This window comes from Cyanistes caeruleus, chromosome 28 (genome assembly GCF_971803275.1).
Source record: "Cyanistes caeruleus chromosome 28, bCyaCae1.hap1.1, whole genome shotgun sequence".
Classification (NCBI taxonomy): domain Eukaryota; kingdom Metazoa; phylum Chordata; class Aves; order Passeriformes; family Paridae; genus Cyanistes; species Cyanistes caeruleus.
Genome location: NC_141728.1, coordinates 5,651,075 through 5,791,983, shown reverse-complemented (window position 1 = coordinate 5,791,983; position 140,909 = coordinate 5,651,075). Strand labels below are relative to the sequence as shown.

The window sequence follows — 140,909 nt, the reverse complement described above, 5'->3', positions numbered from 1 at the left end:
GGTATGCCCATGTGTGTTTGGGTGTGCTCAGGGGAGCCCATGTGGTCCCAGATGTGCTGAGCTGTGGCCAAGGGTGCCAAGGTGGTCCCAGGTGTGCAATTGACAACCTAGGTGTGTCCAAGTGTACCCAGATGAGCTGACGAGAGCCAAGATGTGCCCAGATAGGCCCATGGCTGTCAAGGTGGTCCCAATTTTGCCCAGCAGTGCCCAGTCCTTCCCAGCAGTGCCCAAGTGAGCCCAGCAGTGCCCAGGTATGCCCAAGTGTATCCAGATGAGCCCATGTGAGCCAAGATGTACCCAGATATGCCCAGGTGGGTCAAGGTGGTCCCAGGTGAGCCCAGCAGTGCCCAGTTGTGCCCAGCAGTGCCCGAGTGAGCCCAGCAGTGCCCAGGTATGCCCAAGTGTATCCAGATGAGCCCATGTGAGCCAAGATGTGCCCAGATATGCCCAGATGTGTCAAGGTGGTCCCAGGTGCGCCCAGCAGTGCCCAGTCGTTCCCAGCAGTGCCCGAGTGAGCCCAGCAGTGCCCAGGTATGCCCAAGTGTATCCAGATGAGCCCATGTGAGCCAAGATGTGCTCAGATATGCCCAGATGGGTCAAGGTGGTCTCAGGTGTGCCCAGGAAAGCCTAGGTGTGCTCAGGTGGTACGCTTGGGCACCTGAGCACCTATGCCTGGGTATACCCAGATGATCCCATGTAAGCCAAGAAGTGCCCAGACAGGCCGAGGGTTTCCGAAAGAGTCCCAGGCGGGCCGAGGATTTCACAGGTGTGCCCAGGACTGCTGAGGAGAGCCCAGGTGTGCCCAGGAATGCCCAGATATGCCCATGTGAGGCCAGCTGTGCCCAGGTATGCCCAAGTGTATCCAGATGAGCCCATGTGAGCCAAGATGTGCTCAGACATGCCCAGGTGTGTCAAGGTTGTCCCAGGTATGCCCAGCAGTGCCTACGTGTGCCCAGATTGGCCCAGATGAGCCTATGTGAGCCCAGGTGTGCCCAGCTGGGCCCAAGCGTGCCCAGATGAGGCCATGTGAGCCCAGGTGTGCCCAGATATGGCCAGGGGTGTCAAGGTGGTCTGAGGTGCAGCCATGTGTGCCCAGGTATGCCCATGTGTGTTTGGGTGTGCTCAGGGGAGCCCATGTGGGCCCAGATGTGCTGAGCTGTGGCCAAGGGTGCCAAGGTGGTCCCAGGTGTGCCCATGAGAACCTAGGTGTGCCCAAGTGTACCCAGATGAGCTGACGAGAGCCAAGACGTGCCCAGATAGGCCCATGGCTGTCAAGGTGGTCCCAGTTGTGCCCAGCAGTGCCCAGTCGTGCCCACCAGTGCCCGAGTGAGCCCAGCTGTGCCCAGGTATGCCCAAGTGTATCCAGATGAGCCCATGTGAGCCAAGATGTGCCCAGATATGCCCAGGTGGGTCAAGGTGGTCCCAGGTGCGCCCAGCAGTGCCCAGTCGTTCCCAGCAGTGTCCGAGTGAGCCCAGCAGTGCCCAGGTATGCCCAAGTGTATCCAGATGAGCCCATGTGAGCCAAGATGTGCCCAGATATGCCCAGGTGGGTCAAGGTGGTCCCAGGTGCGCCCAGCAGTGCCCAGTCGTGCCCAGCAGAGCCTGAGTGAGCCCAGCTGTGCCCAGGTATGCCCAAGTGTATCCAGATGAGTTCATGTGAGCCAAGATGTGTGCAGATAGGCCCATGGCTGTCAAGGTGGTCCCAGGTGCGCCCAGCAGTGCCCAGTCGTGCCCAGCAGTGCCCGAGTGAGCCCAGCAGTGCCCAGGTATGCCCAAGTGTATCCAGATGAGCCCATGTGAGCCAAGATGTGCCCAGATATGCCCAGATGGGTCAAGGTGGTCCCAGGTGCGCCCAGCAGTGCCCAGTGGTGCCCAGCAGTGTCCGAGTGAGCCCAGCTGTGCCCAGGTATGCCCAAGTGTATCCAGATGAGTTCATGTGAGACAAGATGTGCCCAGATAGGCCCATGGCTGTCAAGGTGGTCCCAGGTGCGCCCAGCAGTGCCCAGTCGTTCCCAGCAGTGCCCGAGTGAGCCCAGCAGTGCCCAGGTATGCCCAAGTGTATCCAGATGAGCCCATGTGAGCCAAGATGTGCCCAGATATGCCCAGGTGGGTCAAGGTGGTCCCAGGTGCGCCCAGCAGTGCCCAGTCGTGCCCAGCAGTGCCCGAGTGAGTCCAGCTGTGCCCAGGTATGCCCAAGTGTATCCAGACGAGTTCATGTGAGCCAAGATGTGCCCAGATAGGCCCATGGCTGTCAAGGTGGTCCCAGGTGCGCCCAGCAGTGCCCAGTCGTGCCCAGCAGTGCCCGAGTGAGCCCAGCAGTGCCCAGGTATGCCCAAGTGTATCCAGATGAGCCCATGTGAGCCAAGATGTGCTCAGATATGCCCAGATGGGTCAAGGTGGTCCCAGGTGCGCCCAGCAGTGCCCAGTGGTGCCCAGCAGTGTCCGAGTGAGCCCAGCAGTGCCCAGGTATGCCCAAGTGTATCCAGATGAGCCCATGTGAGCCAAGATGTGCTCAGATATGCCCAGATGGGTCAAGGTGGTCTCAGGTGTGCCCAGGAAAGCCTAGGTGTGCTCAGGTGGCACGCTTGGGCACCTGAGCACCTATGCCTGGGTATACCCAGATGATCCCATGTAAGCCAAGAAGTGCCCAGACAGGCCGAGGGTTTCCGAAAGAGTCCCAGGCTGGCCGAGGATTTCACAGGTGTGCCCAGGAGTGCTGAGGAGAGCCCAGGTGTGCCCAGGAATGCCCAGATATGCCCATGTGAGGCCAGCTGTGCCCAGGTATGCCCAAGTGTATCCAGATGAGCCCATGTGAGCCAAGATGTGCTCAGACATGCCCAGGTGGGTCAAGGTTGTCCCAGGTATGCCCAGCAGTGCCTAGGTGTGCCCAGATTGGCCCAGATGAGCCTATGTGAGCCCAGGTGTGCCCAGCTGGCCCCAAGCGTGCCCAGATGAGGCCATGTGAGCCTAGGTCTGCCCAGATATGGCCAGGGGTGTCAAGGTGGTCTGAGGTGCAGCCATGTGTGCCCAGGTATGCCCATGTGTGTTTGGGTGTGCTCAGGGGAGCCCATGTGGGCCCAGATGTGCTGAGCTGTGGCCAAGGGTGCCAAGGTGGTCCCAGGTGTGCCCATGAGAACCTAGGTGTACCCAAGTGTACCCAGATGAGCTGACGAGAGCCAAGACGTGCCCAGATAGGCCCATGGCTGTCAAGGTGGTCCCAGTTGTGCCCAGCAGTGCCCAGTCGTGCCCACCAGTGCCCGAGTGAGCCCAGCTGTGCCCAGGTATGCCCAAGTGTATCCAGATGAGCCCATGTGAGCCAAGATGTGCCCAGATATGCCCAGGTGGGTCAAGGTGGTCCCAGGTGCGCCCAGCAGTGCCCAGTCGTGCCCAGCAGTGCCCGAGTGAGCCCAGCAGTGCCCAGGTATGCCCAAGTGTATCCAGATGAGTTCATGTGAGCCAAGATGTGCCCAGATATGCCCAGGTGGGTCAAGGTGGTCCCAGGTGCGCCCAGCAGTGCCCAGTCGTGCCCAGCAGAGCCCGAGTGAGCCCAGCTGTGCCCAGGTATGCCCAAGTGTATCCAGATGAGTTCATGTGAGACAAGATGTGTGCAGATAGGCCCATGGCTGTCAAGGTGGTCCCAGGTGCGCCCAGCAGTGCCCAGTCGTGCCCAGCAGTGCCCGAGTGAGCCCAGCAGTGCCCAGGTATGCCCAAGTGTATCCAGATGAGCCCATGTGAGCCAAGATGTGCCCAGATATGCCCAGATGGGTCAAGGTGGTCCCAGGTGCGCCCAGCAGTGCCCAGTGGTGCCCAGCAGTGTCCGAGTGAGCCCAGCAGTGCCCAGGTATGCCCAAGTGTATCCAGATGAGTTCATGTGAGACAAGATGTGCCCAGATAGGCCCATGGCTGTCAAGGTGGTCCCAGGTGCGCCCAGCAGTGCCCAGTCGTTCCCAGCAGTGCCCGAGTGAGCCCAGCAGTGCCCAGGTATGCCCAAGTGTATCCAGATGAGCCCATGTGAGCCAAGATGTGCCCAGATATGCCCAGGTGGGTCAAGGTGGTCCCAGGTGCGCCCAGCAGTGCCCAGTCGTGCCCAGCAGTGCCCGAGTGAGTCCAGCTGTGCCCAGGTATGCCCAAGTGTATCCAGACGAGTTCATGTGAGCCAAGATGTGCCCAGATAGGCCCATGGCTGTCAAGGTGGTCCCAGGTGCGCCCAGCAGTGCCCAGTGGTGCCCAGCAGTGTCCGAGTGAGCCCAGCAGTGCCCAGGTATGCCCAAGTGTATCCAGATGAGCCCATGTGAGCCAAGATGTGCTCAGATATGCCCAGGTGGGTCAAGGTGGTCCCAGGTGCGCCCAGCAGTGCCCAGTCGTGCCCAGCAGTGCCCGAGTGAGCCCAGCAGTGCCCAGGTATGCCCAAGTGTATCCAGATGAGCCCATGTGAGCCAAGATGTGCTCAGATATGCCCAGATGGGTCAAGGTGGTCTCAGGTGTGCCCAGGAAAGCCTAGGTGTGCTCAGGTGGCACGCTTGGGCACCTGAGCACCTATGCCTGGGTATACCCAGATGATCCCATGTAAGCCAAGAAGTGCCCAGACAGGCCGAGGGTTTCCGAAAGAGTCCCAGGCTGGCCGAGGATTTCACAGGTGTGCCCAGGAGTGCTGAGGAGAGCCCAGGTGTGCCCAGGAATGCCCAGATATGCCCATGTGAGGCCAGCTGTGCCCAGGTATGCCCAAGTGTATCCAGATGAGCCCATGTGAGCCAAGATGTGCTCAGACATGCCCAGGTGGGTCAAGGTTGTCCCAGGTATGCCCAGCAGTGCCTAGGTGTGCCCAGATTGGCCCAGATGAGCCTATGTGAGCCCAGGTGTGCCCAGCTGGCCCCAAGCGTGCCCAGATGAGGCCATGTGAGCCCAGGTGTGCCCAGATATGGCCAGGGGTGTCAAGGTGGTCTGAGGTGCAGCCATGTGTGCCCAGGTATGCCCATGTGTGTTTGGGTGTGCTCAGGGGAGCCCATGTGGGCCCAGATGTGCTGAGCTGTGGCCAAGGGTGCCAAGGTGGTCCCAGGTGTGCCCATGAGAACCTAGGTGTGCCCAAGTGTACCCAGATGAGCTGACGAGAGCCAAGACGTGCCCAGATAGGCCCATGGCTGTCAAGGTGGTCCCAGTTGTGCCCAGCAGTGCCCAGTCGTGCCCACCAGTGCCCGAGTGAGCCCAGCTGTGCCCAGGTATGCCCAAGTGTATCCAGATGAGCCCATGTGAGCCAAGATGTGCCCAGATATGCCCAGGTGGGTCAAGGTGGTCCCAGGTGCGCCCAGCAGTGCCCAGTCGTTCCCAGCAGTGTCCGAGTGAGCCCAGCAGTGCCCAGGTATGCCCAAGTGTATCCAGATGAGCCCATGTGAGCCAAGATGTGCCCAGATATGCCCAGGTGGGTCAAGGTGGTCCCAGGTGCGCCCAGCAGTGCCCAGTCGTGCCCAGCAGAGCCTGAGTGAGCCCAGCTGTGCCCAGGTATGCCCAAGTGTATCCAGATGAGTTCATGTGAGCCAAGATGTGTGCAGATAGGCCCATGGCTGTCAAGGTGGTCCCAGGTGCGCCCAGCAGTGCCCAGTCGTGCCCAGCAGTGCCCGAGTGAGCCCAGCAGTGCCCAGGTATGCCCAAGTGTATCCAGATGAGCCCATGTGAGCCAAGATGTGCCCAGATATGCCCAGATGGGTCAAGGTGGTCCCAGGTGCGCCCAGCAGTGCCCAGTGGTGCCCAGCAGTGTCCGAGTGAGCCCAGCTGTGCCCAGGTATGCCCAAGTGTATCCAGATGAGTTCATGTGAGACAAGATGTGCCCAGATAGGCCCATGGCTGTCAAGGTGGTCCCAGGTGCGCCCAGCAGTGCCCAGTCGTTCCCAGCAGTGCCCGAGTGAGCCCAGCAGTGCCCAGGTATGCCCAAGTGTATCCAGATGAGCCCATGTGAGCCAAGATGTGCCCAGATATGCCCAGGTGGGTCAAGGTGGTCCCAGGTGCGCCCAGCAGTGCCCAGTCGTGCCCAGCAGTGCCCGAGTGAGTCCAGCTGTGCCCAGGTATGCCCAAGTGTATCCAGACGAGTTCATGTGAGCCAAGATGTGCCCAGATAGGCCCATGGCTGTCAAGGTGGTCCCAGGTGCGCCCAGCAGTGCCCAGTCGTGCCCAGCAGTGCCCGAGTGAGCCCAGCAGTGCCCAGGTATGCCCAAGTGTATCCAGATGAGCCCATGTGAGCCAAGATGTGCTCAGATATGCCCAGGTGGGTCAAGGTGGTCCCAGGTGCGCCCAGCAGTGCCCAGTCGTGCCCAGCAGTGTCCGAGTGAGCCCAGCAGTGCCCAGGTATGCCCAAGTGTATCCAGATGAGCCCATGTGAGCCAAGATGTGCTCAGATATGCCCAGATGGGTCAAGGTGGTCTCAGGTGTGCCCAGGAAAGCCTAGGTGTGCTCAGGTGGCACGCTTGGGCACCTGAGCACCTATGCCTGGGTATACCCAGATGATCCCATGTAAGCCAAGAAGTGCCCAGACAGGCCGAGGGTTTCCGAAAGAGTCCCAGGCTGGCCGAGGATTTCACAGGTGTGCCCAGGAGTGCTGAGGAGAGCCCAGGTGTGCCCAGGAATGCCCAGATATGCCCATGTGAGGCCAGCTGTGCCCAGGTATGCCCAAGTGTATCCAGATGAGCCCATGTGAGCCAAGATGTGCTCAGACATGCCCAGGTGGGTCAAGGTGGTCCCAGGTATGCCCAGCAGTGCCTAGGTGTGCCCAGATTGGCCCAGATGAGCCTATGTGAGCCCAGGTGTGCAGAGCTGGCCCCAAGCGTGCCCAGATGAGGCCATGTGAGCCTAGGTCTGCCCAGATATGGCCAGGGGTGTCAAGGTGGTCTGAGGTGCAACCATGTGTGCCCAGGTATGCCCATGTGTGTTTGGGTGTGCTCAGGGGAGCCCATGTGGGCCCAGATGTGCTGAGCTGTGGCCAAGGGTGCCAAGGTGGTCCCAGGTGTGCCCATGAGAACCTAGGTGTACCCAAGTGTACCCAGATGAGCTGACGAGAGCCAAGACGTGCCCAGATAGGCCCATGGCTGTCAAGGTGGTCCCAGTTGTGCCCAGCAGTGCCCAGTCGTGCCCACCAGTGCCCGAGTGAGCCCAGCTGTGCCCAGGTATGCCCAAGTGTATCCAGATGAGCCCATGTGAGCCAAGATGTGCCCAGATATGCCCAGGTGGGTCAAGGTGGTCCCAGGTGCGCCCAGCAGTGCCCAGTCGTGCCCAGCAGTGCCCGAGTGAGCCCAGCAGTGCCCAGGTATGCCCAAGTGTATCCAGATGAGTTCATGTGAGCCAAGATGTGCCCAGATATGCCCAGGTGGGTCAAGGTGGTCCCAGGTGCGCCCAGCAGTGCCCAGTCGTGCCCAGCAGAGCCCGAGTGAGCCCAGCTGTGCCCAGGTATGCCCAAGTGTATCCAGATGAGTTCATGTGAGACAAGATGTGTGCAGATAGGCCCATGGCTGTCAAGGTGGTCCCAGGTGCGCCCAGCAGTGCCCAGTCGTGCCCAGCAGTGCCCGAGTGAGCCCAGCAGTGCCCAGGTATGCCCAAGTGTATCCAGATGAGCCCATGTGAGCCAAGATGTGCCCAGATATGCCCAGATGGGTCAAGGTGGTCCCAGGTGCGCCCAGCAGTGCCCAGTGGTGCCCAGCAGTGTCCGAGTGAGCCCAGCAGTGCCCAGGTATGCCCAAGTGTATCCAGATGAGTTCATGTGAGACAAGATGTGCCCAGATAGGCCCATGGCTGTCAAGGTGGTCCCAGGTGCGCCCAGCAGTGCCCAGTCGTTCCCAGCAGTGCCCGAGTGAGCCCAGCAGTGCCCAGGTATGCCCAAGTGTATCCAGATGAGCCCATGTGAGCCAAGATGTGCCCAGATATGCCCAGGTGGGTCAAGGTGGTCCCAGGTGCGCCCAGCAGTGCCCAGTCGTGCCCAGCAGTGCCCGAGTGAGTCCAGCTGTGCCCAGGTATGCCCAAGTGTATCCAGACGAGTTCATGTGAGCCAAGATGTGCCCAGATAGGCCCATGGCTGTCAAGGTGGTCCCAGGTGCGCCCAGCAGTGCCCAGTGGTGCCCAGCAGTGTCCGAGTGAGCCCAGCAGTGCCCAGGTATGCCCAAGTGTATCCAGATGAGCCCATGTGAGCCAAGATGTGCTCAGATATGCCCAGGTGGGTCAAGGTGGTCCCAGGTGCGCCCAGCAGTGCCCAGTCGTGCCCAGCAGTGCCCGAGTGAGCCCAGCAGTGCCCAGGTATGCCCAAGTGTATCCAGATGAGCCCATGTGATCCAAGATGTGCTCAGATATGCCCAGATGGGTCAAGGTGGTCTCAGGTGTGCCCAGGAAAGCCTAGGTGTGCTCAGGTGGCACGCTTGGGCACCTGAGCACCTATGCCTGGGTATACCCAGATGATCCCATGTAAGCCAAGAAGTGCCCAGACAGGCCGAGGGTTTCCGAAAGAGTCCCAGGCTGGCCGAGGATTTCACAGGTGTGCCCAGGAGTGCTGAGGAGAGCCCAGGTGTGCCCAGGAATGCCCAGATATGCCCATGTGAGGCCAGCTGTGCCCAGGTATGCCCAAGTGTATCCAGATGAGCCCATGTGAGCCAAGATGTGCTCAGACATGCCCAGGTGGGTCAAGGTTGTCCCAGGTATGCCCAGCAGTGCCTAGGTGTGCCCAGATTGGCCCAGATGAGCCTATGTGAGCCCAGGTGTGCCCAGCTGGCCCCAAGCGTGCCCAGATGAGGCCATGTGAGCCTAGGTCTGCCCAGATATGGCCAGGGGTGTCAAGGTGGTCTGAGGTGCAGCCATGTGTGCCCAGGTATGCCCATGTGTGTTTGGGTGTGCTCAGGGGAGCCCATGTGGGCCCAGATGTGCTGAGCTGTGGCCAAGGGTGCCAAGGTGGTCCCAGGTGTGCCCATGAGAACCTAGGTGTGCCCAAGTGTACCCAGATGAGCTGACGAGAGCCAAGACGTGCCCAGATAGGCCCATGGCTGTCAAGGTGGTCCCAGTTGTGCCCAGCAGTGCCCAGTCATGCCCACCAGTGCCCGAGTGAGCCCAGCTGTGCCCAGGTATGCCCAAGTGTATCCAGATGAGCCCATGTGAGCCAAGATGTGCCCAGATATGCCCAGGTGGGTCAAGGTGGTCCCAGGTGCGCCCAGCAGTGCCCAGTCGTTCCCAGCAGTGCCCGAGTGAGCCCAGCAGTGCCCAGGTATGCCCAAGTGTATCCAGATAAGTTCATGTGAGCCAAGATGTGCCCAGATAGGCCCATGGCTGTCAAGGTGGTCCCAGGTGCGCCCAGCAGTGCCCAGTCGTGCCCAGCAGTGCCCGAGTGAGCCCAGCAGTGCCCAGGTATGCCCAAGTGTATCCAGATGAGCCCATGTGAGCCAAGATGTGCTCAGATATGCCCAGGTGGGTCAAGGTGGTCCCAGGTGCGCCCAGCAGTGCCCAGTCGTGCCCAGCAGTGCCCGAGTGAGCCCAGCAGTGCCCAGGTATGCCCAAGTGTATCCAGATGAGCCCATGTGAGCCAAGATGTGCTCAGATATGCCCAGATGGGTCAAGGTGGTCTCAGGTGTGCCCAGGAAAGCCTAGGTGTGCTCAGGTGGCACGCTTGGGCACCTGAGCACCTATGCCTGGGTATACCCAGATGATCCCATGTAAGCCAAGAAGTGCCCAGACAGGCCGAGGGTTTCCGAAAGAGTCCCAGGCGGGCCGAGGATTTCACAGGTGTGCCCAGGAGTGCTGAGGAGAGCCCAGGTGTGCCCAGGAATGCCCAGATATGCCCATGTGAGGCCAGCTGTGCCCAGGTATGCCCAAGTGTATCCAGATGAGCCCATGTGAGCCAAGATGTGCTCAGACATGCCCAGGTGGGTCAAGGTGGTCCCAGGTATGCCCAGCAGTGCCTAGGTGTGCCCAGATTGGCCCAGATGAGCCTATGTGAGCCCAGGTGTGCAGAGCTGGCCCCAAGCGTGCCCAGATGAGGCCATGTGAGCCCAGGTGTGCCCAGATATGGCCAGGGGTGTCAAGGTGGTCTGAGGTGCAGCCATGTGTGCCCAGGTATGCCCATGTGTGTTTGGGTGTGCTCAGGGGGGCCCATGTGGGCCCAGATGTGCTGAGCTGTGGCCAAGGGTGCCAAGGTGGTCCCAGGTGTGCAATTGACAACCTAGGTGTGCCCAAGTGTACCCAGATGAGCTGACGAGAGCCAAGACGTGCCCAGATAGGCCCATGGCTGTCAAGGTGGTCCCAGTTTTGCCCAGCAGTGCCCAGTCGTGCCCAGCAGTGCCCGAGTGAGCCCAGCAGTGCCCAGGTATGCCCAAGTGTATCCAGATGAGCCCATGTGAGCCAAGATGTGCCCAGATAGGCCCATTGCTGTCAAGGTGGTCCCAGGTGCGCCCAGCAGTGCCCTGTCGTGCCCAGCAGTTCCCGAGTGAGCCCAGCAGTGCCCAGGTATGCCCAAGTGTATCCAGATGAGCCCATGTGAGCCAAGATGTGCCCAGATATGCCCAGATGTGTCAAGGTGGTCCCAGGTGTGCTCAGGAAAGCCTAGGTGTGCTCAGGTGTGCCTGGGTATACCCAGATGATCCCATGTAACCCAAGAAGTGCCCAGACAGGCTGAAGGTTTCCGAAAGAGTCCCAGGCGGGCCGAGGATTTCACAGGTGTGCCCAGGAGTGCTGAGGAGAGCCCAGGTGTGCCCAGGAATGCCCAGATATGCCCATGTGAGCCCAGCTGTGCCCAGGTATGCCCAAGTGTATCCAGATGAGCCCATGTGAGCCAAGATGTGCCCAGATATTATGGCCAGGTGGGTCAAGGTAGTCCCAGGTGTACCCAGCAGTGCCTAGGTGTGCCCAGATGGGCCCAGATGAGCCTATGTGAGCCCAGGTGTACCCAGCTGGGCCCAAGCGTGCCCAGATGAGGCCATATGAGCCCAGGTGTGCCCAGATATGGCCAGGGGTGACAAGGCGGCTCGAGGTGTTGCCAGGTGCGCCCAGGTATGCCCATGTGTGTTTGGGTGTGCTCAGGGGAGCCCATGTGGGCCCAGATGTGCTGAGCTGTGGCCAAGGGTGCCAAGGTGGTCCCAGGTGTGCCCATGAGAAGCTAGGTGTCCCCAATTGTACCCAGATGAGCTCATGTGAGCCAAGATTTGCCCAGATATGCCCAGGTGGGTCAAGGTGGTCCCAGGTGCGCCCAGCAGTGCCCAGTCGTGCCCAGCAGTGCCCGAGTGAGCCCAGCAGTGCCCAGGTATGCCCAAGTGTATCCAGATGAGCCCATGTGAGCCAAGATGTGCTCAGATATGCCCAGGTTGGTCAAGGTGGTCCCAGGTGTGCCCAGGAAAGCCTAGGTGTGCTCAGGTGAGCCTGGGTATACCCAGATGATCCCATGTAAGCCAAGAAGTGCCCAGACAGTCCGAGGGTTTCCGAAAGAGTCCCAGGCAGGCCGAGGATTTCACAGGTGTGCCCAGGAGTTCTGAAGAGAGCCCAGGTGTGCCCAGGAATGCCCAGATATGCCCATGTGAGCCCAGCTGTACCCAGGTATGCCCAAGTGTATCCAGATGAGCCCATGTGAGCCAGGATGTGCTCAGACATGCCCAGGTGGGTCAAGGTGGTCCTAGGTGTACCCAGCAGTGCCTAGGTGTGCCCAGATTGGCCCAGATGAGCCTATGTGAGCCCAGGTGTGCCCAGCTGGGCCCAAGCGTGCCCAGATGAGGCCATGTGAGCCCAGGTGTGCCCAGATATGGCCAGGGGTGTCAAGGTGGTCTGAGGTGCAGCCATGTGTGCCCAGGTATGCCCATGTGTGTTTGGGTGTGCTCAGGGGAGCCCATGTGGGCCCAGATGTGCTGAGCTGTGGCCAAGGGTGCCAAGGTGGTCCCAGGTGTGCAAATGAGAACCTAGGTGTGCCCAAGTGTACCCAGATGAGCTGACGAGAGCCAAGATGTGCCCAGATAGGCCCATGGCTGTCAAGGTGGTCCCAGGTGCGCCCAGCAGTGCCCAGTCGTGCCAAGCAGTGCCCGAGTGAGCCCAGCAGTGCCCAGGTATGCCCAAGTGTATCCAGATGAGCCCATGTGAGCCAAGATGTGCCCAGATATGCCCAGACGGGTCAAGGTGGTCCCAGGTGTGCCCTGGAAAGCCTAGGTGTGCTCAGGTGTGCCTGGGTATACCCAGATGATCCCATGAAAGCCAAGAAGTGCCCAGACAGGCCGAGGGTTTCCGAAAGAGTCCCAGGCGGGCCGAGGATTTTACAGGTGTGCCCAGGACTGCTGAGGAGATGCCAGGTGTGCCCAGGAATGCCCAGATATGCCCATGTGAGGCCAGCTGTGCCCAGGTATGCCCAAGTGTATCCAGATGAGCCCATGTGAGCCAAGATGTGCTCAGACATGCCCAGGTGGGTCAAGGTGGTCCCAGGTATGCCCAGCAGTGCCTAGGTGTGCCCAGATTGGCCCAGATGAGCCTATGTGAGCCCAAGTGTGCCCAGCTGGGCCCAAGCGTGCCCAGATGAGGCCATGTGAGCCCAGGTGTGCCCAGATATGGCCAGGGGTGTCAAGGTGGTCTGAGGTGCAGCCATGTGTGCCCAGGTATGCCCATGTGTGTTTGGGTGTGCTCACGGGAGCCCATGTGGGCCCAGATGTGCTGAGCTGTGGCCAAGGGTGCCAAGGTGGTCCCAGGTGTGCCCATGAGAACCTAGGTGTGCCCAAGTGTACCCAGATGAGCTCATGTGAGCCAAGATATGCCCAGATATGCCCAGGTGGGTCAAGGTGGTCCCAGTGGTGCCGTGCAGTTTCCAGGTGTGCCCAGGTATGCCCAAGTGTATCCAGATGAGACCATGTGAGCCAAGATGTGCCCAGATATGCCCAGGTGGGTCAAGGTGGTCCCAGTTGTGCCCATCAGTGCCCAGTCGTGCCCAGCAGTGCCCGAGTGAGCCCAGCTGTGCCCAAGTATGCTCAAGTGTATCCAGATGAGCCCATGTGAGCCAGGATGTGCCCAGATATGCCCAGATGGGTCAAGGTGGTCCCAGATGCGCCCAGCAGTGCCCGAGTGAGCCCAGCAGTGCCCAGGTATGCCCAAGTGTATCCAGATGAGCCCATGTGAGCCAAGATGTGCCCAGATAGGCGCATGAGTGCCAAGGTGGTCCCAGGTGTGCCCAGCAGTTCCCAATGTCGCCCAGCAGTGCCCATGTGAGACCAGATGTGCCCAGGAGTGCCCAGATATGGCCAGGGGACCCAAGGTGGTCTGAGGAGTGCCCATGTGTGCCTAGGCATGCCCAGATGTAGAAGATATGCTCAGGTGTGTCGAGATTTGGCTGTGTGTTCTCATGTGTGCCCAGCTATGCCCAGGTGTGCCCATGAAACCTCATGTGTGCCCAGGTGTGTCCAAGTGTATCCAGATGAGCCCATGTGAGCCAAGATGTGCCCAGATGAGCCTATGTGAGCCCAGGTGTGCCCTGATATGGCCAGGGGTGCCAAGGTGGTCTGAGGTGAAGCCATGTGTTCCCAGGTATGCCCATGTGTGTTTGGGTGTGCTCAGGGGAGCCCATGTGGGCCCAGATGTGCTGAGCTGTGGCCAAGGGTGCCAAGGTGGTCCCAAGTGTGCCCATGAGAGCCTAGGTGTGCCCAAGTGTACCCAGATGAGCTGACGAGAGCCAAGATATGCCCAGATAGGCGCAGGGGTGCCAAGACGCTCCCAGTGGTGCCGTGAAGTTTCCAGGTGTGCCCAGATTGGCCGATGTAAGCCAAGAAGTGCCCAGACAGGCCGAGGGTCACCGAAAGAGTCCCACACAGGCCGAGGATTTCACAGGTGTGCCCAGGAGTGCTGAGGAGAGCCCAGGTGTGCCCAGGTATGCCCAAGCCTAACCCTAAACCTAATCCTAACCCTAACCCTAACCCTAACCCTAACCCTAACCTTAACCCTAACCCTAACCCTAACCCTAACCCTTACCCTAACCCTAACCCTAACCCTAACCCCTAACCCTAACCCTAACCATAACCCTGTTATAAATGCAACGGCAGATTAAAGATTAACAAAGATAAATTTATTATAAATTAATAAAGCAACAAACAGTGAGGAAAAAACCACAATAAATGGACAGCGCAGCGCTGGGTGGACAGGGTCTATACGCAAGGTATAGGTGTTCCCAAATCCACGTCTGAGGGTTCTCTGGCCTGGGTTTTTATAGGGATTTTATGTCCCCAGGCTAGAATTCCAACCAGTTTCCATTCACCAAATGTCCCTGATTGTCTGGTGAATGGATTTCCTGGCCTAGAACATTGAGTCAGTAAGTATCCGGGCAGAGTCTCCTCAAATGCAAAGTGAGTCTGTATGTATTTTAACATATTTCATCACAGCAGAATCGAGGGATCCGGGCTAGCGCCGATGGATATCTCGGAGGAGTAGTCTCTTCTTTGTCTTTCTTGATTGAGTTTCTGTAGTATGGGTTTGGCGGGTGTGGTGTTCGATTCTGGCAACGACCATCTTCCTGGGGCTCGTCCCTTTTGTCTTGCTTGATGGTCTCCGGCCGAAATCGGCCGGGCGTTGCCTTTCTCTGGAGGTAGACTTTCAGGCTGGTTCTTTTGTTTCTATGATGGCCTGTGTCCTGTCCTTTCCTCCGAGTTGATGAGTCTGCTGAAGCTTGTTACCTGGGGGGGGTTCTTTTGCAATTCGTGACTTTGGAAAAGTAATTCTACCTCGACCTGGAGGAGAATTCCTTATTCCATACTTTCATTTAGTTATAATTACACATATTTTATTTAAACTTCTTATTCCGAATTTTTATTTACCCAATTCTTTATTACAGTCCCCCACCTAATAATTTGAACACATTAAAAATTCGTGTTTTCATACTTTTTCAGAGGAATATCAGGTTAGATAATGTCGTTTTCCTCTTGGTCTAACTCTTCTATATTTTCTGGGGACAACATATGTTTGTTTTCAAATTCCCTCAATGCTTTAACCACATTTCTATTCTCTTTTTCTTCTTCTAACTTCATGATTTTTGAAAGAAGGGTAGTGTTTCCTTGTGCCTTTTCTGGGTCTATTGGGAGAGAGGCAATCTGCATTCCTTGAACGACAGAATGTATCAGTCTGATCAGACAAGGAATCAGGCAGGGTAGGAAGATGACTCCGGCAATAGAACATCCTATAAAGAATACTAGCTTTTTCCACCATGCCCCTTGCCCAAAAATTTGATTCCACCAAGAGGCTTGTAAAATCGAATTCCATTTCTGGACGGGTACATGGGCTACTTTCTTTATTTCAGCAGCTAGACCCTTTATAGTTTCTCCGAAGTCATCTATCTCCATGCAACACTCTGACTCGTTATATCTGCCACACACTCCTCCCTCCTCAGCTAGCAAATAGTCGAGAGCGAGTCTGTTTTGGTAGACAAAGGCTCTCATCTGGGAATGTTGTTTTGCTAGGAGTTCCAGGGCTTCTGAAGTGTGGTTTGAAACAACTTCTACCACAGCCTGTAACCTAATGAGCCGATTGAGGAGGTAGATTGGGGTCCTGTATCCCCAACTGCCATCATTTGCCCATGTTGCCGGTCGATAATATTGTATGATTCTTTCGGCGGGCCATTCCTCCCCCTTCCACTGGTGGTTACCTCCGGCTATTGGTAGCTCCCGTTTCAATTCCCTCTTTTGTCTGGCTAGAGTTTCAAAGAGGGGAGCACCTAAAGACCTGCTTTCATCTTTAGGTAATGTAAAGAAGAAAGGCCGAATTATTCCGAGTGTGCATGACCCTTTCCAATTTCTGGGCAATTCACTGTATGCTTTCTTTCCGCATATCCAGTAAATCCCATCCGGTGCCTTCCAATCTCTGTTAAGTTTTGCCGGGTCCTCCCAATATTCCCTCAGGCCGAGAAAGGCATGGAAGGGATTCGCCCCGTCCCGTTTGTTCCAACATAAACCAATTAGATCTATCCATTCGCAATTATTTTTCCCGAGATTGGCTCCAATAGCCCTCGGGTGATTCCGGCTGCCAAATTTTTGTCTTTTTATCTGAATTTACCGAGAGAGTTTTTACACACGGGGTGTAACCAACTAGCTCGGTGAATTCCCTTCCTTCCCGACTGACACAAAAAGTTCCAATGATTCTTTTATCAATCACCCACCCCTCTGGTCGCCGGGTTGTTTTGGATGATTTCAATCCTGTCCACTTAAGTAATTGTTCTGGGGTTAGTCCTTCTCCCTTCCATGGCCATCTTTCGGCTGATTTCAGGCCACCACATATCCAACAATTAGTCAATCCTAATTCGGTAGCTATTTCCTGCATCAGATCTATGAATAGATTCTGATTAGGGCTAGGTAGCTTCCAATTATCATATTGTTTTTCTAATTGTTCGTATTGCTCACTGAGAGAGTTTAACCTCTCTTGTTCGAGTCTTTTTCTCTTATTTTCCATTTCCTGCCTTTTTAGTTCAAGAGTCAATTGTTTTATTTTATTTTCAGGGTCTGAACCATCCTCGTCTTTTGCGAAACAGATCACCTGATCAAACTGCAGACACACTCTGTCATCGTCATTTTTCAGTAAATCCAAAACTATCGGTTCATTACTGAATGACACTTTCGTTTCGTGTTTCAGGTTCCTCCCTTCCCAGTACAATTTCCCCCCCCATGGTACAATATTTTAAGTTTGCTTTATTGTAACACAAGGGGTTGACTCTGTGATACGCAATGAACGTCGACTGTTTCTTTCCTCCAATCCAGACAGTTTTATTACACTGCCCGCAGACCGAGATTGGGGAAACCCCTCCTATATCTCTCTTACTTCGTAGATGGGTCGCTTGGACCTCTTTTTCCCCTGTGATATGGGGTTGCCTTTTTCCAGTACCTATCCCCGGGATGGAGCACCAAATTTTTCCTTCCAGCTTACACAGGTCCATTTGGGTATCGTTTGCCCAACATTCTCCTGCGTGCAATTCCGGAGGGCAGGTGATCCATGGCTCGGTTCGCGTGGCAGTTGGGCACTGCTCACACTTCCCCAGGGAGGTCGTCCCCGGAGGCGCCTCGGGGCCCATTCTCTCGGTCCAGCACATGGCTAGGTTCAGGATCGTCAGGATTCCCCACAATCGCATCCCTCTGCCATTCCCTCCGCCCGTACAAGAACATACGGCGGGGATAACCATCTTCTCGGCAGCAAGGACTGTCTTCAGGGGCCCTTGACGTCTTGATGGCAAACCTCCTTTTAAAGGTTGCCCACCGAGATGCCTTGATCGTGCCGCTCCTGCACGGTACTTTTACGTTTCGGCGGCACTCTATTATTAGAGGTTCCGCCTTACAGTCCAAATGGCCTCGTAATCCTTTTTGAAAAAATCGGAACCACTCCGGAGAGTCGAGTTCCAAGATACCCACCCGGGTAGCAAGTGCTAGAAAAAGGTTGGTCTGTTCTAATTCCTCTTTGTAACACGCGGCACACAACCCTCTCGGTTTTTGCCCTCCCAAACAATGAGTCACCCACGTTTGTTTACAATATGCACACTTAAAATGTACAAAAGGAAAACAATAACATTCAAAATTGGTGCAACTTATCCTGTCTTCGCTGCTCATTTGTTGTTCCGCTGAAGCCTGATTTTCAATTCTCCCGGAGGGGTTACAACTTTCCACTCGGGGGAGTCGTGAACCGAAACTTTCTTCACTCGGGAAGAGTGTGTCCAGCCCTTTTCAGCCGTACGAACCGCGGTGTCTGTAGTCAGGAGGACGAGGAATGGTCCTTCCCAGTGAGGACTGAGGGGTTGCTCTTTCCACACTTTGACCAGTACCTTGTCCCCTGGTTGAATTTGGTGGATCGGAAATCCCAACGTGCTGCTTTGAGGAATCAATCCTCTTCTCCTTAACTCCTGTAAGTTTTTATTTATAGAAATGAGATAAGGTTGGAGTTGCACATCCTCTGTTTGAGGATGTTCAACCGGCATACCATGCTTGTACGGCATTCCATACAACATTTCAAAGGGGGACAGCCCTGTTTCTGATTTCGGCATGGTTCTTATATTCAACAACGCCAAGGGGAGACATTTGACCCAGGACATTTTTGTTTCAATTGTCAATTTGGATATTTGTGATTTTAATGTCTGATTCATCCTCTCCACTTGCCCCGAGCTCTGAGGGTGCCAAGGAGTATGATATTGCCATCTGATCCCTAACGCATCGGACAACTGTTTGATAATCTTTGAGGTGAAATGTGTACCCTGGTCCGAATCAATATGGTCTACAATACCATATCTAGGAATTATTTCTTCCAGTAGAATTTTAGACACTGTTTGGGCCGTAGCCTTAGCTCTGGGAAAGGCCTCTACCCAATGTGTCAATTTATCTACTATGACTAACAAATATTTATTTCTGCCAATTTTCGGTAATTCTGTGAAATCCACTTGGATTCTTTCAAATGGTCGATATGAGATTGGCCGACCTCCCCAGTTGGTTTGCCGAAAATTCGCTCTGTTTACCTTTTGGCATATCACACATCCCTGTACCTCTTGTTTTGCAAGCTCGAAGATTCCTTTACACCTGAAGAATTTTAAAAATTGTTCAGCCAATGCCCTGGTTCCCCAATGGGTTTGTGCATGTAGTCTTTTGAGTATTCCTTTTGCTATCCCCTTCGGGACCAATTCCCTCCCGTCAGGTAACCACCATTTACCCTCTTTGAAATGTCCCCCTACCTTTTTGAAGTCTTCCTGCTCCTTTTCCGAAGGAAGCACTGAAACCTCTGGAGGTTCCCTTGGGACTAGCTCAGAAATACTTACGGTCAACAATGCCGCTCTTTTCGCCTCTTTATCCGCTAAATTGTTTCCCCTTGTATGGAATTGTCATCCGGTCTGGTGTCCTTTTACATGAACCACAGATATCTCCAGTGGCTCCCTGACCGCTTCTAAAATTTGTCTAATTATTTCCTCATGTACCAATCCTTTTCCTTTAGTGTTGATCAGACCCCTTTCTTCCCAAATTTTCCCGAAGGTATGCACTATCCCAAATGCATACCTTGAATCGGTATAGATGGTTCCTCTTTTTCCCTTCAAGCCTTTGAGGGTTTTTAGGAGAGCAAAGAGTTCACATGCCTGTGCTGACCAATTTGCTTTTAGGGGACCCGATTCTACAGTCTGTCCTGTTATACCGTTCATGATGGCATAACCCGATTTACGTTTTCCCTCCATCATTCTCGAGGAACCATCGATAAACCATTTTTCTCCTCCTTCCAATTCCTGATCCTCCAGATCGGGTCTTACTTTAGTCTGTAATTCCACTGCTTCAATACAATTGTGTAGTAGCTTTCCCGTTGGTTCCCCGTACAAAAATTGCGCAGGGTTTTGTGCAGAGGTTGTCCTTAATTCCAATCCTGGCGAACTGATTAACATGGCTTCATATTTCAGAAGCCTTGAATTGGTCAACCATTTCTCTGCTTTTTGTTGTAAGATGTTTCTTACATCATGTGGAGTATAAACTATCAGGGGAGCTCCAAACGTTACCTTTTTGGCTTCCCCAACCAACAGTGCTACTGCCACAATTGCTTGCAGACACGTAGGCCAGCCCCGACTGACTGGATCTAGGATTTTGGACAAAAACCCTATGGGTTTCTTCTTTTCTGCCCATTCCTGGGTCAAAACTCCCTGTGCTGTTTGTCCACTTATATCGACAAACAGTTGAAACTCTTTTCTGATGTCTGGTAATGTTAGAACTGGAGCAGTGACAAGGGCATTCTTTACTTCTTGAAATTTAATTTCGTCTTGCCCTGTCCATTTTAATCGATCTGTATTTAGCCTTTCATACAGAAATTTCACCTTTTCACTGTATCCTTCAATCCACTGTCTGCAATATCCCATGAGCCCTAAAAATTGCCTAATTTGTCTCTTGGTTTGTGGGGCAGGAAGTTCAAGAATTCCCACCACCCTCTCGGGATCTAATTTCTTTTTCCCTTGTGATATCCAATGTCCAAGATATTTTACTTCGGGCTCTGTGAATTGCAGCTTGGATTTAGATACTTTCAACCCTTTTTGTCCCAGAAAATTCAGCACGGAAATAGTGCATTTCTTCACCTGCTCTTCCGTGATTCCGGCGATTAGCAAATCATCTACATATTGTAATAGTTTTGTCCCCTCCTCTGGAGTAAATTGAGTGAGTAGCTGCTCTAAGGCTTGTCCGAACAAGTTCGGAGATTCAACGAATCCTTGTGGAAGGACCGTCCACCGCAATTGCTGATTTCGATTGGTATCTGGGTCCTCCCACTGGAGAGCGAAAAAATTCCTACTCCCTTCATCTAGAGGACATGTCCAGAATGCATCTTTTAAATCAATTACACTATACCATACATCCTCTGGTGAGAGTCTGTTTAGTAGAGTGTAAGGATTTGCTACCACCGGAAACCTGGTTCGGGTTCTAGCATTTACAGCTCTCAAGTCCTGAACCAATCGGAAGTTCCCATCGGCTTTCTTTACTGCCAGGATGGGGGTGTTATGTGGGGACATGCAGGGCTCGAGCGTGCCTCCTTTGAGCAGCTCGTCAATTATTAATTTCAAACCCTTCCTCCCTTCGGCTGGGATGGGGTATTGTCGGATCCTTATCGGATTCTCTGGATTTTCAATTTCAATTTTGATGGGAGCAATATCTAATTTTCCCACTCCCCCCTTTGAGTGCCATACTCGGGGGTCAATTTCTTTCTCATCTTTTGAAGTTAAATGCAACACCTTCACTACTAACGCTGAATTTTTCACAATGATATTTATTCCTAAAGCTATGATCATATCTCTTCCCAATAGATTGTAGTCTGCTTCTTCTACAAGCAACAAATTTCCTAAACATATCTTATTTTCTGACTCGATTTCCACCTCCTTGATTACCGAGACTTTAAATGGATCTCCTTTTGCGCCAATTACAATTACTTTTTCTTTACTCGTTTCACACCCTATAGGTAACTTCTGCAGGGTGCTTCTCTCAGCCCCGGTATCAACCAGGAAACTCATTTCCTGGCGGTGGGGACCTACCTTCAATTTTATCAAGGGCTCTTTTGCTGTTACTGTCCCCATTTGAAAGAGCCCAAGACTTCCCTAATCTTCTTTAAATATTTGTTCATCTTTTATTCGTTTCCTGCAATCCTTTTTCATGTGTCCTACTTTCTTACAGTAGAAACACTCTGGAGGATCCTTTCGAGGAGGAGTTTCCTCCTTTTGAGATCCTTTTTGTTTTTTAGGTATCTGTTTACCCTGTTTCTGTTCGTGTTTTTGAACTTCTTTTACTGCAGCCACTAATATTTTGGCTTGAAGTTTCTGTTTTTCGTCTTCTCTCCTCATATAAACCTTCTGAGCTTCCCTTAGAAGCTCTTGGAGACTCTTCTCCTGCCATCCATCAATTTTCTCAAGTTTCTTTCTAATGTCCTCCCATGATTTAGCCACAAACTGCGTTTTAAGCAGGACCTCCCCCACCGGAGAACTGGGATCAGTCCCGGAGTAAATCTGCAGACTTCTCCGCAACCTTTCTAACCATTCGGTAGGGGATTCCTCCTTTCCCTGACATTCCCCAAATACTTTGCTAATGTTCTGTCCTCTGGGGACCGCCTCTCTTATTCCTTGCACGATGATATTCCTCAAATCCATCATGCTTCTTCTCCCTTCCTCGGTCTGGGCGCTCCAACTCGGGCTCACACTCGGCCACTTTTGGTCACCGGGTGTTCCCTGCGGGTGCCGCCTTTCCCAATCCCTGATGCCCGCCTGCTTAATCATTTCTCTCTCCTCCTGGCTAAACAGGGATCTCAGGATGGCCATGAGATCTTCGTAGGTGTAAATACTACTCCCTAGAAAATCGTCTAATTTTTCGGCCACTCCAAATGGGTCATCTAGCAGTCGCCCCATTTCTTTTTTGAATGCTCGTACATCCCCTGAGTTAAGGGGCACGTTTACAAATCCAATTACTCCGGGGGCGGTTGGCACTTCCCTGAGAGGGAACATTCGATGCCCATTTTCTGTCTCTCCCCATTCTCCATTCCCTATTTTTGATTTCCACCGAGTCCTGCTTGCAGGAGGGGAACTGGAGTTTGCGGGAGGTTTTCCCCTCATTGCTGGCGGGATGTCTGCCGCAGCTAAGTGACTCAGAGGGTTCCCTTCTGATACTTTCGGTGGTCCCAGCTGTGGTGGCCGGACCGGGATTTGTGGAGGGGGTAAGCCCCATCCTTGCGCCAACACCGACTCCAAAGAGGGTGCGGTGGCTGGGTTTTCTGCAGGTGGGGGGGTAGTGAGGGTTTCCGGCACTACTCCCGGTGGTTGAGGGGAGCGTGCTTCTGCTAGTTGCCCCATGGAACCCTCGGGTGCTGATGGTACTACTTGGTCCATCATCGGAGGCTCTACTGGCCCGCGGTATGGAGGGGGTAAGTGATCCAGGGGTTCCCAGGTCTCTGTCTTATGTTCGTTTTTCTGTTTCACTGGAAACAGCTGCACTTTGGTATTTAACCAGAGTTTGGCATATTCTTTCTCCTCAGTGTCTGACGAGACCTTTTTCTCTACGTGTGCGAGTAATTCCCTGCACGTCCATTTATCAAATGTCCCCAATACTGGCCAAGTGAGACAGTTTCTCAATTCCTGTCCTCCCCAGATCTCGGCACAGTAATAAATCATTTTTGCCTTGGATTTTCCTCGTTTTTCGGGACAACTTTCCCAATTTCTCAACATCCACCCTAAAGGACTCTCCGGTGGGATGTCTAGCATTTGTTTTGATTCCTCTGATGGGCTTTTCTCGTTATCTAGTTTTTGCACTCTACTTTTTCTCTGTCCCATTTTCTTACGATTCTTACCTGCTCTGCGTTGTGTTCGTCTTCCTTTTTCCGCTTCCGAAAGTCCTAGATTGCACCAATACTTACCTCTCGGTTAGCTGTACCGGGGTTTTCTCGGTGTTCCGACTTTCTAAATCTTTTGGCTGAGAGAGTTTACCAGTTCCAGAGCTCGACTGGACGTCCCTTCCTCTCTCAGCCTCCTTTGATCGGTCCCCTGAGACTCCCTTTAGCCTCAGGCTTTGCGAGTAAGGAAAGAGAGACCCTTTCACACAGAATCGCTTCCTTCGCGGCCGGCCAATTCCCTCGCGGGAGGATGGAAACGCGGCCTTGAAGTCCACACTCGCTTCGTGACCAGGTCACGTCTCTCACAAACTCGCCCGATCACCCGCTCAACCTCACAGTACTTACAGCAATTTCCTGCGAGGGCGTCTTCGTGCACGTATGACTTTTTATGAGCTACCAAGCCGCGGCTTTCCCGAAGGCTCCCGCCTTCCCGAGCTCTCTGGATCCGTTTCCTTTTTATTATGGTTTTTCCTCAGCCTAAATTTGGTTCGGCAATCGGAGCGAACTGCGGAGGGTCTCTGCTCCCCAGGCCGCTGAAATCAGCGGGGGTACCCCCCTGGACAGCGAGATTCTCCCACAGTTTCTTCCGATCCAAGTCACGGCACCAATCTGTTATAAATGCAACGGCAGATTAAAGATTAACAAAGATAAATTTATTATAAATTAATAAAGCAACAAACAGCGAGGAAAAAACCACAATAAATGGACAGCGCAGCGCTGGGTGGACAGGGTCTATACGCAAGGTATAGGTGTTCCCAAATCCACGTCTGAGGGTTCTCTGGCCTGGGTTTTTATAGGGATTTTATGTCCCCAGGCTAGAATTCCAACCAGTTTCCATTCACCAAATGTCCCTGATTGTCTGGTGAATGGATTTCCTGGCCTAGAACATAGAGTCAGTAAGTATCTGGGCAGAGTCTCCTCAAATGCAAAGTGAGTCTGTATGTATTTTAACATATTTCATCACAGCAGAATCGAGGGATCCGGGCTAGCGCCGATGGATATCTCGGAGGAGTAGTCTCTTCTTTGTCTTTCTTGATTGAGTTTCTGTAGTATGGGTTTGGCGGGTGTGGTGTTCGATTCTGGCAACGACCATCTTCCTGGGGCTCGTCCCTTTTGTCTTGCTTGATGGTCTCCGGCCGAAATCGGCCGGGCGTTGCCTTTTTCTGGAGGTAGACTTTCAGGCTGGTTCTTTTGTTTCTATGATGGCCTGTGTCCTGTCCTTTCCTCCGAGTTGATGAGTCTGCTGAAGCTTGTTATCTGGGGGGGGTTCTTTTGCAATTCGTGACTTTGGAAAAGGAATTCTACCTCGACCTGGAGGAGAATTCCTTATTCCATACTTTCATTTAGTTATAATTACACATACTTTATTTAAACTTCTTATTCCGAATTTTTATTTACCCAATTCTTTATTACAACCCTAACCCAACCCAACCCTAACCCCTAACCCTAACCCTAACCCAAACCCAAAACCCTAACCCTAACCCTAACCCAAACCCTAACCCTAACCCTAACCCCTAATCCTAACCCTAACCCTAATCCCTAACCCTAATCCCTAACCCTAACCCTAAACCCTTAACCCTAAACCCTTAACCCTAACCCTAACCCTTACCCCCCCTTCCTCTCCCCCCCTTCCTCTCCTCCTACTTCCTCTCCCCCACCTTCCTCTCCCCCCGCTTTCCTCTTCCCCCGCTTCCTCTCTTCCCACCTTCCTCTCCCCCCGCCTTCCTCTCCCCCCGTATCCTCTCCCCCCCCTCCCCTTCCTCTACCCCCCCTCCCTTTCCTCTCCCCTTCCCTTCCTTTCCCCCCCCGCCCTTCCTCTCCCCCCTCCCTTTTAATCGTGCCTGTGACCGCCTTCCGAGCGGGGAGCATTTGCAGTTGTGGCTCGTGTGCCGGAAGGGTGCCCGGGTCGTGGAGCTTAACGCCAACCTTGTCCCAGAGGCAAAAAGTAAAAGCAGAAAAGGGCCGGGATCGGGAAACACGCGTGACACCCGTGGTAGAAGTGAGTTCAAGTCACTTTAGGATCGGGACCCACGCTTGCACAGAAGAACAAGTGCGGTTTCATTAACGTTTCTCTCTTCGTAGTTTCGTTCCCCCGGCTCGCCTGTCGCGGGACGGTTGCGAGCCCGGGTGCGGTTCTCTCGCGGCCGCGATCGGTTCCGGGGGGTCGCCGACTTGCCGCCGCGCGGGCCAGGGCTTTTCCTCACGCGGTAAGCGCCGAGTATCGGCGATGCCAAGAGACGGGAAGGGCCGCCTCGGTGATCGGAGTCCGATTTTACCGTGGGCTACGTAACCTCACATATGGTACTACAAAAGCTAGTAATTTTCTACTACAGTGGTTGACTTAAACATCATACAGACGAACCTGTGTATTTCAACATGGATTTGATCTTCTTGCAATCTTCAGAGGTCTGTTTGTTCCTGCCAGGGCATCCTGGCTACCGGATCTGTTATGCTAGTTATGTCCGAGGTACTTCGTGATTTCACCGCGCTAGACGTAATGAAAATACAGTTTGCATTCTTGGATAAGAACAGATAGGATTATTCACGTAAAAAACATAATACCATATACGCAAGATTTAAGTAAAAAGAACTTTGTTTTTGCACATTAGAATAAAGTCCGCATTGGGGTAGAAACTATTGTTTTAGAAGCGTGTATATATGTTGCTATTGGTTTTTTCTTTATTAAAACTATGCTTTAAAAGCCCTGATAAACTTGTTTGCACCAGAAAAAATTCCGGTTATGGATAAGTATTTTCAATAATTTCTGCAGTTATTTTGTGTTATTCTTAAGGCAAAATTATATAAAATCATCATGTGTTTGTCAGATCTTTATAATTTTTATAGTAAATCCATGTTGTTGATATGTTATGTTCAATTGTTCTATACCAAACTTCGAGCTGTCTTTTTTTGTAATAATAGAATGAAGTGTAATTAATAGAAATAAGTGTATCTGAATGGAATTAAGTACAGTAAAGCTTTATTATGTTTAGGTCTAACTAACTTATCAGTTTTCTGTCAAATGTTTTTTGTATTGAGATGTTCTTTAATCTAAATGGTCTCAAGTTTTGTTAAAAGATGCTTATCTAAATGGTATAGTTATTTTCTTTTAGAGATAAGATGACTATGGTTGAAGCAGCTGAGATGAAACACCTATAAACATCTGCTTTTGGATGGAAGAAGATGTAGTCTAACACACCCTTGATTGTACCAAAGTTCTGTTATTTGTTACAATCTCTGCTGTTTTTGTCTTCTAGGAGTGCAATGAAAGAATAGTGATTGTTATTGATAGTAAGAAGCTTAAAGGTTTGTGACTTTGTTTCGTTTCTTGACCTATCGCCTTTGCTTAATTTTGCTGTACTGCATCTGTCCCTTAGCTGCTGACGGGTCATGTACGCTTGTTTCTATTATAGCTTCTAGATCCTTAGCCTGTTCTGCAACTCGCATTACTACAGCTTAAACCTCATGCTATTTTACCTAATATAATCTCTTACTTAAGACATATTCTTACTTATAACTGTAGGAACATCAGTTGATCATTTTTCTACCCGGTGTCTGTGTACCTTCATAGTTACATTAAACCCAAGCTCTTTCCGAGGCTGCAGACCGAACACTTCGGCATCTGTGGAAGTTTCTGTTTTTCCATTTCCAACATCTCCCCTTTCCCTCTGCACTAAAAAAACTCCATTAATGTTTTTTCTGCGGTAATAATGGATAAGCATATGGTATCTAAAGCTAAAGCATTAGCCTAAGTCACACAAACATTGGTTCTAGGCTGGCTAACGGGCAAAGCTACGCTACTAATGGCAAACAAACCAAAATTCGAGCTTAACATTTGACAGAACTCCATATTTCTCTAAGGTCATCTTTTGGCAAAAGGCTCTTTCCTCAGATTTTTTAATTTTCAAGCAAATTTTTCAGCATATTCCTTTTTTTTCCAATGTTGTTCATGTACTGACCAAAGATAAGATACAGCTGTTCTGTGTATGCTAAATTTTTTATTTTTTTTTTTTACAAAATTTGGGCATCTTCTGAGTCTTTTGCAAATGCTTTATGTTCTGCTTCAAGAATAGCCAGGCAAAGGCTAATACCTTTTAAAAGGCTTTTGCCAGATGAGTTTTACAATACTCCACTGGTCTTTTTTACGCCCTTTACATTAATATAAATCCCAAGGTTCGCAGCTTTGTAAACGGAGCAAAAATAACGTCCAATGTCCTCCAGGGAAATGAAAAAATGACTGTTGGTTTACGGTCCAAATAGCTGAGACTCCAGATGTGCTGTTTAAGGTGGTGAAAGTCTATCGGCTGAAAATGTTGATCCTTAACATCGCTGAAGGTTCTTTCATATCCTGAAAAGAGGGAGTGAGTGAACAAAATTAGTAGAAACACAACATTATGATGATAGCATAAAATTTCTGTGGGAAAACTGTCTGTGTAGCTCTCGGGTGTAACTGTGTCCTGGCAGCTCTGCTTCTGGTCTTGTTTTGAGTACTAAGGCTGTAGGGTGACTTCACTGTTTACTGGGTCTCGCATATTCGGAGGCGGTCGGTGTCCGGTCAGATGAACGGGGGACTCTTTTGAACCTGTCGACAAAACGTAGGCATCTCTCGCCTTTATGTTAATGAATCGTTTAAGTTTAGCTGTGGTACGCTTAATTGTGAATTCAGATCTTATGATCTTTTCTAAATTTTTGGTGTAAATATTTCATTATTCAAAATGAATTGTGGTCTAAATTTCTAATGCGCATACTATATTAATGGAATGTTCTAAGGGCATCAATTCCTTTTGCTTTTCAAAGTAAGATATACTTCTATTGTGCATATGAATATCAAAACAAAACTATATACATAATGAATGAAAACTTAATGTAGTTAGATATTAATTAGATAATAAACATTATTAATAACATAGGTGATATATATCATATATATATATAGTAATATAGAATTACTGTTAGCCACTAAAACACTGTACCAGCATCTCGGAGTCTGTACGCAGCCGATAAACTTCAAATCGGAGGAGGACTGAATAACTGCCTTTGGAAATGATTCTCTGAGCCTGCTTCTGTTGGAATCCAAAATAAAAGCCTCTCTGAGCTCCTCAGAGAGAGAAAACAATTAAAAGATATTAAACCGTAGCTATAGAGTAAAAGTGTAAGTTTTAGTTTTAAGTAGGTAAAAATAGAGCTTAACTGCCCTAAGAGTCAGTGTTAGCTAGTGAAAAGCCTTATTACCCAGTTTAAGGTTCAGTGGTAATACCCTTTGCGGATTCAGCTTAGCGCTGGACATCATGAAAATAGAGTTGGCATTCTTCGATAAGAACAGATAGGATTATTCATGTAAAAATATAATACCCTATATGTAAGATTTAAGTAAAAAGAACATTGCTTTTGCATGTTAGAATGAAGTTTGGATTGGTGTAGAAAGTATTGCTTTAGAAGTGTGTTTTTAGCTGATTGGATGATTATGAATTTAACCTCCTGTAATGAGGATGGGAAAAAAAAACCATCCAAAGAAGAAGAGCAGCAGCACCATCGTCGTCACCGACTGCTTTTATGGCCCGGGATGACGGAATGCCATGCTGACAAGCTGCAGCTCAGAATTCGAGACTTGATGCCGAAAGTTTTTAGCAAAGACTTAAACCCTATGAACTCTTGGCTTTGAGACTGATGCTTTTATACAAGAAGTACCTTTCTAGCAACCATCAACTGCTCGTGTCTGTTTGAGACCTGGAAAATTCCCTAGAATCGTCATTGAAGCGTCGACATGTATCCGGGTGAAATGAACACCGCAAACATATCGATGAACGACAGATGCACGGGACGCTCTCGGCTTGGATCTGCGACTCTCCTGCCGCTGTCTTGACACGGCAAAGGAAAAACATGAAAGTCTCGTGACAGAGTGCAAAATATAGTGAACGCTGTTTCATGAAAACACTCGCTTCGCTACTTAAAGGTACGGATCAATTAAAGGGCAATACCAACAAAGCCCCCAGACGAGAAGCCTGGAGGGTCGGGGTTGGGTTTTTTTTGCCTCTCTTCCTTTCGGTGACTTTTGCAAGCGAACGCTGAGGCTGACAAGCCACGAGTGTCCCCCGGCAGCCCTCGCCGGGACTCGCTCCCGGACTGGTGCGGGGGGACCGGGAAAGCCACACGAGCCACGGCAGCGCCGGCACTCGGCTCTCCTGGCCCTGGACGGAGCGCGGCTCCCGGCGGGAAAGCGGCTCCTCCGGCAGGCGGGGGCAGCCCCGGCTCCGGGAGAGCCCCGCGGCGCCGGCACCGACGCGAGGGAGCCTCGGCGTCACCCGAGCCCCGCGGACATGGCGGCAGGGACCGAATCGGCTCTTCCCGTCCAGGTGCAAAGACCCGCTCCGCCTCGGCGATGCCCCGGGGAACGAATGCCGGGAATGCTCCGCCGCAAGAGATTTCCTGCTGGGCGACGAGGGGAAGCGCCCTCGAATGCGGCGGCACTGCTTGATTTTAACCCTTCGAATGCTGGAGAAGGTGGCGATTCCTGCAATTTAACCCCGGACCCTGAGACAACGTGGACTGTTTACCTCCATTTAAACTGATACAATAACAAAAAAGTAAGTTCTCCCTGTCAATTGAATCCCCTAAAATAGCAAAAAAAGGACAGGTTTTCCTCAAATCCCTCAAACAATGGGAAAAGGGAAATTTTTACCTAAATTAAAATCCTTTAGAAGCAGGGACAACAGGGCTTTCCCCTCAGCTTAAACTTTAGGATGATGAAAATGGGGGAGTTATCCTCAATTTAAATCCACAAAATGCCATCAATATTTTTTTCCCTTCCATTTAAAATGGAACTCGGGGATTCCCTAGTGACTTAGAAACCCCTAGGATCATGGAAAAGGCAGGTTTTCATTTGATCGACACCCTTAAAATCACAGGTGAAGGGGGATTCCCCCCAGTTCAAACATAGACTGAAGAGTTGCTTCCTTTAGTTTAAACTACTTTCATCCTCATCATCCCCATTTTTTCTAGGGACGCTTTGGAGGGACTGGGAAGATGAAATCAAAAGGAAAAAGAAGCAAGATCCCCCCTGCAAATCCATGCACTGGTTCACCTGCTCAGCTGCTGCTACTTGATGGAGGTTTGTCTGATACCCGCTGCTGTTGCCACTGGGTGTGAGGGCAGGGGTGGAAAGGGCTCGCTGCTCGTTCCCTGAACGCCTCATTGTCTGCACCTGATGCACTGGGGCACTCGGCTTCCCTTTATATGGCAAAGGACTCCTGTCCTCCTTCAGGTGCCCAAAGCTGAAACTAGAATTCCACCTTCAGAATTCCATGTGTCTCAGGTTTGTGACTCCCAAGTGTTAAGAATAATATGTTACATGTAATAAAGAATTGGGTAAATAAAAATTCGGAATAAGAAGTTTAAATAAAGTATGTATAATTATAACTAAATGTAAGTATGGAATAAGGAATTCTCCTCCCGGTCGAGATAGAATTCCTTTTCCAAAAACCACGAATTGCAAAAGAACCCCCCCCAGATAACAGGTTTCAGCAGACTCATCAACTCGGAGGAAAAGACAGGACACAGGCCATCACAGAAACAAAAGAACCAGCCTAAAAGTCTACCTCCAGAGAAAGGCAACGCCCGGCCGATTTCGGCCGGAGACCATCAAGCAAGACAAAAGGGACGAGCCCCAGGAAGATGGTCGTTGCCAGAATCGAACACCACACCTGCCAAACCCATACTACAGAAACTCAATCAAGAAAGACAAAGAAGAGACTACTCCTCTGAGATATCCATCGGCACCAGCCCGGATCTCTCAATCCTGCTGTGATGAAATATGTTAAAATACATACAGACTCACTTTACATTTGAGGAGACTCTGCCCGGATACTTACTGACTCAATGTTCTAGGCCAGGAAATCCATTCACCCGACAATCAGGGACATTTGGTGAATGGAAACTGGTTGGAATTCTAGCCTGGGGACATAAAATCCCTATAAAAACCCAGGCCAGAGGACCCTCAGACGTGGATTTGGGAACACCTATACCTTGCGTATAGACCCTGTCCACCCAGCGCTGCGCTGTCCATTTATTGTGGTTTTTCCTCGCTGTTTGTTGCTTTATTAATTTATAATAAATTAATCTTTGTTAATCTTTAATTTGCCGTTGCATTTATAACAGATTGGTGCCGTGACTCGGATCGGAAGAAACTGTGGGAGAATCTCGCTGTCCAGGGGGGTACCCCCGCTGATTTCAGCGGCCTGGGGAGCAGAGACCCTCCGCAGTTCGCTCCGATTGCCGAACCAAATTTAGGCTGAGGAAAAACCATAATAAAGAGGAACGGATCCAGAGAGCTCGGGAAGGCAGGAGCCTTCGGGAAAGCCGCGGCTTGGTAGCTCATAAAAAGTCATACGTGCACGAAGACGCCCTCGCAGGAAAATTGCTGTAAGTACTGTGAGGTTGAGCGGGTGATCGGGCGAGTTTGTGAGAGACGTGACCTGGTCACGAAGCGAGTGTGGACTTCAAGGCCGCGTTTCCATCCTCCCGCGAGGGAATTGGCCGGCCGCGAAGGAAGCGATTCTGTGTGAAAGTGTCTCTCTTTCCTTACTCGTAAAGCCTGAGGCTAAAGGGAGTCTCAGGGGACCGATCAAAGGGGGCTGAGAGAGGAAGGGACGTCCAGTCGAGCTCTGGAACTGGTAAACTCTCTCAGCCAAAAGATTTAGAAAGTCGGAACATCGAGAAAACCCCGGTACAGCTAACCGAGAGGTAAGTATTGGTGCGATCTAGGACTTTCAGACGAAGAAAAAGACGAACACAACGCAGAGCAGGTAAGAATCGTAAGAAAATGGGACAGAGAAAAAGTAAAACGCAGAAACTAGATAACGAGAAAAGCCCATCAGAAGAATCAAAGCAAATGCTAGACATCCCACCAGAGAGTCCTTTAGGGTGGATGTTGAGAAATTGGGAAATTTGTCCCGAGAGACGAGAAAAATCAAAGGCAAAAATGATTTATTACTGTGCCGAGATCTGGGGAGGACAAGAACTGAGAAAATGTCTCACTTGGCCAATATTGGGAACATTTGATAAATGGACGTGCAGGGAATTACTCGCACACGTAGAGAAAAAGGTCTCGCCAGACGGCGAGGAGAAAGAGTATGCCAAACTCTGGTTAAATACCAGAGTGCGGCTGTTTCCAGTGAAACAGAAAAACGAACATAAGACAGAGACCTGGGAACCCCTGGATCACTTACCCCCTCCATACCGCGGGCCAGTAGAGCCTCCGGTGATGGACCAAGTAGTACCATCAGCACCCGAGGGTTCCATGGGGCAACTAGCAGAGGCACGCTCCCCTCAACCACCGCGAGTAGTGCCAGAAACCCTCACTACCCCCCCACCTGCAGAAAACCCAGCCACCGCACCCTCTTTGGAGTCGGTGTTGACGCAAGGATGGGGCTTACCCCCTCCACAAATCCCGGTCCGGCCACCACAGCTGGGACCACCGAAAGTATCCGAAGGGAACCCTCTGAGTCATTTAGCTGCGGCAGACATCCCGCCAGCAATGAGGGGAAACCCTCCCGCAAACTCCAGTTCCCCTCCTGCAAGCAGGACTCGGTGGAAATCAAAAATAGGGAATGGAGAATGGGGAGAGACAGAAAGTGGGCACCGAATGTTCCCTCTCAGGGAAGTGCCAACCGCCCCCGGAGTAATTGGATTTGTAAACGTGCCCCTTAACTCAGGGGATGTACGAGCATTCAAAAAAGAAATGGGGCGACTGCTAGATGACCCATTTGGAGTGGCCGAAAGATTAGACGATTTTCTAGGGAGTAGTATTTACACCTATGAAGATCTCATGGCCATCCTGAGATCCCTGTTTAGCCAGGAAGAGAGAGAGATGATTAAACAGGCGGGCATCAGGGATTGGGAAAGGCGGCACCCGCAGGGAACACCCGGTGACCAAAAGTGGCCGAGCGTAAGCCCGAGTTGGAGCGCCCAGACCGAAGAAGGGAGAAGAAGCATGATGGATTTGAGGAATATCATCGTGCAAGGAATAAGAGAGGCGGTCCCCAGAGGACAGAACATTAGCAAAGTATTTGGGGAATGTCAGGGAAAGGAGGAATCCCCTACCGAATGGGTAGAAAGGCTGCGGAGAAGTCTGCAGATTTACTCCGGGACTGATCCCAGTTCTCCGGTGGGGGAGGTCCTGCTGAAAACGCAGTTTGTGGCTAAATCATGGGAGGACATTAGGAAGAAATTGGAGAAAATTGATGGATGGCAGGAGAAGAGTCTCCAAGAGCTTCTAAGGGAAGCTCAGAAGGTTTATATGAGGAGAGAAGACGAAAAACAGAAACTTCAAGCCAAAATATTAGTGGCTGCAGTAAAAGAAGTTCAAAAACACGAACAGAAACAGGGAAAGCCGATACCTAAAAAACAAAAAGGATCCCAAAAGGAGGAAACTCCTCCTCGAAAGGATCCTCCTGAGTGCTTCTACTGTAAGAAAGTAGGACACATAAAAAAGGATTGCAGGAAACGAATAAAAGATGAACAAATATTTAAAGAAGATTAGGGGGGTCTTGGGCTCTTCCAAATGGGGACAGTAACAGCAAAGGAGCCCTTGATAAAATTGAAGGTAGGTCCCCACCGCCAGGAAATGAGTTTCCTGGTTGATACCGGGGCTGAGAGAAGCACCCTGCAGAAATTGCCTATAGGGTGTGAAACGAGTAAAGAAAAAGTAATTGTAATTGGCGCAAAAGGAGATCCATTCAAAGTCTCGGTAATCAAGGAGGTGGAAATCGAGTCAGAAAATAAGATATGTTTAGGAAATTTGTTGCTTGTAGAAGAAGCCGACTACAACCTGTTGGGAAGAGATATGATTATAGCTTTAGGAATAAATATCATTGTGAAAAATTCAGAATTAGTAGTGAAGGTGTTGCATTTAACTTCAAAAGATGAAAAGGAAATTGACCCCCGAGTATGGCACTCAAAGGGGGAAGTGGGAAAATTAGATATTGCTCCCATCAAAATTGAAATTGAGAATCCAGAGAATCCGATAAGGATCCGACAATACCCCATCCCCGCCGAAGGGAGGAAGGGTTTGAAATTAATAATTGACGAGCTGCTTAAAGGAGGCACGCTCGAGCCCTGCATGTCCCCACATAACACCCCCATCCTGGCAGTAAAGAAAGCCGATGGGAACTTCCGATTGGTTCAGGACTTGAGAGCTGTAAATGCTAGAACCCGAACCAGGTTTCCGGTAGTAGCAAATCCTTACACTTTACTAAACAGACTCTCACCAGAGGATGTATGGTATAGTGTAATTGATTTAAAAGATGCTTTCTGGACATGTCCTCTAGATGAAGGGAGTAGGGATTTTTTCGCTTTCCAGTGGGAGGACCCAGATACCAATCGAAATCAGCAATTGCGGTGGACGGTCCTTCCACAAGGATTCGTTGAATCTCCGAACTTGTTCGGACAAGCCTTAGAGCAGCTACTCACCCAATTCACTCCAGAGGAAGGGACAAAACTGTTACAATATGTAGACGATTTGCTAATCGCCGGGATCACGGAAGAGCAGGTGAAGAAATGTACCATTTCCCTGCTGAATTTTCTGGGACAAAAGGGGTTGAAAGTGTCTAAATCCAAGCTGCAATTCACTGAGCCCGAAGTAAAATATCTTGGACATTGGATATCACAAGGGAAAAAGAAATTAGATCCCGAAAGGGTGATGGGAATCCTTGAACTTCCTGCCCCACAAACCAAGAGACAAATTAGGCAAGTTTTAGGGCTCATGGGATATTGCAGACAGTGGATTGAGGGATACAGTGAAAAGGTGAAATTTCTGTATGAAAGGCTAAATACAGATCGATTAAAATGGACAGGGCAAGACGAAATTAAATTTCAAGAACTAAAGAATGCCCTTGTCACTGCTCCAGTTTTAACATTACCAGACATCAGAAAAGAGTTTCAACTGTTTGTCGACATAAGTGGACAAACAGCACAAGGAGTTTTAACCCAGGAATGGGCAGAAAAGAAGAAACCTATAGGGTTTTTGTCCAAAATCCTAGATCCAGTCAGTCGGGGCTGGCCCACGTGTCTGCAAGCAATTGTGGCAGTAGCACTGTTGGTTGGGGAAGCCAAAAAGGTAACGTTTGGAGCTCCCCTGATAGTTTATACTCCACATGATGTAAGAAATATCTTACAACAAAAAGCGGAGAAATGGTTGACCGATTCAAGGCTTCTGAAATATGAAGCCATGTTAATCAGTTCGCCAGGATTGGAATTAAGGACAACCTCTGCACAAAACCCTGCGCAATTTTTGTACGGGGAACCAACGGGAAAGCTACTACATAATTGTATTGAAACAGTGGAATTACAAACTAAAGTAAGACCCGATCTGGAGGATCAGGAATTGGAAGGAGGAGAAAAATGGTTTATCGATGGTTCCTCGAGAATGATGGAGGGAAAACGTAAATCGGGTTATGCCATCATAAATGGTATAACAGGACAGACTGTAGAATCGGGTCCCCTAAAAGCAAATTGGTCAGCACAGGCTTGTGAACTTTTTGCTCTCCTAAAAGCCCTCAAAGGCTTGAAGGGAAAAAGGGGAACCATCTATACCGATTCAAGATATGCATTTGGGATAGTACATACCTTCGGGAAAATTTGGGAAGAAAGGGGTCTGATCAACACTAAAGGAAAAGGATTGGTACATGAGGAAATAATTAGACAAATTTTAGAAGCAGTCAGGGAGCCACTGGAGATATCTGTGGTTCATGTAAAAGGACACCAGACCGGACGACAATTCCATACAAGGGGAAACAATTTAGCGGATAAAGAGGCGAAAAGAGCGGCATTGTTAACCGTAAGTATTTCTGAGCTAGTCCCAAGGGAACCCCCAGAGGTTTCAGTGCTTCCTTCAGAAAAGGAGCAGGAAGACTTCAAAAAGGTAGGGGGACATTTCAAAGAGGGTAAATGGTGGTTACCTGACGGGAGGGAGTTGGTCCCGAAGGGAATAGCAAAAGGGATACTCAAAAGACTACATGCACAAACCCATTGGGGAACCAGGGCATTGGCTGAACAATTTTTAAAATTCTTCGGGTGTAAGGGAATCTTCGAGCTTGCAAAACAAGAGATACAGGGATGTGTGATATGCCAAAAGGTAAACAGAGCGAATTTTCGGCAAACCAATTGGGGAGGTCGGCCAATCTCATATCGACCATTCGAAAGAATCCAAGTGGATTTCACGGAATTACCGAAAATTGGCAGAAATAAATATTTATTGGTTATAGTAGATAAATTGACACATTGGGTAGAGGCCTTTCCCAGAGCTAAGGCCACGGCTCAAACAGTGTCTAAAATTCTACTGGAGGAAATAATTCCTAGGTATGGTATTGTAGACCATATTGATTCGGATCAGGGTACACATTTCACCTCAAAAATTATCAAACAGTTGTCCGATGCGTTAGGGATCAGATGGCAATATCATACTCCTTGGCACCCTCAGAGCTCGGGGCAAGTGGAAAGAATGAATCAGACATTGAAGTCACAAATATCCAAATTGACAATTGAAACAAAAATGTCCTGGGTCAAATGTCTCCCCTTGGCATTGTTGAATATAAGAACCATGCCGAACTCAGAAACAGGACTATCCCCCTTTGAAATGTTGTATGGAATGCCGTACAAGCATGGTATGCCGGTTGAACATCCTCAAACAGAGGATGTTCAACTCCAACCTTATCTCATTTCTATAAATAAAAACTTACAGGAGTTAAGGAGAAGAGGATTGATTCCTCAAAGCAGCACGTTGGGATTTCCGATCCACCAAATTCAACCAGGGGACAAGGTACTGATCAAAGTGTGGAAAGAGCAACCCCTCAGTCCCCACTGGGAAGGACCATTCCTCGTCCTCCTGACTACAGACACCGCGGTTCGCACAGCTGAAAAGGGCTGGACACACTCTTCCCGAGTGAAGAAAGTTTCGGTTCGCGACTCCCCCGAGTGGAAAATTGTAACCCCTCCGGGAGATTTGAAAATCAGGCTTCAGCGGAACAACCAATGAGCAACGAAGACAGGATAAGTTGCACCAATTTTGAATGTTATTGTTTTCCTTTTGTACATTTTAAGTGTGCATATTGTAAACAAACGTGGGTGACTCATTGTTTGGGAGGGCAAAAACCGAAAGGGTTGTGTGCCGCGTGTTACAAAGAGGAATTAGAACAGACCAACCTTTTTCTAGCACTTGCTACCCGGGTGGGTATCTTGGAACTCGACTCTCCTGAGTGGTTCCGATTTTTTCAAAAAGGATTACGAGGCCATTTGGACTGTAAGGCGGAACCTCTAATAATAGAGTGCCGCCGGAACGTAAAAGTACCGTGCAGGAGCGGCACGATCAAGGCATCTCGGTGGGCAACCTTTAAAAGGAGGTTTGCCATCAGAACGTCAAGGGCCCCTGAAGACAGTCCTTGCTGCCAAGAAGATGGTTATCCCCGCCGTATGTTCCTATACGGGCGGAGGGAATGGCAGAGGGATGCGATTGTGGGGAATCCTGACGATCCTGAACCTAGCCATGTGCTGGACCGAGAGAACGGGCCCCGAGGCGTCTCCGGGGACGACCTCCCTGGGGAAGTGTGAGCAGTGCCCAACTGTCTCGCGAACCGAGCCATGGATTGCCTGCCCTCCGGAGTTGCACGCAGGAGAATGTTGGGCAAACGGTACCCAAATGGACCTGTGTAAGCGGGAAGGAAAAATTTGGTGCTCCACCCCGGGGATAGGTACTGGAAAAAGGCAACCCCATAACACAGGGGAAAAAGAGGTCCAAGCGACCCACCTACGAAATAAGAGAGATATAGGAGGGATTTCCCCAATCTCGGTCTGCGGGCAGTGTAATAAAACTGTCTGGATTGGAGGAAAGAAACAGTCAACGTTCATTGCGTACCACAGAGTCAACCCCTTGTGTTACAATAAAGCAAACTTAAAATATTGTGCCATGGGGGGGAAATTGTACTGGGAAGGGAAGAACCTGAAACATGAAACAAAAGTGTCATTCAGTAATGAACCGATAGTTTTAGATTTACTGAAAAATGACGATGATAGAGTGTGTCTGCAGTTTGATCAGGTGATCTGTTTCGCAAAAGACGAGGATGGTTCAGACCCCGAAAATAAAATAAAACAATTAACTCTTGAACTAAAAAGGCAGGAAATGGAAAATAAGAAAAAAAGACTCGAACAGGAGAGGTTAAACTCTCTCAGTGAACAATACGAACAACTAGAAAAACAATACGATAATTGGAAGCTACCTAGCCCTAATCAGAATCTATTCATAGATCTGATGCAGGAAATAGCTACCGAATTGGGATTGACTAACTGTTGGATATGTGGTGGCCTGAAATCAGCCGAAAGATGGCCATGGAAGGGAGAAGGATTAACCCCAGAACAATTACTTAAGTGGACAGGATTAAAATTATCCAAAACAACCCGGCGACCAGAGGGGTGGGTAATTGACAAGAGGATCATTGGAACTTTTTGTGTCAGTCGGGAAGGAAGGGAATTCACCGAGCTAGTTGGTTACACCCCGTGTGTAAAAACTCTCTCGGTAAATTCAGATAAAAAGACAAAAATTTGGCAGCCGGAATCACCCGAGGGCTATTGGAGCCAATCTCGGGAAAATAATTGCGAATGGATAGATCTAATTGGTCTATGTTGGAACAAACAGGACGGGGCAAATCCCTTCCATGCCTTTCTTGGCCTGAGGGAATATTGGGAGGACCCGGAAAAACTTAACAGAGATTGGAAGGCACCGGATGGGATTTACTGGATATGCGGGAAAAAAGCATACAGTGAATTGCCCAGAAATTGGAAAGGGTCATGCACACTCGGAATAATTCGGCCTTTCTTCTTTACACTACCTAAAGATGAAAGCAGGTCTTTAGGTGCTCCCCTCTTTGAAACCCTAGCCCGACAAAAGAGGGAATTGAAACGAGAACTACCAATAGCCGGAGGTAACCACCAGTGGAAGGGGGAGGAATGGCCCGCCGAAAGAATCATACAATATTATGGACCGGCAACATGGGCAAATGATGGCAGCTGGGGATACAGGACCCCAATCTACCTCCTTAATCGGCTCATTCGGTTACAGGCTGTGGTAGAAGTTGTTTCAAATCACACTTCAGAAGCCCTGGAACTCCTAGCAAAACAACATTCTCAGATGAGAGCTTTTGTCTACCAAAACAGACTCGCTCTCGACTATTTGCTAGCTGAGGAGGGAGGAGTGTGTGGCAGATATAACGAGTCAGAGTGTTGCATGGAGATAGATGACTTCGGAGAAACTATAAAGGGTCTAGCCGCTGAAATAAAGAAAGTAGCCCATGTACCCGTCCAGAAGTGGAATTCGATTCTCCAAGCCTCTTGGTGGGATCAAATTTTTGGGCAAGGGGCATGGTGGAAAAAGCTAGTATTCTTTATAGGATGTTCTATTGCCGGAGTCATCTTCCTACCCTGCCTGATTCCTTGTCTGATCAGACTGATACATTCTGTCGTTCAAGGAATGCAGATTGCCTCTCTCCCAATAGACCCAGAAAAGGCACAGGGAAACACTACCCTTCTTTCAAAAAATCATGAAGTTAGAGGAAGAAAAAGAGAATAGAAATGCGGTTAAGGCATTGAGGGAATTTGAAAATAAACATATGTTGTCCACAGAAAATATAGAAGAATTAGACCAAGAGGAAAACGACATTATTTAACCTGATATTCCTCTGAAAAAGTATGAAAACACGAATTTTTAATGTGTTCAAATTATTAGGTGGGGGACTGTAATAAAGAATTGGGTAAATAAAAATTCGGAATAAGAAGTTTAAATAAAGTATGTATAATTATAACTAAATGTAAGTATGGAATAAGGAATTCTCCTCCCGGTCGAGATAGAATTCCTTTTCCAAAAACCACGAATTGCAAAAGAACCCCCCCCAGATAACAGGTTTCAGCAGACTCATCAACTCGGAGGAAAAGACAGGACACAGGCCATCACAGAAACAAAAGAACCAGCCTAAAAGTCTACCTCCAGAGAAAGGCAACGCCCGGCCGATTTCGGCCGGAGACCATCAAGCAAGACAAAAGGGACGAGCCCCAGGAAGATGGTCGTTGCCAGAATCGAACACCACACCTGCCAAACCCATACTACAGAAACTCAATCAAGAAAGACAAAGAAGAGACTACTCCTCTGAGATATCCATCGGCACCAGCCCGGATCTCTCAATCCTGCTGTGATGAAATATGTTAAAATACATACAGACTCACTTTACATTTGAGGAGACTCTGCCCGGATACTTACTGACTCAATGTTCTAGGCCAGGAAATCCATTCACCCGACAATCAGGGACATTTGGTGAATGGAAACTGGTTGGAATTCTAGCCTGGGGACATAAAATCCCTATAAAAACCCAGGCCAGAGGACCCTCAGACGTGGATTTGGGAACACCTATACCTTGCGTATAGACCCTGTCCACCCAGCGCTGCGCTGTCCATTTATTGTGGTTTTTTCCTCACTGTTTGTTGCTTTATTAATTTATAATAAATTAATCTTTGTTAATCTTTAATTTGCCGTTGCATTTATAACATTACAGTTGCTGTTTGTAAACTCCTTACTTACCTTGTACCCTGGTCCCAGGATATTGTTAAGAATAATACGTTCCAGTTGCTGTTTGTAAACTCCTTACTTACCTTGTACCCCTGTCCCAGGTTTACTTACCTTGTACCCCTGTCGCAAATTGCTGTACCCCATATTTTTGTTCCTTGTTCAGCCAGGCCCTGCCCCCTCTCCCAAGTTGCTGTACCCTGTGTTTCTTGTTCTGTGTTCAGCCAGGCACTGCCCCCACTGCTCCGAGACTCCCACATGGCAACATTGTATCCCTTTCCCGAGTTGCTGTACCGTCCTGAGGAGGAGGATGACATACTGACTTTTATGCAAACGAGAGAGACCAGAGACTTATGGGATGCACCCAGACTGGAAAAGACCCCAAAACAACGAGCCACGCAAAAGGGAAGGAATAGAACCAGCACCATCTAACAAGGAAGACCCAGAGGAGTCCCCTGACTTCTTTCCAGAGGCCGACGTAACCTCGAGGAGACTCGACTGGGATGACAGCCTAGACTACGAGCCTGAAAGAACGAGTCTTCCCGGGGACTCCTGTGAGGAAGGAAGGCCCAGCTCTGCCCTAGTGACAGAGCTGCACGGATCCTCCTCTTCTGCGGTGTCCAGTGGGAGCAGTGGCGGTGTGCGCGACCCCTCGGGCCCCCCACCCCAGAGCTGTGCTGCTTAATAAAGGCCTTTTTAAAAGGAGCTGGTCTCCTGGCCCGTTTATCACACAAGGAATTATTCCCCAGCAATCATTCAATCATGAATTTTTCCTCTGCAATCATTACTGCCTTGGCCTTCTGTGGATGTGTTTCAAACACTCATTGAGAGCTGAGGAGCCGAGTTGGCTTGTTTATGACTTAGCTGACAAGCCCAGGCTAGATCCAAACACCCAGAATTACAGCGAAATATTATTGCAGTTTAGAAAGAGGCCTCTTCCGTGTGACTCGGTCCTTTGCCGCATGTCCCTGGAGATTTACTCCATCCTTTCTTCCCAACGACACCTCTTCAGCGGCACGCCTCTCACGGACGCAGACCGAACGGAATTCTACTACGATTGTTGCCTGTTGGAGTCTGGAATACAGAGTGTGTGTCCTTGTTTCTGATACTTAGTTACAAGACCTAGAAAAACATTGAATTTCATATAATATGAAATTTATGAGCATGTTTTCATGGTGATACATGAAAACAAATATTAAAGTTAGATAGAAAAAGCTAAAAATCTAAGTGTGTAGATTAGAAAGTTTTTTAAATCACTGGGTGAAAAAGTAAGTTTAGAGAACAGGAGACAGACAAGATGGAGGATTTAGGGTGTTGTCCCTTGTCCCTTCTTCTTTCTTCTTCATGTTCTTCTCCTATAGGTTTTTGGGTAATAGTAAGTGATTTGATAGAAAATGCTGCAGTGCATCACAGAGGTGATGGGTCATTGGGTCATTAAGAAAAATAATATACGTGTCTATTGTTAATTGGGTAAAAATAGGTATAAAGATAAAAGAACTGCGTAGTTTGGGGCCATTTTGTTCATCAGACACGAAGTGTGCCACAAGGCCTTGTTTGTACCATCAGAAAAAAGAAAGAAATGTGCCAAATTGCAAAGATTAACTTTGGAACCAGCCTGAAGAGATCGGTCAAGTTTTATGATCACCTGTTAATAAACACAAGAAACAAGATTCTAACGAGCTCGGGAGTTTTCTTCGAATAATAAGGACTGAGAGAACTGGGACTCGCCACGAGGGAGGATCCCAGAAGAATTCAGCCCAAAGGAGGCTGAGAGACTAGAGAAAAGTTATATCCACAGAGAATTCAGCCCAAAGGAGGCAAGGAGAGAGAAATTACAAATGGTGCCCCGTGTTTGTGCTATAAAAACTCACAGAAGCTTCAATCAACACCTGCAGGATCACAACAATCAGTTCCTGAAAGAAATCTGTGTGGAGAAAAACATCTGCTATCACATTCCGAAATTTCAAGGGCCCTAATCTCGGAACATTGGATTCTGCTGGTCACTAATCTGAAGATAGCCAGGTCTGGTAAGCTGTATACAGTCTAGATAATGGGATTGAGTATTTCTAAAGAGAGATTGTTTAAACCCAGGATATGAAGGAAAATATAAATATGAGGTTTAAAGAGTTATGAGCCCCGGGAATGTGAGGAGATGAACTGCCCTTTCTGAAAGCACGAGAAACCCAGAAAATTCCCCAGCGGCACGGTCACCCCTGCCCCCGTCCCTTCAGAGAACGTGGGGCGGACGAGGGAGGAATGCGAGGGAAAACTGAACACCGGGAAGCTTGTGTTACTTCAGAAAGCAGAGTTAGCAGTTTGTTATGTTGTTGGAGGTTAAAGAATTGCATGGAGAGACATGATAGTTTATATAGAATCTTTTTGGAATTACTACAGTCAGAAGAAATCGCGGGGGGGGATGGAAAAAAAAAAAAAAAAAAAAAGTTAGAAAAGTTCCACGCTGTTTCTGAAACCACGCCTTTAGAACAGCCCCCTACCCTGCACCCTCCATGCACGTCAGAGCCAGAGTGAGGGAGGGAGTTTACCCCGCCCTCTGACGAATTTAATAACACACAGATGTTAGAAAAGGCTGGTGAAGATGTGTCCGCCCAAGAGGGGACACGAGGTGGGGTGTTCGCTCAGCTGGCGACCCCGAAAACACCCGCCCATCAGGCGGAGTCAGAGGCTGCCCAAGAGGAAAGGCTTCAAAGAGCGGCGGGAGACGGCAGGATGGCCGCGCCGCGGAGTGACCCCTAGCAGAGGGGGGAGAGATTAGAAAAAATATTAGGACGCTGCCATAGACAGACAGCGAAAGAAAAGGGGCTGGCCAAAGCTACAAAGGCACACCCCGCAAAGCGACCAGTGCCGCGATCCATGACAAGGAGGACCCGGCCCTCAGGGAGGGGAGATTGGCAGGGTCCCACTGTCGAGCCGCGCATGCGCGTTTCGGTGCTGAAGCCGAGCCTGTGAATTTCCGGAAGTCGGCCCGGCTGACTCAGACGGCAGAGCCTGAGACTCTTAATCTCAGGGTCGTGGGTCCGTTTTCTGGCAGAAACAGCAGTCGCCCAAAAAGGGATTTATCTCCTGAAAAGGAGTTTCTCCCTAAATAAAAGTTTTTAGAGTTTTTTCTCAGATTCAAAAGCAGCCCGGGGCGGACGAGTTTGGCAAAACACATACACACACACACACAGAAACCCTGTCGCCTTGGCAACCACCGGTGAAACAACTCGGACAACTTCGGTGAAACCGCTAAAAGCAAAGCAACAAAACAAAAGAGAAACAACAGAAAGCTGGACATATCGGAGAGGGATATGAAAGAGAGAATTTTAATTGGACAATTCAAAAATTAGAAGCTTTGTAAATTGTATTGTTGGCAAATCAGCAAATTGTTGTAGTCATGACTGAGATTTAAAAATAAGTCTCTATTGAATGAAGTGCCTTCAAAAATAGATCAAAATTTTGTGGATATTTTACAATGAATATATATATATATTCATATAAAATATATATAGATGATATATTTCTAATAATATCTGCTGGTTTTGATTTATAAAATGGCATGGAAAATAATGATATTAATGCATCCCAAGAAACTTGAAAGATTTTTATTCTGTTTCAGTATTCTTGATACATGAAGGTGTAATAAAGAATTGGGTAAATAAAAATTCGGAATAAGAAGTTTAAATAAAGTATGTGTAATTATAACCAAATGAAAATATGGAATAAGGAATTCTCCTCCAGGTCGAGGTAGAATTCCTTTTCCAAAGTCACGAATTGCAAAAGAACCCCCCCCAGATAACAAGCTTCAGCAGACTCATCAACTCGGAGGAAAGGACAGGACACAGGCCATCATAGAAACAAAAGAACCAGCCTGAAAGTCTACCTCCAGAGAAAGGCAACGCCCGGCCGATTTCGGCCGGAGACCATCAAGCAAGACAAAAGGGACGAGCCCCAGGAAGATGGTCGTTGCCAGAATCGAACACCACACCCGCCAAACCCATACTACAGAAACTCAATCAAGAAAGACAAAGAAGAGACTACTCCTCCGAGATATCCATCGGCGCTAGCCCGGATCCCTCGATTCTGCTGTGATGAAATATGTTAAAATACGTACAGACTCACTTTGCATTTGAGGAGACTCTGCCCGGATACTTACTGACTCAATGTTCTAGGCCAGGAAATCCATTCACCAGACAATCAGGGACATTTGGTGAATGGAAACTGGTTGGAATTCTAGCCTGGGGACATAAAATCCCTATAAAAACCCAGGCCAGAGAACCCTCAGACGTGGATTTGGGAACACCTATACCTTGCGTATAGACCCTGTCCACCCAGCGCTGCGCTGTCCATTTATTGTGGTTTTTTCCTCGCTGTTTGTTGCTTTATTAATTTATAATAAATTTATCTTTGTTAATCTTTAATCTGCCGTTGCATTTATAACAGATTGGTGCCGTGACTTGGATCGGAAGAAACTGTGGGAGAATCTCGCTGTCCAGGGGGGTACCCCCGCTGATTTCAGCGGCCTGGGGAGCAGAGACCCTCCGCAGTTCGCTCCGATTGCCGAACCAAATTTAGGCTGAGGAAAAACCATAATAAAAAGGAAACGGATCCAGAGAGCTCGGGAAGGCGGGAGCCTTCGGGAAAGCCGCGGCTTGGTAGCTCATAAAAAGTCATACGTGCACGAAGACGCCCTCGCAGGAAAATTGCTGTAAGTACTGTGAGGTTGAGCGGGTGATCGGGCGAGTTTGTGAGAGACGTGACCTGGTCACGAAGCGAGTGTGGACTTCAAGGCCGCGTTTCCATCCTCCCGCGAGGGAATTGGCCGGCCACGAAGGAAGCGATTCTGTGTGAAAGGGTCTCTCTTTCCTTACTCGTAAAGCCTGAGGCTAAAGGGAGTCTCAGGGGACCGATCAAAGGGGGCTGAGAGAGGAAGGGACGTCCAGTCGAGCTCTGGAACTGGTAAACTCTCTCAGCCAAAAGATTTAGAAAGTCGGAACACCGAGAAAACCCCAGTACAGCTAACCGAGAGGTAAGTATTGGTGCGATCTAGGACTTTCAGAAGCGGAAAAAGAAAGACGAACACAACGCAGAGCAGGTAAGAATCGTAAGAAAATGGGACAGAGAAAAAGTAGAGCGCAGAAACTAGATAACGAGAAAAACCCATCAGAGGAATCAAAACAAATGCTAGACATCCCACCGGAGAGTCCTTTAGGGTGGATGTTGAGAAATTGGGAAAGTTGTCCCGAGAAACGAGGAAAATCCAAGGCAAAAATGATTTATTACTGTGCCGAGATCTGGGGAGGACAGGAATTGAGAAACTGTCTCACTTGGCCAGTATTGGGGACATTTGATAAATGGACGTGCAGAGAATTACTCGCACACGTAGAGAAAAAGGTCTCGTCAGACGCTGAGGAGAAAGAATATGCCAAACTCTGGTTAAATACCAAAGTACGGCTGTTTCCAGTGAAACAGAAAAACGAACATAAGACAGAGACCTGGGAACCCCTGGATCACTTACCCCCTCCGTACCGCGGGCCAGTAGAGCCTCCGGTGATGGACCAAGTAGTACCATCAGCACCCGAGGGTTCCATGGGGCAACTAGCAGAAGCACGCTCCCCTCAACCACCGGGAGTAATGCCGGAAACCCTCACTACCCCCCCACCTGCAGAAAACCCAGCCACCGCACCCTCTTTGGAGTCGGTGTTGGCGCAAGGATGGGGCTTACCCCCTCCACAAATCCCGGTCCGGCCACCACAGCTGGGACCACCGAAAGTATCAGAAGGGAACCCTCTGAGTCACTTAGCTGCGGCAGACATCCCGCCAGCAATGAGGGGAAAGCCTCCCGCAAACTCCAGTTCCCCTCCTGCAAGCAGGACTCGGTGGAAATCAAAAATAGGGAATGGAGAATGGGGAGAGACAGAAAATGGGCATCGAATGTTCCCTCTCAGGGAAGTGCCAACCGCCCCCGGAGTAATTGGATTTGTAAACGTGCCCCTTAACTCAGGGGATGTACGAGCATTCAAAAAAGAAATGGGGCGACTGCTAGATGACCCATTTGGAGTGGCCGAAAAATTAGACGATTTTCTAGGGAGTAGTATTTACACCTACGAAGATCTCATGGCCATCCTGAGATCCCTGTTTAGCCAGGAGGAGAGAGAAATGATTAAGCAGGCGGGCATCAGGGATTGGGAAAGGCGGCACCCGCAGGGAACACCCGGTGACCAAAAGTGGCCGAGTGTGAGCCCGAGCTGGAGCTCCCAGACCGAGGAAGGGAGAAGAAGCATGATGGATTTGAGGAATATCATCGTGCAAGGAATAAGAGAGGCGGTCCCCAGAGGACAGAACATTAGCAAAGTATTTGGGGAATGTCAGGGAGAAGAGGAATCCCCTACCGAATGGTTAGAAAGGTTGCGGAGAAGTCTGCAGATTTACTCCGGGACTGATCCCAGTTCCCCGGTGGGGGAGGTCCTGCTTAAAACGCAGTTTGTGGCTAAATCATGGGAGGACATTAGAAAGAAACTTGAGAAAATTGATGGATGGCAGGAGAAGAGTCTCCAAGAGCTTCTAAGGGAAGCTCAGAAGGTTTATATGAGGAGAGAAGACGAAAAACAGAAACTTCAAGCCAAAATATTAGTGGCTGCAGTAAAAGAAGTCCAAAAACACGAACAGAAACAGGGTAAACAGATACCTAAAAAACAAAAAGGATCTCAAAAGGAGGAAACTCCTCCTCGAAAGGATCCTCCAGAGTGTTTCTACTGTAAGAAAGTAGGACACATGAAAAAGGATTGCAGGAAACGAATAAAATATGAACAAATATTTAAAGAAGATTAGGGAAGTCTTGGGCTCTTTCAAATGGGGACAGTAACAGCAAAAGAGCCCTTGATAAAATTGAAGGTAGGTCCCCACCGCCAGGAAATGAGTTTCCTGGTTGATACCGGGGCTGAGAGAAGCACCCTGCAGAAGTTGCCTATAGGGTGTGAAACGAGTAAAGAAAAAGTAATTGTAATTGGCGCAAAGGGAGATCCATTTAAAGTCTCGGTAATCAAGGAGGTGGAAATCGAGTCAGAAAATAAGATATGTTTAGGAAATTTGTTGCTTGTAGAAGAAGCAGACTACAATCTATTGGGAAGAGATATGATCATAGCTTTAGGAATAAATATCATTGTGAAAAATTCAGAATTAGTAGTGAAGGTGTTGCATTTAACTTCAAAAGATGAAAAAGAAACTGACCCCCGAGTATGGCACTCAAAGGGGGAAGTGGGAAAATTAGATATTGCTCCCATCAAAATTGAAATTGAAAATCCAGAGAATCCGATAAGGATCCGACAATACCCCATCCCAGCCGAAGGGAGGAAGGGTTTGAAATTAATAATTGACGAGCTGCTTAAAGGAGGCACGTTCGAGCCCTGCATGTCCCCACATAACACCCCCATCCTGGCAGTAAAGAAAGCCGATGGGAACTTCCGATTGGTTCAGGACTTGAGAGCTGTAAATGCTAGAACCCGAACCAGGTTTCCGGTGGTAGCAAATCCTTACACTCTACTAAACAGACTCTCACCAGAGGATGTATGGTATAGTGTAATTGATTTAAAAGATGCATTCTGGACATGTCCTCTGGATGAAGGGAGTAGGAATTTTTTCGCTTTCCAGTGGGAGGACCCAGATACCAATCGAAATCAGCAATTGCGGTGGACGGTCCTTCCACAAGGATTCGTTGAATCTCCGAACTTGTTCGGACAAGCCTTAGAGCAGCTACTCACTCAATTCACTCCAGAGGAGGGGACAAAACTATTACAATATGTGGACGATTTGCTAATCGCCGGAATCACGGAAGAGCAGGTGAAGAAATGTACCATTTCCTGTTGGGAAGGTAAAATTAGAAAGAAATTATAAATATGATTTTGTAGCCAGAAAGGCTAAGGAAGAAATACAAATGATAGCACGGTTTGAATAATTCAAAGAAACCAACCGGGCTGGTATGCCAGAACACATTCTTTCCTGCAATAAAACCAAGCTGAGACCCCTCATCCCAGCCTTATAAGGAAAGGTCTGAAGGACCCTGAGATAACTAAAAATATGCAAAAATAGCGATTTCTATAGGTTGTACACAAATGTTACTATATTAGTATACTTAGAAAGATTGGTTAGTTAAGGAATAGAATATTCAAAGGTATAGGTTATATAAGTAGTGGTATAGAAGAGCTCGGTCTCTTTTCACTCTCTTTTTTGCGCTCTCTTTTTTGTCTTGCTTGCTTTTTTTTCGTCTCTCTTGCCCTCTCTATTGCCCTCTCTTGCCCTCTCTTGCTCTTTCTCTCTCTTTCTACCCCACGCCCTGAAATAAACTTCTAACACTTAACTCGATTATAGAGGTCTTTGCCGTGTCTCTGACCGTCCCCAGAAAGCGTCTCCTACAATTTCCCTGCTGAATTTTCTGGGACAAAAAGGGTTGAAAGTATCTAAATCCAAGTTGCAATTCACAGAGCCCGAAGTAAAATATCTTGGACATTGGATATCACAAGGGAAAAAGAAATTAGATCCCGAGAGGGTGGTGGGAATTCTTGAACTTCCTGCCCCACAAACCAAGAGACAAATTAGGCAATTTTTAGGGCTCATGGGATATTGCAGACAGTGGATTGAAGGATACAGTGAAAAGGTGAAATTTCTGTATGAAAGGCTAAATACAGATCGATTAAAATGGACAGGGCAAGACGAAATTAAATTCCAAGAACTAAAGAATGCCCTTGTCACTGCTCCAGTTCTAACATTACCAGACATCAGAAAAGAGTTTCAACTGTTTGTCGATATAAGTGGACAAACAGCACAGGGAGTTTTGACCCAGGAATGGGCAGAAAAGAAGAAACCCATAGGGTTTTTGTCCAAAATCCTAGATCCAGTCAGTCGGGGCTGGCCTACGTGTCTGCAAGCAATTGTGGCAGTAGCACTGTTGGTTGGGGAAGCCAAAAAGGTAACGTTTGGAGCTCCCCTGATAGTTTATACTCCACATGATGTAAGAAACATCTTACAACAAAAAGCAGAGAAATGGTTGACCGATTCAAGGCTTCTGAAATATGAAGCCATGTTAATCAGTTCGCCAGGATTGGAATTAAGGACAACCTCTGCACAAAACCCTGCGCAATTTTTGTACGGGGAACCAACGGGAAAGCTACTACACAATTGTATTGAAGCAGTGGAATTACAGACTAAAGTAAGACCCGATCTGGAGGATCAGGAATTGGAAGGAGGAAAAAAATGGTTTATCGATGGTTCCTCGAGAATGATGGAGGGAAAACGTAAATCGGGTTATGCCATCATAAACGGTATAACAGGACAGACTGTAGAATCGGGTCCCCTAAAAGCAAATTGGTCAGCACAGGCATGTGAACTCTTTGCTCTCCTAAAAGCCCTCAAAGGCTTGAAGGGAAAAAGGGGAACCATCTATACCGATTCAAGGTATGCATTTGGGATAGTGCATACCTTCGGGAAAATTTGGGAAGAAAGGGGTCTGATCAACACTAAAGGAAAAGGATTGGTACATGAGGAAATAATTAGACAAATTTTAGAAGCGGTCAGGGAGCCACTGGAGATATCTGTGGTTCATGTAAAAGGACACCAGACCGGACGACAATTCCATACAAGGGGAAACAATTTAGCGGATAAAGAGGCGAAAAGAGCGGCATTGTTGACCGTAAGTATTTCTGAGCTAGTCCCAAGGGAACCTCCAGAGGTTTCAGTGCTTCCTTCGGAAAAGGAGCAGGAAGACTTCAAAAAGGTAGGGGGACATTTCAAAGAGGGTAAATGGTGGTTACCTGACGGGAGGGAGTTGGTCCCGAAGGGGATAGCAAAAGGAATACTCAAAAGACTACATGCACAAACCCATTGGGGAACCAGGGCATTGGCTGAACAATTTTTAAAATTCTTCGGGTGTAAAGGAATCTTCGAGCTTGCAAAACAAGAGATACAGGGATGTGTGATATGCCAAAAGGTAAACAGAGCGAATTTTCGGCAAACCAATTGGGGAGGTCGGCCAATCTCATACCGACCATTTGAAAGAATCCAAGTGGATTTCACAGAATTACCGAAAATTGGCAGAAATAAATATTTGTTAGTCATAGTAGATAAATTGACACATTGGGTAGAGGCCTTTCCCAGAGCTAAGGCTACGGCCCAAACAGTGTCTAAAATTCTACTGGAAGAAATAATTCCTAGATATGGTATTGTAGACCATATTGATTCGGACCAGGGTACACATTTCACCTCAAAAATTATCAAACAGTTGTCCGATGCGTTAGGGATCAGATGGCAATATCATACTCCTTGGCACCCTCAGAGCTCGGGGCAAGTGGAGAGGATGAATCAGACATTAAAATCACAAATATCCAAATTGACAATTGAAACAAAAATGTCCTGGGTCAAATGTCTCCCCTTGGCATTGTTGAATATAAGAACCATGCCGAACTCAGAAACAGGGCTGTCCCCCTTTGAAATGTTGTATGGAATGCCGTACAAGCATGGTATGCCGGTTGAACATCCTCAAACAGAGGATGTGCAACTCAAACCCTATCTCATTTCTATAAATAAAAACTTACAGGAGTTAAGGAGAAGAGGATTGATTCCTCAAAGCAGCTCGTTGGGATTTCCGATCCACCAAATTCAACCAGGGGACAAGGTACTGATCAAAGTGTGGAAAGAGCAACCCCTCAGTCCTCACTGGGAAGGACCATACCTCGTCCTCCTGACTACAGACACCGCGGTTCGTACGGCTGAAAAGGGCTGGACACACTCTTCCCGAGTGAAGAAAGTTTCGGTTCACGACTCCCCCGAGTGGAAAGTTGTAACCCCTCCGGGAGAATTGAAAATCAGGCTTCAGCGGAACAACAAATGAGCAGCGAAGACAGGATAAGTTGCACCAATTTTGAATGTTGTTTTCCTTTTGTACCATTTAAGTGTGCATATTGTAAACAAACGTGGGTGACTCATTGTTTGGGAGGGCAAAAACCGAGAGGGTTGTGTGCCGCGTGTTACAAAGAGGAATTAGAACAGACCAACCTTTTTCTAGCACTTGCTACCCGGGTGGGTATCTTGGAACTCGACTCTCCGGAGTGGTTCCGATTTTTTCAAAAAGGATTACGAGGCCATTTGGACTGTAAGGCGGAACCTCTAATAATAGAGTGCCGCCGAAACGTAAAAGTACCGTGCAGGAGCGGCACGATCAAGGCATCTCGGTGGGCAACCTTTAAAAGGAGGTTTGCCATCAGGACGTCAAGGGCCCCTGAAGACAGTCCTTGCTGCCGAGAAGAAGGTTATCCCCGCCGTATGTTCTTGTACGGGCGGAGGGAATGGCAGAGGGATGCGATTGTGGGGAATCCTGACGATCCTGAACCTAGCCATGTGCTGGACCGAGAGAATGGGCCCCGAGGCACCTCCGGGGACGACCTCCCTGGGGAAGTGTGAGCAGTGCCAAACTGCCACGCGAACCGAGCCATGGATCACCTGCCCTCCGGAATTGCACGCAGGAGAATGTTGGGCAAACGGTACCCAAATGGACCTGTGTAAGCTGGAAGGAAAAATTTGGTGCTCCATCCCGGGGATAGGTACTGGAAAAAGGCAACCCCATATCACAGGGGAAAAAGAGGTCCAAGCGACCCATCTACGAAGTAAGAGAGATATAGGAGGGGTTTCCCCAATCTCGGTCTGCGGGCAGTGTAATAAAACTGTCTGGATTGGAGGAAAGAAACAGTCGACGTTCATTGCGTATCACAGAGTCAACCCCTTGTGTTACAATAAAGCAAACTTAAAATATTGTACCATGGGGGGGAAATTGTACTGGGAAGGGAGGAACCTGAAACACGAAACGAAAGTGTCATTCAGTAATGAACCGATAGTTTTGGATTTACTGAAAAATGACGATGACAGAGTGTGTCTGCAGTTTGATCAGGTGATCTGTTTCGCAAAAGACGAGGATGGTTCAGACCCTGAAAATAAAATAAAACAATTAACTCTTGAACTAAAAAGGCAGGAAATGGAAAATAAGAAAAAAAGACTCGAACAAGAGAGGTTAAACTCTCTCAGTGAGCAATACGAACAATTAGAAAAACAATACGATAATTGGAAGCTACCTAGCCCTAATCAGAATCTATTCATAGATCTGATGCAGGAAATAGCTACCGAATTAGGATTGACTAATTGTTGGATATGTGGTGGCCTGAAATCAGCCGAAAGATGGCCATGGAAGGGAGAAGGATTAACCCCAGAACAATTACTTAAGTGGACAGGATTGAAATTATCCAAAACAACCCGGCGACCAGAGGGGTGGGTGATTGATAAAAGAATCATTGGAACTTTTTGTGTCAGTCGGGAAGGAAGGGAATTCACCGAGCTAGTTGGTTACACCCCGTGTGTAAAAACTCTCTCGGTAAATTCAGATAAAAAGACAAAAATTTGGCAGCCGGAATCACCCGAGGGCTATTGGAGCCAATCTCGGGAAAATAATTGCGAATGGATAGATCTAATTGGTTTATGTTGGAACAAACAGGACGGGGCGAATCCCTTCCATGCCTTTCTCGGCCTGAGGGAATATTGGGAGGACCCGGCAAAACTTAACAGAGATTGGAAGGCACCGGATGGGATTTACTGGATATGCGGAAAGAAAGCATACAGTGAATTGCCCAGAAATTGGAAAGGGTCATGCACACTCGGAATAATTCGGCCTTTCTTCTTTACATTACCTAAAGATGAAAGCAGGTCTTTAGGTGCTCCCCTCTTTGAAACTCTAGCCAGACAAAAGAGGGAATTGAAACGGGAGCTACCAATAGCCGGAGGTAACCACCAGTGGAAGGGGGAGGAATGGCCCGCCGAAAGAATCATACAATATTATCGACCGGCAACATGGGCAAATGATGGCAGTTGGGGATACAGGACCCCAATCTACCTCCTCAATCGGCTCATTAGGTTACAGGCTGTGGTAGAAGTTGTTTCAAACCACACTTCAGAAGCCCTGGAACTCCTAGCAAAACAACATTCCCAGATGAGAGCCTTTGTCTACCAAAACAGACTCGCTCTCGACTATTTGCTAGCTGAGGAGGGAGGAGTGTGTGGCAGATATAACGAGTCAGAGTGTTGCATGGAGATAGATGACTTCGGAGAAACTATAAAGGGTCTAGCTGCTGAAATAAAGAAAGTAGCCCATGTACCCGTCCAGAAATGGAATTCGATTTTACAAGCCTCTTGGTGGAATCAAATTTTTGGGCAAGGGGCATGGTGGAAAAAGCTAGTATTCTTTATAGGATGTTCTATTGCCGGAGTCATCTTCCTACCCTGCCTGATTCCTTGTCTGATCAGACTGATACATTCTGTCGTTCAAGGAATGCAGATTGCCTCTCTCCCAATAGACCCAGAAAAGGCACAAGGAAACACTACCCTTCTTTCAAAAATCATGAAGTTAGAAGAAGAAAAAGAGAATAGAAATGCGGTTAAAGCATTGAGGGAATTTGAGAACAAACATATGTTGTCCCCAGAAAATATAGAAGAGTTAGACCAAGAGGAAAACGACATTATCTAACCTGATATTCCTCTGAAAAAAGTATGAAAACACGAATTTTTAATGTGTTCAAATTATTAGGTGGGGGACTGTAATAAAGAATTGGGTAAATAAAAATTCGGAATAAGAAGTTTAAATAAAGTATGTGTAATTATAACCAAATGAAAATATGGAATAAGGAATTCTCCTCCAGGTCGAGGTAGAATTCCTTTTCCAAAGTCACGAATTGCAAAAGAACCCCCCCCAGATAACAAGCTTCAGCAGACTCATCAACTCGGAGGAAAGGACAGGACACAGGCCATCATAGAAACAAAAGAACCAGCCTGAAAGTCTACCTCCAGAGAAAGGCAACGCCCGGCCGATTTCGGCCGGAGACCATCAAGCAAGACAAAAGGGACGAGCCCCAGGAAGATGGTCGTTGCCAGAATCGAACACCACACCCGCCAAACCCATACTACAGAAACTCAATCAAGAAAGACAAAGAAGAGACTACTCCTCCGAGATATCCATCGGCGCTAGCCCGGATCCCTCGATTCTGCTGTGATGAAATATGTTAAAATACGTACAGACTCACTTTGCATTTGAGGAGACTCTGCCCGGATACTTACTGACTCAATGTTCTAGGCCAGGAAATCCATTCACCAGACAATCAGGGACATTTGGTGAATGGAAACTGGTTGGAATTCTAGCCTGGGGACATAAAATCCCTATAAAAACCCAGGCCAGAGAACCCTCAGACGTGGATTTGGGAACACCTATACCTTGCGTATAGACCCTGTCCACCCAGCGCTGCGCTGTCCATTTATTGTGGTTTTTTCCTCGCTGTTTGTTGCTTTATTAATTTATAATAAATTTATCTTTGTTAATCTTTAATCTGCCGTTGCATTTATAACAAAGGTTTTGAAAATGTTATTTTCTCTATACATCTGATAATGTAATATTGTATGATATGGGGTGATCATCAAGTATTATTACTATAGTTACAGTTAATTACTGCAAGATACATTTCTTTAAAATTGAGTTGAAAGATCTTATGATTTACCCTACAGAAAAAGGATTGAATGAAAAGTTTCTTTCATTTTTAACCTTCCCTTTTATTTTAATAAGTGTATTGAAGATTTAGTTCAATACAATTTTCAGTAATCTCAAAGTTATGTTAACCGTACATTACCCATTTGCTTGGTTTTTTGACAATTTTAATAAGGTAATTTTAATGTGACTCCTTTTGTTATAAAAAAACATTTATAAAAGCTTATATACATATATACCAATTTGGATTTTGGATTTCAGTTAAAAAGTTAATGTTTCTGAAAAGTACTACAAAAGCTGAATAGCAACTTACCAAATCTCTGGTATTGTATTTTTTTTCCTAGTAAAACTGCACTCAAAAAATCCTAACAAATTAAGGCATATGCCAAGCAAATTCTTGTTACGAATGGGTAATTTTTAATAACATCTACAGTTATTATGGGTTATTCTCAAAGCCAGATAACATGGAATTGTGATATATTTGTTGCAATTTCTGCAATTTTTGTTCGTTATAGCTTTCTTATTTTTCAGTGTTTCCAGAATTTTAAAATGTACCATTGCTGAGGATCAGCTGCCATGGGAGATGCTTCAGATTAAACCAACTGCTGAATGGTTTAATTGGTCTGGTACCTGAGACTTCTGGTCATTTGCTTTATACAAATGCCTTTTAAAAGTTTGCTGTGTTTTAAGCATCTTATATTTTTAAACCCCTTGCTTTGAAAATGACTTAAGAGACATCTTTCCAGATGAGGCCTAAGGCTCTGGCCAAGCCTTGACTTTACCTGGATAGAGAATTTACTAATAAACCCAGAAGTTTTCTGCATCAAAACAATATTCAGGTCAATTTGACTTGGCAATTAGTGAATTAATAGAGCAGCTAGATTTTACAGTGGGCTTGGAAAATTGTTATCCGGACATGATTTTCCAATCTTCCATTGATTTATCAGCTGTGGCAGACTCTGGGATGAGAATATATGTTTAGTATATTTAGCAATTCCTATTACAGATTATTTTAATATGGCATAATATTAATTATGCATCTTCTTAATAAGTTTTTGATTTCTGTAAAAGTGTTATTTCCTATGTGTATACATGACAAATGTTTTACTTTGATGGTTTTTCATTGTCATAACAAAAAAAACAAATACCTTAATTACAAAAAAAAAGGGGGGGGGGAACCAAGGCTATGCCTCAGAAGTCTAAGAACCTTATATATCTTAAATTTTTGGAAAAACGTAAAGATCTATTGCAAATAATTCTTGAACAGTCCTTTTTATATAAGTCTTTTACAAAGCCAGTTCCATCAATTATCAGGTGTTGTTCTAACAGTACTCAAGCAAAGTTGAGAGAGAATTCTTTGGTTCTGGTCAAAAGTTCAGAAACAAGATTAAAAATTCATTTCAGTTAATAATTTGGAGAAAAGTCTATGTTTATGTATTCACAGGTTCAAAGCAGAAGTAACTTCCTAGCGAAGAACATGGAAACTCATCAGCTGCAAAGACAAACAGAGCCCAAAGAGCAAAAGAGAGAGCATACAGATGTGAACTGTATCAAGACCACAGTTGACAGCTGAACAACTTGGATCCAACATGCAAGAGCAATGAACTTTGGGTTTCATGTGAAACAGTGGGAAAATTGATATTTTAAAGTCTCATTTGTTAAAGCATGGTGTGAATTGTGTCAAGATTCAGAATCTTGCACGAGGGATAAAGTTCTTGAATATGAAGGTGAATCAGGTATCACCCTTGAGCTGTATCATTTTGTTGATCACTTTGTGATGCAATTTCACCTGCATCACTTCTTTTAGTTAACTCAAAAGAAAGTATACCTTATCTCAGTGAAAACAGATTTTTGTATAATATTCAATTTTTCTGTATTAAAACAGAATGAAGATGAGATAATGAATGTTACTCCAAATCATGCTCTATACAAAGAGGCAACATCTTATTGTAACCTTCTATCAATCTTAGTTACACCTGATTGTGAAGAGTTTGACTCATGAAATTTCAGATAGAGATCTGTAACAACTCAGCTTTCAATTCAAGTAGCTTCAGCAGAAACTTTAGAGCAATTAGACAAATTAAGCTACTGATCAAGTAAGCAACCTAGATCTATTTCTCTAGCTTTGAGTGGTTAGTTAACTGATGTTCAAAACTGGAGGCAGAATGCTCTGTGGAACAGAGCAGCAGTTCTGTTGTTAGTGCATAGGGCATGAGTGAAGGAAAAATAACTCTTCTTGAAAAGTAATCAAAGAAAAGGTTTAGGTTGATTTTTTTTAAATTTTTTTTTTAAAGAGAGGGGCAGATGTTGGAGTCTGGAATACAGAGTGTGTGCCCTTGTTTCTGATACTTAGTTACAAGACCTAGAAAAACATTGAATTTCATATAATATGAAATTCATGAGCATGTTTTCATGGTGACACATGAAAACAAATGTTAAAGTTAGATAGGAAAAGCTAAAAATCTAAGTGTGTAGATTAGAAAGTTTTTTAAATCACTGGGTGAAAAAGTAGTTTAGAGAATAAGAGATAAGATGGAGGATTTAGGGTGTTGTCCCTTGTCCCTTCTTCTTTCTTCTTCATGTTCTTCTCCTATAGGTTTTTGGGTAATAGTAAGTGATTGGATAGAAAATGCCGCGGTGCATCACAGAGGTGATGGGTCATTGGGTCATTAAGAAAAATAATATACGTGTCTATTGTTAATTGGGTAAAAATAGGTATAAAGATAAAAGAACTGTGTAGTTCGGGGCCATTTTGTGCATCAGACACGAAGTGTGCCACAAGGCCTTGTTTGTACCATCAGAAGAAAGAAATGTGCCAAATTGCAAAGATTAACCTTGTAACCAGCCTGAAGAGATCAGTCAAGTTTTATGATCACCTGTTAATAAACACGAGAAACAAGATTCTAATGAGCTCGGGAGTTTTCTTCGAATTATAAGGACTGAGATAAGTGGACCTCCCCATGAGGGAGGATCCCAGAGGAATTCAGCTTAAAGGAGGCTGAGAGACTAGAGAAAAGTTGTATCCACAGAGAATTCGGCCCAAAGGAGGCAAGGAGGAGAGATATTACAAGAGCAGCCGGAAGTTTGATTACTACATGATCATCCCAGTTGTAGAGGACCTTCAGGTTGAAATTCAATTGAATTAACATGGATTTACCCTTCTGGTGGATGCAGAGCTTCCCATGTGAGGAGATGGGGAGGCGTGAGCGGTGATTCACCTGCAGGACGACAACCATCAACACAACCAAAACCCATCATAATTGGGCAATACAAGGAGTTTAAGAAGACTAGAAGTGTTTTCGTGCAAGGGTTGCCTGCACACCATCAAATCCTGGAATTATTTAGGAAAAGACCCTCAAGATCATTGCTAAATACATAATTTCAGTGAAATTCCATAAAATTACTTGAAATTCAGGAATTATGATGGGTTTCGCTTTACCCTCACCATCCCATTCTCTGACTGGACAGCAGTGACAGTGACATTGTCAACATGGATGGTGATGGAGCTGATGGGGGAAACTTTGGAGTTCTCTTTTTCCTCCTTTTTGACCTCAACAGAGAAGGCAGGAAGGGTGGGATCGGGACTGCAGATGGTGGTCAAGGTGTAGGCACATGTTCCCATGAAATCAAAGGTTTTTCCATCAAAACTGCAGTAATGTGGCCCTCCAGCAAGCCAACAGGTGGAGAAAGTCTCCTGGATGCATTCCAGCTGTCCATCCACCATCTCACACCTATCCTCGCATATCAAATCCTCACAAGAGAGTGGTGTGGGGACTGAAAAGAAGGGGAAAACCCATGAATGGCCAACTGGACAACACCCAACCATTGGGGTGAGACAACAGTGGACTGACTGTACTCACTGGCGGCACAGAGCCCGGGGAAGCCATATCCAGTGCAACTCTGGAACACAAACACCAGGAGCCCAACAGGCACCTGTGAGTTCTCAGCGCTCTGCATCGTTGCGCTCACAGTGATACTGGCCCAGGAGAAATCTGTGCCGGGAATGGCCTGCCATGCCATGGTGCTGTCTGGCTGATGGTTGAGGGTGGTGGTTGCAGTGGCAGTGGTAGGTGCAATGAGGATAGCATGGTTATACTGGCTGGGCACACTGCTGAAGTGGAATGCAGTGCAGTGGGCTGTGACAGGTAGGACAACAAGGAGGAAGAGATCTTGCCAAGATGACCCGCTGAAGAAAAACACCACTACCTCGTACTGATATGCAGATGGGAGTTACGGTTTACCACGAACATCTGTACCTCCCCTGCTGCCATGGCCACAGTGGCATTTCCACTGCCGGTGTGGTAGGTGATGGTGTTGTCTTCATACGTCACCACATAAGCAAAGTCAACATCTGTCTGCAGTGGGTTGGATGGCACCACATAGCTCCTCCCCCATGCTGTCATTGGGAGGAGCTGCTCCACCACAAAGTCAAAGCCAGCAGACACCTTGACACAGGTGTGGCTACTGAGGACGGCCACAGGGGTGTCGGCCACCACGACTGTGCCAGTGAAGTCTTGGCTGCTCTGGAGCTGCAAGCTGTGATAGGGCTGTAGGAACAGGCATAGCACAGCACCGGGCACATAGGTGGCCCCAGTATAGTGGAAAGTGGCAGTGGTGGTGATGCTGGTAGCAGTGGTGGCAGCGCCTGCGGCCACCACAAACTCGGTCAGGCCATAAGTGTAGTTCCCAACAAGTGTCACCATGTAGTACCTGGTGCCCAGGCTCTCCACAGGCAGGAAGGCGGTGGCACCCATGGTGTAGCCCTTGGTGCTGGCGGCCACCATAGAGATGTCAGCACTGGCCTGGATCACCAAGGTTTTATGGCAAGTGCGGCTTCCAGGGAGTTCCAGGTTAGCAGGGAGGGGCAAGGGCACAGTGACATCCAGCCTCAGGGTGACGTTCTGGGTGATGGACCTGCCACGGAGCGTCAGTGACACCTGGGTGCTGGCAGGGCCATAGGAGGTGAGCAGCAGCTGCAGGTAGGCACTGGGGGACTCATCATCATTTTGTGGGAACACAGCCAGGAACTCCTGGCTCCGGTAGCTGGCACTGGAGAGTTCTGGGAAAACAGGGAAAAAAGGGGCTTTGGTTAATTTTTATATTAACCAAGGGGGTTACATAAAGGGGGCTTTTATATTTTTATGTTGATATTTTTATATAAATTTATATATCAATTTTCCTATTTTGTGGTAGGAACTGAACTGAAATGACATTAAAAATATGACTGCAGTATCCTGTTGGGGAAGATGAAACAAGGAAACCTTATGAATAGGATTGTTTAGCAAAAGATTCTGAAAATATGAAACCCAGAATCAAAATAGAAATGAAAACTTGTTTTTAGCTATAGGATACTGAGTGTTAGTTACTATATAACCAAAGAACAATAGCCTAGCCAGCTGAAGGAGAATTCCTGTTGATTGAACAATACCCTTCTGCTGCCAGTGAATCCAAAGGTTGAAGCAGTAAGAGAAGACTTTGAAGAGTAGCTTTTAGAGTTTAAAATGTAACACTGAATGGTAATGTAGTAGTTCTTACAGGCTACATGTAAATTCTATAGAATGTGTGTCATGTACTTGGTCACCGGGAATTAGAATATTCACTATAGAAAAAGATATAATGTATTGCAACAAAAACTTAACTCTTTTTACCTCTTATGCTCTTTGCCTCTTAACCTCTCTTAAGCTCTTAGGCTCTCACCCTCTCTTACCCCATCTTGCCCCTCTCTCTCTACCCTCGTAATTACCTTCTGCTCTCATGCTCTCAGCCCCCTCTTTCCACTCTCTCTCTCCCTCTTTGAGCGTGTTTACGCTGTGGCTGGCAGCGTAAACAGAGCTCTTCCACCTTCTACTTAAATAAGAAATTGCTCATCCCAAGAGCAGCCTGGCTTAGAGAAGTCTCCCACCACGAGTCTGTTTTATGCCTACAGTATGCAATTCATAAAGTCTATTTTTATATATAAACATAATAGAAATTATATTTACAGTTTATTCTGCTAATAAATAACATCCAACTAAAACTATAAATAATAATATATAAATAGTAAACTCTTATTTATATGTTCTATTAGCAAATTATTAAAATATATCAATGCCTTAATAAATGAAATAGAGTATTATTAACTGATATTAATTATATAAAATACTATTCCTCAAAACAACACTATTATTAGACATTTATATTATTATATCCTGTGTTACTGATACATTAATAGTATCAAGTAATATACTTTAGCATATTACTACTCATTAGCACACTGATAAAATATTAAAAACATAAGACTCATATATCAGTAAAAACATGTCAATTGCATTTTCAGACTGTTATATTATTATACTGCTTATCCAATATATAACATAGTTATATAGTTTCCTATGTTGTTATCATACAGGTCTATTAATTATAACATTGTGATATACAATACTTAAATATATAGTAGTTTATTTTCTATTATTTTGTACTTAATAGAAACATCAGCAAATATTTAATCCAAATCCATAAATATTAAAAATAAATAAATATAATAATAAGTGCTGTGGTTATTGACTTTATTTCACTATTACTCATCATAAAAAAAATTACATGTTATTTTTATAACTATATACAACATTAGATAATTTATATTTTCTCTATAAAATTATACAGATAGCGATTTAGAATAATTTTATTTCTTGTTTTCATAGGAACGATTTGGGGGAAAAAATGGTCAAAATCAGGAAAAATAAGCAATAAGGAGCAAAATTATTTTAGTATATTATAGACCAGAATAGAATTAATTTATCATCATATTATACTACATTGCAATACAGTCCTTATCATAACACGTAATTAATATAACAATTATAATAGGGGATATTACATTATAACATTAATTAAAATAATATATAATAACGTTATTAAATATAATATTAATTGTATACAGTTATAAAACATTATAATACAATAATGTCATTCATGTAATACCATGCAACTAATATGTCATATTACATTGTAAAATAATCCAGAATTGTATATAATTATACTTTTAGCAATTTATATTTATTTTATCTTGTATAATTATCTTTCAATAACTAGATGTAGTTATATATAATACTAATATGTAGTATGCTATATATTAGTTAATATAAGAATATACAGTAATAACTACACTAATATATTATGCTAATAGAAATATATTATATGTTTTTATATTTCACACCTTCTATGCATCCATATAAACTTTTAAATAATTTTATATTTAATTTTCACAGTAATTTTTACTAGAAAATGCAAATCAAGAATAACAATAATAACAACATAATTATAGCAGATCATATGCTGTATTTTTTATAGAATTACAGTAGAGGTTATATATATCACTATTGTAGTGTATGTATATTATTAATAGATCCACAACACATAAAAATATAGATGAATATTTATAAGAAATTATTCTCCTATTAATCAGTATTATGTTATTCAATTACACTATTTAATATTATTATTAGCCAATTAATTTTAAAATTATTTTTATAAGAAAAAATGCATATACAAATATATATGCATATAAAAATATATAAAATTATAAATAAACAAATAAAAGACAGCTTTAAAGGATCAAAAATATTTAAATATTTTCAGGGATTTTTTTTAATACTACAAAATAACAAAGTAGCCCTTTTTTGTCCAAAACATATCAAAAAGAGTGGGTATCTTCTCCAAAAAAAAAAAAAAAAAAAAAAAAAAAAAGATATTTTTGAGATTGTTGGGGGAAAAAAACCATGACAATGAGATGAAAATTGAGTAAAACTCAGTCTATATATAAAAGTTAGTGATAAAGATTTTTTTATATTTAAAAAATAGGGAATTGGGGATGTTGGGTAAAAAAAAGATAATTCTGGTGATCTTTTCTGAAAAAAATGGAATTTGAATGTTTTGGGGGAAAAACAGGAAATAATGAGGTTTGACTGTGAACAATAAATAGGATTAAAGGAAGCATTCTGAATTAATACATTAAAAAGGGTTGCTTTTTAAAAAAAGGGGGATTTTGAAGAAAAATCAACAGGGAAATTAGCAACTGGGATTTTAAAAATTAGAACAGAGTGAATGAGGATTTTTTTCTTTAAAAATGCATGAGATTTAAAACAGACTTCAAGAGGGCTTTTTTTCCTTTAATGAGTACATCTAAAACACAGAATTAAAAAAAAAAACAAACAAAAAACCCAAGAAAGTCTTAAGGGAATATTTTTTTTTCTTTAAAGCACTATCTAAAAATTGGATTGATAAGAAGTTTTCATGAAAATTAGAAAAAAGCCAGGAAAATAACGAATGAAAGGGTTTTGGTTTTTTTTCTTCCTTAAGAACCATCTGCTTTTATTAAAAAAGAGCAAATAAAAGAACCTTTTCATAAAATAAATAAATAAATATAAAAATCGATCTTTTTTCTCCAGAAAAAAAAAATTAAATTACAGCATATAGATCTTGCATTTTTTTTTTCCTGGAAAAACACTAAAACTTATCATTAGAATTTTGGCTCAAAAACAACAACAACAACAACAAAAAACACAACCAAAAAGTTAAGTGAAATAACGAGGAGAAGTGCACTTTTTTGGTTTTCTTAGAAAGTGAGGATAAAGGGGATTTTTCCATGAAAATTAATGAGGTGCTCATGAAAAATAAAGAAGAAGATTCTAAAGGCTTTTGGATTAAAAAAAAAAAAAAAAATTTAAAGGGTTATTTTGGTTAAAAAAAATAAATCTGCAGCTGACAGGTTGTTGGAGAAAATGCAAAATGAGGGAAGAGGGGAATTTTCAGGCAAAAACAAGCCCAGTATTTAATTTTCTGTGCTACAAAGCCTGGAAATAAGTACAAAACCCAGGAAATTTGGGGATCTTGTGTGTTTTGCTCACCAAAGAAAGGAAGGAGGAACCACCAGATCCCATCTTCTGCCATCCCTGTGAAAAACACCCAAAATCACTAAAAATTCTTATTTTATGGGAAAAATCCATGTGAGCCCTGAGATGTCTCCAGAAGCCTCAAACAACCCCAAATCACCCCAAAATGCCTATTTTCCTCCCATGGAAAAACCTCTTGGGGCTTATTTTGGCCCCCACTGCCCCCAAACCCACCCCAAACATTCCAAACGCTATTTTGTCCAGAACTCCCCAAATTTAGACCAAAATAGTTTTTCTTCCCAAATTCCCCCATTTTGGTTAAAAATATTTTTCCCCCAATCCACCCCCCTTTCCCTTTTCAGTCAAAATGTAATTAAACAGCTGAGGCAACCATCCCTCCCTCCCATTCTCCTCCCCCTCCCCGCAACCTGAGGCTGTATCAGTCTCCATCTCTATCAGATTCACTTCCAAAACAGATGCATTTAACCCAAATCACCTAGATTCACATCAAAATGAGGTTTAAATGCTGACAAAGCCCCCCTGTCCACCTCTCCTGTTGATGCCACCTCAGCACCCCATTTCCACCAAATCCACAGTAAAACATCATGGAAAGGATGAATTTTTCCCCAAATCCTCCCAGTTTTGGTCAAAACGTGTCTTTTTTTGCCCAGTATTCCCCAAATATGGATCAAAATGGGGCTCAACATCCAAGAAAACCTTTCACTCACCTTGTCCCACACAAACCCTCCCAAATGCTCAATTTGACCTCAAAAAAGAGGGGGAAAAAAAAAACCCTCATCAAATTTTGGGCATGATGAGGTCAAAAAATCTGAAAATTGGGGGAAAGGTGCAAAAAAGGGCAAGTCCCGGAGAATTGGGTGGAAAAAATGTGTTTAAAACCCAATATTTTAGAAGAAAAAGGGTTACAATTATTAAACCTGTGGGGGAAAGGAGGCAAAAGCCATAAAATTGGGGAACAGAAAGGGTAAAAAACCCTGAAATTTGGGCAGAAAAAATCCTCAATTTCTACCAATCCCCCCAAAATAAGGAAAGCCAAGAATTAAGAAGGAATAAAGAAGGAATAAAGCCTCCCCACTCTTCCCTACTCACCAGCCCCTTGGCTCTTCAACTCCCGGGACCTCGCAGACATGGAATGTTTGTCCAAAAATCACTCTTTTTGTACTCAAATAAATATACCCAAGCCACAGCCAAAGCGTGCAGATTTGGGCAGATTCAGCAGAATTTCAGGATGAGGGGTGGGGAGGAGGGGCCGAGGGGCATGACCCACAGTTCCAGAGAATTTGGGAACTGGCAGCTGGATCCTGTCACCAATAGGACATGACAGGAGGGGAACCCACAGGGATATTGTGACAGGTGTGGGACCCACAGGGATGTCACAACAGATGTGGGATCCATGGTGATCATCCCAAATTCCCTAAATTCCCAGAAACACTGTCCCCCATGATACCCTCTGGCCCCACAACCCTACAGGAGGGACAGACCAAATCCAGATGGTTTTTACCCAAAATTAATGACCCGAGTCCCAGCAGGGAATTTCATGGAATGGAAAATTCTGGCCCAAATGGCTGAAAAAGCTGAAGAAAATCAGCTGGAGCCAGGAGAGATGATGGCAAAGCTGGAGTAAGAGGGCTTTTGCCTTAAAATGAAGACATAAAAATGGGGAAACCCTGAACCCCACAGAGATCCTCAAAACTGTCCAGAGACAGAGACACACACACCCCCCCCCCCCCCATCCAGGGACTTCCAAATCCACATGGGGATTCCCCCCAAATTACCCAGGGATCCCCTAAGCCCTCTGAACCCCCCAAGCCACAAGGTCCCTGTGGGAAGATGGGGGTCCGTGGGGGGTGTTGGGGGTCCCTGGAAGACTTTTGGGGTTCCTGATAAATGACATGGAGAAATTTTCAGCTGCCCTGAAGGTGCTGGATGGAGCTCTATAAATGAAATTAGGATTTTGACAACTATGTCCCTTGAGTTACTAACAGTTTAATTAAAAATTAATACAATTTAGTAAATTGAATAGTAATTTGGTATATTCTATAAAAGAATATAGTTTAGTAAAAGAATACAATTTAGTAAAAAATTATCATTTAGATATATATAATTTTCCAGTAATTAAGTATGATTCAAACATAAGCAAAAACTAAACTGGGTTATGGGGAGGGCTTGTTACCCCACCTCACATACAGAACTGACCGGGGTACGGAGGCTTCCCACCCTGCCTCATGCACAAAACAAAGCATTTCAAGCTAAACTTATATACTGTATGCTTATACATATTCATTAATGTTTGCCATAAGTTTCCTCCTATTTCTGATTTTTCATCACTATTCTTCACGGCACGTGCTCCACTTGTTGTTAGGGGGTCTTCAGTCTTCTTTTGGTGGTCTTTTGGTGAAGGCTTCCCCTCTTCCTTATTGTCCTTTGGATAACCTTTCAGGTTTGTGCGTGTGTACTAAGCATTGTGTTGTGTAAGTCTACTCATTAGTCTGATATTTACTGATTTTTTAGGCCCAATGCCTCAAGTTGTTCTAATTTTGTCCATCTCAAGGCTGTTTTTCTCTTGAGACATCACTTATCTTCCAAACTACATCCTGTACCTGAATTTTAACATGTAACACCTGTAAAGGGGTGCATCTGCCTAGTAACACTGATTCTTTTGGTTACTTATAATAATAACTTTCCAAATAGTTATGATTTAGTTAGCACGAATCAATTCCATTTATTACAGTCACCTGTAATATGGAAGCATTCTGTGAATATGATCACCATGGTCCCTCCAGGACCATAGCCTGTTCTAAAGTTGCACCACGCACACCAAATTAAAGGAGAAATCCTTCCATGTGTCCCACGCAGATAAAGAATGCCTGCTTTCTAATGCTTCAAATCGTGTTATAAAGTTTATTTTTCAGCCAATTTTACTATCTTTCCCTTGGACAGGCTTACAGATCTAAGGGGAGCTGATAAGAGTCCCGTCGGGGCTTGGGGGTCCCTGGGATGGTTTGGCGTTTCTAGGGGGGAGATTTGGGGTGTCCACGGGGGAGACTGGAGTTCTCTTGTCAGCGGGATCCCAGCTCTCTGCCACTTTAACCACCCCAAAGACCTCCCAAACCACATGGGGACCTCCCCGGCCCACCTGCGCCGCCAAACCTCCTCTATGACGCACAGAACCGCACCAAGCTCTCCGCCCCTCAAACCTTTCCCTGGCGATCCCAACCAACCTCTCTGGGACCCTCAAAACCACCCCCAAAACTTCCTGGCAGCTCTCAGCGCCCCCAGACCCGCAAACCCCTCCAAGGACCCCCATATATACTCCGGGACCCCCTCAGTGCCTCTAGAGCCCCCGAACCCCCGGGAATCCCCAAACCCCTCCCAGACACCCGACCCCGCCGCCGCCGCGCGCGGCGCTTCCCGCCTTCCCCCTCCCCCGCCTCCCATTGGCCGCAGAGCCCGCCCGTAACCGCCCTTAACCAATCAGCGCCGGGCCCGGAGCGCTGGGGCGGAACCAAAGGAGAGCGGGGGCGATGGAGCGGGTGAGGCCTGAGGGGTCCGGAGGGGATCGAGAGGGGGCATTTGGGGGATCCCGGAGTGGAATTTGTGGGGGTTCGGCGGGGCCTGGCGTCACTCCCCCCCTCCCCCCCGCAGAGGCTCAGCCTGGAGCAGCGAACGGAGCGTCTGGTGCAAAGGAGGTTTGAGAGCAGCCCGGCCTCAAGTGCCCCTCGGGATCCCCGAGTGCCCCCTGGGGACCCCAGTCTGCTCCCCCGTTCCCTCAGAGTTGTCCCGGAATCCAAGTCCAAGCTCTCTAGAGCCCCAAATGTCGCCCCAGGCCCCTACGTGCCTCCCAATTACCTCCCCTTCCCCGGTGTTCCCCTATAGCGCCTCGGGGACCTCCAACTCGATCCCACCAGATCCCAGTCTGCCCATAAGTGCGTCCCGCAGTCGCTCAAATTCCTCCCGAGACCACCAGCCCCGCGGGGGGCAGTGCAGGGTCAGCATTTCGGGGGCCCTCGCCCCATCCCCAACCCTCTCCTCCCCCCCAGCCAGGCCCTGCTCTGGCCCCGCCCCCGCAGGCCAGAGAGGGCGAAGCCTCCGCTTGGCTCAGCCCCCTGCAGCTCCACCCTCGATGACCCCCTCGAACGATGGCGCTTGAGGCGGTGCCGTGGGGAGGAGACAGCGCTGGACACGCCCCTGGTAGGCGGGGCCCTGCTTGGCTCTGCTGCTCCCCAGGGTGCCCTACCGGGAGTGCCACAGGGGCTGTCACGTGACCCGCCGGGGGGCCTGCAGGGGGCCGTGCCCTGGGAATCACGTGACCTCCCTGAGGCCCTTTGGCCAATCAGGAGACACTTCCGCGAGCACCAGGTGGCGCCTTCACCCCAGGCCATCTCCCAGGAACCCTTATGGCAGGAGCCCTGTTGGAGGTCACAGGTCTCCCACAAGGCCCTCTGGCCAATGAGGAGCAGTTCTCCGGATACCCTGCTGGGGGCACTATACTCACAGTCCCGTGATGCCCACGAGGCCTCGTGGCAAATCAGCAGCAGCTGCTGTGCATCTCTGCACCAGGGGGCGCCACCCGGTGGAAAGCGAGGGTCCCACGAACCTTTGCGGCAGGAGCCATTTTGGGGGTCACATGACTGCCTCGGGCATCTGCAGTGTGTGCCCTGGTGGGAATCACGTGACTCCCAGGGTGCCCCGCCATCTGCACCAGAGGCGCTTCCGGAGCCCCTTCGCCGGGGAGGGCTGGGCTTCAGGTCACGTGACCCGTGTGAGGCCCCTCAGCCAATCAGGAGCAGTGCTCATGATGCCTTACAGGAGGCGCCGTTGCAGGAGCCACTGGGTGAGGCACCAGAGGAGCCCTTGTGGGCAAGGGAGTCACTTGAGGGCTGGTGGGCATTTGTGGGCCAGGCGGGGTCACTGGTGGGGGCACTGGTGGGGGTGGAGGTGTCCTTGTGGGCCACGGGGGTCATTTGTGGGCCAGGAGCGGGAACTTGTGGGGATGGGGGGAACAGCTGTGGGCCAGGGGTCACTTGAGGGGCTGAAGGGGCAGTTGTGGGTTAGGGAGGCACTTCTGGCTCAGGAAGTCCCTTGTGGTGCTCGGGGAACACTTGTGGGACTGTCACCCCCTGTGACATGTAGCCCCCCCAGGCCCTCTGGGGGACCACCTCCTCTGGATGCTGCGATGCCACCGCCGGGCGATAAGCGGACGCCTTCGGTAGGACACCTCCGCCCTCAAATTTCAAGGGTCTGCCCCTGCACATCCCCCAGGTCCCCCTAATTCCCGCTTTGGTCTCTGTTCTCCCCCCCAGGGCCATCGAGACCCTCCTGGAATGCCCACCTGGGCACTCCCAACCCATGGTGGGGCCAATAAAGCAGTAACACCCCAAAATTGCAGCAGGGAGGTGTGGAGACCTCCCAAATCCCCTCCCTTACCTCCCCCACTTTTGGGATTGCCCCCAGTCTCCTGTCTCCCATAAGTCCCCAGGAGCATTTAGAGGACTCTGGGGTCTCAAAAGAGGGTGTTGCCGGGGTGCTGGGTGTCCCCAGGGGGTCCGTGAGGGTCTGTGGGGTGTTTGGAGGGGCTCTGGGGCTGCAGAAAGGGTTTGGGGGGTGTATGGGGAGCACTGGAAATCGTGAGTGGTTGGGGGGGGGCACTGGGTGTCTATCGAGGGTCCAGAAGAGGGCCCCCGATAGTCTGTGGGATCTGGGAGGGGGGGAACTCTAGGGGTGTTGGGATGGGTCTGTGGAAGATGTTGGGAGTCCAGGAAAGGGTTTGGGGGACCCAGGAAAGGTTGGGGGAGGGGGGGGGCGTTCGTGGGACAAGGAAGTCTATCGGGGCGCCTGGGGGGGTTACTTGGCGTACCGGGACGGGAAACCCCCAAACCGAGGCGGGGGAGGGGGCTCGCCTGTCATCTTCACCTTCGCAGCCGGGGGTTTCTGGTGTGCCCTCGCTTCTGAGAGCGCGGTGGGGGGGCCATGGTGGGGACGTGAGAAGCCGCCCTGAGTCGCCCCCAAGTCCCTCGTGCCTTCCCGCCGTCCATTGGCCGCCGGTTCCGTGCCGGTTTACTCACTTCCTGGACTACAACTCCCGAAGTACCGCGGGGCCCCATGGAACGCCTTTAGCGCCGGGACTGCGTTTCCCGTCATGCCCCGTGGTCCCTGAGAGCCCGTCAGAGCCGCTACTGTCCCCCAAGTACCGTCCCAGCTGCTCCGCGAGTGCTTACCTGAACCGTAAGTGCACCCTGGGACCCCTTAAGTACCCCCACTTTCCCTCTCCTGACCCTCAAGTGCCTCTCAGGATCCCTCAATCCGCCCGCCCTACGTGGCCCCAAAGCGCCCGCTGTGTGTCCCCTCACACCCCCAAGTGCTCTCCCAGCTGCCTCCCCGACCCCTAAGTGCCCCTCCAGACCCTTCAGTGATCCCGCTAGCATCCCCCATCTGCCTCCTAAGCGCCCCTCAAGTGTCTGCTGGGAATTGGCGTGATGACGACGACGTAGGGAAAGACCCCGACCGTACTGCAGTATCAGCAACAGTTCAGCCTTTAATTAAAACTTGAATCAAAACTGCAATTGCCGATGTGGGGGATGGAGAAGCCCCCGCCCCACTTCGTGCTGCTCCATGGTCCCTCTTAGAGCCAGGGAAATTGCAGGAAAAATACTCCTGCATGTTGTGCACATCAAAAATTTCTTGGGGATCGGGAACAGAGTCTGTGTGGTGAGTGTTATAAATGAAATTAGAATTTCGACAATTAGGTCCCTTGAGTTAATAACAGTTTAATTAAAAATTAATACAATTTAGTAAATTGAATAGTAATTTGGTATAAAAGAATAATACAGTTTAGTAAAAGAATACAATTTAGTAAAAATTACAATTTATATATATAATTTGCTAGTAATTAAGTATGATTAAAGCATAAGCAAAACCAACTGGGGTGCGGGGAGGGCTTGTTGCCCCAGCTCACGTACAAAACAGATTGGGGTATGAAGGGGCTTCTCACCCTGCCTCACATACAAAACAAAGCATTTCAAACTAAACTTATATACTGTATGCTTATACATACTCATTAATGTTTGCCATAAGTTTCCTCCTATTTCTGATTTTTCTGATTTTATGTCACTATTCTTCACGGCACATGCTCCACTTGTTGTTAGGCGGTCTTCAGTCTTCTTTTGGTGGTCTTTTGGCGAAGGCTTCTCCTCTTCCTTATTGTCCTTTGGATAACCTTTCAGGTTTGTGCGTGCGTACTAAGTGTTGTGTTATATCAGTCTACTAATTAGTCTGATATTTACTGATTTTTAGGCCCAATGCCTAAAGTCGTTCTAATTTAGTCCATCTCAGGGCCATTTTCATTTTGGGACATCACTTACCTTCCAGACTACGTCCTGTACCTCGATTTTAACGTGTAATATCTGTAAAGGGGTGCATCTGCCTAGTAACACTGATTCTTTTGGTTGCTTCTAATAATAACTTTCCAAATAGTTACAATTTAGTTAGCACAAATCAATTCCATTTATTACATGAGCTTCCCTTAGAGGTGGAGATCAAATCCTGCCAGGTAAAGAAAAGGTTGAGACAACTTTGGGGACCTAGGATATACACTCCTATACCCATCCCATCCCCCCCCAAAAAAAAAACCAAACCCTAGAGACCCTCTCCATTCCCTACAGCCTCCCCATTAAATCCCAAAGACCCTTAGAGTCCCCTCAAAAAGTTCCCTAGCCCCCCGCTCCCCTGAACACCTTATAAATCCTCAGGACCCTCCAAACCTCCCTCTAAAACCTCCTGAGGCCCTTTGGAATAACCCATAGGTCTGCCCAAATCCCCAGCACTCCCATGCACCCTGCAAAGGGCTACCCCAGGTGGCTCCACTAGTCATGGATTGTCTGAGCCACTTCTTGGGCTGATCCATATGTAGGTATAAATCTAATAGAGATATAAAATATAAGATAGAAAGGGGCCTCTAGGAGAGCTGGGGAGGGTCTTTGTTAGGGGATAGAATAGAGGGTGAGGGTTTTCACCTGCCAGAGGGCAGGGTTAGATTGGATATCGGGAAGAAATTCCTCCCTGTGAGAGTGGTGAGACCCTGGCACAGGTTGTCCAGAGAAGCTGCAGCTGTTCCATCCCTGAAAGTGTCTAAGGCCAGGTTGGACAGGGCTTGAAACAACCTGGCATAGTGGAAGATGTCCCTGCTCATGGCGGGAGGTGGATCAAGATGACCTTTGAAGTCCCTTCCAACCCAAACCAGCCTGGGATTCTAAAAGTGGGGGAGCTTTGCGGTGGGTGACCTTGCCTGACCCCAGGCGCCCCCCAGCCTGCTCCATCATTCACGCTTCAGGAAGATGAAAAAGCTCTTGGGGGAGATGGGGGGCGGGGGGGGGGGTGTCCCTCAGGAACTGTTCCAGGTCCCTTTCCATAGGGCAAGTCCCTCAGGTGAAGGCACTTGGGGCACAGAGGCGACACCTGCCTCACTCTGCTCTTCTCCAGGGTTGCAGGGGAATCTCTGCTCTGGCACCTGCAGCTTCTCCTTCCTCACCTGGGGAGCTGCTCAAGGAGGAGGGACAACAGCAGTGAAAGGGACTTGGGACCAAAGGAGGCATCAGCAGAGCAAGAAATATTTCCCAAGCTGTAGCAGCTTCAGCACCCATTCCACTCTGTCAATGGAACTCCAAACGGGAGATCAGGTGGGTTTGGTTTGAACAAGAAAGTGAATTTAAGAGTAAATTGTGGATTTACTCCTGTGTCAGGGTATTCTCTGGAACATGAATTTGCTGCTTTAAAATGTTATTTTACTTTCCATAATTTGTCTGGGCTGTGTTACGCAAGAGGTCAGTGTTTCACCTTTTATAAATAAAGAGCTGATGATGCTGATGCTACTTATTTAGGCTCCCTTGCAGCACATCTGCAGTGCAGGTACTTTGCTCTTAAAACTTCAACTTGTGCAGAATTTACCCTTCCCTTGCTCATAATTTTCCTTTGCTGGGCTACTCCCAGTGGCCATCACCTGAAAAGGAGAGGCTTACTCAACCCTTAGTGTGGGAGGATTTACTCGACCCTTAGTAAGTGCCCCAGGAAAGCTGAGACCCTTGTGTCCTACCTGGTGCCTGTCCGATGTCTGTCAGCATCCTGTTAGGTGAACCCTGCACTGAGCCACCCTGCTTGAACAAGGGTTGTTCCGCTGAGTCAGGGAAATATCAACAGCACAAGGGAGAGCCCTCAGTAGTTCTTCCTCTTTATTGGAGTGTGTTCCCTGCTGCTGGCAACTGCCAGCACCCAGGAAGGATTCACATTGACAGTTAATGGAATAACTCTGGTTATTAATATAAAATTGTGACAGGTTCAGGTTTGAGGGTTGTTGGTGATAGTGCCTGACTGCAAAAATATACTTGAAGGAATATACCTACAAGCTTTAATCCTTAAGAAAACGTTCAGCATGCAGAGTATGATTCTTACCCAACAGGCATCCCACTGCGGGATAAGACAGGTTCAGCCTCTTGACTGATCCCAGCAGTTATGATTGAGTCTTCCCCAACTTTTACCCCATCCTTGACTTACTCTTATACAATTTATTTGTGTTTAGTTGGAGCTTGGGTAACACAAGGTGATACATACCTGTGTTTTTGTTGGGTGTAAAATCCTCTCAGATTTTAAAGATAAAAGAGCACAGAGCTTGTGCCCAGTAAGGAGAGAGTTGTACCTTGAGGGTGGGCACCTTTGGGATGGAGGTGCGTGTTAGTATTATTATTATTATGCTTTAATGAATCAAGTTCATCTAAGGAGAGGGATTTTGCCCCAGTTGCTGGCTCTGCAGCAGGACATCTGTCCCTGTCTCACCTGGCTGATGTGTGGAATGTGGTTTATCAGCTGCAAAGCAACATCGAGTTCCCGTCCCTGCAAGGATTTCCACAGAGGCTGGCTGTGGTGTCTCCACTCTGTCCCACCCTCCATCCCATCCCCCTCAGCAGGTGTGTGTGGATGGGGAGTCATTTTGGAATAGTTTTCAAGTCCTGCCAACTGCATTCCATCCAGGGAGCAGCAGCTATGATTTACTCTATAATTTCCATACGGTTTTAACTCCTATTAAAATGCCAATATAACTCCTCAGTTTCCTCTAATTGTATCTTCAGTTACCTGTCCACAGAGTCTCCAGTCATTTTCCCACATAATGTACCCTTTTGGAGTCAGAGGCACAGAAAATATTCCCTTATTTGTGCTGACAGGCTCTGACACCCAAGAAAACACTGAGTTTAACTTCAAGCCATGGAGAAAGCTTCTAGAACTAAGTAGAGAAACTGAGAATGTGAAGTGTGTATGTTAGATAGAATTGTATTAGATCACTGGATGAAAAAGTTGGAGTTTGGAGTTTTAGTTGTATTAATATGTGAGATACAAGATGGAGGATTTGGGGCATTGCCTCTTTTTCTTGTTCTTCTTCTTCTTCTAAGGGTTTTTGGGTAATAATGAGTGATTGGATGAAAGAATCCACATTGCAGCACACAGGCATCGGGTCATTGGGTGACTAAAGAAAATAAGCTAGCTAGCATTTGATTATTGGGTGAATGGACACATAAAAGGCCATGGAGAGATTCTTCATCTCTCCATTTTGCACCTTGCTACCCTAGTGTATATAGCTCCTTGTTCTCTGTAAATACGTAACATAGGTAAGGAAAGAATAAACAACTGAGCCGGAACACAAGAAAACAAGTTTCTCTCTCGTCAGTCTCGGTCCTGGGGGAAAGAACCAAGCCACCAATGTCGCACTCTGACAGTACCCCATGACTATAGTCACTCAAACTTCACAATACCTAATGTTTGAGCATATTTCCCATATGCTTTGGGACTGTGTGGATGGTTTAGTACAGTTGTAACTCATGGGTTGTTTAGTATTATTGGAGGTTGTCAGTAAGTTAATTGTTTCATTATCATCCAGACTTTTAACATACATTGCAATTATTAGAACAAAAAGGTAAGGGGTTACTTTTACTAAAATGCCAACAGGGTGAAGCATTCAGCTGAAAATTCCAGCAGCCCCCTCACCACCCCTCAGAGGCGAGGAAGAAAGAGGAATTGTGCGCCTTTTTTCCTTCTTAAATACGTCATCACAGAGGCATTGCTAAATTCTCTAATTGGGCCAGCCAGTATGTCAGTTGTCAGAATCTTTAGGGATTGGTTCTGCTGGACGTAGTAGACGTTTTGAGGAGCTGCTCTCTCAGAAGCAGCCTCCGCCCCCACTAAAAGCCAAGTTGTGTTAACCTAACACATCCTTGAACCTTGGACCCTGAGAAAAGTTGAAGAAACCTCTGGAGAAGCCAGACTCAAACTGTGAAGTTTCTTGTAGTTCTAATGGGTCCCACTGAGGGACACTACTGAGAAAACATCCCAGAGCACAAAGCTGGAGGCAGTGGCAGCAGGTCACACAGTCACAGAATCACTGAGTCATTAAGGTTGGAAAAGACCTTCAAGATAATCTAGTCCAGCAGTCAACCCAACACCACCATAATCACCATATCCCCAAGTGCCACATTCAGGTACCCCTTGAACTCCACCACCTCCTTGAGCAAACTTTTTCGGTGACTGAACACTCTAACAGTAACATTGTTTTCTAATATCTGATTTGAACCTCCCCTGGCCCAACTTAAAGCCATCTCCTCTTGTCCTGTCACTTGACACAGGGCAGAAGAGACTGAAGACCACCTGACTAAAACTTCTCTTCAGGCAGTTGTAGAGAGCAGTGAGGTTCCTTTTGAGCTTTCTCTTCTCCAGACTGAAAAACCCCTTAGCTGTTCCTGGCAAGATGTGTTTTCTAGATCCTTCCCCAGCTCCACTGCCTTCTCTGGACTCGTTCCAGCTCCTCAGTGTCTCGCAGAGCTTCTTGCCAGAACTGGACACAGGACTTGAGGTGGCACCTCAGTAGTCCCAGTGCAGAGGGACAATCACTGCTGGCTGATCCAGGCCAGGTGCCACTGACCTTCTTGTCCACCTGGCAAAAAAAATCCATCTGGCTCAAATCCAGCTGGCTGCCAACCAGAACCCCCAAATTCCTTCCCACTGAACAGCTCTCAAGCCACTCCTTCCCCAGTCTGGAGCATTCCGTGGGGTTGTTGTGATCCAAGGACAGGACTTGGCACTTGGCCTTGTTGACCCTCACACCGTTGTCTTCAGCCCATTCATCCAGCCTGTCCTGATCCCTCTGCAGAGCCTTTCTGCCCTCCAGCGGACCCACACTCCCACACAAGTTGGTGTCATTTGTGAACTTAGCGTGACTTCCGCTTGATCCCCTCATCCAGATCATCAATAAAGATGTTAAACAGGACTGGCCCCAACCCAACACTGACCCCTGGGGTCACCCACAAGTAATGGGCTATTATGGATAGAGTGGAAGCTTCAGACAAGCCCTGTCTTAGGCTAAGATTTTTGGATAGAGCTTGAATTGGGTGGCCTACACCTAAACCACTCTAGCTCACAAGTTCTAAGAGTGGCAGATCAGGTCTATTATATAATGAGTTATTTATTGAATAGACAGGAGATAACAGACAAAAGGTCTTGAACGGAGTTACTCACTACATGGTATAAAACAACTACTAGTGAAACAGTGCACAACGCTAAGGTACCTATATTAAAGCTAGGAAAGAAATAGTATTGATTAAGAGTCAATGTAACTTACCACCAAACTGGCAAGAGTGTGCAGAGTCCTTTCACTCAACCTTCGAGAGAGTAACCACAAAACCAGCATCCCAACTTTGGGGGAAAAGCCCCACACATTTCCAGGGAATGTGCAGAAGATGTCTGCTTTGTGAAAATTTGGTGTAACTTTAATAGATTGTGAAGTAAAGTGTCTGTTAGAAATTCCAGCTTATCTTTCCACAATCTTGCTTCCACAGCAAGATGTTTATTGTCAGCTAGAAGTGTCACTTCCATGGCATCCGAATAACCATGAAACAAGTGGTCTTAAGCAATTTATTTCACCAATTAGGAAGCTCTTGTGGTGGGTGTAAGAGCCAACAGAGAGATGTGGACTTCAGATGGCTTTTCTTTCTAATGCTGTTTATTCTATAGCTTAGATTACAGCAGGGGGTCGTGGGTTGGCCTACAGCTGCTGGCAACAGGCAAGCCCTGTGTCCTGAAGCCCACTTAGTTCTGGTTACAGTGCATTCTATCTCTTTCTGTGCATATTACTACATAACAACCAATCAGCATCATACACAATACCTTTACATGTACATATATCCTATCAAAACTGCTAAAATTACCATACTATGTTAGGGCCTAACTAATCATCTGAGTTAGTAATTACATGTTAAACTTTGAAACTTGTTTTGCAGTGGAAAATTCTTTTTGCTTTGGTGGAAAATATCTTTCTGTCTATCTGTGCTTCTTTACTTGGTAGAAAACATACTTTGTTTGAAGACCACTTAACCTGTTGGACTTTAGCCATAAAACTTCCTTCTAACTGACGGAACCTTTGCTCTAAGCCTTCCAACTTGACTAAACCTTTGTTCTTTCAGCTGTTTCAGCAACAGCTATCCCTAAAAGCTGCTTTTTATATATCAAAGCTTGCTTTCATTTCTAAAGAACCTTCTGCTAAGCATTCATATCCATAAAGTTTATCTGTTAAATTCTCATCCTTCCCAACAGTGGGGAGCGCACCGGCCCCAACTCGATTTAGTTCCATTCCCCGCCACTCTCTGGACATCAGCCAGTTTTTCACCCAGCAAGCTGTTCCCCTGTCCAATCCATGAGCAGCCAGCTTCTCCAGTGTCATAAGCTTTACTCATGTCTATAAACACACATCCACAGCCTTTCCCTCATCTACTGAATGGGTCATTCTGTCACAGAAGGACCTGCCTTCCCCAACCATGCACTGTCTTGGCCCGATCTCCTGGTTGTCCTGCACATGCTGTAGGATAGCACTCAGGATGATCTACTCCATGGCCTTCCCCAGTACAGAGGTCAGGCTGACATGCCTGGAGTTCCCTGAACGTAATGTCCCGGTCATGGGTGGGGAGACAAAAATCCACAACTCATGCTCCAGGTGCTCATGAGACAAACACCTTGTTTATTATTCAGAACTTACTTAAATACCCAGTTCAAATCTCCTGGGCTATACAGCCATTGGCTGAGATCTTTCTCCCTACCCAGCTTCCTGGCCAGTGGTGTGTTTACTTCTCACCTTGAATGGGGCTGGCTGAGGGTCCCCTGTAACTTATCCAGGGACATGTTCAGGCATGAACTAGGCTAGCTGAATAGGATTTGTGTTATGGTCAGATTCACTTTGTCTGGTGCAGGCCACCTGTACTGTGACAATACCGTGACACCTGAATCCTCCTTCCAATCCTTCTGATAGATGGGCATCACATTGGCTGATTTCCTGTCAACAGGAACTCCTTCAGTTTACCAGAGCTTCTGAGAAACGAGTGAAATCGGCTTGGCCAGCTTTCTCCAGCTCCCTCATGTGCATCTCATTTGTGCCCAGGGACTTGTGTGTGCTTATGTGTGTGTGTGTGTGTGTGTGTGTGATTGGCAGAGCAGATCACTGACTGTTTCCTCCCGCATTTCAGGGCTTCACGCAGCTCCTTTTCATCAACTTCCAGCCCTGGGAGCTGAGCAGTCTCAGACAAGTGGGTTTGGTGTTTGTCTTGGTTCTAGAAGACAGGTGTCTGCTAGGGAGAACAGGAGCCCCCCTTGGGATGAAAGAATGTAGACCCCCTCCCTCCGAATTATTATAATTTTGAAATCAAGGGACTTTCAGGCAGAGATCTGGGGATAGGAATAACAGTTCTTTACTAGTATAACCAGGCAAACAAACAACAATTACTACAGCATTAACAAGAAAACAGAAACAGGGACCCCGTGACAGCTTTCCCGGCTGAGATAGGATGGGGGAGAGGCTTTGTTTTCACAAACCCCCTCGGGCAGTCCGTCCCGGTGCTCCTGCAGGGCTTCGAGGAGCAGTCAGCTGGAACAGCAGGGACGAGCTGAGGTCCTGGATTGGTGGATGAGGTGGATCAGCAGGGATGAGCTGAGATCCTGGGCTGGTGGCTGAGGTGGATCAGCAGCTCCGCGGTGGTGCCTGGCACTGCCACACGTCCCGGCAGGGCAGGGGGTACGAGGCCACCAACAAAGAGGGGAGAAGGAGAAGAAGCAGCAGCTCCATCTGGGTGATGGCGAAAATTCCCTTCTCCCCACCGCAGCAGCTCCGCGACCCAGCAAAACGAAATGTCTTTTCCTGAAGCCGAAGAAAGCCAGCTAAAAAACTGTCCCCATTCTCCTTTTTCTGCCCCCTTCCCCCGCCCCCGCCAGGCCCGGCTACTCTTTGTCCGTTGTGAGCACCCCTAAGTAGTTAGGTTGTCCCAGCACATAATGGGTAAAAATTCCACGGGCCAGCCAGAACACAAAACAAAACAAAAGGACACCTAACCCTCAACAGTGTTAAAGACTGAGCCTTTTCCTTCTCCCTGACATGGCACTGCCCTCTGCACCCAGCAAAGGATGGAGACTTTGCTTGGCCCTCCTTTTGCTGCCAAGAAACTATAGAAACTTTTCTTGTTAACTTTAATTACACTGGCCAAATTAAATTCCAGTTTGGCTTTGGCCCTTCTAATTTTCTTGCTATATCACCTCACAACATCCTTGTAATACCCTAAGTTTTCTTAGGAAGCTCAGGACTGATGTATCTGGAGCCATCCATCCTCATTGGCTATGGGACTCTTCTTCCAGAGGTGATACATGCTCTTTTTTTTGCCCTGAGCTCTTGCCTAAGTTCTCTCTTTAACCAGGCCAGTCATTTCCCACACCGGCTTGTCTTACGGCACATGGACTCAGCTCCTGGAGCTTTAAAACTTCCTTTTTAAAGCATCTCCAGCTTTCCTGGATTCCTTTTCCCTTCAGGACTGACTCCCAAGAGACTCTGTCAATGGATCTCCTAAAAAGGACAAAGTGTGCCCTCCACTTATACTCTTGTGCCTTATACTCTTGTGGTTCTGCTGTACTAGCCATCAGATCCACATTCCCCAATAGATCTGATGGTCCCTTTCCTCCACCTGACTGGAGCCAGGGCCCCTTTAGTTCCAGTCACAGTACTCATTGCTCACTTCTTGTAAATATCACCTGGAGGTCCTTTCAAAACTATCAGAAGTAACATCAGCCCTTCTATTCTGTCTGAGGATTTGCCCACTGGAAACTGGAGCAGATTTATCCTTGACAAGTTTTCTTTGGTGGTGTTCTTCCTCTCAACTCACCTGTGCTGTTGGGGCAGAGATGGGTTTTCAATCCCACTTCCTCATGTCTTCTCCGTGGTCATACAGTTAAAACCAGAGGTTACTTCATAGTGTGTCTCCCCTCTCCTGAGCAGGATTTTGGCTGCTCCCAATAGCAGAGACTCTGGTCCATACTGGCAGGACATGGGACATTTCCTCTCTAGTTTGCTTGAGTCTTTCAAATCTGTCTGCAGTTTTGGACATCTTTTTCCACAACCAATGCATAGGTCGGTAGGGAGAAGAAAAGATGATCTTCATATTGCCAAAGCTGCAGCACTGTTTGCTTTCCTTATTTCATTGACATCACTGCCAGTGATGGTATACAACGATAGCACGCTCCATACAAACTTCTGCCACATGGACTGTGTGCCCTGGACCTCATCTGGATCTTCCTCCTGTTGTAAGGACCCTGCTTCCTCTTCATTCCTCACTCAACAAACTGATGTGGTCTTGTATTTCTTCTGTATAGCAGCAACTGCTCGCAGCACATGTTGTTCCTCTGGTTCAGCTGCAATTGGACTGCCCAGGGTGCCTCTTGCTCTGCTTTCCTCCTCCTCCTCCTTCCCCTGAGGGTGCTGTCCAGTGATGAACAGTGGCTGGTAAATAGTAGCCAGGGCCCAGCACATTGCATAACTTTGTGCCTCTCTGGAGTCAGTCACTACAGCATTTTTCTTCCCTACATTTTATCACTTTACCAGGGTCCTTTAGTTGTTCAGGGGTGAATTTCCAAACTATTGGAGCAGAGAAATCCTCCAAACACTGGCCCATGTCCTCCCACATTTCATACCACTCCTGACTATCCCCCCTCAGGGAAGATCTCTGAATGGCCTTTCGAAAAATTTCTTTCGTAATTTTAAACATGGTGAGGACCACACTCAAGAGACCTGGGTTAGGGTTAAACATACTTTCCTTAACACCCAAAGGGAATTCAGAATTCTCAAAAGCTATTGTAACAGGCCTGAAGGAGGAAAAGGGAATGAAAGGCTGGGGAAAATCATCCTCCCCTGTTCCCCCCATGGGCTGAGTAGGATTATTAATGGAGTCCCAGAGGTAGCACCCAAGGCAAGGGCAGGAGAGCAGCACTGAAGACACATCCCAAACGACCCTCATTGCCCTTGATGTCACCATGTCATAAACTGATATCCCACAGTACTGCAACAAAACAGTCCTGATCCCTCTTCCTTCTGAAAAATATACATACAGGGTTAGATACTACACCCACGTGAACAGACCGAGCAACATTGTTGTGGGAAATGGAAAAATAGAAACTTCCACAGATGCTGAAGGGCTCAATCTGCAGCCTTGGACAAAGCTTGCATTAATGTAATGATAAAGGTTCACAAACATTAAGTAGAGAAATTATAAACTTATGTCTCTGTAGTTATAAGTAAGAATATGTCCTAAGTAAGTAAGAAATTATATTAAGTAAAATAGTTTGAAGTTTGAACTGTAATAACTTGACTTACAGAGTAGGCTAGAGATCTAGAAGCTGTAACAGAAGTGTGTGTATGAGTACGTGACCTGTCAGCTTATTGGCTAAGAGACAGAGGCAGTGCAGCAAAATTAAGCAAAGGTGATAGCTTAATAAGTGAAAACTTATTAAATAAAATAAATAAAAAATAAATAAAAGTTATTTTAAAATAAATAAATAAATAAAAATATTAAATAAAATAAAAATAAAATAAAAAGTAATAAAGAATAAATAAAAAATAAGAAGAAACCCGTGACTATCTTGAGCTGTGGCTGACTTGTTGCTCCTCTAAATCTCACACCTTCAGACTGACATCTTATCTAGCTTACTTGAGCAATAAATCATCTCAAAGCATGGTGGTCCCATGCCTCATTCGTCATCTCGACAATTGCGACCAGTAGCTCTGCACATAATACAACAAAGGTTTAAATTACATTTGTTTTCAGCTGGCTCTAGACAGGTCTGTTATCTCAACCCTTTGTGCCTCACATTGGGCAGTAATTAAAGCTGTCATGTTTTAAGAACAGTATTCCATACTTTAATACTTATACTGAAAACACACTGGCTCTTGCTTCCCTGTCCCCTCCAGCTGGAAGCACAAAAGGCAAAGATCACAGTTTGACACAAGTACAGTTTACTGGAAACAGCTATGAAATAGGAAAACAAACAGTAACAGAAACAATATTAATGACAAAAGGTATAAGATAAAGTTTCTACATAGAAAGTCTGTGACAATACTGCCTGTTTCACTTGCCATGCTTTCTTCTCAAAGAAGGAACTCCTTCCTCTCAGAAGCAAGGAAGAGAGTCCTTTTCCCTTACCCCTGGCAAATAAGATGATACTGAATGACCTAGAAATGCCCACAGCAACACCTGTCAGCTACTGCAAAAAAAATTTAACTCTATTTTAGTGGCTCTGTCCTGGCTGAAACTAGGATGGCCATGCTGGTGGGGAGGCTTCAAAGGGGTGTTGGAAGATGGATGCAAACAAGAAGAATGGGAAGGTCTGGAAGCAGAAACTCCTCATGGGGAGAGACTTAGAGCTTGTTCAGGGGAAGGTTCAAGGGTGACCTCTGCATCATAGCAGTGCTGGTTTGGCAGCTCCTTTTGTCTCCGTTGCATTGAAGAGGCTGAAACAGGGAGAAAAATTGCCCTAAAGGGGAGCAGGGAGGGTGATGAGCATTGCCTCATTCCAGCCCAGCCTGGGAGTGACCCCTGGCACAGGGGCTGCTGCAGGAAACTCCCCTTCCCTCCTCTCTCCCTCCACTACTCTCTCTCCGGTCCTGGGGACACTGGGGGTGTGAAGATCCCAGGGTGCCACCTGCACAGCTCCTGGCTGGCAGCAGATGTGACCCCAGGTTGTCACAGGGCCTGCAGAGCTGCAGGATGCCTCACCCCAAGTGTCTGGGGCTGCTTGTGTTGGGTTGTCTGGGTGCCGCGTCTGGGGTGCTGATCTCTGTGCCCGTTCTCACCCGGCCCACATCGCCAGAGCAGATCCTGGAGATGTTGGTCATGGGCAATAAAAACCAGCACAGCATCACACCATGCGCAGCAGCTACACCACATCCAGCAGGCTCCCAGCCAGGTGTAGGTGTGTCAGGTTGTGCAGGCACAAGCAAGCGAGCGGCACAGTGTCGGAGATGTTGTTGTAGGATAGGTCGAGCACACGCAGCCCTGGGGGCATCACCCCAGGGGTGGCCCCTGAAAGAGCTCCCAGGGAGTTGTTGCAGAGGCACAGGACCCTCAGTGTGGGCGGCAGCCCTGGGCCCAGTGTCGACAGCATGTTGCCACACAGGTCGAGCAGGTCCAGGTGTGTCCAGATGCCCCACGGCCATGGCCACGGGCTCCAGTGCGCTGAGCTGGCCACCCCAAAGCCAGAGCGTGCTGAGTGCGGTCAGTGGCCAGAAAGCCCTGGGGGCCACCTTCTGCAGAGGGTTGTGGTCCAACCGCAGTGTGCTCAGGTTGCCCAGCCCGGTGAACACACCTGTGGCCAGAACTGACATGTTGTTGTGGGCCAGGTCTAGGTGGGCCAGTGCTGACAGGCCCCAGAAAGCCCTTGAGGACAGGGGTTCCAGCTGGTTGTGGGTCAGAACAAGGGTGTAAAGCCACGGCAGGTGGGCAAAGGCACTGGGGGGCACCTGGCACAAAATGTTGATGGAGAGGTTGAGGGATGTGGCAGTGGAAAGGAGGTTGCCCACTGCAGCCCCCACGGTGCTCAGGAAGCGCTGGATGCAGCAGAACAGCCCAGGGTCCCATGGCACCAGGATGCAGTTGCAGAAGCCATAGGGAGAGACCCCTGCAGGCACCATCACTAGTGTCACCAGCATCACCAGCAGTGAGGTGCACGTTCTGACACACCCTGGGGAGATCCTGGATGCAGTGGGGGAGAGAGTGGGATGAGGCATGTCCTCGGTACCACAGAGACCCCCCGTAAAAACCAAGAGACCCCACCACCATCCCAAAGACCCCACTCAGAGCCCAGGGATGCCTCATCCACACCCCAGAGACCACCTGAACCCCAGGGTCTCCACTCAGGGCCCAGGAACCTCTCATCCACACTCCAGAGACCCCCACCAGAATGCCAGGATTCCCACTCAGGGTCCAAGGACTCCTTGTCTGCACCTCAGGGACCCATGCACACACTCCAAGGATTCCCTTCAGGGCCCAGAGATCCCTCCATCCACAACCAGGGAGACCCACCACACGGACCCCTGTCAGGGCCCAGGAACCTTCCTCAGGGACAAAGAACCTCCTCCACACATCCCAAGGACCCCTCACCCCCCCCAGTCCCCAGGGGTTTTGGGGAACACCTGGTCCCCATCAGGTTCCCACCGTGCCACTGCCTTCGCTTTGGGTGATTTTCGGGTTAGAAAAGGGAAGTTTGGGGTATCACTTCTTGTCACCACTGCCCCACCCAGCTCCCTGTGACGTGGGTAGGGGAGACCGCTACCTGGATGGATTTAGGGGTCCCCGGGGGGCTGGGAAGGGTACGAGGCCACACAGCGGGGTCACCCCCATGTACAACCCCCCGGAGTCTGGGGGACCCCTGGGACACCCAAACCTCTTCCCCCCGCCGCCTCCGTCCCCCCGCTTGCCACATGCTACTCTTTGTTCCTCTTCCCCTTGCTCAGACTGAACCACCTGGTTTTGGTTCCTTCGGGGGAAATACTGGGCTATACTGGGTTATACTCTCTTATACTGGACTATATTTGCCTATACTGAGCTTTGCTGGGTTGTACGGAGTTATACTGGACTGTACTGGGCTGTACTGGGTTCCATTGGGTTGTAACGGGACAGAGTTGCCGCCCCGATGCAGCGTGGGGGCGTGGCTTTGCGTGGGAGCGTGGCCTGCATGAGGACGTGTCCCGTGCCGGGGGCGTGGTCTGTGGGGGCGGGGCCCGTGCGTCGCCGGGGTCTGGGGGCGGGGCCTATGGGAGGGGGCGGGGGCAGTGCTGAGGGCGGGCCCTGTCGGGAGCGTGGGGAACGAGAGTGGGGGGGCATCAGGATGGGGGGGCATATTTGGGTCTGGGGGGGGCGTTATAAACGGGCTCGGGTATTTGGGAGGCTGCGGGGACTGGGTGATTTTATTGTGGGGGGGGAGAGCTGCAGGGACTGTGCTGTGCAGCGGCCGCAGTTTCCGCTCCGTGCACGAGCACTGGTAGTGCGTAGCCCTCAGCAAACACGGGTGGAGCACCCCCATCTCCCCCCCGGGAGGCCCCCGGCCTCCGCAGAGCCATGGGCTGGAGCCGGAGCAGGAGATGGCGCTGAGCAACGGGGATTCATTCCTTCCGGACGCGGCACCTATCGGCTGATGAATTCCCGGCGGCCGCGGCCGCTGGGGGAAAGGCAATGGGAGGGAGACTGGCGTGCATCGAGATCGGGGGGGTATCTTGGGAGTTATGGGGGTCTGAGGGGGCTTATTGGAGTCCGCGTGGTCTGCGGGGGCTGGAGGGGCTGAAGGGATTGGTGTACATCAGCGTCTGAGGGTATATGGGGAGTTATGGTGGTCTGGGGGGCTTCAGGGATTGGGGGTGCATTGAGATGGGCACATATATGAGGGTTTGGAGGACTTTTCCGGAGTTTAGGGGGTTGGAAGGATTAGGGTGCATCAGTATTGGGAGACATATTGGAGGTTATTGAGGTCTGAGGAAGCTGAAGGGTTTGGGGTACTTGGGGATTGATGGTGGGGCTGCAATGCAGGGGGCGTCTGTGGACAGCCTGGTGCATATTGGGTCCTCATGGGGTGAACCCCTTCTCACCCCACCCCCCCACCTTCCCCAGGCATCCTGGAGACAGATATCACCTTCCTCCTCATCTTCATTTCTTCATTGTCATCTTCTCATTATTCATCAGTGAGTGGCTGGGGGGAAACCTGAGCTTCGAGGGGGCCTGGGGGGAGGTGGTGCTTTGAGAGATCCTCTGCTCACCCCCCAGTCCCCCCAGACCTGGTCTAGGGATGGCAGCTGCTCCACACCACCTACAAGATGCTCATGGTAGCTGCCACCATGGAGCGTGAAGGGGGAGCTTGCGGGGCTATGGGCAGATCTGGGACAGCTGCAGGGACTGGAGAGCATTGGCATCTGTGGAAGTTAAACTGGGATTTGGGGGATCTTCAGAGATTGGGAGGTGTCAAGGTCTGAGGGCCATATTGAGATTTGGTGGGGCTGAGGGTTCTGAGTGGGTTTGGGCGGGGTTTCACAGCGAAGTATAGGGGTTATGGGGGGGCACAGGGGCACTTTGAAATCATGGGAGGTGATGAGTACATGGGAGGAGAATACAGGAAGTATAAGGGTGATGAAGCAGGGGGTAGGGGGGTGTGATGAAGGTGAGTGCCCAGCCCTCCCCACATCCCCATGCCAGCTTCTCCCCCTCTGTCAGCTCCCTCATTTTCCTCCTCATGCTCATCGTGCTGGGCAAGTGCTTTTCCATCACAGGTACCATGCGGGGTATAGGGAGATGGTGTGGGGGCACGGGGGCAGCTGTTTGTCACTATGGGGCAGTCAGGGGTCCCTACACAGCGTTTGGAGGGTGTCTGTAAGGTATACTTGGGGGTCTCTCTGGGGCACCCACAGGGTTTGGTCTCTCAGTGGCCACATCAGACTGGGGGGCTCCATCCAGCTCTCCGTGTACATAAGCATGTACAGTACCACTCACATCACCCTGCTCATCTACAAGTCTCAGGTGAGACCCCCAAACTCACCTGTATTTGGGTAGTTTGTGGAGGGTATGTGGGTATTCGGGGGGGTATTTTGGGATGCAGGAGCATCCCACACTGAAGGGAGGTACTTTTTTTTCAGTTCTTTCACCCCCCATCAGGTGTTTTATAATTGTGAGGTTCAGGTGAGACCCCTGTCCCCAGCTGTATTTGGGGAAATGGGGCCGTTTTGAGGGGTATGAGATAATTAGATAGTGTTTGGCTTTGTGGGGTTTATCTTTGGGGAGAGGCAGTTTTTTGATCCTGGTCAGATGGTGTACCCCTACAAGTCACCTGCTGGATTACAGGCTCATTGTGTTGCAGTTCAGGGCCTTTGGCTGGTTCTGCGATGCTGTTACTGTCACCATTGTCCTTGAGTACTACTACTTCTACCTGCCCTTCCTGGGGGCTTATGCCCTCTGGTGAGTTGTGGGAGGTAGCTGGAGGGCACCTGAGGTCTCTCACACAAGGGTCTCTCATGGGGGTCTCATGAGTGTCTCACAGGGGTCTCACAAGGGTCTCCAAGGCAGAAAACTCTTCAAGGAAAAATGCCAGTCAGTTTCCACTGGACAAATCCTCAGGCATAATTGAAAGGCTGATGTTACTTCTGACCCTCTAGAAGGTACCTCCAGGTCATATTTACAAGAAGCGAGCAATGAGTACTGTGATCAGAGCTAGAGGGGCCCTGGCTCCAGTCAGGTGTGGGAAAAGAACAGTGTGGTCTATTGGACTGTATGGATCCATGGCCTGGCACAGCAGAGCCACAGGAGCACAAGGCTTTAGTTGACACAGTTGTACAATGTACCCTGATGCCATCATGCAGAATCCATCTCTGTTTCAACAAATTAAAGAAGAGATTGTTCCAACAGTAGCTGTTGGACCAGTCAGGAAAAGGACAGGATGTGGAAGATGTGCTCCATGCTGCAGCCAGGGAGAATGGTCCATCCTGGAGCCTCTGTCAGAGGGACCTGGGGAAGTTAAAGGACCACCCTATGGTTCTTGAGTCTGGGATACAAAGGATCAGAGACCAGCTATAGTCCTACACCACACTACAAATACTGTCAGCTTACGAGGAGGTTCCATCTGTTTCAGAAGTGATTGTCACCAAAACACAGCTTCCACTGGCACCCAACTGCCAGTGCTGGGCTGGATGTTCAAAGGGAAAGGGATCTTGGAAGTCATTACAAGCTGTCCCAGAGGCAAAAGTTTCAGATTATCATCAGAAGAGGAGGAGGTGAAGGTGGCACATGCTAAGGAGGCCCTGGCTACCGGAAAATGAGAAGCATCACTCTCTCTTTAGTGATGATTCCTGCCTTATTGTAGGGATGCATCAAGAGCTGCTGTATGGAGTCCTACATGACAATCTGTGGAAGCCACTGAAGGACAATATGGATCCAGTCAGGTTACAGACCTTAAAGCTTAAAGCCATCTAGCTGGCTTTGGGTATGGCTGAATAAGAGAAGTGGCCCACACTCTGCTTCTGTACTGACTCATGGATGGTGGCAAATGCTCTGTGGAGGTGGCTGGAATGATGTAAGAAGGACAGTTGGCAGTAAAGAGGGACACCCATTGGGGCTGCTGGACTGGGGCAAGACATCACTGCCCAGGTGTAGAAGTTGGCTGTGAAAGTCCCTCCTGTGGGTGCTCACAGATCCAAGAGATGGGCACTGAAGAGCAGCCCAACAATGGACAGGAGGATTGGAGTGCCAGGGTTAAAGTGTCTCAGGTGGGTCTGGACTGGTCACACAGGGGTGACATTTTTCTGGCTCGGTGGGTTCATGATGCCTCAAGGTATGGGAACTGACAATGGTCAAATAAGAGATTTTTAGGCTTCAGGCATTAGCTTGAGCCTGCGTGAAACTAAGTCACACAAAGTTCTCACTCTGGCCTGAGAAATCATAAGGAGGAATCCAAACAGGCCTTAGAGAAGGAAAACAACCTTGGCAGGTGTCACCTTGTTGTTTACTTGCAAGAAATGGTCAAGAAGTATTGTTCCTAACTGTCCAATGATGGTGTTAGTTTCATGACCAATGAGAGTTTTACCTTTTTGGACCTTCTCAGAATTGTCTATAAAAGATCTGGAAGAATAAAACTTGCTGTCTTGTGCAACCATGCCAGAGAGTCTGCGTCATACTTTTGCCATTCCTAATATAGTGTGACATCAGGTAACCAGTGTTTCAGGGGCAGATGAGAGGCTGCCCAGGGGACATAAAGACCTTCTGTCCTGGAACATTTTTTGTGGGAGCAATCCTTGGATGGATCCAAATTTTGAGCTTGGCACCAAATTAAGGAGGTTGGGTTCTGAAAGTGAATGAAAGCACATTTCCCTGGGAGGAGAAACAACAGTCCTACTGTTGGTGCTGCAGATGATTGTCTGCCCAGGGAAGGAAAAGGCAGGCAAGACCTATTTCTCCAGGCACCTATTCTGTTAGAACAAACCTTGGACATACTCATTAGTAGAGGTAGTTTCCAAATTTCTCATATGTGCACCTGAAAGGGAATGTCACTGCTTTTCCTTGGAAAATAAATCACTTAGTCACGGTGTTTCAGGACAAAAATATTTTGCTGGCCTTCACCTTGAAGATGATCATCCGCAGCACCATCAGTTAGACAAGGTGTTTCCCTTCACAGGAATAGATACTGTCATTCACGTTGAAGAACCTAGTTCTAGCATTTGGAGACAAGTTCCAGTATTGAATATATCTAGGGATTGCTCTAACACCAAACAGACTAGGGCAGAAAAGTCTTGCTGGTATTTTTCTCCCTTCTCTACTTTATAATCTGTGGCTAGCTGTTTTTCATCCCATGTAAAAGCACTGTCATTCCATTTCAGAAGTCAAACACACAATTTTGTATAATATATTTGGATACCACTTCCAATATTATGTCCAAGGATTTCTCCCAAACAAAGGCTTCAGGACAGAAAGGTCTTGCTGGCATGTCTCTCTACTGGGCAGATGATCATCTGTAACATCAACATTAGGATTGGGAGTTTCACTTTCCTAGGAAAGGTACTGTTATTCACATGCAGGGCCTGAGTTCTGACATTTGGATTCAGCCTCCAATATTGAATGTCTGAGGATTGTTCCCACACAGAAAATGTGAGATCAGAAAGCTATTGTTGTCTTTTACCTTCACTGTGCAGTCATCTGAAAACCATCAGCAGGATTATCTGTTTGCCTTCCCAAGGAAAGGTACTATCATTCATGTTCAGGAGCACAGTTGCAGCATTTGGAGCCATGCTCCAATATGGAATACTTCCAATGATTATCTAATTATCTAACACAAAATCATCTAGGGCAGAAACGTCTTTGTGGCCTTTACGTCCCCTGGGAAGAATAACTGCACAAGAGACAGTGGGTTATATCCTTTCCTTCCCATGGAAAAGCATTTTAATCCTCTTCAAGAGTCCACCACCTTATTTTGGACACAACATTCCAGTATCCAAGGATGGATATATGACACAAAATACGTCAGGTCAGAAAGCTCTTGCTGGATTCTACCTCTCTGGGGCAGCATGTAATCTACGCTTTAAACCATGGGTCTAGGTGTTTTCCTTCCCCTGTAAATGTGCTTCATTCATCTTTAAGGAGCTCATCACTGAAATTTGGATACCACCTCCAATACTGAATACATCCGAGTGCTCCCACACAAAATGTGGACAGATGGGTCTTGCTGGCTGTTATGAATGCACTCTATTTATCACACTGGCCTTTACCTCCAATGGACAAAGCTCCTGAAAGAAAATTAGTGCTTTACTATGGGAAGGAAACCATGTAGCCCCAGTGGTTTAGGTACAGATTACAGGCAGCCCTAGGGGGATAAAGATCAGTGAAAGTTTTCTGACCTGGCAGTTCTTGTATGAGAATAATCCTTGGGCATATATAATATTGGAGGTGGTATCCACATTTGAATGATGAACTCCTGGATAAGAAGGATGAGATGGTCTTTTCCATAGCAAAGAAAGGAAAGCATGTAGCCCCAGTGTTTGCGGTGCCGATGAGAGGCTGCACAGAGGAGTTAAAAGCCAGCCATGACCTATCATGGCACCTTTTTGGTAGGAGCAATCCTCGGACATAATATTGGGAATGTAATCTAATTTGAGTAATAAGTAAAATCTCTGTATATATTCAATTAATTACACTTAAAACTGAAAAGCATGTGTGATGTAGAATGCATGCTCTAAGTTACCATACTTAATAGCTTAAATAAAAAGTGACTCCACCTGTAGGTTGAACTTGTTAATGTGTGAACCAAATTTGGTTCCTGCTGGCAGTGATTGCTCCTGCAAGAAGGATGAGCTGTCCTTCAATGGTTAACTTGATCTTCACTGGAAGTGTGCTGGAATCATTATTGATATCATTCCTGGAAAGAAAAAATAATATGAGACTTGGCAGCATTAGCCTGGACAGGTTAGCCCTTAGTGGGTCAAGTTGTTTAATCACTCAGACTAATGATAAAAGTCCTTTTTCCCACTTAGAATCTCTCTGTTCCATCTCTTTAAATGTTGTTGAGTTGAATAGTGAATATTTCATTGGTCTTTAATGATGTTAGGCCTTGACATTCCTCATGAAGAATCTCAACCTCTACTTATGAAGTGCTTGCCTACTGCTATTGCTGCTTCCCATGTTTTCAGGGAGGTCTCCTGCAATTTGAGTTGTCCTCCATGAGTAGGGTGCTCTCCTAATTTGAATTATCAGTTCTGCAAAGTTTAGTACAGCAGTACTAAATCACAGTTTAGTGATTGTGGTATTGGCATTCAACTGCCTGTAATAAACTGTAAGCCACAACTGTCTGTTCAGCTCTTTCGTGATCCAGACCCTGAGACTGGCTCGGTTGCTCTGAGCATGGTGACCATAACACCACAGTTGTTGGTTTGATCTCTTATGGCCCATTCATCTAACAGTTGGACTTGATGATCCTTGTGGGTCCCCTTCAAATCAGAATATTCTATGATATGTGACATAATGGCAATGCCAACAGCAAACATTGGCTAAACACTGGCAACCTCTGTGAGACTGGAGTGTGTTAAAATGATCACTGGCCACTATCTCAGACAGGAGTGATAGGAGTGTGACTGACTGATAGTAGCTTTTTTCTCTAATTCTGTCACCACCCCATTAATGCCAAGCACACCAGTGCTTATATTGTGGCTGCCAGGTTTGCAGTATTGGGTACTTCAACTGTTAGCAGGGCCAAATTGACCAGACCGTCAGAAATCCCACTTCTCCCTGCAGCAAAAATCCAGCACTGGAATACACTAGCAGTCCTTGGATCAGGGAGTGCAAGTGCCATGTGGAGTCAGCACAGTCTCTGGCCTCCTTTTAGGGTTCAGGCTAATGTTTCAAACATTAACATTGACTCACTGCCATCAGGCAGGCAACAAATTTGATCATTTAGAACATCAAAACCCCAAATATTGTCATTGTCATCTTTGATTGCAAAGCAATCTGCCGATATCCACTTCTTATCCAGGAACCATAAATTAACTGTAGCAGATTGGCAGATAACATTTGCTCCGTTTACTTCAGTGATTTTAACTCTTGGAGTCTGGGTCATACACTCAGCTATTTGACTCAGTTAGTACTGAATGTTGTACTCCTGTATCTATTAGAAATGTAATTAATTGTTGACAAAAACCAACTGGAATCTGGATGTATGGTCATTAGTACATATGTATTGAAAGGGTTCCACTTGTTGGATTTCAGTCTCACTTGGCTTGTGCCTGGAATGCTTTTGCAAATCAGCCACCTGAATGGACTCTGTACAATGTGGTGAATTGGCAGCTTGCTTAAGCCTTTGTCTTTTCTTTCAGTTTTCATATTTTCTCTTTTTCTTCCTGGAACTATTTCTGCAACTGTTCCTTTCTCAGTAACAGAGATAATTCAGCTGCTTTCTTCCTATTTCCTCTCTCAGATCTTTTCCCTATTAAAATTATCAGATAATTGTCTTTCCTTATACTCTGCTTAGTCCTTACTTAGGGTCCTAAGATGGTCTTTCTCAATCATAAATTTATCAGCTTGGATTCTCAGTTTTTCTCCTGTCTCCATCTCAGAAACCAGTGGTGACTTTGATACCTCATTTTCTGTATCAGTCTTATTTTTGGCGAGCCATCTTAAATGTTTGCAGCTGCCAGCCCCCAGTTCACTCACTGAGGATGGTGAAAGTTGTTTCTAAGACTCCAATAAACAACATTAGCCTGTGGGGCTGTAGTAATGATAGGTCACGTCTCTCAGGAATTCCAGCTCTCATATCCACATCCTTTTTCTGCCTGGGACAAGGGAGTGCAAATTTTCTTTTCCCCAGCCACTCCATTCCAGGCACTACATTGTCGAGAATAGCAATGGATAATTTATCTCTTCTCAAGAAATTCCTTTCTGCAAGCCTTTCACTCACGCTGCATTCCATTGGGCACTGGGACCCTGCTCCTCCCTTTTGGGTAGTCCACTTCCTTGCTGCAATTCCAGTCTCCTGATTGTTGTGCTGTTTATTAATCATTCAATGAAACCCATCTTTCTGCCATAGTTAATTAGTCCCTAAGATCTCTCTCCCCATGTTAAGGGTCTTTTCCCTTGTCTTCCTCTCTGTGGGGTTAACCCTTGCCTCAAGTGATCCTGTAATTCTGCCACACTGTTTTATCACATCCAGCAAAACTCTGTGAGCTGCATACTTGGATAACCAGTGATGTAGGTGAGGGCTGTCCTGGAACATGTCATTCATCAGTTGCAAACATGCTTCCTTTTGTACATTCTCTGTCCCGTGATCTATGGCTGGGGTCTTGATCCTAAGCAAATCATCCCTCTCTAATGGATCCAACCTTCTGCCCTATAGGTGGCACTCTGAGTTAAAGACCAAAGTTTTCTCTGGTCACCCACCAATAAAGTACTTCTGGCCCCCAGAAGCCCTGGGCCTTTGCCTCAGACAAATGATTCAATCACCCTCTGCCAGAGGCACTATCCAAACATATCCAGTTTCCAATTCCAATGTAAGTCTGCCATACTTTTCCTGGAACTTTGCTATCTTGGCTGCTGTGTAATGCACTGTTTTAGTAACAGTTTGTAGACCCTACTATTGAAGGTTTCATCTTTAATTAAGGGTTATAACATGATTTCCTCATCATCAAATGTACTGCTGTTTATAGTGTTGTTAGACAGTGGACTTTAGTCAAAGCAATTTTCTGTCCTGTCCACAATTTGAGTCAACTTTCTTTGAGGGTTCAGTAATAAAAATATTCCCCACCAAGCTCATCACCAGCATGTTTGGGGGAAAAAGAGGGCTGAGGGGACCCCAAAACTGGGGGGTATCCCAAACCAGGTGAGTGGGAGCTGAGCTGGGATTTTAGGGGGGGATATTTGGGGTCTCTGAGGTTTGCAGGGCTCAGAGGGTACCCTGAGGATGGCCGGGATGGCCAGGTTTGAGGGGATTTGGGGTCCCAGGGTAGGTTTTGGGTTCTGAGGTTTGGGAGGCATCTCCAAGGCATGAGGAAAGGGGGGATTTGGGGTCCCCAGGGCAGGGTTGGGGTTGGGTGGAGTCCGCTCTGGGGTCGCTCCCGCGCCCTCAGGCGCAGGCACAGCAGCAGCCAAGCAGCAGCGGCAGAAACAGAACCCTCGGGAGCCCCACTCGTTAAGTACGGCCCCAAGCCCCACCCCATGGAGGGGACCCCGCTGAAGCCCCACCCTTACAGGCCACTCCATATTAATGGTGTATCTAAGCCCCGCCCTCCACAGGCAGCCCTACCCACTTTCAAAACACCTCTAAGCACCGCCCCTAAAGCTCTGACTGCTCAGAAAGCAAACCAACTAAGCACCGCCCCCTAGGTGACCCCCCCCCACTATCAATGGAACCCCTGAAGCCTTAAGACTTTCCTGGTCCACATCCCAGGTGCTCTCACCCAAAATACTCCCAGAGCCCTCCTCCCTGTGGATTCTCCTCCCCTCCAGAGCTCTCCACTGGAATACCTCACCCCCAAATCCCCTCCATCCCTCCTGGCAACAGCACCTAGGGGTCACAAACATTTATTCATTTATTGGGGTGCAGCAGAACTGGGTCTCCAGTACGGTGGAGGTCCTGGGTAGTTCCCCCAGAACTAGTATTCTGGTGAGGAGGTCCCAGGGGACCATGGGTAGGGGTCCTCAATAATCTGGGGGATGCTGGACTAAGGAAGGAAACCTCCACCCTGGGATGGGTCCTGGAAGGGGTTGATTTGGATCCTGAGGTGGGGGTCCAATAGGGGGGAGTCTGTGGGGTGGGTCCACGTGGCAGTTCCTGGGGAGGTGGATCCCAAATCTGATGAGGCATGTCAGGACAGGGCCTCAGTTTGGGAGACCCCATGGGGGTGGGTCCAAGCATGATGGTCCCAAAGGAGATCCCAGTAAGATTAGAGGTGTGAGATTGTCAGGAGAGAGTCCCAGGGTGGGAATCCTGGTACAGGGGTCTGGGGGGGTTAAGCCTCTGTGCAAGGGCTCAGGGGGGTCTCCATTCAGATGCCACCCCCCTCCACTCCCCGCAGACGCCGAGCCAGCTGCAGATCTTTGGGGAACAGGGTGACTCGACGGGCGTGCAGTGAGCACAGGTACGCGTCTTCCAGCAGCCGCACGATGAAGGCCTCTGCTGCCTGTGTCCCAAAACCTGAGGGAGGGTCCCCAAAATCCCCCAGCATGCCCCAACCCCCACAGCTCCCCCTGGGGGCAGCAACCCCCCAAACCCACCCACGGGCAACTGGGAGACTGAAACACACTGTGCCTCTATATGTGTGAGGGAGGACCAACACTGTGACCCATCCCCATTCCCTGACAAACCCCAGGAAAAACCCCAGGTCCCAAAACCCTGGGACTGCCCCCAGAACCCAGAGGTCTCCCAGAGACTCTCTCAACATCCATGGAACACTGTCCCAGAACCCACAGACCCCCCTGCAGTCCATGGTGACTTTCCTAGACTCCCCCTCAGCTCCCATCAGACACTCCCAACAAACCTCTCGACCCCATCCAAGCACCCAGAGACCTTCCTGGACCTCCCCAGCTCCCCAGAGACACCCCCAGCATCCACAGGCCCTCCTGCAGAACACCCTCCCCCAACCCCTATGGAAACCTTCTCAGCACCCATGAGATCCCACTCAGTCCCCCTCCCCATCCCCTTAAGCCCCCTGGACACCCATAGGACCCCTCCAGCCCCTCTGTGACCCCCCCCTCCACCACGCCTGGGTCCCCAGACACCTACCTCCTGCAGCGCCAGCAGGGCCATGCGCTGCCAGCGGTAATCAACCCCGCGGGTGAAGAGTAGGCAGAGCTCCCGCACCTGCAGAAGGGGAGGGGAGCACATGGGGGCATTGGGGTCACAGGGAGTAGGGGGGACAACAGGACAACATTCAGGGACTATGGGGGCATCACCCCTGGCTGGGGCCGCCACCCTAGAAACACCCTGAAGACATGGAGACACTGCCCTGGGGACATCTCAGGGACCTGGGGACACCCTTGTCACCCTGGAGACACTTTGGGGACACCCCAGGGACAGGAACACTGGGGACAGGAACACCTGGGGATACACTGGGGAGTAAGGATGTGGGAACACCATGATGGGGACACCCTGTTCAGACCTCAGGTGCAAGGCAGGGGGGAAGCACCACTCTGGGAACATCTTGGGAAGACCCTTAGGCATGGGAACACTGTGACACTCTCCTGGAGACACCCCCATGGGACAGGGGGACAGTGCCAGCACAGGGGGAGGGGCACCGGGAACACCCAATCCATGCAGCTTCTGAAGGTGGTGGGACACAAGGATGTCTGGAAACACAGGACACTGGGGGGCTATGCAAGAATGTTGATGGAGGCTCACCATGTCATGAGGATGGGGAGGACATGGAACAAGGACAAGGAGTACAAGGGCTGGAACAGGATTGAGGGTGGGGCCTGGGGGAAGAGGATAGTCCTGAGGAGTCCCAGGGGGTGATTTGGGGTTTTGGAGGGGTCTGGAGGGAACTAAAGAGTCCCAATGGGTGTTTGGGATAGGGCCCAAGAGGAGGTTGGAGTCCAGGCTGAATTTCAGGGGTCCCAGGGTGGATTTGGGGGTTGGATTTGAAGGGTCCTAGGGATTGTTTGAAGGGTCCCAGTGGGTATATGGAGGAGTCTTGTGGGGAGCTGAAGGGTCCCAGGGTGGATTTGAAGGCTCTGCGGGAGGTTGCAGGATCCAAGAGGGTTGATCTGGGGTGTCCAGGAATGGATTTTGGGATCCCAGGAGTGGGGATCCAGAGTAGTCTGGGATATCCCAGAGAATGCTGGAGGTCCTGGGTGGATTTGGGGGAGTCCTGGAGGGACTTGGGAGTCCCAAAGTAGATTTTATGGATATCTGAGATGATCTGTGTGATCCCAGGGGAGTTTGGGAGTCCATGGGGGATGCTGGGGAGGCTCTGTGGGGGAAGTCAGGGTGTCCGGGGATTTTGAAGTGCAGGAGTCTTCATTTTGGGATGTGGGGGGCGGGTTCTCACCACACGGGCAAAGGGGCCGGGGCGCAGAAGCAGGCGGGTACTGCTCTGGTACATGCGGATCTCTTGCAGTGCTCGCTGACCTGGACGGCGCCCTGGGGGACATTGGATGGGGTCTGTGGTGGCTTTAGGAGATATATAGGGCCTGGGGAGACACAGGGGGAAGCTGTGGGGGAAGCTTATAAAGGATCTATAAGATCTGAGGGGACATTGCAGGTATGAGGGATCTATAGGCAGCTACAGTGATGGCTGATATAGGGGAGTTATAGGGGATGGGGAGTATGAGGGGTTATAGGGAACAGAGTATAGGGGGCTATAGGGGAGTGTGGGGTGATGGAAGCATATAGGGGTACATAGGACACAGACTGGGGGAGGGGTAGAGCAATGGAGGGGAGGGTCCATAAGGGGAGCTCTATAGTGGGGTTCACAGGAGTGCTCTGGAGGGGCCTAAGTGGGCGTTCGGTGTGGGAAGGCCATAGAGTATATCTATAAGGGGAGTCCCCCGCCCTTAACTCACTGCGTGCCCGCGGCCGGGGCGGTGGGGGAGGCGGGGGGCGGTCGTGCCGTCGGGGGGTGGGCTTAGGGCGGGGCATGGTCTGGCCGAATCCACCGCAGGGTCAGGGCGAGTCCACGCGTCCGGCGGGGCTGGAGGGGATCCGGCGGCCGGGAAAAGGAAGGGATCGGGACGGCCACTACCCGGTTCCCCCAAGCTCCCCCTTCCCGCCCATCGCCCGTGGCCCGCCGCAGCCGCGCTGTTCAAACTTCGCCCCGCGCTGCCCAAACCTCGCTCAGCGCTGTTCAAACTTCGCCTCGCGCTGCCCAAACCTCGCTCAGCGCTGTTCAAACTTCGCCCCGCGCTGCCCAAACCTCGATCAGCGCTGTTCAAACTTCGCCCAGCGCTGCCCAAACCTCGCTCAGCGCCGTTCAAACCTCGCACTGTTCAAACCTCCCGCCGCGTCGCGCTGCTCGTGACGTCACTTCCTCCCGCCGCGCCTGTCGGGGCGCGCGACCGCTCTGCGCCGCCAGACTCCGCGACTCGATGGTGCCGGGGCGGCAGAAAGCTCATTAGCATAAATCTCATGGCTCCGCCCTCTAAACACCCCGCGGCTTGGGGCTCCCAGGGTAATCTCAATTACCGTCCCAGTGTGATCCCAGTACGGTATCCGTTATCGTCCCAGTCGATTACAGAGTGTCCAGTCACTCCCAGTGTGGTTCCCAGTGCTCCCGGTCATCTGCATGGTTCCAGTTACTCCCAAAATGATCCTAGTATGATTCCAGTCACTCCCAGGGGCAGTCCAGTATGATCACAATGGCTCCCAGTATGATCACTATTACACTCCCAATGACCCCAGTCAAATCCTGTCCCTGCTAGAATGATCCCATTATGATCCTAATCACTCCCAGTAGGCCCCCGGTGTGGTTCCAGACACCCCAGCATGGTTCCAGTTGTCCCCTGTACGATCCTAGTTACCCCAATTGTGGTCCCAGTACTCTCAACATGTTTCCAGCATCTTCCATTTGCTCCCAGTGTCTTCACACATCCCAGCATGGTCCCAGTAGCTCCCTGTGCCTCCTAGTACCCGAGTCAGTCGAGGGTTGCAGCTGTCCATGAAATCCATTGGAGAAGCAGATTGGGGAGTTAGTGAACCCATGGTAACTCAGGCAGACTTTGGGGGTCTCTTGAGGGCATTGCCTCACAGACCTCCCAGTTTACCCCCAGTTTTCCCAGTGGGCCACCACACCCCTCATTTGACCCTATCAAGCCTCCCAGTTGCCCCTATATGTCCACCCTAGCCACCCAGATGCCCCTCAGTTCTCCCAGTGGGCCATCACACCCCCTATTTGACACCATCAAACCTCCCAGTTTCCAACACTAGACACTCCAGTTGTCCCTCTAGATCCTCCAGCTCCTCCCAGTCCTCCCAGTGGGCCACCATACACTCATTTCATGGAATCATTGAGGTTGGAAAATCCTTCCAAGACTGAGTCTAACCTCTGACCAATTTCCACATTATGACTCAACCATCACACTGAGTGCCACATCCAGTTCTTCCTTGACACATCCAGGGATGGGGACTCCACCACCTCCCTGGGCAGCCCGTTCCAATGCCTGACAACTTTTTCCTTGAAGAAATTCCTCCTGATGTTCAACCCAAACCTCCTCTGGCACAGCTTCAGGCCATTTCCTCTGGGAAATGTCTCTGTTCCCTGGGAGCAGAGCCCAAACTCCCCCGGCTGCCCCCTCCTGTCAGGGAGTTGTGCAGAGCCAGAAGGGCCCCTGTCATGGAGTTACTTTACTTTTAAGGGAGTTGGAGTTGCTGGGAAGTGCTTGGAGTCTTTTCTCCTGACCAATTATCGGTCATTGCTGAGAATTGACAGGAGTTTAGGCCATAAGTGGGATCAACTTGTGAACCCTACCTTAAAGTGTAAAAGCAGAGCTCTCTGGGCTCTCTTTGTTTTTCTGGCTGTGGAGGGTGGCAGAGCTCCAGGCCTCCTGTCCCTGCCCAGGCCATGCGGCCGGGCGGGGATGGGGCCGGGCTTGCCCCGTCTCCCGGCCGGGAGATGGGGGGCCTGGGGAAGGTTTTCCTCGGGCCCAGGCCGAGCCGATCTCTGGCTCAGCTGCAAGTTTTGCTGTAACTAATTTACTAGAAACTGCCCAGTGAAGAAAGAGGGAGGCCCTGGACTTGCAGCGGGTTGGAACAGCGACCACACGCTCCAGAGCAGCCATGAGGAACTTCCCATCGCAGACGGCTCCAGCTCCTGTTCGGCAGAGATCCCCAAACCATCTACAAAAGCCTGGGCAAGATGTTAACTCTTTCATTACCCAGATGAGACTTGCGGATTAATCTTTTTATCCAGAGAGAGAGAGAGAGAGATCAACATGAAAAGAGACTTTATAAACTACCACTGACAGGAAAGAAAAGAAGCTTCAAGGAAGGTAGAGAATTAAGAAGATGCTTTAATTAAGCTGAAATATCTCCCTGTTAAAACTATGGAGATGGACAATGAAGTCCTGAAAAGAACTCCTTTAATTCATGATATAGGATCTAGAGAGGAATAGTGTTCAAAGTGTAAATTTGAGTAAAGAGTAATTATAGTATAGTGAAGTACTGGGAGATTAAAAGCCTTGAGAGGCCATGAGAAAACTGTTGGGAGATTTGAAGCCCTGAGAGGCCATGAGAAAACTGTTTTCTGGTGAAGCTCACAGAAACAGATGAAGAAGACTTTTTTTGCCTTTGAATAACTTATCCTTAAAAATGCTATCTCTAGACGCATAGCCCATACACACACTTCAGAGTGATGTGAGAATGGGAGGAGTGAACTCTAATAATAGCAGCTCTGGACAGCTAACATTAGAGCAATAGAAAACTATAACAAAAATAGTTTTCTTGTGAGAAACTCCATAAATTAACAGGAAGAAACTTCTGTTTCTCTATAAAGATTAGTAAAAAGACTAGCAAGAATTAAGACTGTTTTAACCATCAGAGTTCCAGAGTTTTTGTCTCTGTTGTCATGTGAACAAGGGAATAGTGGGTAGATAGGGGATAGAAGGGTTTTTCTGGAAGTTTATTCTGGTGTTCTTATTATTGTAGTTTGTCAATAAACTTTCTTTTTTTTTCCCTTTTAAGTTGTATACCTGTTTTGCTCTTATTCTAATCCATATCTCACAGCAAAAAGTAAGTAATTTTCTTAGTTAGTAGTTTAAAACCACGACAGCCCCCCAAGCCTCCTTTACTCCAGGCTGAGCCCCTGCAGCTCCCTCAGCTGTTCCTGGTGCTCCAGCCCCTTCCCCAGCTCTGTTCCCTTCCCTGGGTATGCTCCAGCCCCTCAAGTGTCTCTTGCAGTGAGGGGTCAGAACTGGGCACAGGACTCAACGTGGGGCCAACCGTGTGCCCTGGTCCTGCTGGCCACACTATGGCTGATCCATGCCAGGTACCACTGGCCTTTTTGCTCACCTGGGCACACACTGGGTCAAATCCAGATGGCTGCCAACCAGCGGCTCCAAATTCCTTCCTGCTGAGCAGCTCTCAAGCCATTTCTTTCACAACCTGGAGTATTCCATTGGGTCATGGTGACCCAGCACTTGGCTCTTTTGACCCTCACACTGTTATCCTCAGCCCACTGATCCAGCCTGTCCTGATCCCTTTGCAGAAGTTCTTGCCCATCACCAGATCCACAGATTCACCCAAGCTGGTGTGATCTGTGAATCTCCCAAGGGTGCCCTCAATCCCCTTGTCCAAGTCACAGATTGTGGTGGGTTTAGTGCTGGCTAAAATCACCAGTGTGCTTAGTCATTCCTTGCTGTGAGATATGGATTAGGAGAAAGGCAAATAAGGTTCAAAGCTTGAAAGGTATAAAGAAATTTTATTAATAGAACTACAAGAATAAGAAGCATCAGAATGCATTCTTCCCCTCCCCAACTTCTTTAACTGACAACATAGAGACAACGCCTGGGATGTTAGATCAGATACCAGCTATACAATAGTCTTTCATCAGTTCTTGCAAGGAGAGGAATTTTCTCTTGCTATGCCATGGAGACTTTTCCACAATAAACTGTTTTCTTGTGGCTTTTCATTTCCACAATTAGCAGCTGCCTGGGAAAAAGTTCTGCATTGTGAAATTCCTCCCATTTTCACAGCCCTCCTAGAGGTGTGTCCATGGGCCATGAACTCATGGGATATTATTTTAAGGATGAGTTGCTCAAAGGTAAAGGTTCTCTTTATCTGTCTCTGTGATCATCTCTGAGAACATGTTTTCTTCTTCTCCCCCTGGGGGCAAAGGGTCTTCATCAACTCTCATCTCTCTCTCTGTTCAAGCATCTCATGGGATCACAGCTACTCCAACATCTGCTTGGCTTCATCAGTGGATGCCTCTGCTGAATCCACAGTTTGAATGCTTCATGCCTCCATACTCTCTCATGAATTAAAGGGGATATTTCAGTGTATCATTGTCCATCTCCATGGCCCTATTGAAGGAATACTTCAGCCTCATTAGGCATCTCTTCATTCTCTTTCCATTTGAGGTTTGACTCTTTCTTTACTGACCTTGCTGTTTTCATGTTGTCTTTCTACAAGTCATCACTCTTTTTCTTTCTCTAGAGAGGATTAAGGTCTGCAGGTCTCATCTGTGTAGTGAAAGGGTTAAATCTCACCCAGGGGCCACAGCAATCACTGTATTGGATTTCAGGCCGTGCTGGCAGCCGCTGGGGGTTGGTGGGGGGCACTCCTGGAGCTGTCGGTATGGGCTGGGGAGGGAATTTAGTGTCGGCGAGACGTCAGCAGCCGTGGCCCAGCAGCGTCCTGTCCCCAGCCTGGGAGCTGCTGGGGTCCAGCCTGGCACCCACCCTGGGCCACACAGGCCACAGAGGAGTGGGGCCAGCCCCACCAGAGTTCAGCTACCCTTCGAGGCTGGAAGCACAGAGTTCCTAGACTTGTGGTTTTTTAAATGTGGATCTCAAAGAGGCGGATCTAATTTCTAAATGGTTCAAAATGTTGTCAGTTCTCAGAACCAGCCAGCTATTGGCCTTTCCCAGGCAGAGAGGAAGCTCCCAGCTTCTCTTAAAGAAATCACTTCTGTGATTAGTTTCTTACTTCTTCCCCAAACATCAATCAATGTGAAACCACCACACAGATGAAGATCAGTTGGACCAGTCCCAACACTGAGCCCTGGAGAACCCCAGCAGTGCCCAGCCCCAGCTGGCTATAGCCCCATTCCCACTCCCTCCTCGGCCTGGGCAGCAGACAGGTGTTCCCAACAAGAAGCACCTCTCCCAGCTGGGAGATGCAGGTGCTCCAGGAGAGGCAGGGAGATGGAGGCAGTGCCAAAGGCTTTACTGAGTTTCAGGCAGACATACCAACACATGTCCAACATCCTCTGGGGCCACCTAGGCACAGCAGGAGATCAGGTGAGTCAGGCAGGACCTGCCTTTCCCAAGCCCTGGCTGTTCCCAATGCCCTGGTTTTCCTGTCCATGCCATGGGCTCCCCCCAGAGAATCTGTTCCAGGGCTGTCCCAGCACCAGGGCCTGGAGCTTGCTGGACCCTTCTGGCCGTGATCTCAGTGGCTCCCAATCACCTCCAGTATGGTTCCAGTCATTCCCTGTATGATCCTAGTCACTCCCACTATGATACCAGTGTGATCCCATGGTCCCAGTTGCTACCATTCATCCCCAGTATGATTCCCCTTACTCCCTGTCACTCACTCTCCAGCATGGTTATATAGTTGTTCCCTGTATGATCCTAGTTATCCCAGTTGTGATCCCAGTATCCCCACCATGGTTCCAGTATCTACCAGTTGCTCCCAGCATGGTCTGAGTAGCTCCCAGTGCCTCCCTGTGACCAGTGGGGGTCAGCTGAGGATTGCAGCTGTCCATGAGATCCACCTGGGGAAAAGGACACAGAGGTGTTGTGGGGGGATATGGAGAGACATGGAGTCACTGTCTTACCAAAACTGTAGAAAAAGCAAACATTCTCCAACATTTTTACTTTTAGAGAATTAAAGTATTACTTTATTCTGGCTAGGATGTTTTTCTGGCCAGAATCTGCAACATAAATAATGTAATCCACACATTGCCTGGATTGTGCAGAGAAAACCATTCCATCACACATGGCTTTTTTTTCCACATACTTACACAGTCAAAACCTGGAAAAATTCATTGGTTCAACATTCATTGGCTATAAGTTACAGTCCTTTGTATTTGGTTTCCTATTGGTTATTGATCCCTCTGCCTACAATGCTAATTAGGTCCTCATTCTTTGTTCTCTTATTGACCTTTTCCCCGACCAGGGGTCTCTGACACACCAGGAAGGATGTTTGAGCGTTAATGGTTATTTATATCTTGTGCATTCTCTGGCACCTCCCAGTCCATTGAGATATCAAGCTCATCAGGCCTTGCCTGGGCAACAGAGTCTCTTGAAAAGAACTTCCATTCCCTTCCCCCTGGGTGAAGATGAACAAAACCCCTGACTAAAGTTAAAAATTTTAGAAGTTGCATCATTTCCAACACCACCCCTCTCCATGGACACAGTACCCTCATTGCCACCCTGTGTCCCAATGTCCCCCCATCTCCCTCATGTACACAGGTGTCCCCAGGGTCCCTCATGTCCCACCGGTCCCCCCAATGTCTTCATGTCACCCATATGTCCCCAATGTCCCCCATGTGTCCCCCATGATCCCACTCTATCCCCCATCCCTCAGTGTCCATGCCCTGTGGCAGGAGGTGCCTGGACTCTTCCTGGCCAGCTGGTACATCTGTCTAGTGGCCCTGTGTTCCTCTGGGAGACAAAATATAGACCGGGGGAAGACCCTGAATAAAGGCCAGGAACTCAACATTGTGGCAAACAGGACAGGGCAAGAGCATCCTTCCTCCACTTCATTTTTGGGACCCTCCTGATGGGACAAGGGACACTATACCACTTCATGGAATGAATCCCCACCCAGGGACCTGGGCCCCTCTGCATGGTACTGGGGACTCCTCGCCAATAAATGGCCTTGAGACCCCCCACATGTACCTGATTTACCTTATCGGAACTGAGAACTTCCCCATGGGATTGGGACATAAACCTCCTGCTCCCAGGCAATTGGGGGACCCATCATTGGACTGAATACACTGCCCCCCATAAGTCTGGGATGCCCCTGAAAGTGGGACCCAACATACCTCACAGACACCCTCCAAACAATGTGTAGGGACCCCTGACTGCCCCATAGTGACGAACAGCTGCCCCCATGCCCCCCTGCCATCTCCCTATACCCCCCGTGGTACCTGTGATGGAAAAGCACTTGCCCAACACGATGAGCATGAGGAGGAAAATGAGGGAGCTGACAGAGGGGGAGAAGCTGGCATGGGGATGTGGGGAGGGCTGGGCACTCACCTTCATCACACCCCCTACCCCCTGCTTCATCACCCTTATACTTCCTGTACTCTCCCAAGCCCCTCATCACCTCCCATGATTTCAAAGTGCCCCTGTACCCCCCCATAACCCCTATACTTTGCTGTGAAACCCCACCCAAACCCACTCAGAACCCTCAGCCCCACCAAATCTCAATATGCCCCTCAGACCTTGACACCTCCCAATCTCTGAAGATCCCCCAAATCCCAGTATAACTTCCACAGATGCCAATGCTCTCCAGTCCCTGCAGCCGTCCCCGGCCCTCACAAATCTGCCCATAGCCCCCCAAGCTCCCCCTTCACGCTCCATGGTGGCAGCTACCATGAGCATCTTGTAGGTGGTGTGGAGCAGCTGCCATCCCTAGACCAGGTCTGGGGGGACTGGGGGGTGAGCAGAGGATCTCTCAAAGCACCACCTCCCCCCAGGCCCCCTCGAAGCTCAGGTTTCCCCCCAACCACTCACTGACGAATAATGAGAAGATGACAATGAAGAAATGAAGATGAGGAGGAAGGTGATATCTGTCTCCAGGATGCCTGGGGAAGGTGGGGGGGTGGGGTGAGAAGGGGTTCACCCCATGAGGACCCAATATGCACCAGGCTGTCCACAGACGCCCCCTGCATTGCAGCCCCACCATCAATCCCCAAGTACCCCAAACCCTTCAGCTTCCTCAGACCTCAATAACCTCCAATATGTCTCCCAATACTGATGCACCCTAATCCTTCCAACCCCCTAAACTCCGGAAAAGTCCTCCAAACCCTCATATATGTGCCCATCTCAATGCACCCCCAATCCCTGCAGCCCCCCAGACCACCATAACTCCCCATATACCCTCAGACGCTGATGTACACCAATCCCTTCAGCCCCTCCAGCCCCCGCAGACCACGCGGACTCCAATAAGCCCCCTCAGACCCCCATAACTCCCAAGATACCCCCCCGATCTCGATGCACGCCAGTCTCCCTCCCATTGCCTTTCCCCCAGCGGCCGCGGCCGCCGGGAATTCATCAGCCGATAGGTGCCGCGTCCGGAAGGAATGAATCCCCGTTGCTCAGCGCCATCTCCTGCTCCGGCTCCAGCCCATGGCTCTGCGGAGGCCGGGGGCCTCCCGGGGGGGAGATGGGGGTGCTCCACCCGTGTTTGCTGAGGGCTACGCACTACCAGTGCTCGTGCACGGAGCGGAAACTGCGGCCGCTGCACAGCACAGTCCCTGCAGCTCTCCCCCCCACAATAAAATCACCCAGTCCCCGCAGCCTCCCAAATACCCGAGCCCGTTTATAACGCCCCCCCCAGACCCAAATATGCCCCCCCATCCTGATGCCCCCCCACTCTCGTTCCCCACGCTCCCGACAGGGCCCGCCCTCAGCACTGCCCCCGCCCCCTCCCACAGGCCCCGCCCCCAGACCCCGGCGACGCACGGGCCCCGCCCCCACAGACCACGCCCCCGGCACGGGACACGTCCTCATGCAGGCCACGCTCCCACGCAAAGCCACGCCCCCACGCTGCATCGGGACGGCAACTCTGTCCCGTTACAACCCAATGGAACCCAGTACAGCCCAGTACAGTCCAGTATAACTCCGTACAACCCAGCAAAGCCCAGTATAGGCAAATATAGTCCAGTATAAGAGAGTATAACCCAGTATAGCCCAGTATTTCCCCCGAAGGAACCAAAACCAGGTGGTTCAGTCTGAGCAAGGGGAAGAGGAACAAAGAGTAGCATGTGGCAAGCGGGGGGACGGAGGCGGCGGGGGGAAGAGGTTTGGGTGTCCCAGGGATCCCCCAGACTCCGGGGGGTTGTACATGGGGGTGACCCCGCTGTGTGGCCTCGTACCCTTCCCAGCCCCCCGGGGACCCCTAAATCCATCCAGGTAGCGGTCTCCCCTACCCACGTCACAGGGAGCTGGGTGGGGCAGTGGTGACAAGAAGTGATACCCCAAACTTCCCTTTTCTAACCCGAAAATCACCCAAAGCGAAGGCAGTGGCACGGTGGGAACTTGATAGGGAGCTGAGGGGACATTCAGTGATCCTGGAGGGTCTGGGTGACACTTACGGGACAGATGGGGATGATCCCGGGGTTCTGTGGAGCGAGGGGCATGACGGGCGTTGTAGTCCCGGCTCCAATGGGGCTCTATCGGGCCGCGGGGCATGACGGGAGTGAGGGGCAAAAAGAAAAAATGGCGCCGACTGTCGGCCCCGCCCCCGAGTCGCTGATGCCAGGCGCTGATTGGCTAGGGCGGTGATTAGCGGGAGATTTGGCTAATAGGTGATGGCAGAGGCGGGAACATCACATTCAGCACCTCCAGTCCCTCCCAGTACAGCCCTGCTCGTTCCCAGTACAGCCCAGTACAGCCCTGTTCATCCCCAGTGCCCCTCTTGGCCCTCCCATTACAGCCCTAGTGGTCCTCCAGACCCTCCCAATACATTCGAGCTCCTTTGCATTCCCTTCCAGTTCCCCCCAGTGTCATCCATCCGACACCCCAGTGTCCTCCAGTTTTCCCCACAGTGTCCCCAGTGTCACCAATTTTCCCCAGTAACCCCCAGCATCACTCCCAGTATGTCCTGGTCTCTTCCAGTATGCCTCAGTCTACCCCTGTCAGGAAAATTAATCCACAAACACCAGAGGTTTATGTCCAAAAAGGAGACCGAGGTGTCTTTTCTCTTTATTCAAAGAAAGGGAGAGGCCATGGGGCATTCCCCTGGGGTCTCTCAAATTTTTGGAGGGCGCAGCCTCCTTTTTATCCTAATTCCCGGCCGCTTGTCCCTTCTCTCTTTCCCCATAGACTGAGGTACTTGACAGGTACAGACTTCCCGGAACGCCGGATACCTGCGATACCTTTCCCCCTACCCCCAATGCACAATCCCTTCTTAATTCTTTACTTTTATGGAATTCATAGTGTTCTTTCAGTGCCTCTTTGATCTTTTAGTGGACTCCATCCCATTGTTTCTGTTGTCTCTCACTGATAGCGGCATCTTATCAGCAGACCCACAGCTTGTTTATAAAGACTAACCCGTCATCTCTCTCAATCCCTCCTCTTTTAATTTTTGTTAATAATTGTCTTTACAAACTTTACTTATCATTGACCCAATTTCTTGTTCTTGGGTCCTTTTTGGCTTTGCAATTATTTGCAGTGACATCACTCTCTGCCCCTTTGTATCTATCACTGGCTCAGTAGGCACGGCTACTACCTGCATTCCTTTGATCACATGTTGAATGAGTTAAGCAAGGGATCATGCACGGTAAAAAGATTAGAGTTGCTACAACACATAAGAGGAAAAAAAGCATTTCTTTGACCCATAGGCCACCAGGTAACCATGAAAACATGTCCCATTCCCATCCGTTCCAAGTTTGGACTGGTACATGGGCTAACTTTCTTATTCCTTTTGTTATTTGTTTTACCACCTTTCCATTGTCATTTATATGCAAACAGCAGTTTGAGTCATTAAATTTTCCACACACTCCCCCTTCTTCTGCTAATAAATAGTCTAATACCATCTGATATTGAAATATTGCATTTCTCATCTGAGTAGACTGGTCAGCAAGAAGGTCGAGCTGTAGCTGTCTGGTTGGTTATTATTTCAAAGACAGCTTGCAACCTAATTATCCAAATTAAATTAAAAATGGGTTCTCTGGCACCTGATATTAATTCATTTGGGTTCCAGGTAACTGGTCCATAGTGTTGTATGATTCGTTCAGGTGGCCATTCATCTTTGCCCGACTTTTGGGTGCTCCTTCCAGACAGGGATGTATCAATTGACTGCTTCTCTCTAATTAGATCATGATATACTTTGAATCCTAACTGATTTCCTTGAACTTGTGTATTGCTGTCTAAAACGCTCGCTCTCGGTGAGAGGCTTCTCCAGGGTCAAGCTGTTCAGGTATAAGCAATTTATTATAAGGGTGAAGAGAGGGGGAGACCCGTGTCCGCCACCAGCCTTGGTGTCCACGTGGTCAGGGGGAGGGGAGAGAGATGGGGAGAGCAGGGGAAACTAGAGAGGGGTAGGAGCAGGGAGAGGGGTAAGAAGTAAGAGAGGGGGGAAAGGCTATGAGAGGAGAACTGTGAGAGAAGAGTTAAGAGTTAAGAGGTAAGAGTGTGAAGTTCTTGTTACAATACAATATATCTTTTTCTATAGTGAATATTTTAATTCCCAGTAACCAATCACTACGAGGTTCACCTACTAAAGAATTTACATACAGCCTCTAAGCATCCCCATATTAACATACAGTGTTGCATTTTAAACTCTAGAAACTTTACAAGTTCTTTCCTTGCTTTTTGACCTTTGGACTTTCTATCAGCAGAAGGACATTGTTTTATCAACAGGGATTCTCCTCTAGCTGGCTAGGCTATTGCTCTTTGGTCATATAGTAACCAGTACTCTGTATCTTATGACTCAAAGCAGGCTTTCATTTCTACTTCGATTCTAGCCTTCATATTTTCAGAATCTTCTGCCAAACAATCACATTCATAAAGTTTCCCTGTTTCACCCTCCCCAACACTTGTGATAGCATAAAGAACAATGGTCTGATATACCCCACATAACATATCCCTGACCAGTTTGGGGGTAGCCTGCGGTAAGCATTTTGGCCACAAATCCAGTAATGCCCCTTTAGAGCCCAGGTCTCATTGGTGAAGGGACCTTTCTAATTTTCATCATCAACTGCTGGGTCAAAATACAGCTTGCTTCCAGGGCCTAGTGGTCCACCAACAATAGTTGCCTCACCATAAGAATCACAATATTTGCATTTCCAAGCTCCTACATGAGGTTTCCACTTGCAATCACATCCCAGATCTGGACCAGAACTTACTGAAAAGGGTTCGAGTTCCATTCTGGTGTTGCCATTTCCACTGATAGTCTTGGACCACATGTGTCTTACTTGTGGAATTATCCTGGGGACAGCTTAAAAATAAAGGGTCAAAAAACTTATCTTTCCCCACTGCTTTACAGCCTTCAAAATCCTTTTGGTAATTATGGAAGGAACAACTTACCCAGCTACCATTAATGAGCTTACCATGTGTTGAGGGTTAGGTGTCCTTTTTTTTTTTTGGTTTTGTCGTTCTGGCCTGCCCGTGGAATTTTTACCCATTAGCTTCGGAGACAACCTAACTGTGGGTATTTAGTGGGTGATTGATAAAGGACAAAGAGTGGCCGGGCCCAGGTGGGGGGGGAAGGGGGCAGAAAAGGAGGGTGGGGACAGTTTTTGGGCTGTCTTTCTTCGGCTTCGGGGAAGGACGTTCGTTTGCTGGGTCGCGGAGCTGCTGCGATGGAGAGAAGAGAATTTCGCCATCACCCAGATGGAGCTGCTGCTTCTTCTCCTTCTCCCCTCTTTGTTGGTGACCTCGCACCCCCTGCCCTGCCGGGACGTGTGGCAGTGCCAGCCACCGCCGCGGAGCTGCTGATACACCTCAGCCACCGGCCCAGGATCTCAGCTCGTCCCTGCTGTTTCCAGCCGACTGTTCCTCGAAGCCCTGCAGGAGCACCGGGACTGACTGCCCGAGGGGGTTTGTGAAAACAAAGCCTCTCCTCCATCCCATCTCAGCCGAGAAGGCTGTCCCAGGGTCCCTGGTTCTGTGTTCTTGTTATTGCTGTAGTTATTGTTTGTTTGTTTGCCTGGTTATACTAGTAAAGAACTGTTATTCCTATCCCCAGATCTCTGCCTGAAAGCCCCTTGATTTCAAATTTATAATAATTCGGAGGGAGGGGGGTCTACATTCTTTCATCCTAAGTGTGAAAAACAAAGTTCACTCCTGTAAAATTTTAAAAATGTTTAATAAAGACAATAAGAGACATAAAGTAAAGCAAAGAGATATGACCGGGTGCCTTGGCGCGCTGCCAAGAGCACACCTGGTATCTCAGGAATACCCTTTTTATCCCATCCTTGCTGTGAGGGGTTAATGCATATTCAAGCATATCCCCTCCGTGGTTCCACCTTCTTGGATCATGTTTTTTTTACAATTTTATTTTCTGCTGGTCAGCATAATTTTTGCTGGTCATCATTATTCTAGCTAGTCAGCATTATTTTGGAGTTTTTGGTTTCCTTTTTGCTGCAGGTGGTCACTTGTTGATAAGAGTCCGGTCCCCTCATCCTTCCTCAGAGAGCAGATGGGCTTCATATCTTTCCCCCTTGCCAACGTCCTGGTACTGGCTTTTTGGTAACAGTTTGCTCTCCATTTCCTGCTGCTGATAATAGCCTGTTTTCCACAGCTTGATCCTCCCATTTTCTTTTGAGTTATCTTGCCTTGTCCGGATGAAACATATCCTTACCATTCAGAATTCCTGTCTAAGCCTATAACTTGCTAAGAGAGAAAAGAATATAGTGAAAGTATATAATATATTTTTATTAGAATAATTGTGAAAAGACAATATTTACAACATGAATTCACAACACAAGGGAGGCTCCTGCTCTCCCTAGCAGAAACCTGTCTTCTTGAACCAAGACACCATGCATTTGATTCCATCTGCCTCGATATCTGGAACAGTCATAAGGAGGGCAGTTGGGGGTCCAACAATCTAAACTCAAAGATAAAGTCCAGTCACAAATGCTCTTTCCCACGTATGTGCTTCCTGTTCTCTTTAGGCAATATATGCCTCTTTCAGAAGAATGAAGCTGCTGTGGACTTCCTTCTTTGTCCCCAAATCCTGTTCCATTCTGGACTTCACTCAGGGTGCTAACCCACCATTTAGGCTCGACTGGGCTGGCCACCCATGGCCAGCTTTCAGATCTCTGTGGCCCCTCAGACCCAACAGTTTCTAAGGTTAAAGGTCTTTGCTACTTCTTTTCCTAAGGTTAAAAAATTATTTTCTCACTTTAGATCCCAACTTAACTGAAAATATAAAGGCAAAATTATTAAGAGAAACATTCTAATAGTGTAATAATCTAATTTCTTAACCTCATTTCAAGTTCATGTTGTCTTCTACACCACCTGTGCAAGTGAAGGCATAGAAACAGCTTAGCATAAAGAAAGCAATGACAGCATGGATTGGCCCTGTTATAAATTTGTATTGTGATATTGGCTTTCGCAGATGAATATATATATTAAATACTTTTTAGCTATGCTAACAAGTCTTAAGTTTAAAAGAATTTCCTAGGTACAAGGCAAGGAAACCCCAGAGGGCAAGGACACTGGGGCCCAAGTTGTTATCAGGAGAACAATAGAACCCAAACTGTTATCAGTGGAAGATATGAAGACCAGCTGCCTTCAGGGGAAGGATGAGGGGCCCAGGCTGTTATCAAGAAGTGACCATCTGCAGCAAAAAGGAAACCAAAACTCCAAAATAATGCTGACCAGCTAGAATAATGATGACCAGCAAAAATTATGCTGACCACCAGAAAATAACATGATACAAGAAGGTGGAACCAGGGAGGGGACATGCTTGAATATGCATTAACCTCTCACAGCAAGAATGGGATAAAAGGGGTGTTCCTGAGATACCAGGTGTGTTCCTGGCAACCCGCCAGGGCACCCAGCCGTTTTAACCCTTTGCTTTATTTCTTTTGTCTCCTAATTGTCTTTTGTTTATATTAAATTCTTTTTGTAATTTATTAAGTGAATCTCGTTTTTAAGAGCCCCCAGTGTCTGGAGATCTGAGAGTAGGGATGCCCATACAGACTATTTCAGCAGGCAGTCTGTGGGTAGGCACTCAGGGCTTCCCCCAATGTCGACGCACGGCTGATAGTAAAAGGTTCTAAAATCTTAGAAAATTCAGAGACTTAGAAAGAAAGTTAGGTTTGGAAAGCCGTGGGAAAAGTAGGCCCTGAGAAATGTTAGGCCTTGTGCTTGCTAAAGATCAGGTCAAACTGCACCTATGTAGCCAGTATATGATAAATGATACAATTGTTAGATGTGATCAGATATAATCATAGTTTAAAGAACATAAGGAACAATGTTAGGGGGCTGGGGGGGATCACGAGAAATCCATACTTGGGTAAAAACAATGCTTACAATAGAACAATATAAGTTTAATAATTAATATGCAAGTTGGATAACAATAGAGTATAAAACATGTTCAACTCAAAACCAAATTGGGTCAGATTTGGGTATGTGCACCCCTGACACCCAGAGCTCTTCAATAAAGCACCTACATATAATCATTCTGTGATCATGTGTGTTCCTGAACGCTAACTCGGCTACTGCTCCAGTCCACTCCTGCGGAGTGTCAGACACGGCTTCCCATCCTTCTCCTCGAGCTGAGATGTCCAAACCTCTGGAGCTTTAGAGACCTTGACCCGAGTGTGATGGGTCCACCTGTGTTCAGCTGTCTTGACGGCTGTTTCTGTGGTCAGCAACACCTGCCACCAGGGGTGCTTCTTTCCACTCTTTAACTAGGACCCACTCTCCTGGTTGGATATTATGCACTGCAAAGTCCAGAGGCAGGGTCTGTGTCAGCTGAGCTTCCTGTCGAAGTGATTTCACAAGAGACAGTATCCAAGCCACATACTGTTTTAGATATACATCACTTACCTCTACCCCCGCCCCAGGCTGAGAATTACAAGGATAAGGAATTCCAAACATCAATTCAAAGGGAGATAATTGAATATCTTCCCTGGGTCTGGCCCTTATCCTTGCTAAAGACAGTGGTTAGAGCCGCAGCCGCATTTTCTATCACCAGCTTCAGAAGATGTTTTTTTATTTCCCCATTCATCCTTTCAACCTGGCCTGAGCTTTGGGGGTGCCAGGGAGTGTGGAGGTTCCATTGTATCCCTAAAGCAGTCATTACTCCTTTAAGAATTTTTCCGGTAAAATGAGTTCCTCTATCTGAGTCTATTGCTTCCACCATCCCATAGCTCAGAATTATTTGTTCCAAAAATACTTTAATAACTGACCCTGTAGTTGCTGAAAAAGCTGGGAAGGCTTCTGGCCACCTTGTTTACTGACATACTATTACCAAAAGATATTTAAATCTCCCCACCTGGGGCATCTCAGTAAAATCCACTTGGCATCTCTGGAAGGGATGTACAGCCCAAGGCCTTCCCCCCCCTGCCCCTGGCAAGTTTCTTTGTAACTTTGTTATTTGTCTTAGCACAAATCAAACAACCTTCAACAGCTTGTTTTGCCAGAGTAAAAAGACTCACAGCAGCATACATTTTGAGGAAGGCTTCTGCTATCCCTTGGGAGCCCCAATGACTCCCTTCATGGAGCTCTTTTAACAACTGTAAGGCTAGAGCTTTTGGTATCCACTGCTTACCATCCCTTGTAAACCAATTACCCCCTCTTTCCTCTGCCCCACTCTTTTTAACTATCTCAAGTTTTTCTGGTGGAAAAGACAGCTTCTCCGGCAAGGGGGCAGTTACTGGGAGCAAGGGAAGCAACTTAGAGATTTCTGGCAACAATGCAGCTTTCCGAGCTTCTTCATCAGCCAGTCTGTTTCCTGTTGCTTCTTCCGAGCACCCTGCCTGGTGTTATAAATTTGTATTGTGATATTGGCTTTCGCAGATGAATATTATATATTAAATACTTTTTAGCTATGCTAACAAGTCTTAAGTTTAAAAGAATTTCCTAGGTACAAGGCAAGGAAACCCCAGAGGGCAAGGACAGTGGGGCCCAAGTTGTTATCAGGAGAACAATAAAGCCCAAACTGTTACCAGCAGAAGATATGAAGACCAGCTGCCTTCAGGGGAAGGATGAGGGGCCCAGGCTGTTATCAAGAAGTGACCATCTGCAGCAAAAAAGAAACCAAACTCCAAAATAATGCTGACCAGCAGAAAATAACATGATCCAAGAAGGTGGAACCAGGGAGGGGACATGCTTGAATATGCATTAACCTCTCACAGCAAAGATGGGATAAAAAGGACACTCCTGAGATACCAGGTGTGTTCCTGGTAACCCACCAGGGCACCCGGCCGTTTTAACCCTTTGCTTTATTTCTTTTGTCTCCTAATTGTCTTTTGTTTATATTAAATCCTTTTTATATTTTATTAAGTGAATCTCGTTTTTAAGAATTTTTGGGGGCTCTTTCCGGGATAAGCACCTCACCTCTAGGACCACCGGAGATCCAGAACGGGGAAACAGGCGCGCCCCTGCTGAGTTCAGCAGATCCCATTCTGTTTCTCCTAGCGTGGACCAAGCGGCTGCAGGTCAAAACCCCGAGGACAAGAAGGAGAGGAATAAAGCAAAGGAAAGGGGAAAAAAGGCTCCATAAAACCGCGGTATTTTTGCTCCATAATTCTTGTGCACGAAGACCCAAAGAAGAAGACAGATTGTAAGTAATCTTTGGGGGAGCGGGAAGCGGGGGTTGCAAGATACCCCCGGGTTACTGGGACTGGGTCTCAGGGGAGGGGTGAGCCCCTCGGGAAAGGGAGCCCAAGCTTTTCCTGGCACAATCCACTGGGAAAACAGAGTAAAATGTGGATTCTCTAAAACTTTGTCAAGTTGAGGATTAAATCCAAGAAATTTGGATTTAAAACTGCCAAATTGAGGAATAATCCAAGAAACTTGGGATATTTGACATATTACAGCGCCCATGGGCGGATATTAACAAGGGAAGTAAAGAGCACCTTATTGTCTTGCTGTGACTGGGTGGAGTTGAATGAACAGATGTGAGAATGCGTAAATAGGTGTGATTGTTGCATTGAAGTTTGTGGGGGTTTTTTTTTGGAATTGTGTTGTTAAAGAGGAAAGGTTTTCGATGCTGTGCTGGAGTAGGAGTGAACACGGGTCAATGCTTCCACAGGGACTGGATCACGGTGGGGACACATGGAGTGATTCGCTTCCTCCCTGCGAGCTCCTGTCTTGGAGCCCCGGGGTGGCAAACCAGAACTGGGGCTTGTAGCCCAGGAGCCGCGGGGGTGTTGTATCAAATCTGTTCTCAGCGGGATAGCAGCTCTGGTCTCAGAGCAAAGCTAAGGTTATCTTTAGTGGTGATGGTCCCTCCGTGCCTTTCCTCCCCCCTGGGCAACAAGAGCTGCTTGCGGGGGAGGGGTCGCTTTGGTGAGCTGGTATGTGATTCAGCGTTTGAAGTTGTTTGGTTTTTTTTGGTTTTTTGGTTTGGTTTTTTTTTTTTTAGAAGTTTTCTTTGCCCCACTGTAGCGGCGGTGAAAGGTTTTCCTGGGAGATGGTGCTCCCAGAGCTACTCCCTGCCGAGCTATTGGGACGGAGGGGCGGGTCAGCCTCAGGAGTGCAAGGGAACTCCTGGAGCTCCGGCCGACGGTGAGTCGGGCTGAACCCTGATAAGATCAGGGCACGGAGGGTGCCCTGAGGGGATGAGTTCAGCCCATCCCTTTTGAGTAAAGTGAGGGCAGGGGCCTTCTAAGTCTTGGTGCCCCTGGATTGTTTAAACTTATTTGGAGGTCTCAAGCCACAGAGCTGTGTTTAGGCGGCTGCAGGCAGGCTGGATTGAACCATAGATGCTGGTTTGGGTTCCCTGCTCCAGGCACAGGGGGATTGGAGGAGCTCTCAGTGACTCCTGGAACCTCCTGAAGCTGTGAAACAGGCCAGGAACATGCCCAATGGTGAGAGAGCTGGGTGAGTCCCTCTGGGACCCAGGTTTTCTATGCCGGGGTCTTATGAGACCCCGCACATTAAGTTCTGTGATTTCAGGAGTAAGGACTGGTGTCAAACTGTCTCAGAGAGCTTTTTCTTAGCCAGATGTGTGAGCGAGATATGGAGCAGTACTGGCGTATGGTATCAGCTCCAAACCAAGGGAGCTGCAAGTTGCAAGCCTTTGTTTTTATCGGGTTCTGAGAGAATTCCGTGTATGATGGTGCTGTGGTCTTCTGCAGCAATAAGTTGTGTCGGTGCTTAAAATTCGAGATTTCAGGAAGAGTATGCATCCTGGGAGAAAATGGAAAAGAAGTGAGCTCTGTTTGTTTTTTTCTTGAGTGACTGCAATATTTATTTTGTAGAGAAACAAGCCCATTTCTTAGTATGCCTTCCAATTTCTTTACTTTAGTGAATATCGTAGAATTTTGTGGTTGATTATAATTTTAAAGGCAAGTTACAGTAATTTGCATAGTAGTCACTTCTTGAGGTGAAAACTTATCAGGTTGTCAATAAGTGTTAGAGCTGTTAACCCTAATGTTGTTTGTGTCCCGTGCTGATGGGCACAGCCCATGGTTCTTAACAGCAGAACCTGGTGCCAGCCTAAAAGCAAAATCCTGTGGATAGTTGTAAATCTTTTTACTGCTGCTGAAAATTATTTTGTCTCTTTTCACAAAATGAAATGCTGATCATCTCTCTGATGATTTCTAAAAAGCAGTTATTGTGATGGTGTGTTTAGCTGAAGATCAGGCTCAGAACTGCCATGATTTCTTGTTCTTTTGAATTTGCCAAGTGCACACGTCTCTAGGAGTGCTTGTGTTGTTTCGCAGCTGTGCTTATTACAAAAGCAGAAGTGGACCCAGTTAAAAGATTAAAATTAAGATTGTTGGTGTTTCGAATTAAGAAGAGGATTGTGGAGACTCTAAACTTGGTATATTTTAATAAGTACATGTGTTAATTTAGAGATGAGTCTTATTTTGTGAAAGAAGAGTTCGAAAAATAATTGTAAGACTGGTTCTTGCTATAGATTGTTCATAGTATATAAGCTGCAAGTACTGTTGAAACATAAAGGTATTGTCAGAAACTTGTCAATGTATCTAAATGCCTGTAAGAATAAAAGACCTGATCATATCTTGTCATGAGAAAAGTTACACTAGAGATTATTCACATTAAGCAGCTGTGTGAGGATAGACTCCTTTGTACCTGTAGAAGAAAACTTAGAGAAGAATGATGTCTGTTTCTTCATTTCTAGCTTGACTGAAGATCTGTTCAAGGCAGTAGAAATAGAAATTGCAAGTTTATTTTAGTTGGTAAAAGTAGCTGGCTAGCTGACTGGTCTCTGTGTCTAGTGCCTTTGATGGCTTTGGGGAGCGTCCCCAAAAGGAGGTGTTAGAATTTGTTGTTGATTCTGAAGCAAAGTAATTTGTGTAGTGGAGATTCTGGAGGGATGTGGTGTAAAGAGTGGCGAGATAATAGTGGCAAAGAGAAAGAGAGAGGTTTGCGTCTCTTTTCATTAAAGTTGTAAAGATTTTTAGAAAGAGAGTGAGAAGTGTCTTGTTGGCTCCGAAGAGTGAGCACTGGCTTGGGGGGAGAAAAACTTTCAAGCGCGATTAGAGGTGAGAATTGTGCCCGAAATAGGAGATGTTAGGAGCATCTGGAGCGCTGGGTTAAGAGTTGCTAGGTTTAGGTGTTGTTTTATTGCTTTTATGTAAAGCGGATGTAGCAGGACCCGGTCCCTGTGAGTGGTGAACAGCAGGGCCCGGTGTGGCGGTTCCCGGTCCTCTCCCACCCGATGTGAAGGGTGCAGAGCGCGGTTCGTGAGTGGCGCTGCTGGAGCGGGACCCGCCGTGTCTGTGCTGGGGTCTCGAGGGGTGTGGGGTGCTGGCAGTGCTCGCCGGCCCGGCAGCGGCGCTGGGTGAGGTTTGGTCACTGGGGAGTGAGCTAGCCCAGCAGAGGAGCCCTAGACCAGAGCACTCTGGACTCCGGGCTCTGCCCCTCGGCTGTGGCGGGAGCTGAGTGTGTTTGAAAATGCCAGTCCTGTGTGTGAAGGGACGGCAGAGCAAGGAAAGAGGAGACACGAGCTTTGCCCCAGGGTCAGCACGCAAGTGACTGGCAAGGACACAAGTGGGCCCCTGCAGAGCGAGCGGCTGAAACAGCCTGCTCAGCCCAGAGCTGCGGCAGCAGGAGTGCGGGAGAGAGATAGCCTGAAAAACTGCTGTGAATGGGAAAGGAACGGAACAAAGGCCGAGAAACAGACCGGTGGATGATGAGACCAAAGCAAAAGTAATCTTGCTCGTTAGGTTCTGAAAACCTCATCAAGGAGTTTAAATTTCTTGAAATAGGATTTTTTTTTCTCTCTTATTTTCTTCTTCTCTTTCTTTCTTTTACTCTTGTTGTTAAAAGGAAGGGGTTTGTTCTAAGAAACCGATAAAAGAAGTTTGTGAAGCTAAACAAATAAATAGTAACCAAAAGGTAAAAAAGGTAATGAATGTAATTTATTTGAAGTCAAAACTAACCTAGCCTTTCTTGTTTAACTAATCTGAATGCACAGAAAGAGATTGGCTCCTATGTTAACTGTTAAATTTCGCTGATGGAAAATTTTAATGTGATGTTTTCATTCTCCCTGTGTTATTAAGAAATTGTTTTCAGGTACTACTGATAATTAAGGCAGAGAAGCTGCAATCTGGACCAAAGAGTGAAGTTGGATCCACACCAATAAGATCAAAAGAGCTGAGGACTGGACTGTAACACCCAAACCCAGTGACACCAAATGTACTCTTGAGCAGAGACCGGCGGTAATGAACTGAGACAATCCAAATGATCCAAGGAATGAGCTAAGAATCATGCCTAATTGGGAAGTAAGACCAAGCCTGTATCAGTAGTTTCAAGTCCTGCCTGGATAAGTTCTGGGACACTTTCGATATCCACCTTGAGGAGGAAAACTCCCACTCCCAACAGGAGGACTGGGGCTGTTTTGGTTGGGAAATCCTCGTATATTTTTACTTTTGCCTGTGATTTGTATAAAGGAGGGGGGAGAACCACAACTTCCATCAGTGCCACACCATATACCTTGTCTAAATCATCCCAATACGGGACATGCTATCTGGATTAAATATAAGTGTTTAAATTAGAGAGTAATAGGTATTGTAGTCCACAAAGTTAAGCCTCTCATTGCAGGAAGTGTGAGGTGTCAAATCTATTAAGAATAACTTAAATGATAACTTTTTTTACAGATGGGAAATTACTAGTGCGTGTTGAGTGGGAAGTACCTGAGGAACGGTGGGAAACTGCTGTTAAAAGGTGTCAAAAGAAATTTGCTTGGAAATTACAAAAGAGGAAGTGACAAGGAAATAGGGGGCAAGACCAGACTGACCACTACAACTCGCCACCGAGAAGAATATAAAACACCTGCTGTGAGCTGCAACCTCATAGGCAGGATTGGTGGGGGTGTAAGCCATACTGGACCCCTATTATTCCTTCTTCTGTCACTTATCCTTCTCCCTTCTGGGACACCAGCAAAGCCATGTTACAAATGCTATCAAAAGCTTTACATGGAATGACACCGGGGTTTCTTTCTTATTACCCACACCAGTATCAATAATCACTGCTATAACCCATCCAAATTAAGTACCTGTATGAATAAAGGGAAAATATTAGACTACAGAAAATCTAAGAACAAGTAGTAACAGATTAGAAAACAACTGCCCAAAAAGGAGAAAAAGATGGATTTTCTTCACAGTTGTTGCCAGGAGAAATAACCAAGATTTGGTAAGAGAGCAAATGGTAAGTGAAAAGATAAAGCCAACACAGTAACCTAGACCTGTATTAACCTCACGTCAGGACATGTAAGCAAAGCTCAAACAGCAATTAAATGGAGAAAACTTCTTCATGAAGTGAGAAATACTCCTGGTAAAAAGTATAAAGCTGGTAATAAAACTTGTACATAGTAAGTTCCAGAGAAACCAACTCGGTATTAGACCAAAAGGAAAGTAAAAGATAAAATTGTGTACATAGTAATAGAACCAGATTCTTCCAGTGTAATAGTACAGAGAAAAATCCTTACTCTGGAAATAGCCAAATTTTGGGGAAATAAAAATCAACAGAAAAATGACTATTAGAAAGCACCAGATGTCTTATTTTGGGATATGTGAGAAAAGGACATACCCAAAGCTCCCCTTGCAATGGAAGGGGAATTGTACTCTGAGAATGATTCAGTTAGGATTTTTTCTTTTTGTCAGGACAAGACAGAAATTAGTTGGGGGTGTTGGTTTTTGAGGTCCTAAAAAAGAAATAAAAGGGAATAGTTTGAGTACCTCAAAAATGGGGAGATGAGAAATAGCCCCTGAACACATATTAGAAACATTATTGGGCACAAGATGGAAGTTGGAGATATCGAACCCCAATTTTTGCATTATGAAACTCCAAGTTGTTGTAGAAATCATAACCAGTGAAACAGCTGGAGCTATAGAATTAATAGCCAGTCAGTGATGAAAGCCAGTGGCAATATATCAAAATAAGCTGGCTTTAGACTATTTATTGGATAAAAGAAGGGGTGTTCTGTGAGAAAATTAATACATAAAATTGTTGTTTTCAATGACAATAAAAATGCCGTTCTAGATATCGCCAAAGAAATCAGAAAAATGGCCCATGTGCCAGTCCAAAAATGAAAATCAGTAATGACCACTAACTGGTGGGATAATACATTGGGGATAGAGTAGTAGAAGAAGCTAAGTTTCTTCTCCTTGTAGCAGTGCTACAGCTGGTTTAATATTTCTTCCTTGTTTAATCCTCTGTTTAATTTGGCTAATCACCAAAGTAGTGCAAGGCATGCAAATAGTAGTAATGCCTACAGACTCAAAATTGGCTATATCTGGAATGGCACAAAAAAAAAAAAAAAAAAAGAACGAATACAAGAATTATTGCTCAAGCCAAATGATTTATAAAAAAAGAAGAGGAGGGGTTTGTTATAAATTTGTATTGTGATATTGGCTTTCGCAGATGAATATTATATATTAAATACTTTTTAGCTATGCTAACAAGTCTTAAGTTTAAAAGAATTTCCTAGGTACAAGGCAAGGAAACTCCAGAGGGCAAGGACAGTGGGGCCCAAGTTGTTATCAGGAGAACAATAGAGCCCAAATTGTTATCAGCGGAAGATATGAAGACCAGCTGCCCTCAGGGGAAGGATGAGGGGCCCAGGCTGTTATCAACAAGTGACCATCTGCAGCAAAAAAGAAACCAAACTCCAAAATAATGCTGACCAGCAGAAAATAACATGATCCAAGAAGGTGGAACCAGGGAGGGGACATGCTTGAATATGCATTAACCTCTCACAGCAAAGAGGGGATAAAAAGGACACTCCTGAGATACCAGGTGTGTTCCTGGTAACCCACCAGGGCACCCGGCCGTTTTAACCCTTTGCTTTATTTCTTTTGTCTCCTAATTGTCTTTTGTTTATATTGAGAGGAATGATGAGTTTGTCTTTACAAACAAGCTGTGGGTCAGTTGATAAGATGTAGCTATCAGTGAGAGACGACAGAAACAATGGGATAGATTCCAGTAGAAGATCAAAGAGGCACTGAAAGAACACTATGAATTCCATAAAAGTTAAGAAGGGATTATGCATTGGGGGTGGGGGGGGAAGGTACCCCAGGTGTCAGGCGTTCCGGGAAGCCTGTACCTCTCAAGTACCTCAGCCTATGGGGAAAGAGAGAAGGGACAAGCGGCCGGGAATTAGGATAAAAAGGAGGCTGCGCCCTCCAAAAATTTGAGAGACCCCAGGGGAATGCCCCATGGCCTCTCCCTTTATTCGAATAAAGAAAAAGGACTCCTCTGTCTCCTTTTTGGACATAAACCTCTGGTGTTCGTGGATTAATTTTCCTGACAATTTTTGGGGGCTCGTCCGGGATATTTCCACCGTCCGGGGCGGCGGGCAGCGAGCGGAGCTGAAGGCGTGCCTCACCCAGTTTTGGTGATCAGCTCCCCTTAGTGGCGGCCAGCACCGGGCGATCGATTGGGTTCCCGAGACTGTCCAGGAGACAGACGAGTGGCGGACCAGGGGGGTCCGTGAAGAGTCCACAGGGAAGGACCACTGAAAACCTCACCGGTGAGTAAAATGGGATCTTCGGGGAGCAAGCCTGGGAGGGCACCCAGAGAGGGTAGCACAGGCTAAACAGGGCACCCATGGAGGGTTGCAAGGGTACAGCCGGGAAGGGGTCCTGGCAAAAGGGATGACGATCCCACAATAGCCCCGGAGAGTCCCTTGGGTAGAATGCTGAGATCTTGGGACAGATTATGCATTCACACAGAGGTAACTATGGAGATGATGGTAAAATATTGTTATTATGTATGGCCAGAGTATAAGTTGCCGAATGGACTTATATGGCCACCTTATGGAACAGATAGAATTCATTTGTGCCGAATTCTGTGGAGGTATCTAGAGGAGAATTAGAAAGGATGGATTGAAAGAGAATGTGGATTGATATGGTTTAAACAAGCAACAAGAGAAATCTATGTGTTAAGAAAAAAAGGAGAAGAGGAAAAACGGGGGGTGGGGAAGAAGAAAACAGTGAAGATTAAAATGTTTTTCCGCACCTTCCCCCGTCTTGTCCTCCAGTGGTACCAGCTGACCCAGGGCCAGCTGCAAGTCCCGGTATCATCACCTTCCAGGACAAAGGGATCAGGGAAATGCTGTCCCTACAGCTGCACCTGAGAATAACAGTAGTGTAGGGGGAAGGGAGCAGCATATCATATCAATGCCTGGAACTAGAAGGGATCTCGAGAATCCACGCCCGGGGTGGGGGGGCAATAAAGGAAGTCAAGAAAGAGTCTTTGGCAGCAGGAGATGGATGGATTGTGTTTGTGTGCTGAAACAGAATTGGTTAATGGAGAGTATGGAGAGACATGGTTGAAGCAGGGACCAGGAGTGGAGGTGCAGGACCAGGAGCACAGGCTGGGGGCCTGTGGGGCTGCTGGGACTCAGCACTGGGCAGTGCCTGACCCCACCGGCCCCGGGCAGGGGCAGCAGCAGCTGCCGGCCCTTTGAGGCTGCAGGACGCCCTGGCCACCTGTGGTGCTGCTAGCCGTGCCCGCCGGGAGCCCTGGAGCGGGGAAGAGCTGTTTGGACAATGTGGCAGGACAGGGACTGGCTCTGGTGTTCGGTGTGTGGTAAATAGAGTGAGCACAAAGAGGAAAGGCGAAGGTGATGGCCTTTTTCAGGCCAGAGAAAGAAAAACCGCAAGGTCCAAGGGGTCCCCCGGGACAGAGGGGACGGGATCGGCCACAAGGAAGTGGCAGAGGCGTTCTCTCCCCAGCAAGGGAGACCCAAGCCAAACAGTGGCTAGGAAAGGATCAGTGGGCTGTCTTCAGGGCATAAGACACTGAAAACAGCAATGTCTGCAAAAAAAAAAAAAAAAAAAAAAGAGCCAAGAACAGCTGGACTGCCGAGAAAGTCCAAAAGATAAGAGAAATGGATTGTTAAGAGTGTCAAAGGCTCTCATTATATCCACCAACCTAGAGCCCTTGTCAACTTTTAAAGTAGGTCTGGATCGAGGAGAGGTGTGTGTCTTAGTAAAAACAAAGACCTCTCGATTCACCTTAATTTTTATCCCCGAGGGGGAAAATTGTCTAAAGAATTTTTTAATCGTTCAAAGGAGTTGTGAGAATTGTAGTTTCTTCTGTGGGCTCAGAAGTTTAACCATCTTTCTTTGAAAGAATTGTAAAAATTGTAGTAAATTAATTTGGAGATTTAATTAATTTGTCTACATGAAGTTTTGTGCAGAATGGTCCAGTTTGGACCCCTCTGCTTTTTGTATGTTTTGTTGTAAAAAGCCAGAACTGGCAAGTTTCAGTTATGAAGCCAATGCTGCAAGTCATACCTTGTGGGGAACATCCCCACCAGTCTGTGGTGTGTTGTAGCCCTAAAGCAAATTCTGTAACTGCAACCTTGTAAAAATAGTGTCCTATAGAAAGCCTGAGTATTTGTCATGCACTTCCTCTGTAGAAATTATGAGAAAACTTTAAAGGAAAGTATTTTGTTTCTTTCCTTAATAAAAGTTTTAAATGTTAAAAGTTATAAAATGTTATAAGTATTAGAGTTTCCTTAATGGAAGTTAATTTGTTAGTCATCTCCCTAAGCCTAAAATGGACTTAATGCAAAAATTAAGATAAAGAGTGGTTAATTACTAAAAAGAAAAAAAAAGGAATAAATAAAGAAATGTAATGTAATTGGCTTGAAGCAGTGGCATTACTTGCTGCTGAACTAAATCATGTTTATACAAAGTCACGCAAAAGAAATTTTAATTCAGGAGCATGGGAGAACACAGAGACCTGTTGCCTATTTTTCTAAAATGTTAGACCCAGTAGCCAGAATCTGGCCCCATTGTCTGCAGAACTACGCAGCCACAGCTCTGATGGTGGCTGAAGCCCGAAAGTTGACAAGGGGGGGTTATCTGATTGTTAAAGTTTCACACCAGATTAAAGCGTTGTTAACTGAGAGAGCCTCTAAGTGGATGACCAGCTCTAAGTTGCTAAGATATGAATCTTGTCTATTAGAACAAGAAAATTTAGAATTTAAAAACAAGAAAAGTTTTAACCCAGCCTCCTGTTTGAATGGCCCTGAAGAAGGGAGCCAAGAAAAATTCCATGATTGTATTCAAGTAATAGATCTACAAACTAAGGCAAAGAATGATCTGAGAGACATCCCATGGCCTGAAGGGGAAAACGTGTTTATTGATGAGTCTTCAAAGGTGATAGAAAGAAGAAGATTTACAGGATACTCTGTCGTGAATGGAAAGCAATTAAAGGAAGGGGGGAAGTTACCGGCCACCTGGTCAGCTCAGACGGCCGAGCTGTATGCCCTCGTGAGAGCTTGTGAGTTATACCAAGACAAGACAGTAAATATTTTTACTGATTCTAAATATGCATATGGTGTGATACACGCATTTAGGAAACTGTGGGAAGAGAGAGGTTTATTAACCTGCAGAGGAAAAACGTTAGCTCATGAGAACTTAATCTCCCGCCTATTGGAGGTGGTGAATTTACCAAAAAAGGTAGCAATAATACACATCAAGGGACACCAGGCAGGGTGCTCGGAAGAGGCAGTAGGAAATAGACTGGCTGATGAAGAAGCTCGGAAAGCTGCATTGTTGCCAGAAATCTCTAAGTTACTTCCCTTGCTCCCAGTAACTGCCCCCTTGCCAGAGAAGCTGTCTTTTCCACCAGAACTTGACATAGTTAAAAAGAGTGGGGCAGAAGAAAGAGAGGGTAATTGGTTTACAAGAGATGGTAAGCAGTGGATACTGAAAGTTTTAGCCTCCCAACTGCTAAAACAGCTCCACGAAGGGAGTCATTGGGGCTCCCGAGAGATAGCAGAAGCCTTCCTCAAAATGTATGCTGCTGTGGGTCTTTTTGTTCTGGCAAAACGAGCTGTTGATGGTTGTTTGATTTGTGCTAAGACAAATAACAAAGTTACAAAGAAACTGGCCAGGGGCGGGAGGCCTTGGGCTGTACGTCCCTTCCAGAGGTGCCAAGTGGATTTTACTGAGATGCCCCGAGTGAAGAGATTTTTTAGTATGTCTGTTATGAGTAGCCAGAAGTGTTCCCAAGTGTTTCCGTAACTACAAGGTCAATTATTAAAGTATTTTTTTTTAAAAAACAAGATCAGGTCGAGTTGAAAAAAAAAATGAATGGAAAAATAAAGAAGCATCTTCTAAAGCTGGTGATAGAAACTGATATGCCATGGGTGTAGCTCTTGACACTAGCTTTAGCAAGAGTAAGGGCCAGACCGAAAAGAAATATTCAACTATCTCCCTTTGAACTGAAGTTTAGAATTCCTTATCTTTGTAATTCTCGGCCTGAGTCAGGAGTAGAGTTAAGTGATAGATATTTAGAACAATTTGTGGCCTGGATACTGTCTCTTGTGAAATTTATTCGACAGGAAACTCTGCTGGCACAGACCCTGCCTTTGGACAAGTGAAAACCAAGAGACTGAGTCCTAGTTAAAGAGTAGAAAGAAGCACCACTGGTGGCTAAGTGGCGTGGACCTTTCCAGCTGTTGCTGACCACAGAAACAGCCGTCAAGAGAGCTGAACACGAGTCAAGGTCTCTGAGGCCCCAGAGGTTTGGACATCTCAGCTGGAAGAGAAAGATGGGAAGCCGCGACTGACACTCCGCAGGAGTGGACTGGAGCAGTAGCTAGTGTGTCGACATCGGGGGAAGCCCTGAGTGCCTACCCACAGACTGCCTGCTGAAATGGTCTGTATGAAAATCCCTACTCTCAAATCTCCAGCCACTGGGAGCCAATCCATGCTGTCATTGCTTTCTTTATGCTAAGCTGTTTCTGTGCTTTCACTTGCCACAGGTGGTGTAGAAGACAACGTGAAATTGAAAATTAGAAATTAGATTATAACACTATTAGAATGTTTCTCTTAATAATTTTACCTTTATATTTTCAGTTAAGTTGGAGTCTAAAGTGAGAAAATAAGTTTTTTTTACTTTAAGAGAACAAGCAGCAAAGACCTTTAACCTTAAAAACTGTTGGGTCTGTAGAGGGCCAGGAGGATCTGAAAGCTGGCCATGGGTGGCCAGCCCAGTCGAGCCTAAATGGTGGGTTAGCACCCTGAGTGAAGTCCATAATGGAACTAGATTTTGAGACAAAGAAAGAAGTCCATGGCAGCTTCATTCTTCTGAAAGAGGCATTTATTGCTTAAACAAAACAAGAAGCACATATGTGAAAAAGAGCATTTGTGACTGGACTTTAAGTTTAGATTGTTAGACCCCCAACTGCCCTCCTTATGACTGTTCCAGATATCGAGGCAGATAGAATCAAACGCATGTTAAGCTCACTAATGGTAGCTGAGTAAAGTGTTCCTTCCATAATTACCAAAAGGATTTTGAAAACTGTAAAGCAGTGGAGAAAGATAAGTTTTTTGACCCTTTATTTTTAAGCTGCCCCTGAAATAATTCCACAAGTCAGACACATGTTGTCCGAGACTATCAGTAGAAGTGGCAGCACCAGAGTAGAGCTCGAACCCTTTTCAGTAAGTTCTGGTCCAGATCTAATAGAACAGATCTGAGATGTGATTGCAAGTAGAAACCTCATGTAAGAGCTTAGAAATGTAAATATTGTGATTCTTACAGCGAGGCAACTATTGTGGGTGGACCCCTAAGCCCTGGAAGCAAGCTGTATTTTAACCCACCAGTTGATGATGAAAATTAGAAAGGTCCCTTCGCTAATGGGACCTGGGCTCTAAAGAGGCACTACTGAATTTGTAGCCAAAATGCTTACTGCAAGCTACCTCCAAACTGGCCAGGGATATGTTATGTGGAGTATATTAGACCATTGTTCTTTCTGCTACCACAAGTTCAAGGAAATCAGTTAAGAATCAAAGTATATAATGATCTAATTAGAGAGAAGCGGTCTATTGATACATCCCTGGTGGGAAAGAGCACCCAAAAGTGGAAAAAAGATGAATGGCCACCTGAACGGATCATACAACACTATGGACCAGCTACCTGGAACCCAAATTAATTAATATCAGGTGCCAGAGAACCCATTTATAATCTAAATCGGATAATTAGGTTGCAAGCTGTCTTTGAAATAATAGTCAACCAGACAGCTACAGCTCTTGACCTTCTTGCTGACCAGTCTACTCAGATGAGAAATGCAATATTTCAACATCGAATAGTATTAGACTATTTATTAGCAGAAGAAAGGGAGGTGTGTGGAAAATTGAATGACTCAAACTGCTGTTTGCAAATAAATGACAATAGAAAAGTGGTAAAACAAATAACAAAAGGAATAAGAAAGTTAGCCCATGTACCGGTCCAAACATGGAAAGGATGGGAATGAGACATGTTTTCATGGTTACCTGGTGGCCTATGAGTCAAACAAATGCTTTTTTTTCCTCTCATGTGTTGTAGCAACTCTAATCTTTTTACCATGCATGATCCCTTGCTTAATACAACTTATTCAACATGTGATCAAAAGAATGCAGGTAGTAGCTGTGCCTACTGATCCAGAGATAGCTACAAAAGGGCAGAAAGTAATGCCACTGCAAATAATTGCAAAGCCAAAAAAGACACAAGAACAAGAAATTAGGTCAATGATAACTAAAGTTTGTAAAGACAATTATTAACAAAAATTAAAAGAGGAGGGATTGAGAGGAATGATGAGTTTGTCTTTACAAACAAGCTGTGGGTCAGTTGATAAGATGTAGCTATCAGTGAGAGACGACAGAAACAATGGGATAGATTCCAGTAGAAGATCAAAGAGGCACTGAAAGAACACTATGAATTCCATAAAAGTTAAGAAGGGATTATGCATTGGGGGTGGGGGGGGAAGGTACCCCAGGTGTCAGGCGTTCCGGGAAGCCTGTACCTCTCAAGTACCTCAGCCTATGGGGAAAGAGAGAAGGGACAAGCGGCCGGGAATTAGGATAAAAAGGAGGCTGCGCCCTCCAAAAATTTGAGAGACCCCAGGGGAATGCCCCATGGCCTCTCCCTTTATTCGAATAAAGAAAAAGGACTCCTCTGTCTCCTTTTTGGACATAAACCTCTGGTGTTCGTGGATTAATTTTCCTGACAATATTAAATTATTTTTATAATTTATTAAGTGAAACTCGTTTTTAAGAGTGTGTAGATCAGAAAGTTTCTTAAATCACTGGGTGAAAAAGTAGTTTAGAGAACAGGAGACAAGATGGGGGATTTACGGAGTTGTCTCTTGTCCTTCTACTTTCTTCTTCATGTTCTTCTCCTAGGGGTTTTTGGGTAGTAGTAAGTGATTGGGTAAAAAATGCCGCAGTGCAGCGCACAGGTGTTGGGTCATTGGGTCACTGTAATAAAGAATTGAATGAATAAAAATTTGAAGAAAAGGTTTAAATAAAGTATATGTAATTGTAAATGATGAAAAATATGAAATGAGAAATCCTCCTCCGGGTCGAGGCAGGATTTCTCTCCAAAAGCTACAGATTGCAAAATCCACCCAGATAACGAACCCCGGACGACACATCAACTTGGAGGAAAAGACAGGACAAAGGCCATCATAAGGATAAAGAGCTAGCCTGAAAGTCTACCTCCGGACCTGGGCAACGCCCGGCCGACTTCTGCCGGAGACAATCAAGTTAAACAAAGGAGACAAGTCCCAGGAAGATGGTCGTCGCCAGAACTGAACACCCCACCCGCCAAACCTATGCTGAAGAAAAGCAATCAAGAAAGACAAAGGGGGAAAAACCCCGCCGAGATATCCATCGGCACCAGCCCGGATCCCTCGATTCTGCCCTGATGAAATATGTTAAAATACATACAGAATCACTTTGCATTTGAGGAGATTCTGCCCGGACACTTACTAACTCTATTTTCCAAGCCAGGAAATCCATTCACCTGACAATCAGAGACACTTGGTGAATGGAAACTGATTGGAATTCTAGCCTGGGGACACAAAATCTCTATAAAACCCCAGGCCGAAAAACCCTCAAACGTGGATTTGGGAGCACCTATACCTTGCGTATAGACCCTGTCCACCCAGCGCTGCGCTGTTCATTTTATTGTGGTTTTTCCTCGCTGTTTTGCTGTTTATTAATTTATAATAAATTTCTCTTTTTTATCCTTAATCTGCCGTTTCATTTATAACAGTCACTAAGAAAAATAATTGACTTGGCATCTGTTAATTGGGTAAATGGACATATAAAAGACCTTGAAGAGGATCTTTGTTAGCCATTTTACCCTTTTCTATCATCATGCACATAGCCCCTTGTACCTTGTAATGCTGATAAGAAAAGAATAAACAACTGAGACCGAACAAGAGAAAACTGCCTCCCTCTCATCAATCTTCAGGTCAAAGGGAAAAACAACCTAATCCAAAAGTCCCTAACGAGACAGATAAGATGCAGCTATCAGTGAGAGACAACAGAAACAATGGGATGGATTCCACTAAAAGATCAAAGAGGCACTGAAAGAACACTATGAATTCCATTAAAGAATTAAGAAGGGATTATGCACTGAGGGTGGGGGGGAAGGTATGGCAGGTATCAGGCATTTCGGGCAGTCTGTACCTGTCAAGTATCAGCCCATGGGGAAAGAGAGAAGGGACAAGTGGCCGGGAATTAGGATAAAAAGGAGGCTGCGCCCTCCAAAAATTTGAGAGACCCTATGGGAATGCCCCATGGCCTCTCCCTTTATTTGAATAAAGGAAAAAGGACTCCTCTGTCTCCTTTTTGGACATAAACCTCAGGCATTTGTGGATTCATTTTCCTGACAATTGTTTCTAAAAATAACTTGAAGAACAGGTACAATTTAGTTAGCAAAAATCAATTCCGTTTATTACAGTAACAATCTTTGTCAATTAGTGGAATTCCGATGTAATTTATCTTTTCGCACATGCATTTTTCACCTCCTCTTACCTGGCCTTATCTCCCCTCAGGCCCCGCTCGTCCTCGCCGAGTCCGGCCCGCGCCGGGGCCGCGCCGGGCGCGCGCGGGGCCGAACGCAGCGCCCCCCTCAGGCCGTTGCGCCGCGGCCGTTGCGGCGCCAGTCGGAGACAGATCGGTGCCATGGCGGAGCTGCCGCTGCCCGCCGGACTCAATGCCAGCACCTTCCCCGCCAAGCTGTGGCGCCTGGTGAACAGCCCCCGCGTCCGCTCCGTGCGCTGGGACAGCCAGGCCCAGGGCTTGCTCATCGACCGCTTCCTCTTCGAGCGGGAGCTGCTCAGCCCGGCCGGCGCCCACGGAGGGGGCGGCCAGGGGGCGGGGGCGGCCCCGGACTCCTTCAAAGCCACGCACTTTGGCAGTTTCCTGCGCCAGCTCAACCTCTACGGCTTCCAAAAGGTGCCGGCATGGCTTGGCTCAGCTGTGCCGGGCGATGCCGGGGCTTGGCTGCACTTTATGAACCCAAACTTCCGCCGCGACCGCCCCGAGCTCCTGCTCCGCATCAAACGCCTGACCAGGGCCAACAGGCAGAGACTGGCGGCGGGGCTGGAGGTGCGGAGCCGCCAGCCCAGCCGCCTCCAGCGGCTCCCCACGGAGCGGTCGCTGCCCGCCTTCCCCAGCGGGCAGCCGCCCAGAGCCGGTGAGACGGGGTGGGAGCTGCGGGCGCGGAGGGAGGCGTGGGCTTTGGCCGTGGGCGCTGCCCGGCCGGGCAGGAGCGGCCCCTGCCCGTGCTGGGGCTGCTCAGCGCTGCTGCCCCGGCCGGCACAGGGGCTGTCCTTGGGCAAGGCAGCTGTGCCGGCAGGGCCCGGGAGCTGTGCCGGGCTGCCGGGGGCTGCGGGACAGTCCCGCCGCGCCTGCGCTCGCCACACGCTGGCCCGCTCGGCCGGCAGCCGGCCCGGCCCTGTGCCGTGGCTGGCGCTGCTCATTGCGCGGCCCTGGGACGCTCGGGGAGCTCTCCGGGAGTGCGGCTGAGCCGAGGGCTTGGGCGTGCTCAGCCCCAGCGGGAGGGAATCTCCTGTCCCATTTGGAGCAGAGAGGAGAAGAGCTGGCACTTGGGTTTCTGGCAGCTGCCTCCTGCCAAGGCTTGAACGGATAGGGGAGAGCTCAGTAGACAGGGAGCTGCTTGTTGCAAAGTGAATAAAATCCCATACACCCGTGTGTGTAGAGTTGTTTATTTCAGTGCTGGAGCTGAGGAGGATTTCCTCCTCATTCATCCACCTTTGTCAATTGCTGTGGTATATATTTAGTAATTATTGCTTGGTGTTACTATGTCATTATATGGAACTAATATACACTATAGTATATGTATATGTATATAGTATATGTATAGTATATTATACACTCTGGAACAAATTTACATACTATAATCTCATGGCTATAGATAGTTCTTTTTCACTGTGCTCACGCCTCCCCAATTTGGGAGTCGTTGGGGGTCTTTGACAAAGGCTTCCAAAGTCGTCTTTGCATCTCAACTTTTCAACTTTGTCTTCAGAGCATGCACAGCTACGGTGTTCCTTGGTCTGTCTGGTCCTAACCGGTCTAATTGCTTTATTTTGTGGCTAATTGGCTTGACGTTTGCTAATTTTTCATTAGTACTATACTTACTTCTCTCTGACCACCTGGTGAGATTTTCATTTTTTTTTCCTGGGTCTCCAGCACTGAGCAACCAGTTAACCATATACTAGGCACTACAGTGCATAGAAAGACGTCTATATCAGGTTAAATAGATCCGTGAAGTTATGATTCAGGTTCTGTTGATATCCGGTGATACAGATCTATCAGGTTCTATTGATATCTTATTAGTCAACCTATAGAAGCAGCTTGTAAGTTTGACTTAAGTTCTATAGGCATCAAACCCCCCAAGACAAGTGGTGATATTTTTCTTTCTTACCCTGTTTTGGGAGGAGGTGAGCTTTTGTCTTCCCTGCCAAAAGCACAGTTACTGCCAAGTGAAACACAGCTGAGGAGCAGGAGTGACCCAGCCTTCCCTTTGCTTCCTTTCTTCTTCCCTCCCTGCTGCACAGCTCCCTTGCTCCAGAAGCGCGATGCTGCCTCACCTGAGGATTCAGAGCTGCCTCCAGGCCCTTGCAGGAGAAGTGCAGCTGCTCAGGAGAGTGAGGCTTCCCCAGCACCTGCCAAGAAAGTCTGTGCCACCTCTGGACTTGCTGGGGCTTCACCAGTGGAACCATCAAGAGAGCTCATCCAGAGATTTAATCTCCGCAAGCTCACGGTTCCACTGGTTCGCCTGGACCTGAAACGCCATCCTGAGCTCATGGTTCACCTCACTCCAATCCACCCTGAAGCTGCTTGCAGGGCCCTTGGACAGAGCAACAGCTGCTCATCTTCTCAGCAGCACAGCCCAGCCTGCCACCCATCAGGTAGGGAAAGAGTTTCTACCCTTCCTTTTCCAATAGGTCCTGGCAACTGAGCCTTTCAAGCGTTTTCCGTGAGTCCTCTGTCATGGCTAGATCTCAAGTGAAAATCACGGAGAAAGTGTACTAGGAGGTGGGACTGTGAATGCCAAAGTATTCTCTGCTCTTCCTGTCCTTCCTGCAGATGTGGAGGTTGTTGTGGGCATTTTCCAGACAGCCTGTCTGCTGAGGTGCAAGGGCTGGGTGAAAAATATTGCCCGACAGACAAGTGGTCAGTGTTAGGTGAACTCCCCTGTTTCTTGGAATGAAGTCCAACTAGGACGGTGATAGGATATTGCAGATGTTTCAGACTGACTGGCCTGCAAATCGGGCCGTGCCATTGAAATGAGCTCTGTGTGCCTCAGAACAGCTGCAGCTGCAGAACATGGCCTCACCTACAAGGTTGCTTTTAGAATAAACTCCCAGTTGAATTTCTCAGTGTGTGCCTGAAGATCCGGGCTCTTCTTGGGTGAATGCACGTTCTGTGGCCTTCTGTGTTGAGAAACTCAAGCAGCCAAATCTAAAAGCTGCAGGGGAGATAGGGAAGGCTGTGATTCTAAAGTTTTTGTGTGCCTTTGGTGCAGAAGGGAGAAGAGCTGGCAGCTGGCTTTCTGGCAGTTGCCTCCTGCCAAGGAATGGCAGCAGGACACTTTTCCCAGACAGATGAATAAGTATGGGAGAGCTCAGTAGACAAGGAATTGGTTGTTGCAAAGCTTCAGAACATGTGGGGAATTTTCTCCTTCTCACCCTACTTGGGAGGATTGGAGCTTCTGTCTTCCTTGGGAGAAGTACAGTTGCTGCCAAGGGAAACACAGCTGAGGAGCAGTAGTGACCCAGCCTTCCCTTTGCTTCCTTTCTTCTTCCCTCCCTGCTGCACAGCTCCTTGGTGCCAGAAGCGCAGTGCCGCCTCACCTGAGGATTCAGTGCTGCCTCCAGGCCCTTCCAGGACAAGTCCAGATCCTCAAGGGCGTGAAGCTTCCCCAGCACGTGCCAAGAAAGTGTTTGCTACAGCTGGACTTGGGGTTTCATCAGGCCAGCCAGGCACACACAAATTTCAATTCCAGCCAGAGCTTATGACTCCACCATTTCCTGCGCACCATCAAAGCACTTCTGCGGCCTCTCCAGAGAGCAGCAGCTGCACTTCTCCAGAGCAGCACTTGCCAGCCAACATCCCATCAGGTACAGAATGTGTTTCTCCCCTGGCTTTTCAGAAAGATCACAAAAAGTGACTGAAGTATTTTGCCGCGGTGCTCTGTCATGTGTCCATTTGATTGTGACAATCAGGTGTCAAGGGTACTAGGAAGCAGGATCATGAATATCAGAACAATCTCTGTCTGCTTTTCCCGTCCTTGCTGCAGATTTGGAGGATGTTCTGGCCATTTTCCAGGCAGCCTCTGTGTAGAGGTCAAAGGGCAATGCAAAGAACATTTCTCCACAACTGGTCGGTGTCTGGTGGGTGAACTCCCATTTTTCTTTGGATGAAGCCAAACTAGGACTCTGATGGGATATTGCAGAGTTTACAGATTGTCTTTTGTTGAGATGGAATACAAGGGATGGCACCACCGTGCTTTGAGATGATTTATAGCTTAAGTAGCCCAATAAGATATCAGTCCCGAGGCATGAGATTTACAGGCAACAAGTCAACCACAGCTCGAGGAAGTTATGAGTTTCAGCTCCGCATGGCAATATATAACTTTTTAATCCAGTAGACAGTTGACACCAAGTTTGTTTTCACTTCTTAAGCTCTTATCACCTTTACTTGATTTTGCCACACTGCGTCTGTCTTTTAACCAACAAGCTCACAGGTCACGTATTCACACACACTTCTGTTATAGTTCCTAGATCTCTAATTTACTTTATAAATCACACTATTACACTTTACACCTCCAACTATTTTACTTAATAGAATTTCTTACTTACTCTAGGCATATCCTTACTTGCAATTGTAAGAACATAGGTTTAGAATTACTTTACCTAATGTCTGTGTACTTTCATCACTTCATCAATCCAGGCTTTTCTAAGGCTGCAGATTTTCCATTTCCAACAGTCTCTCCCGCAAATAATGCTGTGAAATTTCAGTGCACGCTGGGAGTCCCCAGAACAGTTGCAGCTGCAGACCATGGCCTCACCTCCATGGTTGCTCCTTAGAATAAACTCGCAGTTTAAGTTTAGCATGTGTGTCTGCACCTCTGGCCTCTTCCTGGGTGAACGCACTTTCTGTGGTCTCTTGTGATGAGAAACTCAAGCAGCCAAATGCCAAAGCTGCTGGGAAGATGCAAAAGGCTGTGATTCAAGGTGGTTATGTCTGTGTGTATGTCTAGATCAGTTTGACAAGCCATACTTTAATCTATGTACACGTTGATTAGGATAATACTTTTGAAGGGGAAGAGCTCACTCTTCCAATTCCCAGGGAAGTTTTTAATGCCTTTCTGGAGTTGAGGTTGCTGTGCGCTTGCTGTGATGTTTGATCCAAGGCAGCAATAAAGCTCTGCGTCCCAAAGCCTCATTTTGGAGCCTCAATGATGTTTTTGGATTCTTCCAGCTGCCCCGGGCACTTCAGTCCCCAGTGCTCCAGCTGGCAGTGCCGGTTATGCAGCATGGAGAGCCCCAAGCTGGGTATGGAGTACTCCTGGGGAAGAGGAATTGCCACCGCTGGATCTGGACCTTGTTCTGGAGACACTGGAGGAGATGCTTTCACCATCTGTGCCTGAAAGGTCTCCCTCTGCTCAGGTAACTCCATTGGACAGGGATGAAAGGGGCTGGACTGAGAGCTTCTGAATGTTGATGCATGGCTGAGAAGCAAAGGCTTCTTGAATTCAGCTGGGAATGGACACGGAAGGATTTGCTTGGTAAAGCAAGATTTGCTAAGGAAGAGGGAATGAAAAGGGGGGATAAGCCCTTAAGTGAGGATGAGAGGTGTTTGCCAGGTTTGGATGCTCCTTTTTCTGGGAAGAATCCCTTGTGCAGGGGCATTTGTGGGGAGGAAGTGGAAGCTTGGTGGGTTCTAACAGGCTTTGTTTGATGGGAAAGAAGAGAAGAGCGTTTGGAGAATTGCCCCTGAAGGCAGAGTGGGAGGGGCATGTGAGAGGTGCCAGCAGCAGATGTGGGCTCTGCCTCTCTTGGGCTGGAAGGCCAAGGCAAAGCAAGGGCTGGGCTGCAGCTGCTCCTGCAGCTGCTGCTGCTGCTGTGTGAGCCCTGCTGTGCGTGTAGGCATTCCCAGAGCTGTGTGTGGGGATGGACATTCCCAGAGCTGTGTGTGGGGATGGGCTGGAGCTGCAGCTGTCTTACCCACTCAGGAACCTGGTGCATGCAGTCCAGTTTCCAGCTGGGAAATGCTCAGCTGAGCAAACTGGCCAGTCTTGCTCTCCGTGTTCCAGAGCTCAGTCACCTTGTGGGAAGAAGAGATGTGTGTTGCCAGACAGTCCCTGCAAAGCTGCAGCCTGCATGAGACTGTTGTGCTTAGGGCTGTGGTGGCAAGAGCACATCCCTGTGCCAGGAGCTAGCAGGACTCCATCCTTAGCGCCCACTCCATGGCTTGAGTGTCATCCCCACGCTCAACAGCCTTGTCAGCCTTGACAGCTCTTGGAGAGTGTTGGAGAAGTCAGTGTTTTGGACTGTTGAACGCCTCTGGGGCCCAGAGCTCCTTGTTAGGAAGAAGGGATGAAGTGTGTGAGCCGTGGAGTCTTCAGGGGGCAGATGTCTTGGTTTTGAGGCCCCATGACTTGTGTGATTGGTGAGAAGGACAAGGTTGGTGCTGGACATGAAATGGTTAAGGACTCCTTTAAGCCCAGGGGCTCTTCCTGTGTTGAAGAGCAGTTCAATCAGGGCCCATTAGTCCTTGTGTTTGACAGATTCCCTCTTGGACTTTGGAATCCCTTTTTTCTTAAGTCTTCTCTCTTCCCAGACTGGCCTGGAGTGTTCAGTTTCTGCATTGGCACAGGCCTTTTTGCATCTTATTCTACAACTTTGCCAAAGAATTTCTCTTCTTTCATTTAATATGCAGAGCCATTGCATGGGTAGATTTCTTGTTGAGGAAGGGCAGACTGGAGGTGGGGAGGGGGATGTTTTGGAACTGCCCATATCTTCTTGCCAAGCGCGATGAGCCTTTGTCTTCTGCAAACTCCCGCATAGCAGTTTTCAAAAGCAATTTGTTGGTGCACAGAAGGAAATCTGGCAGGCTCTGATTGTACCCCTGCAGAAGCTATTGGTTGATCTTTGCGTTTCCTTCTTTCTGTTTTTCTTTTCAGGTCAATCCTAGTGTTGCCCGTGGCTCTTCAGGAGGGGAGGCTGTGAACAAGGCTGCAGCAGAGGGAGCTTTGCCTGCTTGCGGGAGCTGTGTGAACGTTTCCCAGGAGCCCGAGGAGCTTGGTAAGGAGTGAGCCCAGCGTGGTTTAGAGAGATGGGAGACAGCTGCTCTGAGCCTGCCTCTGACAGGAAGGGAGATCAGAAGAGTTGAGTTCTTGTCTGCAGCAGGGTTGGTGCTTCCTGGTGCCTTTAGTTCCAATCCTGCACTGGCACAAGTTCCCCGAGCCCTGCCCCTCCATGCTTTTCCAGAGGCTCTGACACCGAGTCCTCTGCTGTGGCAAGAGAGCCGGCAAGAAACCTGAGCTGGTGGCAGTTGTGTCACCAAGCTGCGTGTCCCAATTGGTTCCCAGCTCACAGCAGCCTTCAGCTTCAGCCACTGCAGTGAGGACTGACATCTCTGCGTCAGCCCAGAGAAAGAACAAGGCTGGGCTTCTTTGTGGCAGCTGGCACTGTCTGTGTTTCAAGCTCTCGGGGGTGCCATTTGCACTGGGAGGGTTGTGAATTGATTGGCGTACTTCAAAACTTCACAAGACTGGAAAACTTGGAAGGATCCCTGTTCTTGAAAGAGCAGGCTTCAGATTCTCAAGTGAGAGTGTGCCTTTCAGGCCATCTTTGACAGCCTTTGCTAGCAGGACAGTTTACTTGCAAAGGGAAAGCTACACGGAGGCCAGCATTGACTGAGAGTTGTCTTTCCTTCCCAGATATCCATGTGATCTACCTTGCCAGAAGGGCTGCCCTGCGTGGGAAGAAGGATCAGAGGGAGAGCCTGTGACCATCGGGCAGGTGGCATCCCTCTGTTTATAGATATAGTTAGAGATTTTTTTATTTATTTATCGGTATAGTTACCAGTATACATTGATAGAGTTGTATTTATAGGTGTTTCTATTTATACATCTGTATAGTTTGTATGGATACTTAAGGATGTGATAGGATTTTATTTGTATGTGTACAGTTATATTTATAGATTTTCAAATTTACATTTCTATATGTAGAGAGTAACATTTAGATGCGCACACAGTTCCATTTCTAAATACCTATATAGATGTATAGGTGCATAGATTGAGCTGTGTAGGCCTAAGCTGCATTTTTGCCTCTTTTCCCCTTGGCTGCCTTTTTCATCTCTTGTTTTTCCCGCTGTGCCCCTTGTGTCCCCCTGTGCTGGGTCCGAGCTGGGGCCGGGGCAGGCGGAGCAGCAGTTGCAGCCCTGGCTGTCCCTGGAGCGGTGGGAGCTGCCGCTGGCCCCAGGCACTGTCCTGTGAGGAGCTGCTGAAGGACGCTGAGACTGAGGGGGCTGAGGAGGCGCTGATGCTGAAGGGACCTTGCAAACCTTGAGGTGTGAGGGGCACTGAGGGCTGTGGGGGAGCAGAGGGCCATGGTGGCACTGAGGTGACAGAGGCACGGGCTGAGGGCTGTGCCGGCCCTGAGGGGACACAACGGCTCAGAAGGGACTGAGCAGGGGGAGAGGCCTGGGAGAGGCCCAGGAAACTGAAGAGGAGGCTGGGGCTTTGCCGAGAGGACGGCGGGGCTGAGGGGATGGAGGGGGCCAGGAGGGAGCACACAGAGCTCAGGGACTGCAGCTCTGCCAGGCCTTGCAACCGATTCCAGAGCCTCCACTTTTGCCACCACAGCTGTCCTGAAGAGCTTGAGGACAGGCAGACACTGAGAGGAGCCAGCAGGGAGAAGCTGAAGGCCTGGAGCAAGAGCAGTGAGCAGGGATGTGCTGGGGCCACGCGAGAGCCTGGGTGAGGCCCCAGGGCTGGTGAGGCCGGGCAGGGCTGAGGGTGGCGTGGGCTTTGGCCATGGGCGCTGCCCGGCCGGGCAGGAGCGGCCCCTGCCCGTGCTGGGGCTGCTCAGCGCTGCTGCCCCGGCCGGCACAGGGGCTGTCCTTGGGCAAGGCAGCTGTGCCGGCAGGGCCCGGGAGCTGTGCCGGGCTGCCGGGGGCTGCGGGACAGTCCCGCCGCGCCTGCGCTCGCCACACGCTGGCCCGCTCGGCCTGCTTGTTCTTGCCAACCCTCCTGGGGAGGCTCAGAGATTTTCACTTCCCTGCTGGAAGTGCAGCTGCTGCCAAGGGAAAGGTCCCAGCACTGACTCGCTGTTCCCTTTGCCTCCCAGATGTCCCATCTGCTGTCCCTGTCCAGGAGAGCTGCTCTGCATGGGAGGAAAAGACCGAGGGAGAAGCTTTGAAGATGGGGCGGCTGGGATCCCTCTGATTATAGCTCTGTTTAGAGATGTATGGCCTTGCACATAGACAGGGATAATTCAGTGAATATTTACATGTGTGTGTACCGATGCACTTGTATGGGTATTGAGATTGGGACAGTGACATCTGTATCTTTTCAAATAGTTTTGTTTTATATATCTATGTGTATATATATTGTATGAAATATGTAATAGTTAATCTGTATTTCCATCTGTAGATTGTTATATATGTATATATAGAGGTATTTAGTTCTATTTAATCATGTATGAAGAGGTATAGTTGTATAATTCTATTTATCAAATTCTTAGTACAGGGTTATTTAGAGGGAGACACTGATATTTTTGTATTTCTATATTGGGTTGTAAGGTTGTAGTAATCTGTAATAAATTAAGTTGTTAAACACCTCCATGATCTTTGTCTATAGTAACTTGTAGAGGTTAGCATTAAGTTAAGTTTTTGCTAACTGAAGTTGTTATTTGTATATATTTACATGGCATTGTTGAGCTAATATAATAAATTACTTTTTTTAGACTTAATTGAGATTTTGATAGTTGTGTATTGTCAGCACAGGTGTAGCAATTTGTAATAAATGACATTTTTCAACTGAAATGGATTCATGTGTATTTGTAGCTCAGCTGTGCGGCTGCAGCAATCTGCAAGCAATGACATTTATCAGCAGAGATGGGTGGTTTGTGATTTGTGCTCTCCAAAGCAATGGGCAGATGGAAATGCCATGACGCTGGAGGATTTTGGTGATGAAAATCTCCAGCCACGCCCAGCACATGCCCCACTTGTGCTCAGGCTGGGCAAGGAAAGCGCAGATTTGGGATGGCAGCAGAGCCACACGTTGGCTCAGAACTCGCTGCACAGGCCTGCTGCGAAAACTCTGCTGCCCGTACAACTCCAAGCAGGAGGCAGCGGGGCAGGAGAAAGCATTCACAATGAAAAAAACAAAGA

At 47.9% G+C, this 140,909-nt stretch overlaps 4 protein-coding genes across 13 annotated transcripts; 2 read left to right on the top strand and 2 right to left on the bottom strand.

The window, feature by feature from the left end:
* Positions 1-26,796: 26,796 nt before the first annotated feature.
* LOC111942230 (IgGFc-binding protein-like) lies at positions 26,797-69,957 on the bottom strand. Of its 5 annotated transcripts, XR_015279708.1 has the most exons (6): positions 69,726-69,919; positions 63,863-63,907; positions 58,838-60,036; positions 58,135-58,751; positions 27,789-27,878; positions 26,797-27,163 (listed from the first exon to the last, which is right to left on the bottom strand). XR_015279708.1 is itself a non-coding variant. In XM_086865149.1 (3 exons), the coding sequence occupies exons 2-3, from the start codon at positions 63,903-63,905 to the stop codon at positions 59,180-59,182; spliced, it is 900 nt and encodes a 299-aa protein (XP_086721275.1). In that variant the 5' UTR covers positions 63,906-63,907; positions 67,718-67,921; the 3' UTR covers positions 55,027-59,179. The 5 variants fall into 5 exon arrangements, 3 of the variants coding, with proteins under 3 accessions (XP_086721275.1, XP_086721276.1, XP_086721274.1); XR_015279707.1 differs by lacking the exons at positions 26,797-27,163; positions 27,789-27,878; positions 69,726-69,919 and adding an exon at positions 64,958-65,064 and having other exon boundaries at positions 57,810-58,751; XM_086865149.1 differs by lacking the exons at positions 26,797-27,163; positions 27,789-27,878; positions 69,726-69,919 and adding an exon at positions 67,718-67,921 and having other exon boundaries at positions 55,027-60,036.
* On the top strand, positions 67,361-88,891 carry LOC111941918 (uncharacterized). The gene is made up of 8 exons (XM_086865147.1): positions 67,361-67,401; positions 67,514-67,557; positions 67,909-68,702; positions 69,011-69,077; positions 69,172-70,093; positions 71,014-71,091; positions 72,347-72,543; positions 87,652-88,891. Exons 1-5 carry the CDS (start codon positions 67,393-67,395, stop codon positions 69,239-69,241), a joined length of 984 nt encoding a protein of 327 aa, XP_086721273.1. The 5' UTR covers positions 67,361-67,392; the 3' UTR covers positions 69,242-70,093; positions 71,014-71,091; positions 72,347-72,543; positions 87,652-88,891.
* A 5,887-nt stretch (positions 88,892-94,778) lies between these two features.
* On the bottom strand, positions 94,779-107,289 carry CENPA (centromere protein A). 5 transcript variants are annotated; one of them, XM_086865154.1, is made up of 9 exons: positions 107,190-107,289; positions 103,547-103,637; positions 102,302-102,381; positions 99,675-100,052; positions 98,166-98,858; positions 97,774-97,901; positions 97,260-97,351; positions 95,996-96,073; positions 94,779-95,393 (listed from the first exon to the last, which is right to left on the bottom strand). In XM_086865154.1, the coding sequence occupies exons 6-9, from the start codon at positions 97,847-97,849 to the stop codon at positions 95,259-95,261; spliced, it is 381 nt and encodes a 126-aa protein (XP_086721280.1). In that variant the 5' UTR covers positions 97,850-97,901; positions 98,166-98,858; positions 99,675-100,052; positions 102,302-102,381; positions 103,547-103,637; positions 107,190-107,289; the 3' UTR covers positions 94,779-95,258. The 5 variants fall into 5 exon arrangements, with proteins under 5 accessions (XP_086721280.1, XP_086721281.1, XP_086721282.1 ...); XM_086865155.1 differs by lacking the exons at positions 99,675-100,052; positions 102,302-102,381; positions 107,190-107,289; XM_086865156.1 differs by lacking the exons at positions 99,675-100,052; positions 102,302-102,381; positions 103,547-103,637; positions 107,190-107,289 and having other exon boundaries at positions 98,040-98,238.
* Positions 107,290-131,072: 23,783 nt separating this feature from the next.
* On the top strand, positions 131,073-140,561 carry LOC111945922 (uncharacterized). Of its 2 annotated transcripts, none has more exons than XM_086864880.1 (8): positions 131,073-131,676; positions 133,061-133,414; positions 134,327-134,626; positions 135,990-136,177; positions 137,695-137,815; positions 138,454-139,027; positions 139,381-139,494; positions 139,865-140,561. In XM_086864880.1, exons 1-6 carry the CDS (start codon positions 131,163-131,165, stop codon positions 138,522-138,524), a joined length of 1,548 nt encoding a protein of 515 aa, XP_086721006.1. In that variant the 5' UTR covers positions 131,073-131,162; the 3' UTR covers positions 138,525-139,027; positions 139,381-139,494; positions 139,865-140,561. The 2 variants fall into 2 exon arrangements, with proteins under 2 accessions (XP_086721006.1, XP_086721007.1); XM_086864881.1 differs by having other exon boundaries at positions 131,094-131,676; positions 138,454-139,085.
* Positions 140,562-140,909: the final 348 nt, after the last annotated feature.

Excerpts from the sequence above, each read along its gene's own strand:
- LOC111945922 (XM_086864880.1), top strand. The coding sequence starts at position 131,163 with ATGGCGGAGCTGCCGCTGCCCGCCGGACTCAATGCCAGCACCTTCCCC. Across the intron at positions 134,627-135,989 it reads GCCAGCCAACATCCCATCAG|CTGCCCCGGGCACTTCAGTC; the intron begins GTACAGAATGTG and ends GGATTCTTCCAG. Across the intron at positions 137,816-138,453 it reads CCAGGAGCCCGAGGAGCTTG|ATATCCATGTGATCTACCTT; the intron begins GTAAGGAGTGAG and ends TTTCCTTCCCAG.
- CENPA (XM_086865151.1), bottom strand. The coding sequence starts at position 97,849 with ATGCCCCGCCCTAAGCCCACCCCCCGACGGCACGACCGCCCCCCGCCT. Across the intron at positions 97,352-97,773 it reads GCCCCGGCCGCGGGCACGCA|GGCGCCGTCCAGGTCAGCGA; the intron begins GTGAGTTAAGGG and ends AATGTCCCCCAG. Across the intron at positions 96,074-97,259 it reads CCGGCCCCTTTGCCCGTGTG|GTGCGGGAGCTCTGCCTACT; the intron begins GTGAGAACCCGC and ends CCCCTTCTGCAG.
- LOC111942230 (XM_086865148.1), bottom strand. The coding sequence starts at position 64,997 with ATGTCTGCGAGGTCCCGGGAGTTGAAGAGCCAAGGGGCTG. Across the intron at positions 63,908-64,957 it reads GTTGAAGAGCCAAGGGGCTG|GGATGGCAGAAGATGGGATC; the intron begins GTGAGTAGGGAA and ends TGTTTTTCACAG. Across the intron at positions 60,037-63,862 it reads GTTCCTCCTTCCTTTCTTTG|AACTCTCCAGTGCCAGCTAC; the intron begins GTGAGCAAAACA and ends CTGTTTTCCCAG.
- LOC111941918 (XM_086865147.1), top strand. Across the intron at positions 68,703-69,010 it reads GCCGTTGCAGGAGCCACTGG|GCCCTCTGGGGGACCACCTC; the intron begins GTGAGGCACCAG and ends TAGCCCCCCCAG. Across the intron at positions 69,078-69,171 it reads GCGATAAGCGGACGCCTTCG|GGCCATCGAGACCCTCCTGG; the intron begins GTAGGACACCTC and ends TCTCCCCCCCAG.